Consider the following 144,179-nt stretch of genomic DNA (forward strand, 5'->3'; position numbering starts at 1 on the left):
CGCAAATTCTGGTAACCGTGAACGCTATAACTTTGAGCTCACGCAGAGAAATGTGTTTGATCTCCACGCCTTTCGAATGGTGTGCACCAATCTTCCCGGAGACTAACAAGGGATTGGCCACCTGGCCTAGTCCCGGCTAGATTGAGTTGCTCGCCTCTGTTTGGCAAGCCAGTGAGAAAGTATACATCCGAGGGCTCTATCTCGAGCTGGTGCCCTCCTATGTAAAAGCATTGCTCTTGAACGTTCCATCTCTCAACCAGCCATTCTAAGAATCTTACCTGAGCCCTCATGCCCGGTATGGCCCAATATTTGTATAACCCGCATGCTTTTAGGGCATCCAGGGAAGGTTGGTGTTCTATTGCAGCTTCATCAACCTCTTCGTGCTCTCTTTCTCTCCAATCCAACATGGTGAGTGCCCTACACACCAAGAAATAATGATTAGAATTAATTTGGGGAAATTTGAATGGTTATTTGTGAGGATTGGGGTTTCAAATTCCGCGTTCCACGGAGGACGCACCCCGCGTTTGGAACACAGGGCGTCGGGACGCAGCTGGCCTGAAGGTGGGCTGCGTCCCCCGACCATTTTCCTGTATAGGAAAAAGTCGGGGGACGCAGGTCACCCGAAGGGCACCTGCGTCCACCGAGGAGCGCATTTTGAAACCTAAACCCTCCCAAAAAACAAAACTAAAACCTAAAAAACAATTTTAATCGGATAGAAATGAAGAGTAGGATGTTGTAAAATACCTGGAAGAGACGACGTTCGATTCTGACGGTCGGATTTTCCGCAGCGACCACGGGAAGTTTCTTGCCCAAAAGCCCTTTGTTCAACCTCAACAGTAAAATGGTAAAAATGACATGGTAAAAAGTCTTTTTATAGGTTTTTTGGATGAATTTGTTCATTTTTCACCATGAAAAGATGTTTTTCGATGTATTTTTGCCTATCTTAAACAGGTATGAGTAATGTGTTGCTTTTGTGCAGGACAAAGGGATTTAGAGGGAAAATTGTCATTTTTCACGAACCAAAATATCAGAGTCATCCTTTAAGCCCTTTTCTGACTCCTAAAATATGAAAAGATTGCCGAGCGTTTCTTTTACACTCGTTAAAACGGAATTAAAAGACGGTCCCCTTATAGCTCTTTTCTGACCGTAAAATCAGGAAAAGATTGCCGGGTTTTTGTCGTTTCAAACTCGATACGGAAATAAAACGACGTGTCCTTGATCGCTTTTTACTTTTCAGGTCAGTGGCACTAATTATGAAAGTACTCCTTGGTCGCAAGATCAAGCGGTTCCCCCAGGTATTATTTTATACTTTTTCGGGCTTGAGGGACACAAATCTACGAAAAAGTTCAACTTGGAGTCTTCTTAAGTTTTTCAGACTCTCTAAAATTGAAAAACACCAAGTTTCTCCTATACTGGGCTCGTTAAAACATTTCACAGTAAAGGACCTGTTCAATTACAAACAGGAATGAACCACTCCTTCCTAGGGTTCGAATCAAAACTAGGTTGGACTCATCCGAAGGATGAGCTTATAATCAAGCATATGTTATCCTCCTCAAGCTTGTTAAAAATAAAGAGGTACTTGCCAGAAATGGTGGGGGAAAAGAGAGAAGAATGAACCTGTTTGTTACCTTTTGTCTCAAAAGAAACTTTATTACCACTCTTGAACACGACACTTTTCATTCACCTGGGTTGGGAAATCTTTTACCTCACAGTTGATCAAACCACTTTGAAAGTCTTTAACCGGGTTCCGGGGATTAACTTTGAGTTATTCGTCACCAAGCCATCTGTCGTGTCGTTATGTGTTCAAGAGGTCTGCAAGCAAAACTTTCATCTGCAAAATACTTGTCATCCATTTGACCATCCCTGAGTCAGTCCTTACAGCAACATTTCTTCAACTTGAACAATGATTTCGTGTTGCGGGCTTGCCTGCAACGGGTCTCTTTCTATCGACATCAGCACATTATCTAGAGAGATGACTTAGAAATCGTCAGTACCTTGAAGTCTGCATGCATCAATGGCAGGTTTCTCGCCTTTGACGTTAGTTTACATCATTGACTTTCGATCGAAGGATTCCGTGAAATGTTCGACATCAACTCATTCATTCACATCTCATGGATTGTACTGGGTACTTTGAGAACCATTGACATTACTGGTGGTCTCTCTCACGCTTGTTAACAGTTTACATCATCGATTGGTAATCAAGTGGTTTCTACCATGTTCGACATCAACTCATTTATTCGCATGGCTAGAATCGTACCAATTCGGGAAGTAGAAATGAAGACCCTGGATCTAGTTTCCACCATCCAGGCTGCGAGGAGTTTTGTATTCATTATCTAAGTAGACTAATCATAAACAGATGGTTGCGTCCATACTGTGTCTACAAAAGTCTATGATTGTGATGTACTGCAAAATCATTCCTGTATCAGAGTAGTTAGTCTGTTAGTTAAAGTTTTGATCTGAGTATGGGAATGCCTACCTCAGTGATGATATAATCTTATACATGTATTTTGTGTTGAAAATTGCAGGTTCTGACCAGGCTCTCCACGGGATAATCCTTGAAATGATAAAGCGCTTCACCCTTCCTAGATATTACAAACCCTAATCTATTCCAGGCTTCGCACTTTAGGGGGCAATCTGTTACACTAAAAAATGTCACCATGACTATTTACAGTTAGTATGGCTCAATCAACAGTCATGCTACCCTCTTAGGCAAGTCTTATGCCTCTGCTCTCCATGTCAAACTCCAAAAAAGAGAGAAAGTCTTGTATAAATGTATTTATCTCTGGGGACGCAGGTTCTCTCAACCTTACCTGCGGGGACGCTCCCAATGTTCACAAAAGCTGCGTCCAAAGACGCTCTGTATGTAAAGGGACAGGTGCGTCCCCCTGTAAAGGTTAGAATGCGCAAGTTTCATCTTTAAAAAGTTACTTGTGGTCATTTCTAGAGCATTCTAGAAGGTTGTTCGACGTGTATTGGGCGCCTCCAGATGGTTCATGCACTCCTATCAAAGAGGAACTTATCCCATCAATAAGGGAGCTATCCCACCCAAAGAGGGGATTATCCCATTGATGGTGGACCTGATTAACCTCCTCTTGAGCACTATAAATACAGGCATTGGGCCAGAAGGAGGAGAGGTTGAAGCTATACATTTTCTAAGGGTAAATGCTGCAGGAATTAGGACTCCCATTTAGAAGCTTGTGAGGAGAGATTGCCATCTTTGCTTGTTCTATTTGGAAGTGGGTGTGCTTTGTCAAAGTAAAGGAGAACTCTTGATGGACCCTGGGAAGGACTTGCACAACACCAAGGCTCAGGTTGTATTTGTTCTTTTTGTTACCTATTAATGCAAATGAGTCCATTCTTCTCAATAACTTGTTGTTTATGAGTTATTTCATGTACTCCTTGGTCTACATGTTGAATATGCTTTGTTTTATGTTATAATCAGGTGCTATTTAATTGTTTGACTGTTGGTGATTACAGGTTTTGGAGAAAAGGAGGAGCTCATCCAGACGGGTGAGAACTGTGCCTGAAGGGTCAAGCACAGCCCTCTGGGTGGCATCATACTTATCAGCACATAAGTGAATCAGGTTAGGAAATTGATTCACCTGAGGGAGCTTGAAAATTGGGAGGAAGGAATCCCAAATGCCCAAGATGTCTGTTCCAGTCTCATGTTTGATTTTTAATTCATTTAACAGATGAATATGGAACTTGCTCTGGCTTAGCATTTCTTCTGAGATTTTACAATCTAAGTCTGCTAATGCCTGCCACTCTAATTGTCTGTGGGGAGCATTCAAAGGCACAACATTAAGGGCTATGGGAGCCACTGGTGGGTCCATGATTTCTTGCAGGATTTATTGACGGAGATGCTATGCAGAGCAACCCAAAAAGTTTTCTTTGAGGAAGGAATGTGAATTGTATGGCCCAGAGTGAGTGGGAGAGTTGCAGCAATTGAAATACTGCTTGAAGTGTAAATGAGACCAATGAGAGGTCTAAGTCTGTCATTTTCAGCAGGTGAATACAGTTTGAGTGAGTACTTTCACGTTTGTGTGAACAGAGTACCGTTTTCAGTGAAAATGCGGGTAAACAAGGCTCGGCTATTGTTTTTCGAGCTCACAGTGGTAAATGGGGGCTAGGCACCAGAATTTCACCGGTGAATTTTGAGAGTTTTATGTCGCTTAAGCTCTTTCGATGGAATTCACAAGCAGAGTACGCACATGAAGGATTTTAATGGAGAATACCTGGTAAAGAGCGAGCAATGGTCACGGATGACTGTGGAAATGGCGCGCTGGACGTCTCCGAATTGGTTTCAGCAAAGGTGCGCGGTTGGACGTGGAAATTGCATGCAGGAGCAATAGTCGTTTTTTGTAGAAAAGTGCAAAAAACGCGAAATTTTGGCTATAATATTGATTTTTGGAAATTTGGCGCGTTTTTATGATGACGTCAGCATGACGTCATAGGTGGAGTCAGGGTCAGATGACGTCAGCATGACGTCATCAGGTGACGTGGCGAGCTAGGATTGGTCCACAGGGATGATGCGGTGGCAGACACGTCGGCGAAATGGCGGACAAAGATGCTGACGCGACGGCAGGGTGGCAATGACGTGGGTCTGACGTTTGTCGGGTGGATTGTCCAAAACCATACGCTTTTAGCGGTTTCATATCGCACCGCTATAGGTACGGAGGCAGAATGTGTCAGGCGTACCTCCGATGTATTGTGGGGGAGGCGCGTGGCGGGCGCCTGACGTCACCTTCTGACAGATATCAGAAGGTATCGGTCGGACGTCGGGGCCCGTCCGATATGGATAAGGACCGTTGGATTTGGAGCGCTTGATCGGACGGCTATCGGGTTAATGAGATGATCGGTGGATATGACAAGGGGGCAGTATTATTTTATAATTATTTTCGGGATCAGCGCTAGGCGGAAAACATTAGGATAGGGTATTTCCAAATGTTTTTTCAATGTATTTCGGAAATGTACAACATGGGCGAAACTTTGGTTTAAGCGGCAAACGGTGGGTTATTGGGTTATTTCACCATTTCGAAAGGGTTTATGGGCAGGAGGGGGGGGTTTTATAAGGTTTTTCAATGCACAAGAATGCGGCCCCGATACTTAGGATAGGCGAATAAAATGGGTGTTTGGGTTATTTTGCAAATGAAGCGGGTATAGGTAAAACAAGGTCATTTATGAGATTTTCTTAGGTAAATGAAGCTTTGTAGGGGCCAAATGAACTCAGAGGAGGGGAGGGGGTTAAATTTAGGTTCATCAAAGTGACCAGATGCCATTTGATCCCTAATAGAGAACTTATTGGCTATAATGCCAAGGGGAGGGATATTTATACAAAATTTGGGGTTTATACACCATGGTGTTAATACTAGTAGGGGAAAGGTAACATAGGGGATTTACATAGTAGAGTTAGAGTTAGTATGGGGGAAAATGAGAATGAAGGGGAAAACCACTAAGTTTATTTGAAACTTACTTAGTTTAGGGAGTAGATCAAAATGAAAAGAATTTTACACAGGAAATGTGGCTTTTAAATGAACAAGAACTATCATAAAACCTTAGAAATTTCTCATCAATCTCCATGGATGAAGGGATGTTAGTAATAAGAGTGGAAGGGGAATTAGACATGCTCCTTTGCCTTGCTTTTCTTATTTAAACCAGCAAGATTCAATCTGGGATGAATACCACTTCTGCAACCCCATCTACTTACCCAGCTACTTTGCCTAGCATTTTTTATTTCTTCTTGGAGGGTGCACTTGGACTTGCAGACCCTTACTTGCCTTTTCTTTTATTTGGCTTTTTCTTTTGTTTTTTCTATCTACTTCTACCCTTATTTCTTCCAAGGCCCCAGATTAAGCTGTTGGGAACCTTTTTTCTCTACCTAAACTACTTGTCTGCCAAGATTAAACAGTTTGGACAGACTCCTTTCTCTATTCTACAACTGAAAATTTAAACATGACATGATCCAGATTAGACTGTTGGACCATCCATCAAAATTTAAGTCCATACCAAGCTATAAGCAAAGATTGGATTCTCTTGGAAATATGTGATTTTTGAATCATCAAAGCAGAGCATATTTGGACCTTTTCATAGCCAATCATGAAATATGAAACCTATTGGTATAGGTAGCCAACAGTGGCTCCACATGGGGATGGTGTTTCATTTGAAAGACCAAGAACAGCATGTCAGATTGCCTTGCTCCTTGACTGCTCTTTCCAATCTTGAAGTTTGCTGTTTTGAAGTGCCAAAATTGTGTGCTTCTCTTCTTGGTAGACCTCTGATTCTATTTACCTTTTGCTGACTGTCAATAGACTAGGAAAACTGCATTTTTACAATCTAAACAGAAAATAATATATACATCTGCCTATATACAAGGGAACTCATGCTCTGCTTATGGGTGGTAGTCAAAATAGTGCTTCAGCATCCTACCATTCACAGGACCTTCATCCAAGTCAGTTTCAGTTAGACTTTTAAGGAAATAGGTATTGTTTCCTTGCACTGCTTGGACAGCAAATGGTCCTCTCCAAAGGGAATCAAATTTTCCATGTTTTCCCTTATCCTCTCTTCTTGAATCCCACTTGAGGACTTTGTCACCAATGATGAAGTCTTCTGCCTTGGTCCTTCTGTCAAAGGCCTTCTTTAATTTCTCTTGTAAAACTTGGACTCTGCTGAAAACTTGGTCCCTGGTTTGCTGTAAACAGATTATTTGATTGATTCTTCTTTGCATATCATTTGGTTCAGCTTGGCTTTCTTGAAGAAGCTTCATCACAGGCACTCCTAACGATGAGGGGAACTTGGCCTCTAATCCATAAACCAACTCATATGGGCTGGTCCCAATTGATCTTTTGGTTGTTAGTCTATCTGCCCATAGGGCATTCACAAGCTTCTTATGCCAATTCTTTTTGTTCTCTTCAAGTACTTTCTTTATGATATTTACCAGACTTTTATTTGATGACTCAGCAAGGCCATTTCCTTGGGGATAGTATGCAGTGGAATGGCCCAAGGTGATGTGAAATTTATGGCAGAAGTTCACCATTTTCTTGGATCTGAAAGCAGCAGCATTGTCTGTTATTATTTTGTCAGGACAGCCAAATCTAGCCAATATGTTGTTCTCCAAGAACTGAATAATTATTGAATCATTTGCTTGTCTGCATGGGACAGCTTCAATCCACTTGGTGAAGTAGTCTGTGGCTGTCAAGATCCATCTATGTTGGCCTGAGGATGAGGGGTGAATTTCCCCAATGAAATCCAATCCCCATTGTTGAAAAGGTCTCTCTGTTGCAATAGGCCTCAAGGGAAGGGGCAGCAACTGTCTCTTTCCATCAAACACTTGACATTTATGACATGAGGTGGTGAATTTCTTGATATCAGAGAACATGGTGGGCCAGTAGTACCCAGCCCTTAGTATTTTATCCACAGTGGACTTCCAGTACAAGTGTCCACCACAGTCACCTGCATGAAATTCCTTCATGACATTGTCAGTTTCATTCTCAATTAGGCAGTTTAGCAATATTCCTTCATGGTTTTTCCACAGTAAATTCCCATCCATAACACAAAATTTAGAAGCTTTCATTTTCAAGAACCTACACTTAGTTCTGGACAATCCTGGGGGAGCACACAGGTTTTGCAATACATAACATATATCAGAGTACCAAGGGGATTGTTCAAAGGCTACATTGATCTTTGGAGTCGCCAGCTCCGGTTCATTGTCCAGCTGGTTAATGTCTAAAGCTTGGAAATTTGCTTCTGTCATTAATTTGGCCAAGCCTTGCCCTTTTATTAATTTTGTAGGTTTTATCTCAATGTCAAATTCCAAGATGTTGGCAATCCACTTTCCTCTTCTGCCCTCTAAATTTTCTTGGGTGAGAATGTCTTTGACAATAGGACTTGGCACATATGCTATAACATGGGAATAAAGGATGTAAATCCTAAAGTCTTTAATGGCTTTGACCAAAGCATAAGCTTGTTTTTCCATGATTTGATATTTTAAAGGTGCATCTCTAAGAGCTTTGCTAAAGAAAGCAATTGGCTTTTCATTTCCTTGGTCATCTTTTTGCAATAAAACAGCAGCAATAGTATGCTGGGAGGCAAAAGAGAAAATGATGAATTCTCTGTCAAACTGAGGATTGGTCAACACTGGGGTTTGGGTAAGGGCCAATTTTATACCTTCAAAGGCTTGGTTGGCTTCAACAGTCCATTTGACTTTTGAATCTTTCTTTAGCATGTTATTTAATAATCTAATTAGTTCTGCTAAGTTTGGGATAAACCTTCTCAAGAAATTGATTTTTCCCAAGAATCCTTGCAACTCTTTGACATTTCTTGGGTGGGGCATTTGTAGGATAGCCTGTATCCTATCTGGGTCAATTCTAATGCCATCTTTAGAAATGATGTGGCCCAATAGCTTACCTTCCTCTAAACCAAACAGGGATTTCTTGGGATTCAAGGAAATTCCATATTTTCTGCATTTTAGGAAGATCTGTCTCAGATGTTTTATATGTTCTTGGTCTGATTTTGAGAAAGGTGTAAGGTCATCTAGGTAAATGACTAAAAAGTCATGAATCTCTTTGGAAAAAGCAATGTCCATTGCTCTTTGGAAAGTTGCCCCTGCATTTTTCAATCCAAAAGGCATCTTTACATATTTGAAAGTTCCCCATGGGGTAGTGAATGCAGTTTTGTCTTGATCATCAGGGTGAACTAAGATCTGGTTGAAACCTGAGAATCCATCAAGTAGAGAAATTCTGGAAGCCCCCACTACTCTCTGCAAAATGTGATCCATCTTGGGTAAGGGGTAATTGTCTTTGAGGGATACTTGGTTCAGATTCCTCAAATCCACACACAACCTAATTTCACCAGTCTTCTTTCTTGTAGGGACTAAGTTGGAGATCCATTCAGAGAACCTGATTGGTGCTATGATGCCTGCCTTAAACATTTTCTGTACTTCTTGTTCCATTGCTGGGAGAAGCATAGGATTGATTCTCCTCAATTTTTGTTTAAAGGGCTTTTGATCCGGCTTGAGAGGGATAGTATGCTGGATAACAGAGGTGTCATAGGACTTTAGGTCCTCATAACTCCATGCAAAAACATCCTGGAACTCTTTAAAGAGGTCAATGTATTTAGGCTTTTGGTCAGGAGGTAAAGAAGCAGACAATTTAATTATTTTGGGTTTGTCAATTGTACCTATGTTGCATTCTTCTATGGCTGCGTTTAAGGGCTGCATTTTTGGTTTTCTGGGAATATCATTTGAGTCAAAGATGTCTTCTAGGGGAGTTAGGCCTGTTGGTAGAAAATTGTCTTTCAGCTCTATGATTTCAGTTTCAGCATTGGACACTTCCTCACAATTGATTGATTGAATTTGCTGAATGTTGTCTATGTTGAAAATAGTTGGATTTAGTATTTGTTTTGCTGTTCTGGGTGATATTGGGTGAGCAATCTGTTGAAACTGTATTTGTGATGGACTTGCTCCATCAAGTGTTTGTGATTGACTTGCTGTCTCAAGTATTTGTGATTGACTTGCTGTCTCAATGTCAATATTTAATCCTGCAAATTCTTGTTGCAGGGTTAAAAACTGGTTTATTTGCTTGTCATCCTCAAATACTTGCCAATCATTAACATTGTTTGGAATGGAGGGTCTGTGTTTTACCTCAGCTGTAAAATGATGATGGGGCTCAAAAGGCAGTTTGCAGGTACTTGCAAAGGTGGCTAAACTATGAGCATGTAAATTGTGGGTTCTGGGAATTTTATTAATTTGGAATTCAGAGAAAAAGTTTAGTACCTCAGCAACAACAGACCTGTAAGTCCTTAGTCTTTTGTCATTGGTGACAAAATTTCCCTTCATTTGTTGAATAACTAAATCTGAATCACCCATGATTGAAACCCTGGCAGCTTGTAAGAACTTTACTAACTTGAGGCCTAGTAAAAGAGCTTCATATTCTGCCATGTTGTTAGTACATCTGAAATTCAATCTATAGGCTCTGCCTTCTGCATGACTGTTTTCTTTATTGTGTACCCAAACTCCAGCTCCTGCCCCTAATTTGTTGACAGAGCCATCAAATTCAAGGAACCATAGAATATCCTGTTGGGAAGGAGATTTGATGATCTGTTCATGGGCTGGCAATGTAAGTAGAAGTTGTGGTTTTTCATCTAGCTTGTCTTCTAGGACAGTGTCATCCTTTGATTGGGTATGCTTGAGATTTAGAACAGCAGCAGTATCTAGTGTTTGATTGACTGTTGTCTCATAGGTGATAATTCTTTCATTTGAGTCTTCCTCTTGTATGAGTATCTTGGTGTCAACCTCACCTTTTGAGGGAGTTGTGGTGTCATTGAAGAGAATGTATGAGTCTATGTCTGAATGGACAGCATATATAGGAAAGTTTTGAGGCTTTTCTTCACTGCTGACCATGTATTTCATTAGTGTTTCTCTGTACAGTCTTTTTGGTTGCCCAAAAACAGAGATGGTGGCATATGACATGTCTAATTGCAGGGAACCTTGGAGTTTAGCTCCCCATGATCTTGATAACAGCATCCCATACTTAGGTGGAATATCAGCAACTACCACATCCATTAGGATTGTCTTGTTTGGGTATTGGACCAGAGATACACATAAATATTTTATGAGACCTAGACACTTGACTTGGCTGGAGTCAAAGGAAAACAGGTCCTTGTATGGTCTTGTTATGTCTAGATTCAATCTTTCCATGACTGCTTTTGGCATGAGATTGTGAGAGGCACTTGAGTCAAACATTGCATTATGTAATATTTTATCATGAATATGTAAACTGACATAGAAAGGTAATACCCCTGTGACTACTGTTTTTCCATCCACTTCTGGGCCAAACAGGAGTTCTGGGGTGTCATCCAACACATTGACATCATCTTTGTTGCTAGTGAGTTGGAGGGACTTCTTGATCTGTAGTTTATAGATGTCATGCTTGGCTAGTTCTGAAAGCGGGATTGCTACTTTCAGTTTGCCAATTTCAGTTTCTAAGTCAAAGGGTTTTTCAGATTGGATTTTGGGGTTATGGATAACAGTCCTTTCCTTGTTTATTAAATCTTCTTCGTGATTTTTATCTTGACTTTGGAACTTGCCTCTTTTACTCATCTCTTGGGGAGTAACATTCAAATTAGGCTGAGAGGGTGAAGTAGCCACAGGCTGCTGTTTTGAGGACAGTGGTTCAGTGATCTCTTCAATAATCACTTCTTCTACATGTGAATTTGTTTTGTCATTAGGCTCTGTGACTATGACTCTTTCAGGCTGCTGATTTTCCTTTATCTTTTCAGGCTGGTTAACATTCACAGTTCTGCTCCTCAGCTTATATTGTTTATGGACTTCATAAACAGCAGTGTCATAGCCTTGTTTAAAGTCAAAGGATTCACCTGATTTAGTTTGGAACAGTTTGATTTCATCATCCTCATGATCTTCTTGTGTTAAGAAAACTTGACTTTCACCATCTAGACCCATCAAGTTAATCTCAGGATCTTCATTGGGCTCTATTGATGTGGAAGTTTCTGCATAGTTTTCTTGGAAAGGGGGTCTTATGTCTTGGTCAGCACTGGTCTTGCCGACATTTGGGTTTTGAGTTCTCCTAAAATTTGGATTCCTAGGAGGGTTATTTTGTGGTGCTTCCCATGATGATTTTCTTTCAACCGATTCCACTCTATCACCCAATCTTTTCATTCCATTGAGTATTGCATCCAGTTTTTGATCAAAGGCAGAGGGTTCCTCTTTGAAAGCAGTCCTCTTTTCCAACCTTGCCCTGTTTCTTTTGGCAATGAGGTTGGCTTCTACTGTAACTGCAACCCTTTGGGCCTCTTCAAGGGATTGAGAGTCTCTTTCCTTCAACTGATAGGCCATGTCAGGGTCAAAACCATCAGGGAATTTGTACAAGGCTAAATCAGGAGGAGGTCTTAAATTTTGTGGAATCGCGTTATATACATTGTTAAATCTTGCACAATACTCCAAAACAGTTTCTTGGGGACCTCTTTTGATAGTGTCATATTCCCCAAGTATGTGCAGAGGATCTTTCTTCTTTTCCCATCTACTGGTAAAGGCTTGATACAGTTCATCCGGAGTTGTAATGGAGTTTGCATTCAGGGATCTAAACCAAGTCCTTACATCCCCAGTTAGGCTTTGAACAAACATCCTCATCCTGACACTGTCATCATCTATTTCATAGGTCTCAAAATGGTCCTGCATCTTCTTAGCATGCTGGACAGCTGTCAGAGGGCCATTGGAGTCAAAATATGAAATTTTGGTTTGGTAATCTTGGGGTAGAGCTGCAGCATTAGCTGGTATCTGCAAGGGTGCATATCTGTTGGCCATATTTACAGGGTGTAGAGGATTAACAGGGGCAGCTGGGATAATAGGAACAGTGGGTACCACAGGGGTGACAAGTAGGGGTGAACCTAGAGTGTTGGTTAAGGGGATATGTGCAGCGGATGAAGATGTGAGAGGAGGACTTTGAGATGTGGATGGTGAACTAGGGGAACTAGGGGTAGACCGGAAAAGGACCTTGCATGGGGTAGAGATAAGGCTGGGATGATCTGAATCTGAAGTTAGATCAGCAGGCTGTTCCTGCCTTTGCTGCCTCCTAATGTTTCTAGGGATGGTATTTGGATTATCAACAATGATGGGTGGATTAGGGTCAGGATTTGCCCTAGTATGCCGTGGATTTTTCTTAGGAGCCAGTTTCTAACTGTTTTTTAGGATTTTTACAGGAACTTTTTATGTCTGCAAGGACTGGATGAAGATTTTGGAATGGCTATATATATTTCAAAGCTAAGATGAAGATTCCCTAAAAAAGCTCCTCCCTAAAGCTGTCAATGTGATACAGAAACAGTTTAAAGGCCTCTTGACTGATTTCAGGCTTGATAGTAGCTATGGAAGATAGATAGTAAAAAAAATCTCAAGCACTCCCCAGTGGAGTCGCCAATTATGTTAACACCCAGGTTGTTCCCTATGACTCCCAAGGGAATACGGCCGGGGTAACCACTAACCAATCTTTGGATCACAGTTTCTAGCCAAACTGTAATCAGAGAGGGCTCTCTCTTTATGATTTGTCTCTGTTATGATGGTGTTTTAGGCTAGCTATTATGCTCAGGTTTTGGTTTATGTTTTGGTTGAAGGATTTCTTTCAGGGCTTAAGATGTAGTGTTTAGAGAGTAGTATATCATTGGGCAATGGAGTCTGGAGTTGCGAAATGCTTTGAAATGCAGGATTGGTGGTGTTCAAACTGCAGGGCCAATTGTGTATCTCAGACAAACAAATTTAACTTGAATGGTGAGGCACGCCAGCCAACAGAGAGCAATTAAGAATTCTCTATTAAGCTGGTGAGGTGAAAGTGAAACACGTTGCACAGGAGCAAACTTGAATTCCTGAGACAAAGGTCACTGTGAAAGGTGTATTCTGAAAGTGCAGCAATTAAGAATTACACTTATCAAGATTACAGCTGAAGAAAACATTCATTAACAACACAGATTGAACTCAGGGTATTTCTTGAATAAATCCTGAAAGTTATTCTTTTTCCTTGTTGCTAAATATTCAAAAATTAGAAACATATATGGATTTTAACAAATCAAAGATACATAACAGAGAGAGTTACAAAGACTTATTGTATTGTGTAATACACAGGAATCCAACAGTTTTCAACAGACACCAGAACGCATTCAACACTTCAGAAATCCGAGAAATTCCATCACTTTCTTTATTAAACTTCTGAAAGGATTACAGCATAAGAACTTCTTCAGGAGAAATCAACAACAACCCTTTCAAACTCATGCGAAGGGGACTTTATAGGAATGTTTATACAAAATATCTCAGGCATTGAGTCATCTGAGAGAGAAATATCTTCATTACTTCGTACAGAAAGTAGAAAAGAAGTTATTACAACTTTGAATGCAGCATAGCTGCTCTTTAAGTCTGTCAGAGGATAATTTGACCTTTGGAGGTCATTGAGTCGGTTGAACCGCTTTGCTTTAATGCTGGAAAATGTGTCTTTACTTTTTGCTGCGCTGTATCTTCTCGGCTCTGCCAGCTTTGGTTTCCTACTTTTGCTCTGTTGGCCGAGATTTTTGCTGAGTTGGCTCAGCCTTAATCTTTAATGCATGCTGATTTTGTTAAACTGTGCTTTGCATATCAATTCATATTTTCAAAAACAAAATTTGGTGAATGGCTCACTGTCTATAAAATTTTCTGTATTGCATCTGTCCACAGTTCTGGTGTAGGGAGTTGATGCCTCAGAATTGCATCCATAGTCTCCTCTGCCTCTGTATACTTGTAAAAATTGGGAGCCACATCAAACAGGTGATTGATCTCATTCATTATAAAAAATAGACTTTGTACCTTGTTGTAGATAGTCTGTCCTGTAGCTGGCCCTGTTTCTTCTGAGCTGCTGGGCTTCGCATTGATTTCGCTTGTGGCAAATGCATTCACTCTTTTGGCATACTGCTCATGAATGAGCAGTCTCCTTGCGCTGTTCAGTAAGCTAGGGAGTCCTCTGTTTTGCAGCACCAGGAATTTATCCATAAACCTTTTTACATCGGTCTGCATGTCCTGGGTTCTTCTCTCCAATGTCTGCACCAAATTTCTCAATGTGAGAACCCTTTTGATCAACTGAATGGTCTCAGTTCTATTGGAAATTCCCATGTTTGCCAGATGAGTACTTGTTCTATTATTCAGCACATTGATCATCCTGGTGGCAACTTCAGGCATGTTGCCTAGAGCAGCCCTTGACTTGTGAATTTCAGCTTGTGCTTTTGGGATGAGCTCTAGCTGCTCATGGATTGTCTCTATATACTGCCACTGGTCAGTAATAGACTGGCCAATGTTGGCCCATAGCATTGCCTTAAGCCCAGCTATAACTTTATCTAATTTGAGCTCATTTTCTAGCTCTTTTATCCTGTCTTTGAGGGCTTTCACCTCCCTACCCTTCTCTGCCACAGCTTGCTTGGATTTATCATATCTGTCATTCACCTTGGCCAATTTATCCCTGGTCTCATTCAGCTCTTCCATTTGAGCTTCCAGGGCTTGAATCTCATTTTTTAGCTTTTGCATGTCCAAGCTAGGGGCCTGCTCTGTTGGTGGAGGTGCTGAAGTAGATGGTGCAGCTTGATCAGTCTGTTGAGGGGGAGGAACAGTGGTTGGGGCAGCTTCCTCAAGGTTTATAATTTGAGGAGGAGGCTGAGAGGTCTGCCCTTCTTCTCTCTGTTTCAGAGATGCTTGTAATGCTGCCTGTGCAGCCTCTGATTCTCCCAGCTGTTCTTGTGTTTGGAGGAGCTGCTTGTAGAGAGATATGAGCAGATCTGTGGCATCTTTATCATGCCTTTGTTGGGCCACTTCATCTGTCTGAGGGTGAATTGTGGCTGGGAGCTTGATCTTTCTCCTTAGAGCTGCCATATCTGCATCCCTCAGCTTCAATATCTCTTGTATGCCCTTGATATCTTTGGGATCATGCCCAATCTCTATGATGATATCTTCTAGGGCCCTGATCCTGTTGTCCTTTGCTTGAGAGGAGGCCCTCTCCAACTCAAGCTGAGAAGCTGTATTATTTAGGCTATTCGCTAGCCTGTAGTTGTCCAAGGTCTTGTCTGCCAATGAAGCATAGACCATCTCACCTGTTTGTTTGTGTAGTTCAATCTTATCCATTGGGTGGATGTCCTTGGCCATGATTTCAAGATTAGTCCTCAAGTAATCTGAAGAGGACTGTGGCTGCAGAGTGGTTGGCGTGAAGTGGCTCATGATCATCTTGCCTTCACTTACATCAAAGGCAGACATTAGACGCTGCTGGTTGGAGGGAGCCATTTTCAATAAATGGTTGTACAGTTGTATCTTAATGGGGTCACTTCTCCTCTTTATGTCTATGAACTGCTGCTTAATGCTCAGTTCACCCTCTCTCTGCTGGCCGGAGGAGCTGACTTCCCCTCCCATTGTTCTCTCTTGTTCCTGCTGGAAGGAACTTGCAGATGCCTCCATACTGGGCATGCCCATACCCAAAGATTGCCCTATAGGCATCTCTTCCTCAGAAAATGGATTTATTCTCTGTCTCTTCTCCCCATGGCTTGCTGATGTGGTCAAGGGAGTCTCTCTATCCCTTTTTCTGCTCACATCCTCCCTTTGTGGAGTTTGGAGGACTGAGGTTTCATTGGCAGCTTCTTGCCTAGGAGGCACTCTGCTTTGAGCCTGCTGGTCGCTGAGATTTTGGGCCTCAACTGCCCCTTCTTGCTGTGTGGGCTGCTCCTTTTCCTGCTGCCCTTCTCTTTGCTGTGTACCCTGTTGCTGTTGTTGTTCTGCCTGCTGCTGTTGCTGTACCTCCTCCTGAGGTGGCTGTTCTGATTCCATTTCTTTCTCCTTCCCTTTGGCAGAGGCTTGCTCAGTAGCTCCGGCCACTTGCTGATTGGCTGTGGAGGAAGATGCAGCTGTTCCCCCTTGGATGTTTGGAAGAGTGAATACCTGTGCAGAAAGCTCCAAGTCAGCCATCTTTAGAAGATTTCTACGTGCTCTTTCATTCAGCTCTTCTTGTGTAATAGCTTCTTCTAGGGTTCCTCTCCTCCATTTAATTTGGTTTGCATGTTGTTCAATGTGAGGAATCTTGAGATGATCATAGCGAGATAGCTTATATTTAAGCCTCCTCAAAGAGATGAAGTGGTTGGGGTCATAAGGCTTCCAGAGGAAACTGGTCTTCAAACCAAGGCCTTGTAACATTCTATCTGCCTCTATCCAGCCTTCCTCCCTTATGTTATAGACCAGGTGGCCAAGTTGGTTCCTGACTTTTAACTGTGCCTTCTTGCCCTTTCCTGAGAAGTGAAGCACATCAACATTGCCAAACTGCCTGAAGTATTCTAGGGCAAAGAGCCTCATGGGCACATATCTGGGCAGTCTGTATGGGGGTAACTCACAGCCATAAATTCTAATGACTGTGTGATGCTGGTAAAAATACCAATCCCCAATGCTGTATGCTTTTGACAAGTGAAGGAGTCTTTGCATCTCATCGGTCAATCTTGGAGGAGGTGAGCCCAGCAGCAGAGTCATGGCTGGATGGATGAAGAGATCTATGAACTCACAGTAGGTGTATGGAGAATAGAAACTGCAGTGGAAAGCAGAGGTCCAATACACTATTGATCTGAGGTTGCCCTGTGCATCCTCTCTTTTCATAGGAAAAGAGAATTTCTCATGTTGATAGTATAAGATTAAGTGGAAAATGTAGGAGGTGTATTTGAACACCCTTTCCCTTGACAGGTTCAACAACTGCTCATGCATTTTCTCTGAAATGTAAGTGGCATAGTCATAGCAGACTGGATTTTTGCCAGGAGAGAACATGAGCATCAACAGCAGCACAGTTTCATCTATATACTCAATTGAGTCATACCCCAGAATGGGACTGATCATATCTACAAGGTCCCTGCCCAATTGGTTGAGATAGACATGACAAATGGGAGGGTATATCACAGTATCAGAATTAACAAACAGCTGGTTGAGTTTGGTAATTTGGGCATCTGTCATTCTGGCTCCCTGCCTTATCAAATCCACCAGGGATAGAGGAACCAATTTCTTGTTTGTCTTGAATTGCAACATCTCTTTGATGGCCTCAGGGGTAATGTAGAACAGAACTGTGCCTGAAGGGTCAAGCACAGCCCTCTGGGTGGCATCATACTTATCAGCACATAAGTGAATCAGGTCAGGAAATTGATTCACCTGAGGGAGCTTGAAAATTGGGAGGAAGGAATCCCAAATGCCCAAGATGTCTGTTCCAGTCTCATGTTTGATTTTTAATTCATTTAACAGATGAATATGGAACTTGCTCTGGCTTAGCATTTCTTCTGAGATTTTACAATCTAAGTCTGCTAATGCCTGCCACTCTAATTGTCTGTGGGGAGCATTCAAAGGGGCAACATTAAGGGCTATGGGAGCCACTGGTGGGTCCATGATTTCTTGCAGGATTTATTGACGGAGATGCTATGCAGAGCAACCCAAAAAGTTTTCTTTGAGGAAGGAATGTGAATTGTATGGCCCAGAGTGAGTGGGAGAGTTGCAGCAATTGAAATACTGCTTGAAGTGTAAATGAGACCAATGAGAGGTCTAAGTCTGTCTTTTTCAGCAGGTGAATACAGTTTGAGTGAGTACTTTCACGTTTGCGTGAACAGAGTACCGTTTTCAGTGAAAATGCGGGTAAACAAGGCTCGACTATTGTTTTTCGAGCTCACAGTGGTAAATGGGGGCTAGGCACCAGAATTTCACCGGTGAATTTTGAGAGTTTTATGTCGCTTAAGCTCTTTCGATGGAATTCACAGGCAGAGTACGCACATGAAGGATTTTAATGGAGAATACCTGGTAAAGAGCGAGCAATGGTCACGGATGACTGTGGAAATGGCGCGCTGGACGTCTCCGAGTTGGTTTCAGCAAAGGTGCGCGGTTGGACGTGGAAATTGCATGCAGGAGCAACAGTCGTTTTTTGTAGAAAAGTGCAAAAAACGCGAAATTTTGGCTATAATATTGATTTTTGGAAATTTGGCGCGTTTTTATGATGACGTCAGCATGACGTCATAGGTGGAGTCAGGGTCGGATGACGTCAACATGACGTCATCAGGTGACGTGGCGAGCTAGGATTGGTCCACAGGGATGATGCGGTGGCAGACACGTCGGCGAAATGGCGGACAAAGATGCTGACGCGACGACAGGGTGGCAATGACGTGGGTCTGACGTTTGTCGGGCGGATTGTCCAAAACCATACGCGGTTAGCGGTTTCATATCGCACCGCTATAGGTACGGAGGCAGAATGTGTCAGGCGTACCTCTGATGTATTGTGGGGGAGGCGCGTGGCGGGCGCCTGACGTCACCTTCTGACAGATATCGGAAGGTATCGGTCGGACGTCGGGGCCCGTCCGATATGGATAAGGACTGTTGGATTTGGAGCGCTTGATCGGACGGCTATTGGGTTAATGAGATGATCGGTGGATATGACAAGGGGGCAGTATTATTTTATAATTATTTTCGGGATCAGCGCTAGACGGAAAACATTAGGATAGGGTATTTCCAAATGTTTTTTCAATGTATTTCGGAAATGTACAACATGGGCGGAACTTTGGTTTAAGCGGCAAACGGTGGGTTATTGGGTTATTTCACCATTTCGAAAGGGTTTATGGGCAGGAGGGGGGGGTTTTATAAGGTTTTTCAATGCACAAGAATGCGGCCCCGATACTTAGGATAGGCGAATAAAATGGGTGTTTGGGTTATTTTGCAAATGAAGCGGGTATAGGTAAAACAAGGTCATTTATGAGATTTTCTTAGGTAAATGAAGCTTTGTAGGGGCCAAATGAACTCAGAGGAGGGGAGGGGGTTAAATTTAGGTTCATCAAAGTGACCAGATGCCATTTGATCCCTAATAGAGAACTTATTGGCTATAATGCCAAGGGGAGGGATATTTATACAAAATTTGGGGTTTATACACCATGGTGTTAATACTAGTAGGGGAAAGGTAACATAGGGGATTTACATAGTAGAGTTAGAGTTAGTATGGGGGAAAATGAGAATGAAGGGGAAAACCACTAAGTTTATTTGAAACTTACTTAGTTTAGGGAGTAGATCAAAATGAAAAGAATTTTACACAGGAAATGTGGCTTTTAAATGAACAAGAACTATCATAAAACCTTAGAAATTTCTCATCAATCTCCATGGATGAAGGGATGTTAGTAATAAGAGTGGAAGGGGAATTTGGGGAATTAGACATGCTCCTTTGCCTTGCTTTTCTTATTTAAACCAGCAAGATTCAATCTGGGATGAATACCACTTCTGCAACCCCATCTACTTACCCAGCTACTTTGCCTAGCATTTTTTATTTCTTCTTGGAGGGTGCACTTGGACTTGCAGACCCTTACTTGCCTTTTCTTTTATTTGGCTTTTTCTTTTGTTTTTTCTATCTACTTCTACCCTTATTTCTTCCAAGGCCCCAGATTAAGCTGTTGGGAACCTTTTTTCTCTACCTAAACTACTTGTCTGCCAAGATTAAACAGTTTGGACAGACTCCTTTCTCTATTCTACAATTGAAAATTTAAACATGACATGATCCAGATTAGACTGTTGGACCATCCATCAAAATTTAAGTCCATACCAAGCTATAAGCAAAGATTGGATTCTCTTGGAAATATGTGATTTTTGAATCATCAAAGCAGAGCATATTTGGACCTTTTCATAGCCAATCATGAAATATGAAACCTATTGGTATAGGTAGCCAACAAGAGGAATCACCGATAATGATAATGACCCTCAAGGTACTGCAGTACAATTCACGTGGTGTGAATAAAGGACTTGGCGTCGAACACCACGCAAAATCTTTCGGTCGAAGGTCATTGATGTATACCTGTCGCCGGAAGTGAGAAACTTGCCATTGAGGCATGCAAGCTTCAAAGTACTGAGGGGGTTGTTCCTAGATCAACTTCTTGGATAATGAGCTGAAGTCGACAAGAAGCGATCCGTCAAAGGAGGGCCTTAATGAATCCCACATCAGTGACACGGAACGGAGCTAATGATTTTAGTGGAGGTGAAAACAGTCTGTGACATATGATTCAGGGTGGCGGTCATGAATGGATGAAGGATAATGTATGGCAGTGGATGGGACACGGTTGATTCTTTCTGAACAACATCTCTTGAACATATAACGACACTGATGCGATGGATCGGTAGCATTACCTTTGAGATTTGGAAAGGGGGTTTGTTTCATTTTTTAATGAGGTTGACACAGTAAAAGAACTATCCTCATGACTCCTTGTTTCATTTTTTAACGAGGTTGACACGAGATAAGAACTGTCCTCGGAGCCCACTGTATTTACAGTATTTCTATTAGGGCGATGATCCACGCTAACAAAATGTTTAGGAATCTTCTGAATCCATTAGATATAGAAGATTTCATATTGTAGGTTTCCACTGTGGCCACTTCCGCCAGATTATTTGCAGGCGGTAGGGCAAAAGTACCCATTAAGGCAGGGTCTTTTAGGAGACCTACTCCAATATTTTGAAGTGAATGATTGCTTCCATGGATCATTGGAATGCTTCCCGTAACTTGTGAACTGTCGGGGAGGAAATTTTGTTGGTCGACGACTGTAATTCCTCCTTGAAAGGGAAATGCAATCTTCCTGAAGTAGGTCGACACAACTGCAGCCATGGCATATATCCAGGGCCTTCCCAGTAGGATGTTGTAATCGAGGTTTCCATCAATTACTTCAACATCAATTCCTACTGTTTTGACCCCTAGTTCAACTTGTAAGTTACTTAAAATCCCGTATGGAGTGTATGATCGTCCATCAAATGCTTTTAACGTCGTTGATGATCTCGACAAGGGTGGTGAGCCTAAATTCTTCCAGCAACTCATCGACATAATACACGTAGATGCCCCCTCATCAATAATTGTTCGATGAACAGTTTTGTTGAGGGCTTTCACTTGAATAAGGAAAGCTAGTTGAGCTGGTAACTGAGGGTCATATCCTTTATGATCAAAGGCCACAAGATTGGAATCCCTTGGGCCAATCCCACCTATTGCTGATAATAAAGCTTGCTCTTGGGAGGGGCAATTTTGCGGCACCTCAAGTGTCGACATAGCGGACGACGATTGAGCCAGGTCCTCTATTATATTATAATTCTGTGCTATTTTGGCACGAGGATTAAATGTCGATTTGTGTACTACTCCCTTTGGCGACTTTATCATTGGTTCAGGAATGTTGGGTGGCACAACTTTGGTTAAAGTTGTCGTCGAACTACTAGGTTGTTCATTAGCCTTTTTATTCGACAGCCGTGGATTCCCGTAATCTTTATTCCTTGTCAAAGCATCATTTTGCTGCTTCGAGACAGACAACATAAGCACTTGGGATCGGGAAGCATTTTGATTAGCAACCAGATTTTGACCTGGGTTGGGAAACGGATCAGTCAATACTGCTGGGGTTTTTGAACTCTTAAAGAGTTTTTTAACTTCAGCTATATGTGGAAAATCTTTCGTCCAATGATCCTCATCGCATATATGACACCCTGCCGGGGGTTTCCTTTTTCTCCCTTTCTTTTTCTTCTTGCCCTCTGGTTGCTTCAGTCGTTTGCCCTTGTCGATCGACATGGCATTTACTTCTGAGGCAAGAAGTTCTTCATTTGCATTTTGACTAGAAATTTTGTGTTTTCTAATCACACCATTGCCGGCGTGAGAGTCATTGTTTGATTTAGGAGGAGGAGGAATTGAGAATTCCGGTCTAGGGGCGTCAGGTATTTTGTCATAGAGCGTGCCGGACTGAGTATAGACCAAGTCCAGATATTGCGCACGAGCGATAACCTGCTCTTCCGTTACGACTCCCCCCTTTGCCACATCTTCCGTGATGGCAGGAAGTAATGACTTGATAAACCATTCAGCTAATAGCTGATCGGGAACGTACGTTTTTACCATCCTACGACGACGTCGCCACTCATGTATATGATCAGATATGTGGGTGGCAGTCGTCTGTTTGAAGTTGGTAAGGAGTTCTGTTCCTGTTTGAACGAAGCTCTAGGCAATTCAATGTACCATTTTGCCGCTGGACCCGTTAACATCCTCTGAAAGAGGCGAAGTCTTATCGAATCATCATTCAGGGTGTTCGATGAACACCATAGATGGAATGTCATCACATGATTCGACGGGTCTTCACCCGGATTTCCATTAAATTTAGGAATATCTGACGGAAGTTTATGTGGAATCGTTGGCCACCAAGGGGCATAAGCAATTGGATCATTCGTCAGCCGGTTTAGATCTGGTAATTCTAGAGTTGCTACAAAGGGCAACTGTTGATTCAGGTTAGGCGAAGCATACCCAGGATAAGATGGGATCGCCTGAGCAATGGGTCTTTGCAAACCAGCATAATGCTGGCAACTTTGACAAGGTTGATGGGCATAACCATTATAGTATGGTTGCCCATTACTTACAAAGACTTGTTGCTCAGGTCCTTGATATGATTGTTGGAATGGCGGTTGTTGAGATTGAACCAGCTCTGGTTGTTGGACCATTTGCTGTTGACCAATACTGGATGATTGACCAGGATGAGGAGTCACAGTACTTGTTTGAGCCTGAGTCGCTCGAGATAAGGAGGCACTACCCTGAGATTGTGATTGAGTCGTTGAGACAAGAGGCTGTTGTATTGCAACCTGAGAAACCTGGGATTGACATACAACAGGTAGCGCTTGTACTTGCGACGCATTCACCATAGCAGGTGTGGTGGTAATATTCGACACAGGGTGTACTGGTTGCATTGAATATACAACCCCTGGTTGTTGAGGCAGTATTGGTACCCAACCGTTGGATGTAATTCCAGTTTGACCTGAACCTTGTTGTAAACTCCCATATGGTTGTTCTCTGGGAGGGAACAATGAAAGAGCATACTGCCCCCCATATGGTGGAAATCCAGTACTTAAAGGGTAAATTGGCCTTTGAAGACACATTGGATCAATTTGTTGAGTTTCAACATAAGAAATACCAGATGATAATCCGGATGAAGAAATAGGAACTAACCATGTCGTCGTCCCTGATTGGACTCCGGCTTGTTGTTGATAATTTGCCTGGACAGATGGTATACCAGCGAACATCGTTGGAGTAGCGGCAGGAGGCTCTACCGCTGCTGTGTCGGACGATACAGTCCTAGATGTCAACGGTTGTTCAGACATATCTAGTCTATCCAAAAGATTTCTTAGCGATTCTACAAGAATTTACGATGCCAAAAGACTAACTTCGAAGATCAACGAGGGAATGGTGACGATTATTCCGCTTAAAATAAATTTTAACGACGCTTAGACACAACTTGCTTTTTCACTTTTAAAGAGTCAAGAAAAAGCTAAAGATGACTCTAGTCTCCTTCGATGTTTTAACGAGCCCGAAGTGACAAATGCTTGGATGGACTTTTTCAGTTATAGAGTTTGAAAAAGGCCAAAAGAAACTACTCTGGATTTCTAGGCAGAGGGTGTGCCAAACTTTTCGCAAAACCACAGAATACGTTTTACGGTACGAGTGGTCGATCTTCGTGAATGCTGTGTTCACTGCATTGCGATCAGTAGGGCGGCCGACACGGTTTCCTATGGATAAAGGCTTTGTTCCTATAGGGGTCTCCCAATATATACGCGACGGTACGTGGGAGCACAAGTCCGTATTGATACTTATCGCTTCACCGTGGAGGAATCACCCAACCACTCAACACTAAGATATCACGTTTAACGACGCCGGAACACGTCTCTAGCTTAGACCTCTATGTGTTTGCGTTATGTTTCAATGCGTTGTTATGTAAATTCAATTTATTTTAAGGTTGATCTTGTTTAGCAGTTTGCCTTTATGGATCACCACGAGATGTATAGTAACACTCCTAAATGCAGTCTAAGATGATAAGCAAGCTTTTCAATCTTTCAACTTTGAAAATCTTAACTACCGAGGGAAAAGAAAGACATCATCTTTTCACACAGATCATAGAGCACACACTAATGCACTTTTCCCTAAATCAACATACAAACTTATCAAATGCAAAATGCACAATGCAGGTATTTCTTTTCTCTTTCTTAATGTTGATGTAATACAAAAAGAAAGTTGTTGTATAATTTTGAATTCGATTTCAAGTGAAAGCAAACAAGCTTGTCCAAAATCAAAAGACACCTTAAGATTTACTTGTTTCGACACTAGAAATACATAAATTCAAACCATATGATGAAAGCAAAAGCTCAATCAACTATGAACAGCAAACAAACTAACTCTTAAGATCAAAACGACACTTATCACAGGTCTAGATCTAAGAGGCCACAACAAGACTAGTTCACTTTTCGTTATGGGAAACTGCAAATGATGTAAGAAATACACAAAGAACAAATACAGTTTCTTTATACAACCGAGGCGGAATAGTGGCAAAGAAAGGTGGTTTCAGATAGGTACATTGACTGATAACAGGCTGCAAAAACAAGGATGAAAACAGGGCAATAAACAGCAGGGAACCCCAGTTGCACAAGGCAAAACTGGTTCAGCGTAGGTAGTACACTGTCAGTTTGACATTCAGCGCAGGTAGCCCCTTCGGGACCTGCGATGAAATGCAGACTGTCTTCACAGTGCCTGCAATGAAGAGAGAAACTCTCGTTTTTCTCAGTTTCCGGGTTACAGATTGCTCAAAAATTCACAGTTTTTGGCCAAATCAAAAGCTATCAATCAAGTACACACTAAAGGATGAAAAGGAGGATGAAAAGCTATCACTAAGAGCTGTTCAGAGTCCTTGTGGATTAGCTCTTCAAATCCTAAACATGCCAAGAAACTGAGCTAGAGTAGCTGCCCTCTACTTTGCATTTGAAAGATCCAAATGCAGTTCGATTCGGTACTCCCTGTGTTTAGGAAATGAATAGCAAAAACACAAACAACCAACAAGATACGATCCCCAGTGGAGTCGCCAATTTGTTGTTGGGAAAAGTATCCAATACGGAATGACCCTATCCCACTCTAAGGGTGATAGTACCTCAGCAACAATCGAAGCAAAGCTATCTAAGATTTCTTCTTTATGAAAGTAAAATAGGGGAGAAAGAGATCCACTAACCGATGTCTTTCGCTAATAGTTGATCCAATCTTCTCTCCATGCTGCTTGCTCCCAGCTCCTTGCTCTTTCACTGGCCCAGCTACACCAAGATCCTGCAAAATGGAAAGAGAGGGAAACTACAAGAAGCATACATTCATAATTGATTCAAGGATTAGAATAAATCAAATACACAAGTTTAACAATACATTATTGAGACACATGCATATAGAAGAACCTCAAATGCTTTATTTATGGAAGAAGTAAAGTTCAGGGAGTGATACAACCATAAGAGGCCCAATCCAGCATCACCTTCCCAGCGGAAAGAAATCTCCTCTTCACCTCCTTCAAAGCAAATCACCCAATAGTTCTAAACTCAAACCAACAGCACTTCCTTACATTCACAAGATTCTAGCCCCCTTTAGACCTCATGAGAGAGCTCTATATATAGGAGTTTTGGAGAAAGGATGAGTCAGCTTGAGGTTGGCATGAAGCTGACTAGTGTCCTCTCTCACTTCAGTTATTCTTCAGTTCTTGAGTCCACTTGGAGGTTCTTGCTTCCACTTGGAGATCTAGACCCTCTTACTCATCACCAGTCGAATTCCCTGATACAAGTGTCATTTTGGAAGCTTCCTGGGCATTGACACCTTGAGGAATGACTGTGCCACATGTCCCAACTCGCCCAGCGCAGGTAGCCTTCTTTGCAGTTGACATTCAGCGCAGGTAGACAGTGGAGCAGTTGACATTCAGCGCAGATGCTCAGTGGAGCAGTTGACATGATCCAGAATTGCCTTGTTTTTGAGTGTTTTCAGGTGGAGAACTTTTATTCAGTGCTGTGGTTTGCTGACCTTGTTCCTCTAGGGGTAGGAACAACATGTTTAGGGACTTTGGATCCCTTAGATTATGGACATTTCATGCTTCATGCTGTAAGGCACAAAAATGTCTATAACAATTCCTGAAAGTGGAGCAGAAAATTTAGTGGTCTCTGGAGAGAAGACCATGTTGTGGCATCAAAGGCTTGGACATATTGGAGAGAAGGGCCTTTGAATACTTCATGGTAAAGGTATGGTAGAAGGTATGAGTAATAGCTCTCTGGATTTTTATTTCTGTGAAAAATTGTGTATATGGGAAGCAGAATCAGGTGAGTTTCCCCTCTGGTGGTAAGAGGGTGAAACATATATTAGAGCTTTTGCACAATGATGTGTTTGGACCTATGTCAGTTCCATCTGTGTAAGTTTGTGTACTATGTATCATTTATAGATGACTTCTCAAGGAATACATGGATATATTTCCTCAAGAAGAAATTTGAAGTCTTTGACAAGTTTAAAGAATTTAAGGCTTTGGTGGAAAACTAGACAGAGAAGAAGATAAAGGTGCTGAGAACAGATAACGATGGAGAGTTTTGTAAGAAGGAATTTGAAGAGTTATGTAAGAAGTGTGATATAGCACGCTAGAAGAATACTCCATACACGCCTCAGAAAAATGGAGTTGCAGAAAGAATGAACAGGACATTGATGGAAAAGGCAAGAAGCATGCTCAGTGATGCTAGGTTATGACAGGAATTTTGGGCAGAGGTGGCGGAGAATGCATGTTACCTGGTTAACAGATCACCTTCATCAGCATTGGAGGATAAGACTCCAAAAGAGGTATGGACTGGTAAGAAACCCTCTATTTGACATCTGAGGGTATTTGGATGTGATGCATATGTACATGTTCCAAAGGAGAAACGAACCAAGTTGGATAATAAATCTGAAAAGTGCATGTTTATTGGGTATAAGGATGGTTTAAAGGGTTATAAGCTTTGGAACCCAGTAACAAGGAAGGTTGTGTACAACCGAGATGCGGTGTTCAGAGAGGTGAAAGATGTTATTAAACATGAAGTCCAACCAAAGGAACCTTAGAAGATAGAGTTTGAGCTAAAGGATGAAGAATTAGACTCTACAACAGAGGAGGAATTAGAAGATTAAGAGCCACAACTCCGGGTGTGAGAAGATCAGTTCGAGAAAGAAGGCAGCTAGAAAGGTACAGTCCATCTGCTTTCTATTCAAATTTTTCTTTATCTATTACTGATGATGATCCCAGAACTGTGAAGGAAGCAGTAGATTCAAAGGATGGAAAATTCTAGAAAGAAGCCATGGTTGATGAAATGGCATCTTTGCACAAAAATGAGGCTTGGGATCTGGTGGAGTTTCCGGCTGGAAGGAAACCCATTGGAAGCAAATGGGTGTTCCAGAAGAATTCAAATGCAGAAGGAAAGGTGGAGAAATACAAATCTCAGTTGGTAGCAAAAGGATATTCCCAGGTGTCGGGAATTGATTTTGGTGATATTTTTTCTCCTGTTGCCAAGATAACTTCTATTAGATTACTTTTATCTGTTGTTGCTGCTTTTGATTTTGAGCTAGAACAGATGGATGTGAAGACAACATTTCTTCACTGGGATCTGGAAGAGGAGATCTACATGAAGCAACTTGAATGTTTTGTGGTGAAGGGTAAGAAAGAACTGGTATGAAAGTTAAAGAAGTCTCTGTATGGGTTAAAACCGTCACCAAGGATGTGGTATCAAAATTTTTGATACATTTATACAGGGACTTGGCTTCACCATGTTAGCCTCCTATACCAATAGGGTTTCATATTTCATGATTGACAGTGGAAATGCTAAAAATGATCATCTTTGATGAAACAAAGGTTCCATTTTTGGTGAACAAAGCAGAAGGTTAAAAAATGTAAAGAGGGTATGCCTTAAAAGAATAATAAAAAGGCAAGAAAATGAAATGGTCAAAAGAAAAAAGAATTGAAATGAACCCCAAAGAAGGATCGGGAAAGTGGCCAATCAAAATGCCACTGCTATCTTGATGGATGGCTCAACAGTTCAAGCTGGGCCATGCCATGTTTTAAATTGCTTGTTTTAGAGTAGGTAATGAGTACCTGTTCAAACAGTTCAAGCTTGACAGATGACTAGATGAATAGAGAAAGAAAGGAGCCCACTAGCTTAATCTAGGCCCTTGGAAGATATAAGGGTAGATTTAGATAGGAGGGCAGCAAAAAGAAAAGAGCATATGAGGGTTTGCAAGTCTAAGTGCACCCTCCCTGAAGTAACAAAAAATGCTAGGTTCTAAGTTGGGTAGGTAGCCAGAAGTTGCAGAATCCTGATCCTATTCAGTTTTGGCCTTGATCAAGAAGGCATATGTTGGCAGTTGCAAAGGTATCTATGCAGCATTTTGAAGGCAAATAAAGAAGCATGTCTAACTCCCCCTGTTTTCCCCAAAAAACTCCCTTTCTAACATCCCATGGAGGACTTCAGGACTTTCCTAAACAATCCTCTTTGTATTTCTTCTTGGAAATTTCATGATAAGTTTTCACTTTCTTCTCCGAAAAGAAGCCACATTTCTTGTGTAAAATCATTCCCCATCAACTCCTAAAAATCTAAGTTTACTCACTAAACTTAGTTTTCTATCCCACACTTTCAACCTCTCATATCCCCAATTCACATTAACTTCTCTAACTTTATTATCTAAATCCCTATGTTCCCCTTTTTCCCCTATTACTATATCACTATTGTGACAAAAGCACATAAAGTATGTAAATACCCCCCCCTTTGGCATTATAGCCATAGTTTCAAAGTTTGGAGAATCATGCAGAATCAAAAGTTTGTTGTATTTGGTTCATTTAAAGTCAGGGATTAAATTAACATTTGGTTAGTTTAATAACCTATTCGTACCCTTATCCCCTTTACAAACCGATCGCAATTACCTGCGCCATTTGTATAAAACCTTGTTAAAAATCCACTTTTTCCGCTTTTTCAAAGCTTATGCTTCGGCGCGCTCACCGCAAAAAACAAAAAATATATATTAAATTCCCCGCTGGGACCCTCCGTATCCACCCATCACCTCCGCAGCCCGTCGACCGTCGGATTCGGGCCCTCCCATCCGACGGCCCACAGCAATATCGGACCACCCCCGATGCCCGAATGATAGCGCCCGAAATCTGTCAGAGGGTGACGTCAGGGCTCGGACGCGTGTCGCTCTTGGGTTGTGTCGGGCGGCCTCCTACCAAAACCACACCCACACTATGAGCGGTCTGAAATTCCCGCTTACCACCCTCGTATTTCCGCTATACGTCACTCCCACGTCACCCTCACGTCACTGCCGCCCCATCCGCCCTTGCTCCGAGCCGTCCGCCATGTCACCTGTCCACGTGGAGCCACTCACTGGCCGCCACGTCATCACTCCATACCCAACCCCACCTATGACATCATGCTGACGTCATCCAACAAAAGGCGCCAAAGGCCGAATTTCCCTATTTTGCCCGAAAAAGTCATTTTTTCGCATTATCTACAAAATTGCTGACTGTACTCCTGCATGAGTGACTACGTTGTTTGTCCACAAACTCTGAAGACTGCTCCCTGCTGCTGGCGCCGTGAATCCACCTCCATATCAACACCATTGTCTGATTGCACCCAGGTATTTATCAGTTTCCCTCTGCGCGCCTTAGTTTTTGCATAATTCACCAAAACAAGCAAGAAAAGAGAAAAACGCAGTAATTACCAGGAACCTTCAGTAACCGAACTTCATTTCCCACTGTAAACCCAAATTCACCTACAGAGGTTCCACATTGTGCCAAGTTACCACAAATTCACAGTTTTTTTGCGCATTCGCAAATCTAAACCTCTGCCAGACAAATCCACCAGGAAAATAACTCTCAAATCCCAGCATTTGCTCCTTGAATCTCTCCCAGGAGCATTTCAACTCAGTTTCTCCCCTATTTACCTTGTCCTCTCTGCAAATTGCCCCCCTCATTGGAAATTCATTGTTCTATATTGCTGTGCCCAGAAAATCAAGTTTAAACACAACTTCAAGTATCAGTTGGCCATGGAGACCCCTGTGGCATTAAACATTGCCCCATTAAATGGCCCACACAAGAACCTGAAATGGTTAGCCCTGGATGACAGAGATTATCAGATGAGAGAAACTGTAGAGAGGGGAATCACATGCCACATAGAGATAGTTTGTGAGTTGAGAAAGAAGCACAGAGAGGGTACAGACCTCCTGGGAATCTGGAAGTCCAATTTGCCAATTTATTATCTCCCTCAGGTCAATGAATTCCCTGACTTGATTCACCAATGCTACACAAACTATGACCCCATTCAAAGAGCTGTTCTGAGTCCTTCAGGCTTTGTCTTGTTCCATATTACTGCTGAGGCCATCAACCAAATGCTGCAGTTTCAACCTACAAGGCCACTAGCTCCTCTTTCCATGCAGCTTTTATTAGAGCAAGGTGCCAAGCTCTCCAACTCACAAATTACAAGAATTGGCCAATTATTTATGCGCCCAGAGTACCAGCCCCGAAAGCCTCCCCCTTATCTACATGACTGGTTCAATGACATAGGGAGACTGCTGGTAGACATTATATCTTCCATCCTAGGGTTCAAAACCAGTGAGTTTGTGGATGAGACAACACTGGTGGTGCTATCCATTTTTACCCCAGGACAGCCCCCTGCTGTCCAGTATGACTATGCTGCATTTATAGCCAACAAAATTCATGAACAGTTCATGAACTTGGAGAGAGAGAGGGTATTCAAGTACACCTCCTACATATATCATCTGCTATTATACAATCAGCCTGACAGCTTTCCTGTCTCCCTCAAGAAGTTAGATGCAAAGGGAAACCGAAGATCTGTAATATTCTGGACATCAGTCTGTCATCACATTCACTATTCACCATACAACTACTGTGAGTTTATTGACCTATTCATTCATCCAGCCTTGTCACTGCTGCAGAGTTCCCCTCCTCCTAGACTCATTGATGATATGCAGAAAATCCTCCAGCTGTCCAAGAACTATAACATTGGGGATTGGTACTTTTACCAAGACGACACAGTGATCAGGATATATGGCTGTGAGTTAGCACCATACAGGCTACCAAAGTATGTTCCCATGAGACTCTTTGCACTAGAATACTTTAGGCAGTTCGACAATGCAGATATGATTCACTTCCATAGCAAAAACAAGAAGGCACAGCTGAAAATAAAGCATCAATTGGGTCCATTCATCTTTAACAAGAGGGAAGAAGCTTGGGATGAGGCAGACCAAATGCTAAAAGCCCTCCAGCTCAAGACAAGCTTCTATTGGGAACCCTATGACCCTAACCATTTCATAAGCCTCAGAAGAATCAAGCGTAGGCTTGCCACATATGACCACATTAGCATTCCAGAAGTTGAATAATATGCTAATCAATTAGAGTGGAAGGAAGGCACATTAGTGCAAGATTATACTGAAGAAGAAATAGCAGAGAAAGCCATTAAAACTTTAGAAAAGGCAGTTGACTTGGAATATTTTGGACAGGTTTGGTCTTCAGGCTCTCGGCATCTTGGAGAAGCTGCTTCTTCATCCACCGTTCCCCAGCAGCCTGCCAAAACAACTGACCCAGCAACAGACATGGCTAAAGGCAAAACAGTGCAGCAAGAAGAGTCACCTCCAAATGTGGAGCAGCAAGTAGAGCAGCAGGAAAGTACAGCCAAGGAACCTGCCTCCACAGAACAGCAAACACATGAGTCAATCCCTCCAAGGCAGGAGGTAACAGTTGAATCCTCAGTTTTACAAACACCTGCTAATGAGGAAAGAACAAGGAAAAGGGATAGGCAAGAGGACACTCCTCTTACTACCTCTACGGACCAGCAAGGAGAAAAAAGACAGAGGTTGAACCCTTTTTCAGAGGAGGAACTACCAGAAAGACCAACTGATACTATGCCCCCTCCTAGCATTGAAACATCGGCCAGTTCCTTACAGCAAGGACAGGACATCCCACATGGGGCAGAGGTGAGCTCTTCAAGGCAGAAATCTAAGGCAGACTCTAGCATCAAGCAGCAGTTCATAGATATCAAGAAAAGGAATGAGCCCCTCAAACACCAAATCTACAACCATCTCTTGAAAATGGCACCAACTAATCAGCAGAGATTAATGTCTGCTTATGACATTCAAGAACAAAAAATGACTCTTAGTCATTTCAGGCCTACCATGCAGCAACCTCAAACAGCTGCCGATTATATCAGAACTAATCTGGAAATTTTTGCCAAAGACATCCACCCCTTGGATCAGATTGAGCTACACAGGCAAACCGGGGAAATGATATATTCCACATTAGCTGATAAGACCCTACTGGCACACCAATTACAAAATTCTCTACACAACACTGCTGCTCAACTGGAATTGGAGAAGGCATCATCTCAAGCCAAGGACAACAGAATCAAGTCCTTAGAAGAGATCATTATAGAATTGGGTCATGATCCAAAGGACCCCAAGGGTGTGCAGGCACTGTTAAAGAAAAGAGATGAAGATGTAGCAGCTATGAGAAAGCATATCAAGCTGCCAGCTACCCTTCACCCTCAAACTGGAGAGGTGGCAGAGCAAAAGAAGGATCAGGATGTAGTTGCTTTACTCCTGAGTTTATACAAGAGATTGATGGAAACAGAGAGTGCACTAGAGGTGGCACTAAAATCAAGACAAAGTGAGGCACCAATGCAGCCAGCACAGACATCTGCATCTACTGAAGGTGTGCCACTTTCTACTACTACAGCAGGTCCTCCCACAGGACAAACATCAGAGGCAGGCCCTTCAACATCAGCGCCAGCAACAGCACCAGATCAGGGACCCAGCCTAAGCATGCAGAACATGATGAAGGAGCTGGAAGCCTTAGAAGCACAGATGGCTGAACTGCAGGAGACCAAGGATAAACTGGCTGCCATTGAAGAAAAGTATGATAAATCCAAGCAAAGTGTAGCTGAAAAAACAAGAGAGGTAAGGGCTCTTGAGAAGAAAATAAAGGAACTGGAGAAAGAGCTCTCTCTTGATAAAGTTGTAGTTGAAATTAAGAAGATCCTGTGGGCCAATATTGGCCAATCTATAACAGACCAGTGGCAATATATTGAAACCATCCATGAGCATATGGATCTCATAGGCAGGGCCCAAAAAGAAAGTCAAAGAGCAAGGGCATCTCTAGGCAATATGCCTGAGATAGCCAATAGGATGATCAATGTCCTTAACAATCGCACTGGCCCTCAGCTGGCAGCAATAGGTATCACTAATAGAACTGATACCATTTTACTAGTGAAGAGGGTGCTCACTTTGAGAAATTATGTACAAACATTGGATAGAAGGTGTCAAGAAATGCAGACAGAGGTGAACAAATTCATTGAGAAAATTACAACATTACATAACAGAGGCCTTCCCAGCTTAGTAACCAATGCAGGAAGATTACTATCCCATGAAAACTATGCCAAGAGGGTAAATACATATGCTACAAATCAGATCACTGCAGCAGCAAGTGCCCCAGAGGAAACAGGGCCTCCATCTGGGCAAAGTCTCTATGACAAACTAGAGAATTTGTTTTTTATTGTGAATGAGATTAGACATCTGTTTGAAGTGCCTCCAAACTACTACAAATATACTGAGGCAGATGAAACCTTAGGCATAATCTTAAGACACCAATTGCCTACTCAGGAATGGTGGACGGGCATGATACAAACACTGCTGTGAAGAAACAGGTTGTTCACCATATTTTTGTACTTCTGTCACAAGTCAGCATTTTCAAAAAATTGATATATTCGCTCTGACTGGGAAAGCAATTGAAAGGGCCAACTCAGCAATCAAGTTTGACCACCAAAGCAGATGCCAACAGATGCAGATGACGGGGCTGAGATAGCCGCACCACGACAAAGCAATAAAGGGTGTATTACTCAGAATCAATACGAAGCGCCCAACCGACCCAGTTGCCTCCAAAAGTCAAAAAATTTCTGACAGAGCTGAAAAGTCATTCATTGTCCATTTAAAGTAGCAATAACTATTGTATCTGCTATTTTTGAAAGTTGGTAAAGACAGTTATTGAGCAAATGACTCATCGTTAAGATATTTTGTAAAACGATTGTATATATATCCCCACGCATAAACTTATTGGGGTTGTTGATTTTTCTTCTGGAGAAGCTATGCTGTAATTTCAGACTTTCAATACAGGAAGCTAATGGAATTTCTGAAGTTCTGAGTTGTTTGAAGTGTTGTGGTGTGCTTGCTTGCTGCTACAGGATTCCTACGCTATTTCATGTCACAATAAGTTTTCTGAACCATGTTTTTTATGTATTCCGCTCTTTCATAATCCACTTATATTGTATGTTTCATATGTTTAGCAGTAGAGAAAAAGAATAGTTCAGGATTTGTTCATTGAACACCCTAAACTCAATCTATGCTGCTATGAATGTTTTCTTCAGAGATAGTTATGAATGTGTAATTCTTAATTGCTCACCTTCATACTAAATCTTTCATAGTAAATACTGTTCATGAATTCTAATTTGCTCCTGATCAATATTTCATTCCTCCACATCACCAGCTTGGTGAAAGATTCTTAGTTGCCTTCTCACTGACTGGAAATAATCCATATTCCACAATTTGAAGTTTGTTTCATGAGTACCTACATGGCCCTGCTGTTTCATCACTCTCACTCAATTCCTCAAACAACACATAATCACAGACTCCATTGCCCAATGGACTGAAGATCCTGAATATCACATTTTAGCTACTAGAAGGCATCATTCAACCAAAACTTTAAACAAAATTCAGTACATCATAGCTAGCCTAAAACATTATCGAAACAAAGCTAAATCCTAAAGAGAGAGCCCTCTCTGATTGCAGGTAGGCTAGGACCTGTGATCCAAAGATTGATCTGTGGTTACCTCGGCCGTATTCCCTTAGGAGTCAAAGGGAACAACCTGAGTGATAACACACCAGAAGCAAAGCAGATCACTGTGTGTATTTTAAATTAATTGGTGACTATGTTATTTATCTGGTCTTGTATGTGGATGATATGTTGCTGGTTGGAAATGACAAAGAAATTATCCAAGATTTGAAGACCCATTTGTCCCCCAAATTCGACATGAATGATCTTGGTGCTGCAAACTATATTTTGGGCATGGAAATTAAAAGAAATCGGAAAAAGAGGAAGCTATGGCTAAACCAGAGGAAGTATGTCGAGACAATATTTCAGAGGTTTAATATGCAGGATAGTAAACCGGTTAAGGTTCCTATTACTGTAGGTTTAAAGTTATCTGCTGAATAATGTCCCAAGACATAAGAAGAGGAAGAGGACATGTATCATGTTCCATATGCAAGTAAAATCGGTAGCCTGATGTATGCGATGGTATGTACTAGACCAGACATTGCACATGCAGTGGGAGTATTGAGCAGGTTTATTTCAAAACCAGGGAAGGAGCACTGGACAACAGTGAAGTGGGTTTTCAGGTATATGCATGGCACTAGTGATTATGGTTTGTGCTACTAAGGAAGACCAGGATTGGACAGAGTGTTGGATATTTGTGGCTTTGTTGATGCAGATTGGGCTGGAGATCTGGATCAAGGAAGATCTACAAGTGGGTATGTGTTTAACCCATTTGGAGGTGTAGTCAGTTGGATGAGTAAGAAACAATCTGTAGTGGCACTATCAACTACAGAGGTAGAATACATGGTAGCCACTCATGCAAGCAAGGAACCAGTTTGGTTGTAGAGGTTGTGTTCAAGTATGGGGTTAGTACAGGGAGCTATAAGGATAGACTGTGACAGCCAAAGTACAATTTTCTTGGCAAAGAACCCTGCATATCATTCAAAGACAAAGCACATTGATGTTCAGTATCACTTTGTGAGGGAAATGATAGAAGACAAAAAAGTGTTGCTGGTAAAGGTGGACACTTTGAAGAATACTGCAGATGCATTGACAAAATCTGTGAGCTCTGAGAAGTTCTCTTGGTGTAGAGAAACAATGGGCATTGTAGGGATGGATAAATGACTAAGCTCTCTTGTGGCCCCTTGTGGAAAGAAAACAACAAGTGGGAGAATGTTGGGTTGTGTTATATTCTTTCCACGACTAGCCCATGTAGTTAACCGGGGGGTTAGAAGGGGGGCGGAGCCCCCCCTTCGTTGCGTTGATTGCGTAGAGGGCCGGGGGGGGGGGGGGGGGGGGGGTCACAAGGGGGTTTAAGGGGTGCAGGTAACCCCACTCTATTGGGTCTGGGGCAGCACCCCGAAAATTTTTGGTTTTGGACCCCATATTAGGTTGGGCAGACCTACCTATGGTTTTGTGCACGTTTTTCGCACATGGTTTTGGACGCGATGGTTTTCGGTCCATGGTATTCGATGCTTCGGCATGTATAAATATGTATTGTAACATTGAAAGGAACATAATGAAAAATCAAGCTGGTAGTCTCGGTTTTGCGATCCAGGGGAAAATCTCTGTGTATATGTGTTTTATGCATTACGCTCTCTCATTGTTTATTTTCTGTGTTTTAGAATCGTATGCAGGTAATTTCTGTATGGGGTTAAAGGCTACAATAACAAGGAGCACCAACATTAAAAGTAATGAGACTAAACTATGAGGAATCCATCCCCACTATCACAGTAAGAAAGGCTTTGCAGAGCTGAGGCTTTTTGTTGTTGATGGCAACTCTGTAAAACCTCCAATGTAGACATGGAACAAGGGTATTGGGCTAAATCCTAGACAATACTATAGTGTTGGGAAGCCCGTGCCGATGAATTGTGTATTGAATTACAAACGACACCCTTAGGTGGGCGATAGAATAGCTCCATAGGCTTATCGAGCGTGAGAGGTCCAATGGAAGTAATTGAGGTGGTTGAGTCCTTAGAGGAAGAACTCGACTCAGGAGTATCGTAAGACTTAGCTCGTGTGGTCACATTAACTTGCTCTTGGCACATAAGAAAAGACGTATTATTGGAAGGATGAAAATATGGTCACTCATTGCCCCCTTGCGGAGGTTGAGGAGCTTGGGAAATCATTTGTTGTTGAGGTTGTGTAGGGAATGGATGAGTCAAGACAATTGGCTTGTAAATAGCATGTGGTGGTGTAAGAAGTCGGTGGAGTTCATCTATTCAAGGGTGCTCATGAGTCAAATGCTCACCTAGACAAATATTACAAGGGAACTTGATCTTACAACATCATTCACTTGTGCCCCCACCCTGATTAGATGGCTTTGGTTAAGTCTCATCAACAAGTTTATTATTTTGTTTTTTATTTTTGTTCTTTTTACTGCCAAGTTGATGAGTGTTTGTGGGTGTTTTGGACTTCACCATGAGAACATCGACAAGTTGCTCGGAAGAGGGTGCCTTTTCAAAGCCAAACACACTTGCTGGGGCTTGCAATGTAAAAATAAATTTCCCTAGTTGGGCAGAAAATTAGCTCATAGAGTCGAATACAGAACCAATCACACCATCAAAGTGTGGTCCTAGGGTAGGCTTGGGTGGTTCGGTAGAAGGACGTGGAGCATTAGGAATTACATCACAAAGTGTGCCCGACTGAGAGTAAATCAAATATAGTTGTTAGAAAGCTAATATAGTTTGTTCCACAGTAAAAACCCTGAACATAGAGACATCCTTAGCTATGGGAGGTAACAAAAATCAAATGAAACATTTATAAAGAATCTCATTGGGGAGCTTCCTTCGAATAAACCTCTTATGTCATTACCACTCATGAATATGATCAGAGATTAGAGTACTAGAATTTTCTTGCTTAAAGTTGGACAAGAGGTCAGAATCAATGTTGTATCTCATAGGTAATTGAAAATGGGTCAAAAATGTCATAGCCAAAGAAGAAAAGTCACTAAAATATGTCGTGTCCAATTCAATATACCATTTACCATTATATCTAGTCAACGTTGGTTGAAACAAACCCAATCTAATTAAATCATCCACCAAAGAGTTTGATGAGCACCAAAGATTGTAGGTGGTGATATGTGTTGATGGGTTCTCTCCAGGCTTCCCTTCAAACTTAGGGATATCATATGGTAACCTTATAGGCATGGGTGGCCACCAAGGATCATGATGGATGGGGTCATTCATTTATCTTAAGTAAATTCAGAAGATCAAGAGAAGATAAGAAAGGATTATGTTGTTGACTGAATTGGTCATAGGAGGAAGAACCCCCTGACAAACCATGAGGTCCCCCCATACCCTTGATCCAAACTTAAAAGGAATGAAAAAAATTATAGATATAATCATAAATATAGAGATGTAGTAGAAAAACACTTCATTTCATTAATAGAAAAATACTGAACTATGATTACAAACAAAATGGAAATAAGATAGCTCGAGCGATGGTAGCTTATCTTTAAGAAGAGATGTGGTGGCTACATGCCAACTGAACTATGTTACAATGAGGCTCAAGGGCCTATTTATTATTGAAAAACATGGAAAAACCCTAAACAACGAAAACCCTAACCCCAGGAGATGTAACGCCAATATTTTGTGGGCCTAATTGGGGTTAGTTGGGCAACCAACTTCCCAGGGTCATAACTTGGTCATATTATCTTCGTTTGGCGCATACGAAACCTTATTGGAAAGGTCTATGTAGGTACTACATGTTTTTCTGTGGACCCCTGTCTACAATTATGGGCCTGCAATAGACCTCAAAAAAACGTTGTTTAGGGGGTCAAAATTGCTCCGGAAGTTCAGGACCCAAAATACTGCTAAAAATAGTAAATGCTGAAATAAACAAGGAAACAAATGAAATTGACTGGAGGGTCTAGGTGGAATAGGTATGTTACCACAATATCCACCTGGATCAACCCTGTTTTTGAGTAACAGTCTCTATACCATGGTTATAATGCATTCCATTAAATTGAGGATATGGGAAAATATGACTAGTGTAAGGTGTTTTCCCCCTAGGGTAAATTCCCCCAGAGAGCAAAGGACCCCCAAGAGAATGGATTCTAGTGAGGTTGTACCTGACATAAAAGAAGGACCTTTATGCACAACAACACCAACATAGGGAGGGTAATTCATAGGAATCATGGTGTTAGTGGCATGGTTTACCCCAGGTAAACTAGCCCCTCCAAGAAAAGTACTAGAGGAAGACACCCCTCTAAATAATGAACTATACCAAGCATAGGAAATACTAAAAGCAAGGTTTCCCCTAGGCTGGCTAGGAGCAATAGATGATCCCCCCCACACATTACCGAATTTGACTATGCCCATATGAGGAACATGGACAATAGGCTGAGAAAAACTACGAGTAAAGATTCCCTATCATATAGGCTATCTAGGGTTTACACCCATGGCTAGAATAGATGAAGGAATGGGCACAAGACACTAGGAAAACCTATGGGAATCAAAAAATTGACTGGTGGTATGCCCCATGATGACGTGAGAGGTATTGAAGGAGGTGTATATCCGACCACACTTAGTGGTGTTTATCATAACAACCAAAATGGCAGATACAAAGGGTAAAGGAGAATTGACCTCCTCCATAGGTAGTGAAGGAAAATGACTATTGATGTAGGCAGGTGTCGAACCATCTAGATTCAACCACAATAACTCTGTTCCTAATGGTTTAGTCAAAGGTGTATTAACAGGAGAGACAAAATCATCCACAAGTGTCTCGATATAAGATATGAAGTCACTACCAGGAGGACTAGGAATATATTCCACAACTAGATGTTGGTCCGGGTCTTAAGTACCAATACGAACCCTACAAGAAGGATTCAAAAATTCAGCTCACTCAAGAAGTAGACCCCGAATTCTATGTCATTGATGGTGACTAGGTTCAACTTGGGTGAATAAATGTGTGTTAACCAAATCAAGTTAGTACAGACACCCCTAAGGCCAAACTACTGACTTGGACCAAACAACAAACACTAGAAAGGCCATAAAAGGTAGTCACATGCAAACTAGTCCTAGTATATTGTTTTTGATGACAATCAACTTAATACCTGTGAGATCTCAACTCCATAATAAAAGCACTTGAGGGGAAGGTAAGGTAGAGGGATGGTTGTTTCCCACAACCAACACTAATAAGGTGTTTTTCTTAGGAACGACCACTAAGTTACCTCTGTCCCATGGGGGCACACAAATCTTAGGATTCTCGGTAGTTATTCATCGACACGAGATTCCCTACCATGAGTTGTTGGGTAGCCTTGAGGAGAACCACTTACACTATGACCTAAGCCTAACTACCTCTCAAACGAGTTTTTGTTGTGCTCTGATTTTAACCATGGGATTATGGATAATTTTTTAATCTCCCTATAGTAGGCTGTTAGGTTGGTTTTATGGTCTTGGAGCATTTTACTCACACACCTAGCTCCAAAACCCTAGCCTAAGCTAATGTTGGTGTACTACCAATAAAAATAAAATATGAGTCTAGTGAATTTTATTAGATAATTTATTTTAGTGGTTGTTATTTACTCAGATGGATAGTGACGTGGAACACAAATGGTGTGATGGGCTATTGTTAGTAACACCCTAATGTAGTTATATGCACAATTCTCTTTTCAATTTGATGAAAGCCAAATACAATAGGGTAGGTGTCTTTTCACTTTTCTAAAGAAAAAAATTTCCTATGAAAATCACTTCTCACTTATCCTAAAATGAAACCCCCAAATTTATAAAATTCCAGACCCAAAAGAAGATTCAAAAAACAAAATCTGAAAAGAGGCTAAAAAGGTCCCCAAGCTAGAACACAAAGCGCTAAAAAAACGTCAAAACTTGGAGTCATTGCCAATCAAAATCTCTCAAGAAACTTAACAAGAAAGGTCAAAAGTGGAAAGCGGGAGGCAATGCAAAAAATATAGGGATTTAGCACAATGTGTCAATGAGAGACAATGTTCTACATGGACAAAATCAAACCCTAATAACCAGAAAGACTAAAAAATATTGAATGGGAGTGACAAAATGTGAATCTGAAATAAAGAATGAAAAAAATGCACCCAAATCAAATTTTCAAGTCACAAATTTCATAGCCACAACCAATTGAAAAATAAACACCACCAAATTCAAGCAACAATAAGCAAAACAATGACTTAAACTGGGTATGAAACTCAACAAGGAGTAAACAAAAAAACAAAAAGTGCAACAATTAAATAAAGGTCTAAAACTGGACTAGTACTGTAGACAAAGAAACAAAGACAAATCTAAAAAATAGATCCAATTTTTAAGGAAAAGAACCCCCAAAAAAATCACAAGAAATGCATCAAAGAAACCCTTAAAAATTGGCAAATAAATGGATCAACTTCACAAATAAGGAGTGAGATTAGATCTGACAAGATCCACAACTGGTAACAATACTGATACATAGATCCAGAAGCTTTAAAGCTGATTCAAGATACCAGAGTTAAAATCCTAACAACAAAGGTTTAAGGAAGACCCTAGCACTCAAAAGAGAACAAATTAAAAGAAAAATATCAAATCTGAAAGAGTGTAACAAAATTTCAACACTCAGGAGGACAAGGAAGGATCAGATCTGAAAGATCAGATCTAGATCTGGAATAGAAGGCCTAAAAAAACCTAATCTTGGGTTGTCTTCGCTCTGACAGAGTTAGTAACCTAGAAAAATCTTAACTCTGAGTTTAACCAATACCAAGAGAAGATAGGAATCTTCACTCTATAAGCCTCTACAAGATGGCAAAAATGGAGAAAAATCGACTAGCTTATGTTCAATTGGCCATAACTTCCTCATCCAGAGTCTGTTTTTAATGTTTTTTTTTTGGGTGAAATTTTGAGAGGAATTTAGATTTGTGGTTAATTCAATAAATTTATGTACATAAAAGTCCAAAATTCAATTTAAAACCCATGATCTATTATTCCCTTATGTAAAAAATAAAAATAAAAATTTAGATTTAAAATCTCTTTAGATTTGAAGTAAATAAAACTAATGGGGATCCAAATTAAACCATATAGCAATAAAGAATTCAATGAAAGCAATAGGAGATAAAAAAATGCAAATACGAAGAGGAGATATAATAGATCTAGGGTTGACTTCTCAGTGGAGTCGCCAGACCCGTTACGAGAAAATTTGGCCTGAGAAATCAAACTACTTTTAACACTGTAGATCAGAGAATGATTTTCCTAGATGTGAGTGTGTGACCATAAGAAAATCAAGAAGCCTAACCCTTTGTTCCTATCCACACAAGAAAATACATTCAACACTCATGCAATAGGATGTAAAGGAATGGATGAAGAATGAATACCGTTAACCCTCATAGGTTGGTGTAGTCTTTTGAGTCCAATGCCAAGAAAATCATGCTTCCACTTGAAGAACCTTATTCTTCTTCCAATAAGAAGGAACTTGAACACATGCAAAACCAACCAACAAAATCCTTCTGCATAGATCTTATTAGTTCAAAAATAGCATGTCCTAGTGCAAAATATAATTCATATTGCATATACATGAAAGGAACATGTAGATCTATTAATCCAAAATGATAGTACACGAAATGTATACCTCCAAACAATAAGCTCCTCTCCTCCAACTTGCAACTTGGCTTCCTTGTCCTAATACAAAAGTGCTTCGATGTTGTAATATGGATACTTGTTATACAGTAAAATGACCTCCTCATCAACTCAGAGGGGAAAGACATGATGACTAAAGCAATGACCAAGTTCACAAGCTTTGTTTCCAAGCTAACACTACCTATACACTGACAACCTACTTTATAAAGCTTCTCTACAAGCCTAAGGGAGCATTAGTGACCCAAGTAACTCTACTTGTTACCTCGGGGACAACGTTAGTAAACCCTAATGAGGATCTAAGGGTCAAAGGAGTGAATTGACTAAGAAATATCCCTATATTCTCTTCTAAATCAACTCAGAAAAGCAAGGAAACATCAAAGTTCGATCTATTTGGGGGATTTCTAATCCTCAAGAAGTAGGCAAATGGGAAAGAGCTCAAACGAATGGCAACATCATTGCTTTTACCTAAGGAAACTCATGGAGAAACTTGGCAACCCTAACCTCACATGCTACATAAGCAGAGCTAGGGCTATTGTGAAAGGGGTCAGATCATTTGAAAGGATAGCTTACTTGATTGTCGAGTAGAGTCTCAGACCTAAGCATAAGAAGTTGGTAATAAGGGAGAGAGAGAGAGAGGAGATGGAGGGGTAAGGGAAGGCTGATGCAACCGACAGTTGTAATCACTCTTTCGACATTAATATAGAACTGCAATTGTACTATCTACTCTGTGGTGTTGGTACTATAATTCATTAGTATGCTTATTCAATGTCTTTTAGCATGAGTAGTTTAGTTATGTACAACTAGATGTCTTTTGTATATTCATACATTAATTGTCAAGGTTTTATGCTATGATTATGCTTGTCTCTTCTATGTGCACGAATTGATCTGGAGCCAGTGTTACACTAAAAAATGTCACCATGACTATTTACAGTTAGGATGACTCTATCAACAGTCATGCTACCCTCTTAGGCAAGTCTTATGCCTCTGCTCTCCATGTCAAACTCCAAAAAAGAAAGAAAGTCTTTCTAAATGTATTTATCTCTGGGGACGCAGGTTCTCTCAACCTTACCTGCGGGGATGCACCCAATGTTCACAAAAGCTGCGTCTTTGGACTCTCTGTATGTAAAGGGGAAGGTGCGTCCCCCTGTAAAGGTTAAAATGCGCAAGTTTCATCTTTAAAAAGTCACTTGTGGTCATTTCTAGAGCATTCTAGAAGGTTGTTCGACGTGTATTGAGCGCCTCCAGATGGTTCATGCACTCCTACCAAAGAGGAACTTATCCCATCAATAAGGGAGCTATCCCATCCAAAGAGGGGATTATGCTGGGGGCATGTGCATTTTCGAAAGTCAATGATGTAAACTGACGTCAAAGGCGAGAAACCTGCCATTGATGCATGCAGACTTCAAGGTACTGACGATTTCTAAGTCATCTCTCTAGATAATGTGCTGATGTCGATAGAAAGCGACTCGTTGCAGGCAAGCCCGCAACACGAAATCATTGTTCAAGTTGAAGAAATGTTGCTGTAAGGACTGACTCAGGGATGGTCAAATGGATGACAAGTATTTTGCAGATGAAAGTTTTGCTTGCAGACCTCTTGAACACATAACGACACAACAGATGGCTTGGTGATAAACGACTCAAAGTTAATCCCCGGAACCCGGCTGAAGACTTTCAAAGTGGTTTGATCAACTGTGAGGTAAAGGATTTCCCAACCCAGGTGAATGAAAAGTGTCGTGTTCAAGAGTGGTAATAAAGTTTCTTCTGAGACAAAAGGTAACAAATAGGCTCATTCTTCTCTCTTTTCCCCCGCCATTTCTGGCAAGTACCTCTTTATTTTTTAACAAGCTTGAGGAGGATAACATATGCTTGATTATAAGCTCATCCTTCGGATGAGTCCAACCTAGTTTTGATTCGAACCCTAGGAAGGAGTGGTTCGTTCCTGTTTGTAATTGAACAGGTCCTTTACTGTGAAATGTTTAACGAGTCCAGTATAGGAGAAACTCGGTGTTTTTCAATTTTAGAGAGTCTGAAAAACTTAAGAAGACTCCAAGTTGAACTTTTTCGTAGATTTGTGTCCCTCAAGCCTGAAAAAGTATAAAATAATACCTGGGGGAACCGCTTGATCTTGCGACCAAGGAGTACTTTCATGATTAATGCCTTTGACCTGAAAAGTAAAAAGCGATCAGAGGCATGTCATTTTATTTCCAGTATTGAATTTGAAACGACAAAAATCCGACAACCTTTTCGTGTTTTTACGGTCAGAAAAGGGCTGTAAGAAGACCGTCTTTTAATTCCGTTTTAACGAGTGTAAAAGAAACGCTCGGCAATCTTTTCATATTTTTTAGGAGTCTGAAAAGGGCTTAAAAGAGAACTCCAAGGTTTCACTTTTTCGTAAGTTTTAACGAGTTCAAAAAAGGGATAAAAATGTACTCATGGTTTTCACTTTTTCATAAATTTTAATGAGTTCGAAAAAGATGATAAAAAATGTACTCATATGGCCGACTTTCAATTTAATTTACGAGCAGGAAAAGACGGAAAGAACTCGGCATTTTCATTTGTTTCACGAGAATGAAAGATAGCAAAATAATCTCGAGATTTTCATGAGTTTAACGAGTCTTGAAAATAACTGAAATTGACTCGAGATAGGTTTCATTTTTACAAAAGCTTGAAACAGAGAAAAACTATGCTTCAAAGTAGTTTCATTTTTTACACAAGCTTGAAACAGAGAGAAACTATGCTTGATGCCCCCTAAGCGTAACTGCTAGAGTGCATGCCCCCCAGCTTCATTTCATTCAACCAGTTGGATGAAATGAAGGTTCATGAATGAGATCATTTGAAAGAGTCGACCTAAAACTGTAAGAAAATTATGCAAAAACTAAAATAACTAACCTAAACATACAACCTAACATCTATGAGGTCTAGTCAAACTCTCGACTCAAATAGAGGAGGATTTGTTTCATTTTTTAACGAGCTTGACACAGGAAAAGAACTATGCTCGGATTTGGTTTCATGTTTATGCAAGCTTGAAACGAAAAACTATGCTTGTTATAAGTTCACATGCCCCCAGCATAATGACGCAAAACGAGGTACATGCCCCCCAAGCTTCATTTCATTCAATGAGGTGTATGGAATGAAGCTTTACTTTCAAGATCTTGGAAAGACTTGTGGGAGTTGTTTCATTTTTTAGTGAGGTTGACACAAGGAAAGAACGATCCTCAAAACCCTTGTTTCATTTTTTAAACGAGCTTGACACAAGATAAGGAACTATGCTCATAACTACGCTACAAGCTACCTAACAAAAACTTTACTCTAAAAACCTTGATTCATTTTTTAACGAGCTTGACACAAGACAAGGAACTGTGCTCTAAAAACCTTGATTCATTTTTTAACGAGCTTGACACAAGACAAGGAACTGTGCTCTAAAATCCTTAATTCATTTTTTAATGAGCTTGACACAAGACAAGGAACTATGCTCATAACTACTCTACAATCTACCTACTTAACCTACCCTTGTTTCATTTGTTAACGAGCTTGACACAAGACAAGGAACTATGCTAAAAAATTTCGCATGCCCCCAGTTTAATGATGCAAAATGAGGTACATGCCCCCCAGGCTTCATTGCATTCAACCGGCTGGATGAAATGAAGGTTTACTTTCAATATTTAACTTGAAAAGGGAGTTGTTTCATTTTTAAGGAGGTTGACACAAGAAAAGAACTATCCTCATACCTGATTCATTTTTTAACGAGGTTGACTCAGTAACATGAACTATCCTCTAACCTGATTCATTTTTTAACGAGGTTGACTCAGTAACAGGAACTGTCCTCGCAAAATCTTACTTTCTACAATCTACCTACATATCCTAAAATCTAGCTGATTCATTTTTTTAATGAGGTTGACTCAGTAAAAGGAACTTTCCTCAGGCATCCAGTTTCATTTTTTAACGAGGTTGAGACAGGAACAAACTATCCTCGTAGCTGATTCATTTTTTAACGAGGTTGACTTAGTAACAGGAACTTTCCTCACACACACTGATTCATTTTTTAACGAGGTTGACACAGTAAAAGGAACTTTCCTCATAACTCCTTGTTTCATTTTTTAATGAGCTTGACACAAGACAAGGAACCATGCTCATGACTTCCAGTTTCATTTTTTAACGAGGTTGAGACTAGAAGAAACTATCCTCACAACATTGATCATGGCTTCCAACTGGAAGAAAGACATGTCAATGGACACACCTTGATCATGGCTTCCAAAAGGTCTTCATCCGAAGGAAGAATAGTTTTTTGGAAGGAACACACGTCAAGGGACTCAAAAGGGATAAGAACATCATGTTCAAATAATCCCATAGAGTTTTTCATGTCAATTACCAGATCTAAATCAACAGTGAGAGGCTCACTTACATCGGTAACTGAAATCATGGGACCAGTTGCCACATAATTGACCCGTGGCAGGGTGGATACCACTTTAGAATCAGGAACATTTAGGGGTGTCATATTATTGGTAGTTGAGACAAGACTAGGGAATGAAAGCTGGTCTACAGTCACAATACTGCCATTGTGAGGGAAAGACATCACGCGAAAGAGTGTCGATACGACAACTTTCATTGCATAAACATAGTCTCGCCCAAGGAGTAAATTGAAATCCAAGGGACCTCGAACTACCATAAGATCAATATAGACAGTTTTACCTTCCAAGGTAATAAAAAACTTAGGAAGGATCCCTAAAGGTTCACTAATGGTTCTGTTAAAAGCTTTCAGATTTTGCGTAATAGGCGCAAGCTGAGGGGAACCCAAAGCTTTCCAAACAGTTGAGGATAAAATACTAACAGAAGCACATTCATCTACCTGTGTACGATGTATGTCCCTACCACCAGCCTTGACAATGATTTGGAAAGGGATGGAGGAAGGAAGACAAGGTTCTGTCAGTCTATTCCAATCAAAGGAAAAGACCTCAGTGCTTGGAGGGGGTTCTGTAGAAACAGGTGAAATGCCCCCCGGCATAGAAGAATCTGATGTAACAAGAAGAACCTGAGCGGTATGAAGTTCACTCTCTAAAGGGAAAGTGGGATCGACTCTTTGTGAAATTGAATCGACCACTTGATCAACTAATGGATCATCAACCTGAGTGACATGAGTTTCACTCTCCAATGGAAGAGTGTGATCGACTGTACTTGAATTTAAATCAATCACTCCGTCAGTTGACGGTAGGTTGGGAGAAAGTTTACGGTAACCAGTTGGAAATTCTTGCTGTGGAATAGTAAGGTTTTCCAACAATGTTGAGGCTTCATCCATGTGAGGGCAAATGTGAGTTTGATGACTCCCTTTGCATAACTTACAAGGAAACCTAACTTTACCCTTTTTCCCAGGAACCTGACTATCACTGGTTGATGGATCAACAGAAAGTTGATGAGATTTTTCTGACCATACTTCCAAGACCTTTGGAATACCAGGACAATTGACAAGGAAGTGGTCACCCTTACAAAGCCTGCAAGGGTATTTCGGTTTACGATGCATGTCGGAGTTTTCCTCAACATAACTAACACTTACAGCCATGGTTGGTTGGTTGACTTCTTTCTTATCTTGCTGCTTCTTCTTCTTCCCTTTCTTCTTCTTCTTAACCTCCTGGTTACTAGCATCAAGGCTTTTACCAGGTGAAGAGGAAGAAATGGAGGAAGAAAAATTAGGCGAAGAAGGTAAAGGTCAACAGAAGGTTGGTGATGTTGAGATGGTGAACTCTGTTGAGGTGAAGCATCCGGTTGAGATGGAACAATTGGAGTATTTTGGGCCAACGAAGTTGAAAATAACCATATCGGTAAACCTATCGTAAATCCAGGTAATGACAAAGTAGCCATATAAGGAGGACCAACATTTCCAAAGTAAGGAAAAGTACTAGGATTCTCGTTAGGAGGGGTTCCTAGGTTGATAAATTCCGGAACATTTGCCATTATATTCAACTTCAGTGAATTTTATTAATAATTTTTAAAACTAAAATTAACAATTCACTATTCACACCTAACAATTAAAATTCACAATTCACACCTATGGTCTCTAAAAGTAAAAACAAACAAATTAACACGCGCTATAAAATCTAGGAGTCAAACCATACACAAACAGTAACCTTCCGGACCGAAAACACTAGTTGGGGATGAAATCCAACATCGCAGAATTCAGTACAGAAGTGGCGGGTGGAACAGTTACCCCGACAACCTGCTTAATGAATAGACTGGACCAAGTTCCTCCACTTTTAACCGTCTCGAGTGAAGTGAACCCCCCAGAAAATCCAAGTGAGTCTAGCCGACGTCTGCTCCAGGTACAGTGGGATCTTCCCTCCACCGTCACCTTGGGTAGAACCCTAAAGATAATGGTCACTAAGGTTACCAACAACAACAAATGCACCTGGGGGAACAGTCTACACTCCGACAGCACGCAAGGGCAGAGTATCAAGCTCAATCCCCTTGCCGGCTCCTTGACAATAATCCAAGGTTTACCGATAAGTGACCCCTGGCTCCTCGACAACGGTTAATCCGAGGTTTACCGTTTGTAATACGTGCGTGTCTGGCGTCGTTCCCAATGAGGGAGGATTGATCCCCTCACTGGTTCGGACACGAGCTCGTGCTTCTCCTTTAAGAGGAGCTTTCCCAGAGTACAAATGAAACAGTTGGATTTATCCTACCACAAGATGAGCTACTTGTTTGGTTTTGCTGTCTCGGAGAGTTAATTACTCTCATACTCCAAGACACTAGCCTGATCTATATTGGTGTTTCAGAGCCCTAGAAATGTAAAAATTACTAGATGAATTTTAATTAAGCGCTGTGTTATTAAGGCTGTTATTACTCAAATGGGTAAATGGATATGAAACCAATGGTGTTATGACCCGACTCAACTGAATGCAATAGAATATGATAATGTAATCTTTTCAATTCGATGAATCCTAACTAAAGTAAGGAGAGAGTTTCCATTCACTTCCAACAATGCAAAAAATTGATGACTAAGAGAAAATATGACAAATTCTCTAATGCACTAATTTTATCAAGAAAAACTAATGCAAATCAATTCCAAACCATTTTTTTTATTTTTATTTTTTGTGTAAATTCAAATCAAAGAAAACGGATCTAAATCTATGATTAATTTTTCAGAATGTAAACTATGCAATTGTCATCTATGCACAATTCACTTGAAAAGTATGCAAATGTAATCTATGCACATAGTTTCTTCTAAAGATAACATAGAGACACATAGTTACGAGAATGAAAGATAAAAAAATAATCTCGGTATTTTCATGAGTTTAACGAGTCTTGAAAATAACTGAAATCGACTCGAAATAGGTTTCATTTTTACAAAAGCTTGAAACAGAGAAAAACTATGCTTCATAGTAGTTTCATTTTTACACAAGCTTGAAACAGAGAGAAAACTGTGCTTGATGCCCCCTAAGCATAACTGCTAGAGCGCATGCCCCCCCAGCTTCATTTCATTCAACCAGTTGGATGAAATGAAGGTTGAGTTACGAGATCATTTGAAAGACTTGACCTAAAACTATAAGAAAATTACGCAAAAAACTGAAATAACTAACCTAAATATACAACTTAACATCTATGAGGTCTAGTCAAACTCTCGACTCAATTTAGAGGAGGATTTGTTTCATTTTTTAACGAGCTTGACACAGGAAAAGAACTATGCTCAGATTCGGTTTCATGTTTACACAAGCTTGAAACGAAAAACTATGCTTGTTATAAGTTCACATGCCCCCAGCATAATGACGCAAAACGAGGTACATGCCCCCCAAGCTTCATTGCATTCAATGAGGTGGATGGAATGAAGCTTTACTTTCAAGATCTTGGAAAGAATTGTGGGAGATGTTTCATTTTTTAGTGAGGTTGACACAGGAAAAGAACTATCCCCAAAACCCTTGTTTCATTTTTTAAACGAGCTTGACACAAGATAAGGAACTATGCTCATGACTACTCTACAAACTACCTAACAAAAACTTTACGCTAAAAACCTTGATTCATTTTTTAACGAGCTTGACACAAGACAAGGAACTATGCTCATATCCTGGATTCATTTTTTAATGAGCTTGACACAAGACAAGGAACTATGCTCATGACTACTCTCTACAATCTATCTACTTAACCTACCCTTGTTTCATTTTTTAACGAGCTTGACACAAGATAAGGAACTATGCTCAAAAAGTTCGCATGCCCCCAGCATAATGATGCAAAGCGAGGTACATGCCCCCTAGGCTTCATTGCATTCAACCGGCTGGATGAAATGAAGGTTTACTTTCAATATTTAACTTGAAAAGGGAGTTGTTTCATTTTTTAGTGAGGTTGACACAAGAAAAGAACTATCCTCATACCTGACTCATTTTTTAACGAGGTTGACCCAGTAACAGGAACTGTCCTCATACCTGATTCATTTTTTAACGAGGTTGACTCAGTAACAGGAACTGTCCTCATACCTGATTCATTTTTTAACGAGGTTGACTCAGTAACAGGAACTGTCCTCATACCTGATTCATTTTTTAACGAGGTTGACCCAGTAACAGGAACTGTCCTCATACCTGATTCATTTTTTAACGAGGTTGACTCAGTAACAGGAACTGTCCTAATACCTGATTCATTTTTTAATGAGGTTGACTCAGTAACAGGAACTGTCCTCATACCTGATTCATTTTTTAACGAGGTTGACTCAGTAACAGGAACTGTCCTCAAAACCTGACTTTCTACAATCTACCTACATATCCTAAAATCTACCTGATTCATTTTTTAATGAGGTTGACTCAGTAAAAGAACTATCCTCATGCTAGCCTGTTTCATTTTTTAACGAGGTTGATACCGGAAAAAACTATCCTCGTAACTCCTTGTTTCATTTTTTAATGAGCTTGACACAAGACAAGGAACTATGCTCATGACTTCCAACGAGGTTGACACAATAAAAGGAACTTTCCTCGTACCTGATTCATTTTTTAATGAGGTTGACTCAGTAACAGGAACTGTCCTCAAAACCTGACTTTCTACAATCTACCTACATATCCTAAAATCTACCTGATTCATTTTTTAATGAGGTTGACTCAGTAAAAGAACTATCCTCATGCTAGCCTGTTTCATTTTTTAACGAGGTTGATACCGGAAAAAACTATCCTCGTAACTCCTTGTTTCATTTTTTAATGAGCTTGACACAAGACAAGGAACTATGCTCATGACTTCCAGTTTCATTTTTTAATGAGGTTGAGACTAGAAGAAACTATCCTCACACACACTGATTCATTTTTTAACGAGGTTAACACAGTAAAAGGAACTTTCCTCGTACCTGATTCATTTTTTAACGAGGTTGACTCAGTAACAGGAACTGTCCTCAAAACCTGACTTTCTACAATCTACCTACATATCCTAAAATCTACCTGATTCATTTTTTAATGAGGTTGACTCAGTAAAAGAACTATCCTCATGCTAGCCTGTTTCATTTTTTAACGAGGTTGATACCGGAAAAAACTATCCTCGTAACTCCTTGTTTCATTTTTTAATGAGCTTGACACAAGACAAGGAACTATGCTCATGACTTCCAGTTTCATTTTTAATGAGGTTGAGACTAGAAGAAACTATCCTCACACACACTGATTCCCCAGCGGAGTCGCCAATTTGTCAGGCGGAAAGAGTCGATTGTGCGAACACAACCAACCTCCCTAGGAGCCTAAGACTCTCTAGTGACAAACAAGACAAACAAGAGCAATCCTTCCCTAAACATGCATTTACTATATGGGAAATCAAGTGTTTAGATCCTACCTGTAAGCCAACGCTGTTGTAGCAGTCCAGCTCCGCTGATCCGGATGAGCTCCTCCTTCACTTTGAAACCTGCATACACTAACAATCAAACGATTAAATAGCACTTGATAATCTCATAGAATAAAACATATTTAACACATAGACCAAGGAGTACATGAAACAACTCATAAATAACAAGTTATTGAGAAGAATGGACTCATTTGCATTAATAGATAACAAAAGGAACAAATACAACCTGAGCCTTGGTGTTGTGCAAGTCCCTCCTAGGGTCCATCAAGAGTTCTCCTTTACTTTGACAAAGCTCACCCACTTCCAAATAGAACAAGCAAAGATGGCAATCTCTCCTCACAAGCTTCTAAATGGGAGTCCTAATTCCTGCAGCATTTACCCTTAGAAATGTATAGCTTCCAACCTCCCCTCCTTCTAGCCCAATGCCTGTATTTATAGTGCTCAAGAGGAAGTTAATCAGGTCCACCATCAATGGGATAATCCCTCTTTGGATGGGATAGCTCCCTTATTGATGGGATAAGTTCCTCTTTGGTAGGAGTGCATGAACCATCTGGAGGCACTCAATACACGTCGAACAACCTTCTAGAATGCTCTAGAAATGACCACAAGTAACTTTTAAAGATGAAACTTGCGCATTTTAACCTTTACAGGGGGACGCACCTGCCCCTTTACATACAGAGCGTCCAAAGACGCAGCTTTTGTGAACATTGGGTGCGTCCCCGCAGGTAAGGTTGAGAGAACCTGCGTCCCCAGAGATAAATACATTTATAAAAGACTTTCTCTCTTTTGGAGTTTGACATGGAGAACAGAGGCATAAGACTTGCCTAAGAGGATAGCATGACTATTGATTGAGCCATACTAACTGTAAATAGTCATGGTGACATTTTTTAGTGTAACAGATTGCCCTCTAAAGTGCGAAGTCTGTAATAGATTAGGGTTTTGTATTATCTAGGAAGGGTGAAGCGCTTTATCATTTCAAGGATTATCTCGTGGAGAGCCTGGTCAGAACCTGCAATTTTCAACACAAAATACATGTATAAGATTATATCATCACTGAGGTAGGCATTCCCATACTCAGATTAAAACTTTAACTAACAGACTAACTACTCTGATACAGGAATGATCTTGCAGTACATCATAATCATAGACTTTTGTAGACACAGTATGGGCGCATCCATCTATTTATGATTAGTCTACTTAGATAATGAATACAAAACTCCTCGCAGCCTGGATGGTGGAAACTAGATCCAGGGTCTTCATTTCTACTTCCCGAATTGGTACGACTCTAGCCATGCGAATAAATGAGTTGATGTCGAACATGGTAGAAACCACTTGATTACCAGTCGATGATGAAAACTGTTAACAAGCGTGAGAGAGACCACCAGTAATGTCAATGGTTCTCAAAGTACCCAGTACAATCCATGAGATGTGAATGAGTGAGTTGATGTCGAACATTTCACGGAATCCTTCGATCGAAAGTCAATGATGTAAACTGACGTCAAAGGCGAGAAACCTGCCATTGATGCATGCAGACTTCAAGGCACTGACGATTTCTAAGTCATCTCTCTAGATAATGTGCTGATGTCGATAGAAAGCGACCCGTTGCAGGCAAGCCCACAACACGAAATCATTGTTCAAGTTGAAGAAATGTTGCTGTAAGGACTGACTCAGGGATGGTCAAATGGATGACAAGTATTTTGCAGATGAAAGTTTTGCTTGCAGACCTCTTGAACACATAACGACACAACAGATGGCTTGGTGATAAACGACTCAAAGTTAATCCCCGGAACTTGGTTGAAGACTTTCAAAGTGGTTTGATCAACTGTGAGGTAAAGGATTTCCCAACCCAGGTGAATGAAAAGTGTCGTGTTCAAGAGTGGTAATAAAGTTTCTTCTGAGACAAAAGGTAACAAATAGGCTCATTCTTCTCTCTTTTCCCCCACCATTTCTGGCAAGTACCTCTTTATTTTTAACAAGCTTGAGGAGGATAACATATGCTTGATTATAAACTCATCCTTCGGATGAGTCCAACCTAGTTTTGATTCGAACCCTAGGAAGGAGTGGTTCGTTCCCGTTTGTAATTGAACAGGTCCTTTACTGTGAAATTTTAACGAGTCCAGTATAGGAGAAACTCGGCGTTTTTCAGTTTTAGAGAGTCTGAAAAACTTAAGAAGACTCCAAGTTGAACTTTTTCGTAAATTTGTGTCCCTCAAGCCCGAAAAAGTATAAAATAATACCTGGGGGAACCGCTTGATCTTGCGACCAAGGAGTACTTTCATGATTAGTGCCACTGACCTGAAAAGTAAAAAGCGATCAAGGACACGTCGTTTTATTTCCAGTATCGAGTTTGAAACGACAAAAACTCGGCAACCTTTTCCTGTTTTTACGGTCAGAAAAGGGCTATAAGGGGACCGTCTTTTAGTTCCGTTTTAACGAGTGTAAAAGAAACGCTCGGCAATCTTTTCATGTTTTAGGAGTCTGAAAAGGGCTTAAAAGAGAACTCCAAGGTTTCACTTTTTCGTAAATTTTAACGAGTTCGAAAAAGGGATAAAAATGTACTCATGGTTTTCATTTTTTCGTAGGTTTTAATGAGTTCAAAAAAATGATAAAAATGTACTCATATGACCGACTTTCAATTTAATTTACGAGCAGGAAAAGACGGAAAGAACTCGGCATTTTCATTTGTTTTACGAGAATGAAAGATAACAAAATAATCTCGGTATTTTCATGAGTTTAACGAGTCTTGAAAATAACTGAAATCGACTCGAAATAGGTTTCATTTTTACAAAAGCTTGAAACAGAGAAAAACTATGCTTCATAGTAGTTTCATTTTTACACAAGCTTGAAACAGAGAGAAAACTGTGCTTGATGCCCCCTAAGCATAACTGCTAGAGCGCATGCCCCCCCAGCTTCATTTCATTCAACCAGTTGGATGAAATGAAGGTTGAGTTACGAGATCATTTGAAAGACTTGACCTAAAACTATAAGAAAATTATGCAAAAAACTGAAATTACTAACCTAAATATACAACTTAACATCTATGAGGTCTAGTCAAACTCTCGACTCAATTTAGAGGAGGATTTGTTTCATTTTTTAACGAGCTTGACACAGGAAAAGAACTATGCTCAGATTCGGTTTCATGTTTACACAAGCTTGAAACGAAAAACTATGCTTGTTATAAGTTCACATGCCCCCAACATAATGACGCAAAACGAGGTACATGCCCCCCAAGCTTCATTGCATTCAATGAGGTGGATGGAATGAAGCTTTACTTTCAAGATCTTAGAAAGACTTGTGGGAGATGTTTCATTTTTTAGTGAGGTTGACACAGGAAAAGAACTATCCCCAAAACCCTTGTTTCATTTTTTAAACGAGCTTGACACAAGATAAGGAACTATGCTCATGACTACTCTACAAACTACCTAACAAAAACTTTACACTAAAAACCTTGATTCATTTTTTAACGAGCTTGACACAAGACAAGGAACTATGCTCATATCCTGGATTCATTTTTTAATGAGCTTGACACAAGACAAGGAACTATGCTCATGACTACTCTCTACAATCTATCTACTTAACCTACCCTTGTTTCATTTTTTAACGAGCTTGACACAAGATAAGGAACTATGCTCAAAAATTTTGCATGCCCCCAGCATAATGATGCAAAGCGAGGTACATGCCCCCCAGGCTTCATTGCATTCAACCGACTGGATGAAATGAAGGTTTACTTTCAATATTTAACTTGAAAAGGGAGTTGTTTCATTTTTTAGTGAGGTTGACACAAGAAAAGAACTATCCTCATACCTGACTCATTTTTTAACGAGGTTGACCCAGTAACAGGAACTGTCCTCATACCTGATTCATTTTTTAACGAGGTTGACTCAGTAACAGGAACTGTCCTCATACCTGATTCATTTTTTAACGAGGTTGACTCAGTAACAGGAACTGTCCTCATACCTGATTCATTTTTTAACGAGGTTGACCCAGTAACAGGAACTGTCCTCAAACCTGATTCATTTTTTAACGAGGTTGACTCAGTAACAGGAACTGTCCTCATACCTGATTCATTTTTTAACGAGGTTGACTCAGTAACAGGAACTGTCCTCATACCTGATTCATTTTTTAACGACGTTGACTCAGTAACAGGAACTGTCCTCAAAACCTGACTTTCTACAATCTACCTACATATCCTAAAATCTACCTGATTCATTTTTTAATGAGGTTGACTCAGTAAAAGAACTATCCTCATGCTAGCCTGTTTCATTTTTTAACGAGGTTGATACCGAAAAAAACTATCCTCGTAACTCCTTGTTTCATTTTTTAATGAGCTTGACACAAGACAAGGAACTATGCTCATGACTTCCAACGAGGTTGACACAGTAAAAGGAACTTTCCTCGTACCTGATTCATTTTTTAACGAGGTTGACTCAGTAACAGGAACTGTCCTCAAAACCTAACTTTCTACAATCTACCTACATATCCTAAAATCTACCTGATTCATTTTTTAATGAGGTTGACTCAGTAAAAGAACTATCCTCATGCTAGCCTGTTTCATTTTTTAACGAGGTTGATACCGGAAAAAACTATCCTCGTAACTCCTTGTTTCATTTTTTAATGAGCTTGACACAAGACAAGGAAATATGCTCATGACTTCCAGTTTCATTTTTTAATGAGGTTGAGACTAGAAGAAACTATCCTCACACACACTGATTCATTTTTTAACGAGGTTGACACAGTAAAAGGAACTTTCCTCGTACCTGATTCATTTTTTAACGAGGTTGACTCAGTAACAGGAACTGTCCTCAAAACCTGACTTTCTACAATCTACCTACATATCCTAAAATCTACCTGATTCATTTTTTAATGAGGTTGACTCAGTAAAAGAACTATCCTCATGCTAGCCTGTTTCATTTTTTAACGAGGTTGATACCGGAAAAAACTATCCTCGTAACTCCTTGTTTCATTTTTTAATGAGCTTGACACAAGACAAGGAACTATGCTCATGACTTCCAGTTTCATTTTTTAATGAGGTTGAGACTAGAAGAAACTATCCTCACACACACTGATTCATTTTTTAACGAGGTTGACACAGTAAAAGGAACTTTCCTCGTACCTGATTCATTTTTTAACGAGGTTGACTCAGTAACAGGAACTGTCCTCAAAACCTGACTTTCTACAATCTACCTACATATCCTAAAATCTACCTGATTCATTTTTTAATGAGGTTGACTCAGTAAAAGAACTATCCTCATGCTAGCCTGTTTCATTTTTTAACGAGGTTGATACCGGAAAAAACTATCCTCGTAACTCCTTGTTTCATTTTTTAATGAGCTTGACACAAGACAAGGAACTATGCTCATGACTTCCAGTTTCATTTTTTAATGAGGTTGAGACTAGAAGAAACTATCCTCACACACACTGATTCATTTTTTAACGAGGTTGACACAGTAAAAGGAACTTTCCTCGTAACTCCTTGATCATGGCTTCCAACTGGAAGGAAGACATGTCAATGGACACACCTTGATCATGGCTTCCAAGAGGTCTTCATCAGAAGGAAGAATACTTCTTTGGAAGGAACACATGTCAAGGGACTCAAAAGGGATAAGAACATCGTGTTCAAGTAATCCCATAGAGTTTTCCATGTCAATTACTGGATCTAAATCAAAGGAAGATGAGCAAACAATGAGAGGCTCACTTACATCGGTAACTGAAAACATGGGACCAGTTGCCACATAATTAACCCGTGGCAGGGTAGATACCACTTTAGAATCAGGAACATTTAGGGGTGTCATATTATTGGTAGTTGAAACAAGACTAGGGAACAAAAGCTGGTCTACAGTCACAATACTTCCATTGTGAGGGAAAGACATCACGCGAAAGAGTGTCGATACGACAGCTTTCATTTCATAAACATAGTCTCGCCTAAGGAGTAAATTGAAATCCAAGGGACCTCGAACTACCATAAGATCAATGCAGACAGTTTTACCTTCCAAGGTAATAGAAAACTTAGGAAGGATCCCTAAAGGTTCACTAATGGTTCTGTTAAAAGCTTTCAGATTCTGCGTAATAGGCGCAAGCTGAGGGGAACCCAAAGCTTTCCAAACAGTTGAGGATAAAATACTAATAGAAGCACCTTCATCTACCTGTGTACGATGTATGTCCCTACCACCAGCCTTGACAATGATTTGGAAAGGGATGGAGTGTTACACTAAAAAATGTCACCATGACTATTTACAGTTAGTATGGCTCTATCAACAGTCATGCTATCCTCTTAGGCAAGTCTTATGCCTCTGCTCTCCATGTCAAACTCCAAAAAGAGAGAAAGTCTTTATAAATGTATTTATCTCTGGGGACGCAGGTTCTCTCAACCTTACCTGCGGGGACGCACCCAATGTTCACAAAAGCTGCGTCTTTGGACGCTCTGTATGTAAAGGGGCAGGTGCGTCCCCCTGAAAAGGTTAAAATGCGCAAGTTTCATCTTTAAAAAGTCACTTGTGGTCATTTCTAGATCATTCTAGAAGGTTGTTCGACGTGTATTGAGCGCCTCCATATGGTTCATGCACTCCTACCAAAGAGGAACTTATCCCATCAATAAGGGAGCTATCCCATCCAAAGAGGGGATTATCCCATTGATGGTGGACCTGATTAACTTCCTCTTGAGCACTATAAATACAGGCATTGGTCCAGAAGGAGGGGAGGTTGAAAGCTATACATTTCTAAGGGTAAATGCTGCAGGAATTAGGACTCCCATTTAGAAGCTTGTGAGGAGAGATTGCCATATTTGCTTGTTCTATTTGGAAGTGGGTGAGCTTTGTCAAAGTAAAGGAGAACTCTTGATGGACCCTAGGAGGGACTTGCACAACACCAAGGCTCAGGTTGTATTTGTTCCTTTTGTTACCTATTAATGCAAATGAGTCCATTCTTCTCAATAACTTGTTATTTATGAGTTGTTTCATGTACTCCTTGGTCTATGTGTTAAATATGTTTTATTCTATGAGATTATCAAGTGCTATTTAATCGTTTGATTGTTAGTGTATGCAAGTTTCAAAGTGAAGGAGGAGCTCATCCGGATCAGCGGAGCTGGACTGCTACAACAGCGTTGGATTACAGGTAGGATCTAAACACTTGATTTCCCATATAGTAAATGCATGTTTAGGGAAGGATTGCTCTTGTTTGTCTTGTTTGTCACTAGAGAGTCTTAGGCTCCTAGGGAGGTTGGTTGTGTCCGCACAATCCACTCTTTCCGCCTGACAGCCAGCTCAGGGGACTTCCACCTAGCTTCATTGTGCTCTCCAGATACTCTACACGGAGACTCGAGGTAATGAATCTGTCTTGCTTTGATAGTTAGTTATTGAATATGGACATGCATGTAACTTTGTGACAACTGCAGATAATATTATAGTCTTCCAAGGGTCCCGGGAAGACCCTTGAGGGTTCCTTCATTCTCCATACACCATGCATTAATCCCTATAGCAGAATTGGCAACTCCGCTGGGGACTACACTTTAGTTGCCATTTTTCCCAGAAAGTTCCTAGTTTCCTCCTCCTTCTAGACCTTCCTGTACTTCTTCATTCCTTTTCTGACCCCTCAGGACCTTGAAACACTCTTCTTTCATTACTTAGCCCTATATCTGATCCCCACATCCCTTTTTTGAAGTGTTTTCCCTCACTAACGCAGGTTAGCAGTGTAAACAGAGCTTTATAAAGCTCTGTGGCTGCACAAACAGAGAATTAGTGCCTCCAGTAACTCTCTGTGGCCTCTAGCATAGAGCGTTAGTCACCCATTTTTTGATATACAACAGTGTTTGTGACCTCAAAGGGTTGGGAAACTTGCTTTTGGACTGATAAGGGATCTGTAGCTATGTTTTTTTTGACTGATCTATGTCCTGAAAGAATTTTTTTTAAGAAAATAGCTTTTCTTCTTAAAAGTTTTTATTTTCATAAAAGAAAAAATCAATTTTTTTTATTATTTTTTGCTTAGCTAGTTAAGTTCTGCATTATTTGGTTTCAGTAGTTGTTAGTGAGCATTGAAAAGTTATGTCGGTTATGCTAGTGTTGTAATGAAAAGGATGCAGGGAATGAATATTGATGTATGAATGACTCTCCCTTTGTAAAAATAACTTATTCATCGAAATTGAAAATTTACAAGCATTGCCTTTGCATGATTTGAGTCAAAGTCCCATAAAATCTCATACATCAACACCCCTACCGAAGACTCTAACAAAGTACACTTAAAATCTACCTAAAATCAATCAACAACTCTTTCTAGAGTAAACATACATTAGTTTAGGCTAGGATCTTGGGATAGGCAGTGTGAGTAAACTGCCCAAGATCATACACCAAAACTAGTGTCATTAAAGAGAGAAATCCTTCTGCACTCATACTACTGGGACCACTCCAGTAAAAGCAAAGCTAAATACGAGACAACATCGGACTATAAGTGAAGGTAGCCCACATTTTCTTGCATCTCCTTTGGGTATTCTGTGTATCGGGGATCCCTTTGGGGATATTGCAGCTGAGTCAGGGACTCAGGTATCCTGCCCACATAGCGTACTATCTTCGACTATGTCCCCCCTGGTAGTGTCTGTGATCTGAGGTATCTTTAGTGGCCATACTTTTAGGGACTAACACAAGGTGAATGGGGCGGGCTGCCTTAGTACCTAACACAGAAAGACCTACTCTGTCTTCAGTTTTTGGGAGGGTGCTCGCCTTCACGAGAGTACTTGGCCCCTCAATCTGATTTTGGACGAAGCTCTAGAGTAACTGTAACTCTACATTTGGCCAGCTCTCTTTGTTATTCATTGTGATATTGGGTTTCATTTCCAGTGATTGGTGCTTATCAGACATGGTCATTTCCCTCTGCTTGCTGATTGATTTACTTAGTGTATTTTTTATTTTTTAGGTGCCAGAGTGTTATCGTTGAGACTTTAATAAACATCACTGTAAAATTTATTGATTAAAATTATCGGCCACCGTGGCTACATCTGGCCCTCGTTGTCAATCTAGAAGATTGTTAGGACTTCTCCCACTCACTATGGAGGATTCCCCGAGCTCCAGTGAACCAGATTCCCCATCGTCAGGAAATCAGTCTCCAAGATCCCACACAAAATCAATTTGGAGATCCGACGATTCAAGCTTATTGGAGGATTTCTCTGCTACAAGATTTCTTCCTCCATACAACCCTCCAATCCCAAATCCCTTGTGCCCACTCTTCATTCCCATTGCATATGTACCTCCTTTTGTCTTCAGTTAGAACACTTCCACCCATCCCGTCGATGACTAACGGGTCGTGGGACTTTTTGGACACTTTTGGTCCCCCACCACTTCCCTAGTCGACAATCAATAACACACCTTTGATGGCGAATCCTTCTATCCCAATTGTCCTAGGTTCAACCCCTAACATGGCACCCTCCACGAATGGAACCTAGACTATTCTAAGTTCCACCCCTTTAGTGTCAAACCCTATACCTTCGACAAGTGCTACATATAACGCTCCTTATAACGCTCAATATAGCATAGTTAGCGTGGGTCCCTTCAACCAACAATATGGTTGGCATCCATTGTATAGTTCTAACCCCCAGATTCAAGTATTTGGGGGCACTCCCAATATGCATATACCAGCCGGGAACGTAACAGTTCCCCCTCCGTTTTCAGGCATGCATGGTCAGTCACTGATTGACATGAACACTCCTTATGCTATTCAAGGACTTATGGTTAGTTCTGTGGCGAGCGGGAATCCTCAAGGAGGTCCCAATCAATCCATGGGGGCACCCTACTCACAACCTCAAATGAGTCAAGGGGGCACTGCTTATCCTGGGGGCAACTCTATCCCCCAGCCTAACAATCCCTATGGAAATCCACATTACAATACCATACCCCAAGGCACCTACTATACCACGCAACCTGTGTATAATATTGGGAACAACACGATGGGAGGACCACAAGGATCCTCAAGTCATATGTCATTGCCTTGGTCTGATTCGGGGGCATCACACACTCTGCCTTTCTTGGCAACGCTTGATATCCCTGACTTGTATAAACTTACAAATGACCCCATCTATCATAAATTACTTTGGTCGCCAATCCTGCATAAAATACCAACCGACATCCCTAAGTTTGAGGGGAAACAAGGGGAGGATCCAGGTACTCACATCACCATCTTTCATCTATGGAGTGTTTCTAACTCCATGGTGGATGATAGTATTCGGTTACGCCTTTTTCCCCGCACCCTTACTGGCAACACAACCAAGTGGTACATTGAGTTACCACGTGCATCACTCAATACCTTTGACATTCTAGCGATGGAATTCTTAAAGCACTTCCAACTACCTATCCGCTATGAAACTGGGACGGAACTCCTCACTTCATTACGTTAGGATACTGCGATCCACATAGATATGGATTTAAATAGGAACACAACAAATTACAGAGATAACCATAAATATAGAGATGAGATAACCATAAATATAGAGATGCAGTGGAAATAATACTTCATTTCATTATTGTAAAATACTGAAATATGCTTACAAACAAAAATGGAAATAATCTAGCTAGGGTGATGGTAGCTTATCTCTGAGAAGAGATGTGGCGGCTACATGCCTCTGAACTGTGTTACAATGATGCTTCAAGGCCTATTTATTGTTGAGAAACAATGGAAAACCCTTAACATCCCGAAACCTAACCCTAGAAGATGAAACGCCAAATTGTGGGCCCCGTTTTGGGTAAGTTGGTACATCAACTTCCCAGGGTCGTAACTTTGGCACCCGATTTTCGTTTGACGCGTACAATAGCTCATTAGAAAGATCTATTCGAGAACTACAACTTTGGGAAGAGCAGAAATGTTCCCAAATTTCCCAAAAAAACGTCGTTTAGGGCCTAAAAATGGCTCCGAAAGTTCAAGACCCAAAAAACTACTAAAAATAGTAAATTGTGCTACAATTATGGAAACTGAAAAACTAAAAGAGACAGTTGTGGGGGTCCAAGTGGGATAGGTGGGTGGCCACCAACATACACCTGGATCATTCCTCCCCCCTTAGGAAGCAATGGTCCCCATTGTGTTGAGTTCCTCCATCTACTGAACTTGGTCCTTGGTGAGTTGTTTTGCAATCTCGGATGTGTCTAGTAATGGTGGGAAGCATGGTCGAGGGCGGTACATATTGAACACTTGGTTCAGGCGAAGGAATGGAGGAATGCTGTGCATAAAAGCATTATTTCCCACAGCCTTGGTAATGGTGTAAGGACCATGTCGGCGTGGTCTGAGCTTCTGATGGGCTCTTGTCAGGCGTTCTTTTTGCAGATGCAACCAGACTTTGTCGCCCACCTAAAGCTTGTGTGGTACCCTTGTGGGTGAGGAGAAGTTGTTCCTGTGTTCTTTCATGACCGTATCCCTTTGTTGCTGCTGCTGCGTGGAGGAACCCGTCGCGGGGGTCATGGATGTGGTGATGATCTTCCCCTTACTTTGGGAGTGAACCAGATAGAAAATGAATTTCCTAGTCTGGAGAGATGATCTTGCTGCCTTTCTTGGTAGTGATCAAAGAGGTGGCGGTAGGCAGGACTACCTCCGATATCCTGTATAATGAATTACACAAAGAAATAATGACAGCACGAGGCCTTGACTCATACACAGCATGTCGCCTCCACAAGTATGGCTGGCCTAATAGTACATCACAAACATCCAGAAGTGTAATATCACACAATACTTCGTGTGTGAAGGGTTTGATGCTGTAAGGAAGGCGACACTGCTAGCGAACTTGGAGATCTCGTCTTTGGTGAAGCCACCTGATACTATACGGCTGTGGGTGTGGTGTAGTCGATAGGCTTAACCACTTCAAGACCTTTGCTGAAATGAGGTTCTTTTGGCTGCCACTGTCGATAATGAATTGTAGCGGGGAACCCTTCACCCACATTTGGGAGTGGAAAAGACGCTCCCCCTCTTCTGGATCTTCGGGCTCATTCTTCTAGATCTTGGTGGTGGCAACAGTGGTAGTTTGCTGCACATCAATGATCTGCTTCACTTTGCCATTCCCCTTGTTGGGTTCTAACTCAGGGTCAGAACATGCATCTGATTCTGAAGCCTTCAACTCTGCCACCAGTGACTGCTTGGTCCGATACTCACTTGTGTTGTGAATGGGGCTCTTATGGAACTCACACCACTTTCCTGTGTCCTTCTTTGAATTCATGGTGTTGTTCTCTTCTTGCAGCTTTGACGGGTTATCTTGGGTCACCCCGCCTTGGCTTTTTCCTTTGGTCTTCAGATTTGCAGATCCAAAGTCTCGCTTCTTCTGTTTGAACTTTTGCTCGATTTTGACAGCGTATCGGTACGTTGTGCCAAGCGAGGAGATGTTCAGGAACTCCATCTCTTCTTGGATGTCTCTATGTAGGCAGCTGCGGTATTTGAGTACCAATGTAGCTCAGAGTCCTTGATACCCAACTGTGTGCGAAGGGTATGAAAAATGTTTGTGAACTTCGGCACATCTTGGTCCCTTCCCTGTCGCAGCATGGTCCACTTTATGTATTTGTCCTCATAGCTTTTGATAGGGTAGTATTTCTCTTTGATGGCATCCCGGAAGGAATTCCAAGTGGGTGGGGCTGAGAACAGTGAGTCTGTACTTTCATCCTTTTGCTCGCAGTAGGTGTCCCACCAGTCCTTGACATGGGGGATTGCTTTGAGAAGGGCGAAAACAATCTTTTCTCGACTCGAAAATTCATGAACAGAAAAATAACCCTCTCCCAGATTTAACCATTTATCTACGACATCTGCGTCTATCTGACCCTTGAATATGGGGATTCAAAATTAACTTGTACCTTAAACGGTGTGGTGTTTACAGAGTAGCTGTTGGAAGCCGATGCGTCCCCTCTGTGTAGCCGCTGGAGGATCTGCGCAAAGCTATCCATCATCGCGTTCCTTTGTCACTCGAGGGCTTCTTCGAGCAAGATTTTGATAGGATCTCTTGCCCCATTGTCTTTCTTCTCATATGCCATGGGAGGCCATGGGGATTTGCAAGGTTGGTCTTGCAAAGGTTCGACTAGTTCAAGCCCTAACTCCTTATATCCCGACCTTGTTGGGGACATGCAAAGAAAAACAGAGAAAAAGCAGACCGCTATGATACCACTGATTCGGATTTAGACAGGAACACAACAAATTACAGAGATAACCATAAATACAGAGATGCAGTGGAAATAATACTTCATTTCATTATTGTAAAATACTGAAATATGCTTACAAACAGAAATGGAAATAAACCAGTGGGGGAGGTGGTAGCTTATCTCTGAGAAGAGACGTGGTGGCTACATGCCTCTAAACTGTGTTACAATGAGGCTTTAAGGCCTATTTATTGTTTAGAAATAATGGAAAACCCTTAACATCCCGAAACCTAACCCTAGAAGATGAAACACCAAATTGTGGGCCCCGTTTTGGGTAAGTTGGTACATCAACTTCTCGGGGTCGTAACTTTGGCACCTGATCTTCATTTGACGCGTACAATAGCTTGTTAGAAAGATCTATCCTAGCACTACAACTTTAAGAAGAGAAACATTGATCCATGGACCCATGTTGCTCCCAGATTTCCCAAAAAGCGTCGTTTAGGGCCTCAAAACGGCTCTGGAAGTTCAGGACCCGAAAAAATACTAAAAATAGTAAATTGTGCTACAATTACGGAAACTGAAAAACTAAAAGAGACAGTTGTGGGGGTCCAAGTAGGATAGGTGGGTGGCCACCAACATCCACCTGGATCATTCCTCCCACCTTAGGAAGCAATGGTACCCATTGCGTTGAGTTCCTCCATCTGTTGAATTTGGTGCTTGGTGAGCTGTTCTACAATCTCGGATGTGTCCAGTAATGGTGGGAAGCATGGTCGAGGGCGGTACACATTGAACACTTGGTGCAGGTGAAGAAATGGAGGAATACTGTGCATCACAACATTTTTTCCCACAACCTTGGTAATGGTGCAAGGACCATGTCGGCGTGGTCTGAGCTTCTGATGCGCTCTTGTCAGGCGTTCTTTCTGCAGATGCAACCAGACTTTGTCGCTCACCTGAAGCTTGTGTGGTACCCTTGTGGGTGAGGAGAAGTTGTTCCTATGTTATGTCATGATCGTAACCCTTTGCTAGTGATGCTGCATGGAGGAACCAGTCGCGGGGGTCATGGATGTGGTGATGATCTTCCCCTTACTTTGGGAGTGAACCAGACAGAAAATGAATTTCCTAGTCCGGGAGATGAGCTTGTTGCCTTTCTTGGCAGTGATCAAAGATGTGGCGGTAGGCGGGGCTGCCTCCGGTATCCTGTATAATGAATTACACAAAGAAATAATGACATCACGAGGCCTTGACTCATACACAACATGTCACCTCCACAAGTATGGTTGGCCTAATAGTACATCATAAACATCCAGAGGTGTAATATCACACAATACCTCATCTCTGAAGAGTTTGATGCTATGAAGAAGGCGGCACTGCTGGCAAACTCAGAGATCTCCTCCTTGGTGAAGCCACTCAATAATGTATGGCTGTGGGTGTGGTGTAGTCGGTAGACCCAATCGCTTCATGACCTATGTTGAAATGAGGTTCTTTTGGCTGCCACTGTTGACAATGAATTGTAGCAGCGAACCCTTCACCCACATCTGTGAGTGGAAAAGACGCTCCCCCTCTTCTGGATCTTTAGGCTCATTCTTCTGGATCTTGGCGGTGGCAACAATGGCGCTGGGCTCCACATCAATGATCTACTTCCCTTTTCCATTCCCCTTGTCGAGTTCTGACTCAGGGTTGGAACATGCATCTGATTCTGAAGCCTTCAACTCTACCACCAGCGGTTGCTTGGTTTGACACTCACTTGTGTTGTGAGTGGGGCTCTTATGGAACTCACACCACTTTCCTATGTCCTTCTTTGACTTTGTGGTGTTGTTATTTTCTTGCGGCTTCGACAGGTTGTCTTGGGTCACCCCGCCTTGGCTTTGTCCTTTGGTCTTCAGATTTGCAGATCCAAAGTCTCGCTTCTTCTGTTTGAAATTTTGCTTGATTTTGATAGCGTATCGGTACGCCGTGCCGAGTGATGAGATGTTCAGGAACTCCATCTCTTCCTGGATGTATCTGTGTAGGGAGCCACGGAATTTGAGTACCAAATGTAGCTTAGAGTCCTTGATACCCAACTGTGTGTGAAGGGTATGAAAAATGTTTGTGAACTTCGGCAAATCTTGGTCCCTTCCTTGTTGCAGCATGGTCCACTTTATGTATTTATCCTCATAGCGTTTGACAGGGTAGTATTGCTCCTTGATGGCATCCTGGAAGGAATTCCAAGTGGGTGCGACTGAGAATAGTGAGTCCATACTTTCATTCTTCTGCTCGCAGTAGGTTTCCCACCAGTCCTTGATGTGGGGGGCTGCTTTGAGAAGAGCGAAAACAATATTTTCCCAACTCGAAAATTCATGAACAGAAAAATAACCCTCTAGCAGATTTAACCATTTTTCTACAGCATCTGCATCTATCTTACCCTCGAATATGGGGATTTCAAAATTAACTTGTACCTTAAACGGTGTGGCATTTCTAGAGTAGCTGTTGGAAGCCGATGTGTCGCCTCTGGGTAGCTGCTGAAGGATCTACGCAAGGTTGTCCATCATTGCGTTCCTTTGTCTCTTGAGGGCTTCTTCGAGCAAGATTTTGATAGGATCTCCTGCCCCCTCATCTTTCTTCTCATCTGCCATGGGAGGTCATCAGGATTTGCGAGGCTGGTCTTGCAAAGGTTCGACCAGTTCAAGCCCTAATTCCTTATATCTCGACCTTGTTGGGGACTTGCAAAGAAAAACAGAGAAAAAGCAGACCGCTTTGATACCACTGATCTGGATTTAAATAGGAATGCAACAAATTACAGAGATAACCATAAATACAGAGATGAGATAACCATAAATACAGAGATGTAATGGAAATAATACTTCATTTCATTATTGTTAAATACTGAAATATGCTTACAAACAGAAATGGAAATAAACTAGCTAGGGCGATGGTAGCTTATCTCTGATAAGAGATGTGGCGGCTACATGCCTTTGAACTGTGTTACAATGAGGCCTGAAGGCCTATTTATTGTTGAGAAATAATGGAAAACCCTTAACATCCCAAAACCTAACCCTAGAAGATGAAACGCCAAATTGTGGGCCATGTTTTGGGTAAGTTGGTACATCAACTTCTCGGGGTCGTAACTTTGGCACCCGATCTTCGTTTGGCATGTACAATAGCTCGTTAGAAAGATCTATCCAAGAAATACAACTTTTGGAAGAGCAACATCGATCCATGGACCCATGTTGCTCCCAAATTTCCCAAAAACGTCGTTTAGGGCCTCAAAACGGCTCTAGAAGTTCAGGACCCGAAAAACTGCTAAAAATAGTAAATTGTGCTACAATTACGGAAACTGAAAAACTGAAAGAGAGAGTTGTGGGGGTCCAAGTGGATAGGTGGGTGGCCACCAACATACACCTGGACCATTCCTCCCCCCTTAGGAAGCAATGGTTCCCATTGCGTTGAGTTCCTCCATCTACTGAACTTGGTCCTTGGTGAGCTGTTTTGCAATCTCGGATGTGTCCAGTAATGGTGGGAAGCCTGGTCGAGGTCGGTACACATTGAACGCTTGGTGCAGGTGAAGGAATGGACAAATATTGTGCATCAAAGTATTAATTCCCACAGCCTTGGTAATGGTGTAAGGACCATGTCGGCGTGGTTTGAGCTTTTGATGGGCTCTTGTCAGGCGTTCTTTTTGCAGATGCAACCAGACTTTGTCGCTCACATGAAGCTTGTGTGGTACCCTTGTGGGTGAGGAGAAGTTGTTCCTGTGTTCTTTCATGACCATATCCCTTTGCTGCTGCTGCTACGTGGAGGAACCCGTCGCGGGGGTCATGGATGTGGTGATGATCTTCCCCTTACTTTGGGAGCGAACCAAACAGAAAATGAATTTCCTAGTCTGGGAGATGAGCTTGCTGCCTTTCTCGGCAGTGATCAAAGAGGTGGTAGTAGGCGGGGCTACCTCCGGTATCCTGTATAATGAATTACACAAAGAAATAATGACCGCATGAGGCCTTGACTCATACACAGCATGTCGCCTCCACAAGTATGGCTGGCCTAATAGTACATCACAAACATCCAGAAGTGTAATATCACACAATACCTTGTGTGTGAAGGGTTTGATGCTGTAAGGAAGGCGACACTGCTAGTGAACTCGAAGATCTCGTCCTTGGTGAAGCCACTTGATACTGTACGGCTGTGGGTGTGGTGTAGTCGGTAGGCCCAACTACTTCACAACCTCTGCTGAAATGAGGTCCTTTTGGTTGCCACTGTCGACAATGAATTGTAGCGGCGAACCTTTCACCCACATCTGTGAGTGGAAAATGTGCTCCCCCTCTTCTGGATCTTCGGGTTCATTCTTCTAGATCTTGGCAGTGGCAATAGTGGCACTAGGCTCCACATCAATGATCTACTTCCCTTTGCCATTCCCCTTGTTGGGTTCTGACTCAGGGTTGGAACATGCATCTGATTCTAAAGCCTTTAACTTTGCCACCAGCGATTTCTTGGCCCGACACTCACTTGTGTTGTGAGTGGGGCTCTTATGGAACTCACACCACTTTCTTGTGTCCTTCTTCAACTTCATGGTGTTGCTCTTTTCTTGCAGCTTCGACGGGTTGTCTTGGGTCACCGTGCCTTGGCTTTGTCCTTTGGTCTTCGGATTTGTAGATCCAAAGTCTTGCTTCTTCTATTTGAACTTATGCTTGATTTTGACAGCATATCGGTACACCGTGTTGAGCGAGGAGATGTTCAGGAACTCCATCTCTTCCTGGATGTATCTATGTAGGTAGTCGCGGTAGTACCAAATGTAGCTTAGAGTCCTTGATACCCAACTGTGTGCGAAGGGTATGAAAAATGTTTGTGAACTTCGGCACATCTTGGTCCCTTCCCTGTCACAGCATGGTCCACTTTATGTATTTGTCCTCATAGCTTTTGACAGGGTAGTACGACTCCCTGATGGCATCCCGGAAGGAATTCCAAGTGGGTGGGGATAAGAACACAGAGTCTGTACTTTCATCCTTTTGCTTGCAGTAGGTTTCACACCAGTCCTTGACGTGGGGGGCTACTTTCAGAAGAGTCAAAACAATCTTTTCCCAACTTGAAAATTCATGAACAAAAAAATAACCCTCTAGCAAATTTAACCATTTATCTATGGCATCTGCGTCTATCTAACCCTCGAATATGGGGATTTCAAAATTAACTTGTACCATAAACGGTGTGGCGTTTCCAGAGTAGCTGTTGGAAGCCGATGCATCGCCTCTGGGTAGCTGCTGAAGGATCTACGCAAAGCTATCCATCATCGCGTTCCTTTGTCGCTCAAGGGCTTCTTTGAGCAAGATTTTGATAGGATCTCCTACCCCCTCGTCTTTCTTCTCATCTGCTGTTGGAGGCCATGGGGATTTGCGAGGCTGGTCTTGTAAAGGTTTGACTAGTTCAAGCCCTAACTCCTTATATCACAACCTCATTGGGGACATGCAAAGAAAAACAGAGAAAAAGCAGACCGCTCTGACCACTGATCTAGATTTAAACAGGAACGCAACAAATTACAGAGATAACCATAAATATAGAGATGCAACAGAAATAATAGTTCATTTCATTATTGTAAAATACTGAAATATGCTTACAAACAGAAATGGAAATAAACCAGCTAGGGAAATGGTAGCTTATCTCTGAGAAGAGATGTGGCGGTTATATGCCTCTGAACTGTGTTACAATGAGGCTCGAAGGCCTATTGATTGTTGAGAAACAATGGAAAACCCTTAACATCTCGAAACCTAACCCTAGAAGATGAAACACCAAATTATGGGCCTCGTTTTGGGTAAGTTGGTACATCAACTTCCTGGGGTCATAACTTTGGCACCCGATCTTAACGTGTACAATAGCTCGTTAGAAAGATCTATCCGAGCACTACAACTTTGGGAAGAGCAACATTGGTCCATGGACCGATGTTGCTCCTAGATTTCCCAAAAAGCGCCGTTTAGGGCCTCAAAACGGACCGATGTTGCTCCTAGATTTCCCAAAAAGCATCGTTTAGGGCCTCAAAATGGCTCCAGAAGTTTAGGACCTGAAAAACTGCTAAAAATAATAAATTGTGCTACAATTACGGAAACTGAAAAACTGAAAGAGACAGTCGTGGGCGTCCAAGTGGGATAGGTGGGTGGCCACCAACATCCACCTGGATCACACATCTTTGATCATGTCCATGAATGGAGACTTTTGTAGAGTTTAGTCAAATCTCCCCTCCCAAACTATCTCTTAGCGGATTGGTTCTGCAAGTCTCTACTCCCCCAAATCGCTAAGGATGTCGCCTTAGGTGGTGCGGTCACAAAAGACCAATCCATATATCGTGCCCAACACTTAGATCTAATATATTTGTAGTCTGGCACTCTATACGACGTAATCCCTAATGCCCCTCACAACTCCAATGCTCCTGCTACTTAACAACCCGGGGCGCACACCGATGGGATTATCGGCGCAACCTCGGTGCTGCTATAAAACAACTCAACGATCACATTGCCCAGATTTCAATGGACCCCTCTACCAAATCAACTGCTCTTCCTACCACCACGATCAACTCTGTGTAGTCTATGCAAAAACCTGGTGGTAAGAATAAGAAGAATAAGAAAAATAATGCTCCTTTTGAAGAGCAGTCAACAAAGTAGAAAAAACCAAAGCAGAAGGTTGCTACACCCCCTAACGATGGAAAGGATAAACCCACCAAATTCCCTTGCAAAATCTGTGCTGAAGACCACATGACCTATTGCTGCTATCGTCTTCAGGAATGCACAAATTTTATTGCTAAAAGGATACTGGCAGGATCCCTACTATCTTGAATAATCCTTTCCTCGTTCAGCAGCAACAACACCTTATTTCAAACCAACCCCAACCCCTGCAAGGTGGCAATGGTGGTTCACAACATCCTTCAGCTGGTGAAGGACCCTCTACCGTTTACACCTTTGAAATAGTAGATCTACAGACCAGATCCAAATCTTATGGAGCTCCTGTTGCTCATGCAAATGAACCCTCCTCAAGTCAAAACCCACTGCCGCCTAACGATATTCATATCGAAAGGCTGGTTGCTGATCTTGTGATTCGCCCCCCTAAAGGGGCACTTTGACGCACAATGCACAATACATCTGCACGTGCCACCCAAAAATACAACATTGTAGAAGACTTGGCATAATCACCGTCGGCTATGTCGGCGCTCAAAGTATTACAAACATGTCGAGCACAAAGGAAAGCTTTGGTTTCGGCCATTGGTGGTATCGACCCAAAAGATTCCATGCTTGCAATTTTCTACATGGAAAAGTGTAAACCTCCCCTTTCTCACCAACTTGCATTTTAGGTGCAAATATTTTCAAAAGGTAAAGGTATACATAGAACTGTCATTGACGAAGGTGCTTCTACCTGCGTAATGTCGGCTTCATGTTGTCTCACTTTGGGTTCTCCAACCTATCCTCACTGTCGAATTCCTTGAAGCTTTCGACGGCCACACTTTCATCCTAAAAGGTTACCTAGCTAGCTACCCCATCACCTTGTATGGGAAAACGGTAACGGTGGACATCAAAGTCATAGATAAAAAGCTCAACTATAATCTCTTGCTGGGTCGCAGTTGGACTTATGCCATGATGGCCATTGTGTCTACTGTCTTTCGCATCATCCTATTTCCATTGGATGGAAAGGTAGTCACAGTGGACCAACTGTCCTTTTGCACCCCTGATTATTCCCCATTACCAAGCGGCTCTATACCCTTAGTGGGTGGTGTACCTGACTCTTACATCAGTATTGGTACCAGTCTACTGAAGGGATCTTCCCTGATCGGTTGTTTCCCTCTTCTTCTGCCAATGGTTCCACAGATGGTCAATATGGTTTCATCCATTCCTCACGAACCAATAGATCCCTGGATCCTGCTGGCCCCTTCAGACATTGACACTTATGGAGAATAAATGCCACTGTCACTGGCTAAATTGGCCTACCAAGCTATTCAATCTGCATCCGAGTCTCTGGTCACTTTGGTCACAGCCAACGTTACCACTGCCCCTCCCATAATTGCTCCTTCTTTCGATCCCCTCAATCAAGTCCTACCTTCAGACGAAGCTATTAGAGAGATCATAAGTTTACAAGAGCAACCTTGGGAGGATTCACACCATCGTGTTTTGATTTATGATTCGGACATGATGCCTCTTCAAATCGTGTCATTTGACACACTAGAAATTGTTTCCTCGCCTTACACGACTATCCAAACTTTGGACTCGGAAGGAAACATGGGAAATATTTAAAAAACATTGCTCATTGATATTTCTGTCAAGACATGCATCATGGAAAATATACAGATTGGAGCCAACTGCAATCCTGAGGAAATTGCTAGCTTCACCTACCCTTTTAAGGACTTCTGCGATGTTTTCCCTTGGTCTTCTGGGGAAATGCATGGCATAAACCCTTCTATTTTCAAGCATGAGATCAAGAAGTGTAGAGCATTCTTTTTATGGTATTTTTCTTGCTCGTTAATCCGAAAAAACCTTGAGTCTCCTTCTTTGGGCTCATTAAACTACCACGAAGAAGATTGAGCATTCTTTTTATGGTATTTTTCTTTCTTGTTAATCCAAAAAATCCTTGAGTCTCCTTCTTCAGACTTGTTAAAATACCATGAAGAAGATTGAGCATTCTTTTTATGGTATTTTTCTTGCTCGTTAATCTGAAAAACCTTGAGTCTCCTCCTTTAGGCTCATTAAACTACTACAAAGAAGCTATGAGCACTTTATTTTACGGGATATTTTCTCGCTCTTAAATCGAAAAATCCTCGAGTTTTTCATTGTTGTTCTCGTTAAACACATACGACAACGGTCTGAGCAACTCTTTCTCGCTCATTAAACTGAAAAAGATCATTAGAGAATTCTTTTTAGGTGCTTTTTTCTCGCTCATAAAACTGAAAAAATCCCGAGTTTTTTCTTCAAGCTCATTAAAACTTTATGAAGATGACCCGAGCATTCTTTTAGGTACTTTCCTCACTCGTTAAACTGAAAACTTCCAAGTTTTTTTCACCGAGCTCATTGAAAATCTACGGCAACAACAAGAGCACTTGCTTTTTTGGGACCATTTCTCGCTCTTAAATCGAAAAATCCCGAGTTTTTCCCTTCTTCAGGCTCGTTAAATCTATGAAGAAGGAATGATCAGTTATTTTACCTCTTTTTCCTTTCTCACTAAACTAAAAAAGATACCTTGAGTTTTCTTCATTTGACTTATTAAAATTCAATGAAGGTATTGAGTTTGTCATCACGTGACTCATTAAAAATTCACGACGGATATCGAGTTTAGTCCGTCTCCTCGTACTCATAACAAAATCAGGTCAACATCTATTGAGCATAGGTTTCTCTTTATTCGGACTCAGTAGATTAAATCACGGAAAAGTAATCGATCCAGGTATACTATTAAACTTTTGTCGCACCCGGTTAAAAACTATGACAAAGGGACCACCCTAGGTCGTTCTTTATGATCTTTTCAGACTCTCTAAATATGAAAAGGCCATCGAGTTGTCTCGTCTAGACTCATTACATTACGCAGACGAGGTGTAGAATCACTCTTTTTACGATCCTTTTCATACTCTTAAAACATGAAAAGATTGACGAGTTTTCCTGTCTGCACTTATTAAACTAATCAGATAGGGCATAGAGTCACTCTTTTTGCTGTCCTTTTCAGACTCTTAAAATATGAAAAGATCGATGAGTTTACCCATTTGGACTCAATAAACTAATCATATGGGGAAAGTGTACAATACAATTGTGTTCAGTATTTGAAAGCATGGTTTGACAACAGTCATTCCCTTGAACATTGCACTCCCTCAGATAAACCTTCCTTGTGACGGACTCTTAATATGAATCTGACCATCCTATGAGTTTAGCCTAAATACCCCAATGTTCTTGCATCTGTGTATCCTAACACCCTTTGGTGTTCATGAGGCTAGTGCTACATGGTTAAAACCATTTTCGTGCCTTCTATTGTTCAAGGTATAACCTTTTGTTTCCTCCATCAACCCATCAAGCATATTCTTTCATTATGCCCTCTATTGTTTTGACCCAATGCTCAAATATTCCTCAAAAAACAAATCATTCTTATCCTGTTTTGTGTCAATTAATGTAGGACACATTATTGCCTACCTTTTGACAGGTCTCTTCCTATTGAATTCAACACTTTATCTAGGGATACAACCCAGAAACACATTTAATGCCTTGGTACTTGCAGACATTAGTGGCAGGTCACCTTGTGTGTGATCAGGGGTTCTCATTATTGGCTCCTGGTTAAGCGGTTCTATGAGTGTTCGACATTAAAAACATTTTTCACACTCGCTAGATTGTATTGTGCATCTTGGAGAACATCACCATTATTGATGGCCTTCATCGCGTCTGTTAACAATATCCATTATTGATTGGTGTTCAAACGATTTCGTGCATGTTCGACATCAACACATATATTCACATGCATCGATCTATGTTGTTCGGTGAAGTAGAAATCAAGACCTTGGGTAGAGGCTTGCATCACTCAGCCTTGTTTCCTCTCCCAAGTTGTGTATATTGTTTTTTGGAGACAACTCATCAGAATGATCCTATTATGACACCGGATCCGCATTGTGCTTATCGGCGGCCAGAATTGTCATATCTCTTCATTGAGAAAATCACTCTGACATAGCTACTGAGCGTGGGAATGCCTGACTCAGGACATGATTTCAGTTGTTTTATATATGTGTTGTATCAGGTTTCCTGTACTACCCAAAGCTCCGATCCTCTCTCTCTTTTTGTGAAAGAAGGAACAAAACAGTTAAGTAAAGTATTTCGGCCATCGTCGCAGCCTCTAATCTCACACTTTAGGGGGAATCTGTTATACAATAAAATGACCTCCTCATCAGCTTAGAGGGGAAAGACATGATGACTGAAGCAATGACAAAGTTCACAAGCCTTATTTCCAAGCTAACGCTGCCTATACACTGACAACTTGCTTTATAAAGATTCTCTGCAAGCCTAAGGGAGTGTTAGTGACCCAAGTAACTATACTTGTTACCTTGGGGATAACGTTAGTAAACCCTAATGAGGATATAAGGGTGAAAGGAGTGAATTGACTAAGAAATATCCCTATATTCTCTCCTAAATCAACTTAGAAAAGCAAGGAAACATCAAAGTTCAACCTATTTGGGGGATTTCTAATCCTAATGAAGTAGGAAAATGGGAAAGAGCTCAAACGAATGGCAACATCATTTCTTTTACCTAAGGAAACTCATGGAGAAACTTGGCAACCATAACCTCACATGCTACATGTCATGCGAAAAGAGTCAATTCTGCGGACAAAACCGACCTCCCTAGAAGCTAAGGCTTTCTAGTGACAAACAAGACAAATAAACACTACCTTTCTCTAAATATGCATTTAGAATACAAGTAATCAAGTGATTATAACATACCTTTAGTCCAACGCTTTGTAGTAGTCCAGCCTCGCCGATCCAGATGAGCTCCTCCTTCTCTTCGAAACCTACATTCACTAACAAGCAAAAAGATTAAATAGCACCTGATAAACTTATAAAATAACACATATTCATCATACAGACCAAGGAGTATATGAAACAAATCATGAATAACAATCTGTTGAGAAAAATGAGTTTATTTGCATTAAGTGGAAACAAAAGAAACCATTACAACCTGAGCCTTGGTGTTGTGCAGGTCCCTCCTAGGGTCCAACAAGAGTTTCCTTTACTTTGATCAGCTCACCCACTTCCAAATAAGGCTAGGAAAGGATGGGAATCTCTCCTCTCAAGCTCTATAAGGGAGTCCTAATTCCAGCAGCATCTACCCTTAGGAATGTTCAGCTTTCAACCTCCCCTCCCTCTGGCCTAATGCCTGTATTTATAGTGCTCTAGAGGAAGTTAATCAGGTCCACCATCAATGGGATAAGCCCCTCTTTGAATGGGATAGCTCCCCTCTTGATGGGATAAGTTCCTCTTTCATGGGGATACATGAACCATCTGGAGGCGCTCAATACACGTCAAACAAGCTTCTAGAATGCTCTAGAAATGACCACAAGTAACTTTTTTTGAGTGAAACTTGCGCCTTTTGACCTTTACAGGAGTACGCACCCACCCCTTTACAGACAGAGCGTATAAGTACACAGGTATTGTGAACTTGAGGTGCGTACACGCAGGTAAGGCTAAGAGAAACTGCGTACCCAGAGATATATAGATTTTTAAAGACTTTCTCTCTTTCTTGGAGTTTGACATGAAGAGCAGAGGTATAAGACTTGCCAAGGAGGATAGTATGACAGTTGATGGAGCCATACTAACTGCAAATAGTCATGGTGACAAATTTTAGTGTAACAGATTGCCCCCTAAAGTGCGAAGCTTGTAGTAGATTAGGGTTTCATATCATCTAGGAAGGGTGAAGTACTTTATCATTTCAAGGATTATCTTGTGGAGAGCCCAGTCGGAACCTGCAAGTATTCAACACAAAATACATATATAAGATCATATCATCGCTGAGGTAGGCATTCCCATACTCAGATCAAAAACTTTAACTAAGAAACTAACTACTGCTCTGATACAGGAATGATTTTGCAGTACATCATAATCATAGACTCTTGTAGACACAGTATGGACGCAGCCATCTGTTTATGATTAGTCTACTGTATAATGAATACAAAACTCCTCGCAGCCTGGATGGTGGAAACTAGATCCAGGGTCTTCATTTCTACTTCCCGAACAGGTACGATTCTATCCATGCGAATAAATGTGTTGATGTCGAACATGGTAGAAACCACTTGATTACTAGTCGATGATGTAAACTGTTAACAAGTGTGAGAGAGACCACCAGTGATGTCAATGGTTCTCAAAGTACCCAGTACAATCCATGATATGTGAATGAATGAGTTGATGTCGAACATTTCACGGAATCCTTCGATCGAAAGTCAATGATGTAAACCGTCGTCAAAGGCGAGAAACCTGCCATTGATGCATGCAGATTTCAAGGTACTGACGATTTCTAGGTCATCTTTCTAGATAATGTGCTGATGTCGATAGAAAGCGACCCGTTGTAGGCAAGCCCACAACACGAAATCATAGATCAAGTTGAAGAAATGTAGCTGTAAGGACTGACTCAGGGATGGTCGAGATGGATGACGGGTATTTTGCAGATGAATGGTTTATTTGCAGTGACCTCTTGAACACATAACGACACAACAGATGGCTTGGTGACATTTGACCCAAAGTTAATACCCGGTTGAAGACTTTCAATGTGGTTTGATCAACTGTGAGGCAAAGGATTTCCCAACCCAGGTGAATGAAAAGTGTCGTGTTCAAGAGTGGTGATAAGGCTTCTTCTAAGACAAAGGATAACAAATAGGCTCATTTTTCTCTCTTTTCCCCCACCATTTCTGGCAAGTACCTCTTTATTTTTTACAAGCTTGAGGAGGATAACATATGCTTGATTATAAGCTCATCCTTTGGATGAGTCCAACTTAGTTTTGATTCGAACCCTAAGAAGGAGTGGTCCATTCCTGTTTGTAATCGAACAGGTCCTTTACTGTGAAATTTTAACGAGTCCAGTATAGGAGAAACTCGACGTTTTTCAATTTTAGAGAGTCTGAAAAAACTTAAGAAGACTCCAGGTTGAACTTTTTCGTAAATTTGTGTCTCCCAAGCCCGAAAAAGTATAAAATAATACTTGAGAGAACCGCTTGATCTTGCGACCAAGGAGTACTTTCATGATTAGTGTCTTTGACCTGAAAAGTAAAAAGCGATCAAGGACACGTCGTTTTATTTCCAGTATCGAATTTGAAACGACAAAAATCCGGCAATCTTTTCCTGTTTTTACGGTCAGAAAAGGACTATAAGGGGACCGTCTTTTAATTCCATTTTAACGAGTGTAAAAGAAACGCTCGGCAATCTTTTCATGTTTTAGGAGTCAGAAAAGGGCTTAAAAGATGACTCTGATGTTTTTGTTTGTGAAAAATGACAATTTTCCCTGAAAATCCTTTTATCCTGCGCAAAAACCAACACATTACTCATACCTGTTTAAAGATAGATAAAAATACTTCGAAAAATACCTTTTCATGGTGGAAAATAAACAAATTTGACATTCATTTACTCAAAAAACCTATAAAAAGGGCTTTTACCATTTTACTGTTGAGGAGAGAAAAAGGGCTTTTGGCAAGAAACTTCCTGTGGACACTGCGGAGAATCCGACCGTCGATACCGAACGCCGTCTCATCAGGTATTCTACAACATCCTCCCTTGCATTTCCATCCGTTTAGAATTCGTTTTTAAGCTTTAGTTTCATTTTTTGGAGGCCTTGGGGTTTCAAGGTCTGCTTTTCGGGGTACGCAGGTGCCCCATGGGTGACCTACGTACCCCGACATTTTCTCAATTGGGAAAATGCCGGGCATACGCAGCTTGCCTTAAGAGAACCTGCGTACATACGCCCTGTCTCTAAAGGCGGGCTGCGTACACCGCGGAAAGGATTTTGAAACTCCTATTTCTCCAAAATGAACCAAAAACTTTCAATTTTATGGACTCTAACAGATGTTTTATGGTGTGTAGATTGCCCACCATGCTTGATTGGCACGAGAGAGAACACGAAGATGTTGATTTGGCCGCGATTAATCACCAACCTTCCATTGATGCTTTGAAGGCATGCAGTCTTTACAAATACTGGGCCATACCTGGCATGAGGGCCCAGGTGCACTTTCTAGAGTGGCTGGTTGAAAGGTGGAACGTTCAGGATCAGTGTTTCTACATTGGAGGGCACCAGCTCGAGATAGAGCCCTCAGATATTTACTTTCTCACTGGTTTGCCCAAGAGGGGCGAACAATTGACTCTGTCCGGGACTAGGCCGGGTGGCCAGTCCATTGCTAGTCTCCGACTAGAGTGGTGCAATAATCAAAACCAGGATAAGGGGATAGAAATCAAAAAGATATCCCGACCTGAACTTATGGTAATTGCCTTTATAGTTACCAGACTTTGCGGGGCTGCCGCTTTGCACATTGCCACTGGATCCCAGATGCGGATGGCGATTGATTGCTATCGGGGACCCATTTTCAACTGGTGCGATGCTGTATTGTCCAACTTAAAGGGCCAACTGACTAGGACCAAAAACAGACAGCTGAAGACTTTTGGTTATGGGCCTTTAGTTGTGAGTTTTTCCCTAGAGAGGGTTCCGATGCTGATCCCACAGCAACTCACTGTTGAGGTTAGGCCTCCCCGAGAGCCTAAGTTGATGCGATGGGTTGTGGTGATGACCCGTCATCCTGACGAGGGCACGGAGGTTGTCCGATTTAGACCGGAGTATTTTCACTGGTTAGAGAACCAGGTCTTCTCGATACAGGATTTTCCTTATGCCGGAGTTGATTTTCGTGGAGATCCGGACATGATTCTTCCACCGGGAGAACAGTGGGATGACACAGGTACTTCATTTTTCACAAGTTTTTAAATTATCTATTTTTTATTTTTTATATCGTCTCAAAACTGACAGTGACAATTTTCAAAATGCAGATGTAGGCCCACAGCGTCCAACCAATCTCCGGCCTTTCGAGAGGAGAGTACCAGTTGCACCAGCATCGACCCCACAGGACGTGGCCGCAGAGACCTTAGCTGAGTTGGAACAAGACCTAGAGCGTCTTACGACAGACATACCAGAGACGACTATAGATGATATTCCTATCAGACTCCAGCGCTACGTGGTCGCAGTCCCAAGACCTTTTAGGAGGTTCTTATGTAGGGTAGCATGTGCAGTGGTGTCGTATAGAGAGCACCACCAGTGATTGGATGGTCACTTTTGTAGACACATGTGACATTTTGGTTTTTTGTACTTATCATTTTTGCCGATCATAAGGCGTTTTTCAACCTATGATCGAAGACGATGTATTTTTGACACACTCCTATCTATATATATCATTATTACCGGCTTATCTTGTTAAACATGTGTGATGAAATGTTTTTAAATTTACATGTATGATTATTGCAAATGTCTGTCTAACATTCGAGAAGCAATTGCATCTGCTAATGTATTTAAAGACCTTGGAATATGCTGATATTCAATGTAATCAAATTCACATTCCAAGAGGCGCACTCTCAAAAATAACCTTAATAACACTGGATTTCTAATGGCATAAACTCTATTAAGCTGTAATACAACGAGTTCAGAATCTAACCTCACTATCAAACTCCGAATCCCAAACGAAATAGATTCAGACAATAATTCAATCACTGCACTATATTCTGCAATGTTGTTTGTTGTTTGACCGAGGCTCACCCCATGCATAGAAACTAACTCGTCAGAGGGCGAATAGATAACCCAAGCTGCGGAAGAGATATTTCGTGTACTACGACAAGCACCATCAGCGAATCCAATGTACGTTTGGAGAGGTGTCGACATTTGCAATATCAAGAGTAAAACCAAGATAAGCCAGAATAACGACGAAAAACACACTCTCTAAGCTAAGAACACTGTCTATACTAACAAACACACCAGCTAGAAAGAAAAAACCTAACCTAACTAAAATCTCCATACCCATCATTTAAGCATAATACCTCTTTAGGTAAAGTCCATTTCTGGGTTTACCCAAAGAGTCCTCGTCAAAATATACCAGCTCATAGGCCCCTTTTACTAGCTTTCGCTTGACAATGCAGGGCCCATGCCACGTAGGAACGAATTTTCCAGCACCTAATTTATCGTTGGCTTGATCATATAATAGAACTAGGTCTCCTTCCGAAAAATTTCGAGGGGTCACGTTTCGATCATACTGAGCTTTCATACGTTTTGCGTGAGTCTCGATTGCCAATGCAGTGTCACGTCGAGTCTCATCTAATTGAGCTAAGTATAATAAACGCTTCTCCTCTTTGGAAGTAGATGGAAGTAATTCGACAGCCATTTGAAGTGACGGGATTTCGCATTCAATGGGCAGCACAACTTCCAAACCTTAAACTAGTTGGAAAGGAGTGAACCCTGTTGATGTTTTCACTGAGGTACGGTACGCCCAAAGCGCAGAAAATAACATGTTGTGCCAATTCGACCGATGAATACCAATGATTCGTCGGATCATGATAACTAAAACTTTATTGATGGACTCAACCAGGCCATTCGCTTGTGGATAATAATGAGTTGAGCTATCGTGACGCAAACCAAGCTGGCCTGTAAGTTCTGTCATCATAACGTTTCGAAAATGGTGCCCATGGTCAGTGATTATCGCTTGTGGGACACCAAACCTAGCAATAATGTGATTGAATACGAAAATCGCAGCTGTCTGCCTCGAATGTAGGCATCGCCTCGGCCCACTTAGTAAAATAATCAACCGCAAGGATGATGTACGCATGCCCCCCGGCCGAGTGAGGGTTACATGTAATAAATTTGATACCCCATTTGGCAAAAGGACCAACAGCAATTATAGGGTGGAGAGGAGCAGGTGGTGCGCGCATCTTGCGATCAAACACTTGACAGTTGTGGCATTTCCGGACCGCAATAATACAGTCTTTAAATAAGGACGGCCAGAAGTAGCCAGCGCGCAATATCTTTTGGGCTGTGGCATACCCAGACATATGACCGCCACACGCTCCAGAGTGACAGTCATTCAAAACCCTTTCAGCTTCCTCGTGAGTTAAGCAACGATGAAAAACCAAGTCCGCCCCACGGCGATAAAGAGTATCTCCAATAATTTTGTACTGTTGGGACTGGAATCGAATTTTCTGACGTTCTGACTTTGAAACTTCAGGCCGAAAGGATTGGGTTTGGAGATAGACAATTATATCTCCATACCACGGATCTAAAGTGCTGATGAGAAACAAAGATTCATCCGCAATGGGTTCCTCTGCCACAGTTTCTGTGTCAGCACGCGGGAAATCACACATCAACTCTGCAAAAACTAAAGATTTCTTAGACTTAGATTTTTCAAATTCCAAGTCGAACTCCTGCAGGATAACGATCCATTTAGAGTACTTGCCCCCTAGCAATTGTTTAGTCAAAATGTAGATCATAGGGTTGCAATCCGAAATGACTGTAGTTTTACGGAGAAGAATGTAGTGACGAAAACGTTGGACAGCTTGAACGGCTGCCAAGGCCAATTTCTCCACATGCGAATATTTGAGCTCAGTGGGATTCAATGTCCGACTAAGGTAATAGATCACATGTTCCATTCCGAATTCGTCTTCCTGGGCTAAGACCATTCCAATGGTGGAATGAGCGGCTGCGAGGTACAAAAAGTAATCCTGGTTGTAGTTGGGAGGATGCTGCAACGGTGCATGGGTCAACGCGTGCTTGAGCGCATCGAAAGATTTCTGAGCTATCTCATCCCAAGGGAATTGAGCATTCTGTTTCAACAACCGGGTAAAACCCTTGGTAATCTCGGTGTAGTTAGGAATGAATCGGCGTAAAAAGTTTTCTTTCCCCTGCAAACTTTGGAGTTGGCGAAGACTCGAAGGAGGAGGCAATTTGATGATAGCTTCTACCTTCGAGGGATCGACGCGGATGCCGGCTTTTGAAACTACAAATCCCAGAAATCGTCCCACTTCTATACAGAAGACACATTTGTGTGGGTTCAACCGTATACAATAATGCCTACACCTCATGAAGATTGCTCGTAAATGGACAAGGTGATCAACTCGATGTAAGGAGTGAGCGGGAAAATCATCAAGATACGGTTGCACAATGTGTTTGATGTCATGAAATGCATAAGACATCGCCCTTTGAAAAGTGGCTCCGGCGTTCTTAAGCCCAAAAGGTAATTTGCAATAAGCAAATGTCCCCCATGGACAAATGAAAGCCATTTTTGGTTGATCGGCAGGTAGAATATTGATTTGGTTGTAACCGGAAAAACCGTCCATAAAGGAAAATATTTCACTGCCGGCACAATCATCAATTATTTGATCGATATAGGGTGTTGGATAGTTGTCCTTGGGACAAGCACGATTGATATCCCTATAGTCGATACATATTCTTATTGTTCCCTGTTTTTTGTTAACCGGAATAATATTCGATACCCAATCCGTTAACGGGATCGGATAAATGAAACCTGCTTTCAACAGCTTCTCAACTTCTGCTTTAATTGCAGCCGCTTTTCGTGGGTGAAGCTGACGCAAACATTGCCGGACGGGTTTAGCATCCGGGTAAGTTTTGATCTCATGGACAATAATTGCGGGATCAATTCCTGGCATTTCCTCATAGGACCAGGCAAACACGTCGCGGAATTCTTGAAATAGGGCCTTGTATGTCTGAATTTCGTCATCTGAACACGAGGCACCTATATGAATGTGTTCAACAATTCCGGGCTTGACTGAAATGTCAACGGGAATAGTACGAGAAATGTTTCCCAAATTCAGCTCTGAATCAGGATGTTTCATTGGACTCTGAGCGTCTTTGACATATTCAGCTGTAAAGATTGATGAGAAATCGTTTTCAAAACGATCATCCTCAGGTAAAAACGAAGATCTATGATGGAGATATTCCCATGGTAAATCGTCTACGCACAGGACTTCACAAAGTTGTTCGTCAGATGACACAACTTCAGGAAACGTTATTAACTCCGAGGTTTACACGAAAAGTGATTCCTCACGGACCACATTCATTTGGTCGATTTTGGTTGAACTCGGGTCGGTAAAAGACTGCATGGCCTCATAGGCAATTTCATATGGACTCAAAGGCATTGCGTCACCAAATGAGTCTATCTCAGATTCAGAAGGAACGATCCAAGGATCGTCATAAACAATGGTGTCTGAAGTAATCATATGAATAGATGCAAATGAAGACACGGCGTTGATTGGAGGAAAAGGAAAAGTTCCCAGTAAACTGGCATCTTTAACTAATCCTACACCAACATCCTTGTAAGGGATAGTCGTTTTACCGACATGCTGGATACTCTCTGAAGATGCTGGGTCGAATGAAAAGTAAGCCAGCTAGTCTATGGTTACGATCTTGCCATTATGTGGAAACTTTATTACTCTGAAGACCGATGAAACGACTGCTGTCATAGTGTAAGACCAACTTCGACCCAAGAGAAGGTTGTAGTCTAGAGGGGCATCAACCACCTCCACATCTAGACTAACGGTTTTTCCTTCAACCCCTATAGGCAAATCCTGTAGAATGCCAAACGGATGGAACCCACGGCCATCAAAGGCCTTAAGAATTGTCGGGGATTGATTTAGTGAAGGAGAACCAAGCGATCTCCAGCACTGTATCGACATAATACATGTGGAAGCTCCCTCATCAATTACAGTCCGATGAATAGGCCTGTTTTTGACTATCACTGGGATCTGGAAAGCCATCTGATGAGGCAAACGCGATGTACTATTTTCTAGATCAAAGATTATTAGGTTCGGGTCCTGAACATCAACAGCTCCTATAGCCGACAAAAGTAATTTTCGCTGTGCTAGGCATGATTGCAGCACTTCTAAAGGCGACATTGCTGAGGGTGAAACAACTAAATCCTCAACAATGTTGTAATTCTGGGCCGCTCTCGCATGTGGATTGAAAGCAGACCTTCGAAGTACACCCTTGGCGGGCGGTTTGATTACTAAGTCAGGGTTAGGTTTCTCGATCTGTAGTGGATCGGAGCCGGGAGCTGAGGTTGATGGATTTGAATGAGAAGATTCCGCTTCTTTCGATCCATCAACAGGACTTTTACTTCCATAATCTTGCGATCGAGTCGCAATCCTTACATGAGACATCATCAATATGGGTTCTTCACTGGCACCCGAGGAAGAACCTATCATCTTACTCTGTTGCTTTGGAAATGGATCTTTCAAAACAGCAGGAGTTGGGGAACCCTTGACGATCTTCACAACCTCGGCCCGATGAGGGCAATCTCTTGTAAAATGATCCTCTTCACAAATAAGACAAGGATATCGAGGTTTGTGCTTTTCGTCATTGGTTTCCGACTTTTCTGTTTTCTCCTTTGGAGTCTTGTCTGCTTTATTCTTCTTCTTACCTTGCTTCTTCCCACCTTTTTTTGATTTAGCCGTAGATGACTCTACAGCGTGAATATCAGCGGAAACTTCAGGAGAAGATTCTCCTGTCGGGGAGTCGGGTAAGGTTATAATGGGCGAAGAAATCTTTGAAGACTTCTTTTTGATTTTAGTATTTACCGTACCAATCATGCCATCAGCAGCATGAGATCCCGAAGGAGCAGCATCGATTTGATTTGACTTTGGAAGATCTGGGATCTTTTCATGTAACGTACCTGACTGAGTGTAAACTAAGTCAAGGTACTGCGCTTGAGCAATCACTTGCTCCTCAGTAACTACTCCGGCCTTAGCTACGTCTTCAGTAATCTTCGGTAATAATGATTTAACAAACCATTCAGCTAAGATTTGGTCCGGGATAAAAACTTTCACTAATCGCCTTCGACGTCTCCATTCATGTATATGATCAGAAATATAAGTGGACGTCGATTGTTTTAATGAAGTTAGTAGCTCCGTGCCATTATCATATCTGACCGGCAACTGAAAATGAGTTAGGAACGAGGTAGCTAACTGACTAAAATTGTAAAAAGAGGCCCGTGGTAGCTCAATGTACCACTTGGCCGCGAGACCAATGAGCGTACGCTGGAAAAGACATAAGCGGATCAAATCATCCGAGATGGAATTTGAAGCACACCAGAGGTGGTAAGTCATCACATGATTTGATGGATCCTCTCTAGACTTACCCTCAAACTTGGGAATGTCACTGGGCAAGTCATTCAGCATTGGCGGCCAAAACGGAAGATAATTGATTGGATCGTTCGTTAGGCGCGACAAGTCTGGTAAATCCAAAGTTGCGATAAACGGTAATTGCCGATTAGGATCCCTAAAACTCTAGGTCACAAGACCAGTCCCAGGAGGAGAATATCCAGGATAACTTGGAATAGGTATCGCATTCGGGATATTGTATCCTCCTAGAAAACCAGTATTAACCAGACCGTATTGGGGTTGCTGATTGTTGATAAGTGTACCCAGGATATGGTTGATACTGGTAAGCTGGCTGTTGGACAACAGGCCCGTATTGGTACTGCCCCTGGTACGGTTGATAAATGAATTGTGGTTGACTAGTGACAACCGTACTTAAACCAGGCTGTCCTACAGGCATCTAAACCGTAGTTTGAATCGTGGATCCAGACAATGGTAAAGATGTCTGAGGAGTAGTTGCAGAGACAGTAGAAACCGGAGCTGTCGATACTCCAGAAGTAAGTGTGGTGGAAGGAACAGATGTTGCGGTAGTTGCAGCAGTCGTTTGAGATGGAGTACTAGGTGCAATGGGTGAGTGAGTAACTACCGAAGGTACAGAAGTTTGAACATTAGACTGGACTGGTTGCTGGGGTGAACCAGAAACTAAGGGTTGTCCAGCTTGAGATGACAACTGTACACTTGGCTGCAATACCTGTTGAACTTGCGATGGATCCCACACTATGTTCATTCCGGGGTATTGACCCATGACAGGTTGAGGATATTGAGATCCATAACCAGATTGAGGGTAGGATTGATAATTGAAAGGTACATTTCCCGTACCTTGAACATAAGATTGACCTTGGGGTGGTTGATAACCTTGACTTGAGTACTGACCTTGAGGTAGATACCCTTGAGGTAAGTACTGATACTGGGGTTGACCTTGAGGGATAAATTGATACTGAGGTTGACCTTGGGGTACATATTGAGGCTGGGGTTGACCTTGAGGAATGTATTGTACTATGGGTACATACTGTCCTTGAGGTTGCCCCCTAGATGCAATTTGTGTACCTTGAGGTTGCCCCCCAGGCGTTAATTGAGGCTGCCCCCCAGGCGGTAACTGGCCACCTTGAGGTTGAGAACCGGGAACTGAACCTAACATCATGTAAATGTCTCCTACACCTAATGGTTTATTACCATTGTTTCCAGCTAATAACCCATTTTCAATGGGTTGAGGAGATGCTCCCGCAAAAGTATCAGAAAGTGACTGATACCCAGACGGAATAGAAGGTCCGCCGTACAAGAAAGATTCAGGAGATTGAGTGAACATGGACGACTGACCAGACATATTTACAGGAGTATATATACCTCCCGGCGGATAAGGAGTACGAGGTGGAGAAAAACTTGACCCTGAGTTGTCTAAATAATTAGTTAACGAAAGATACCAAGTAGTGCTTCTAGGAGGACTGTAAAAGATGGATTCACGCTCCCTTAGATCAATAGTAGGTTGATCTTCAAGGATAGAGACGCCAAATTCTTCTTCTGGAGCAAGTTCTTCAATAGCTATCAAACCAGCAGGAAGATTTTCGGTGATGACTCTTTCTACCCTAGGTGAATCAGGAGCACTAGAAGTTGGAGTAACAGGTTCAGATATTTCAGGTTCTTCGCCTATATCACTAGTAGATGAAAAACTACCAGCAAGCTCGGAAACTGCAACAGCTTCGGGATTATAACCTGTTTCGAGACCTTGGTAATCTGGATGGACTACCAACGACGACTCTCCTTCTTCAGGTGAACCTACTTTACTGCCACTAGGAGTTACAAGGACTTTCAAACCTTCGTAATGACCCGGGACGTCTTCAGGAGGTTCGTCCCGAAGTCTACGGGACTTCCTCAACAAATCGGCCACGGTAACAATCTCAGGAGACTTGCCCCGAAGTCTACGGGACTGTCTCGGTAATTTAGCCACAGTTAAAAACTTTTAACTACTGCACACGCAAACAAAATAAAATCTCAAAGCAAACAGCCTAAAGTCTCTAAAGAACCAAACAAATTCGAATCACACGCCTAAAGAATCTAGGGCGTCAAACCATACACAAACAGTAGCCTTCCGGACCGAAAACACTAGTTGGAGATGAAACCCAACATCCCCGAATTCAGTACAGAAGTGGTGGGTGGAACAATTACCCTGGCAACCTGCTTAATGAATAGACCGGCACAAGTTCCTCCACTTTAACCGTCTCGAGTGAAGTGAACCCCCCGGAAAATCCAAGTGAGTCTAGCCAACGTCTGCTCCAGGTACAGTGGGATCTTCCCTCCACCGTCACCTCGGTAGAATCCTAAAGATAATGGTCACTAAGGTTACCAACAGCAACAAATATACCTGGGGGAACAGTCTACGACCCGATAGCACGCAAGGGCAGAGTAACAAGCTCAATCTCCTTGCACAATAATCCAAGGGACAAGTGAGGCTCCTCGACAATAATCCGAGGTTTACCGCGTGCGTAAATCCCCTCAATGGAGAGTTAATTACTCTCCTACTCCAAGACACTAGCCTGATCTATATTGGTGTTTCAGAGCCCTACTAAGTTGATTTTACTTTAAGCATTAATTTTTATGGCTTTTCTTTAGGACAAAAGGTAGTGGAGATGAAACTGATGGTGTGTAGACTCGACTGCAATCCACTAAAAAGATGCACTTAGGATGATTTATACTAATTTTATTTTTCAATGAATTCCCTAGCTAAGAGAGTTGGAGAATGCAAAATTGATATAAAAACAACTTTCTTGGCAATGAAAATCAAAGAAACAAACTCTTTATCTTTTCCAAAGCATACAACACATGACCACTAATTACTTCATGAAAATTCTTTTTCTTTTCAAAGATTCAAATGCTACTAAAGCAAACTTTTCTTCAAAAGAGTTTTTTTTTTGTATTTTTCCCTATGTTAATAAAGCATGTAAAACTTACTTTAACAGAAATCAAAGTTAAAAAATCTATGGCAATCAAATCAACTCAATTTCACACAAAAGCAAATCCAAGAGAAATGCACCTAAAAGTAAATCTAATAAGGCAAAAGCCTACCAAGTACGATTCCAGGATGTTTTACTCAGTCAAAATTTAACTAAGGACTAGTTAATGCAGAATCAAAAACCAGTCAAAAAAAAAATCAAAATCTTTTGTTTTTTTTCTTAAGAATAAAATTCAAAGTTCAACGAACAAACTTTTTCGAGATTCGGAAAAGAGACAACACAAAGGTAGGTTTCTCACAAGGGTGGATTCTATGAAAGGTCTGACTCCTAAGAAGACTAAAAAAACCAGAGAGATCCAAGGTTTTACGACTTCTAATGCCAAAGTCACTACAGGACCAGTGCAAAAATCAAACCCTAGGGCAAAATCTCTATGAATTTCACTAAAACTCTTGACACTGATGAAACAAGCTTAGGTGAAGATTTATGACAGGCAACCAGTGGATCTGGGCAGAAAAAACAATTGAAATTTTCTCAATTTTGACAGGGTACGCAGGCAACCTGTTTGCACAGGTGTGTGTACGCTCTATGCACAAAGCTGCAGTGCGTACAGGTACGCACTGTGCTTAACTCAGAGGGTGCGTACTGCTAGCAAAACTAAGAAAAACTCAAATCTAATTTAACCCTAAGCTAGCCCACCCAAATACACAGTCAAACAACCAAAAATCAGAAAACAAACGACTTTTCTCAAATCAAAGTTTCACACAAAGGAAAAATCATTCACATCAATGGAGTTCCCCAGCGGAGTCACCATTTTGTCATGCGGAAAGAGTCAATTATGCGGACAAAACCGACCTCCCTAGAAGCTAAGGCTTTCTAGTGACAAACAAGACAAATAAACACTACCTTTCTCTAAATATGCATTTAGAATACAAGTAATCAAGTGATTATAACATACCTTTAGTCCAACGCTTTGTAGTAGTCCAGCCTCGCCGATCCGGATGAGCTCCTCCTTCTCTTCGAAACCTGCATTCACTAACAAGCCAAAAGATTAAATAGCACCTGATAAACTTATAAAATAACACATATTCATCATACAGACCAAGGAGTATATGAAACAAATCATGAATAACAATCTGTTGAGAAAAATGAGTTTATTTGCATTAAGTGGAAACAAAAGAAACCATTACAACCTGAGCCTTGGTGTTGTGCAGGTCCCTCCTAGGGTCCAGCAAGAGTTTTCCTTTACTTTGATCAGCTCACCCACTTCCAAATAAGGCTAGGAAAGGATGGGAATCTCTCCTCTCAAGCTCTATAAGGGAGTCCTAATTCCAGCAGCATCTACCCTTAGGAATGTTCAGCTTTCAACCTCCCCTCCATCTGGCCCAATGCCTGTATTTATAGAGCTCTAGAGGAAGTTAATCAGGTCCACCATCAATGGGATAAGCCCCTCTTTGAATGGGATAGCTCCCCTCTTGATGGGATAAGTTCCTCTTTCATGGGGATACATGAACCATCTGGAGGCGCTCAATACACGTCAAACAAGCTTCTAGAATGCTCTAGAAATGACCACAAGTAACTTTTTTTGAGTGAAACTTGCGCCTTTTGACCTTTATAGGAGTACGCACCCACCCCTTTACAGACAGAGCGTACAAGTACGCAGGTATTGTGAACTTGAGGTGCGTACACGCAGGTAAGGCTAAGAGAAACTGCGTACCCAGAGATATATAGATTTTTAAAGACTTTCTCTCTTTCTTGGAGTTTGACAAGAAGAGCAGAGGTATAAGACTTGCCAAGGAGGATAGTATGACAGTTGATGGAGCCATACTAACTGCAAATAGTCATGGTGACAAATTTTAGTGTAAGACTACATAAGCAGAGCTAGGGCTATTGTGAAAGGGGTCAGATCATTTGAAAGGATAGCTTACTTGATTGTTGAGCAGAGTCTCAGACGTAAGCATAAGAAGTTGGTAAGAAGGGAGATAGAGAGAGGAGCTGGAGGGGTAAGGGAAGGCTGATGCAACCAATGATTGTAATCAATCTTTCGACATTAAAATAGAACTGTAGTTGTACTGTCTACTTTGTGGTGTTGGTACTATAATTCATTTATATGTTTATTCAATGTCTTTTAGCATGAGTAGCTTAGTTATGTACAACTAGATGTCTTTTGTATATTCATGCATTAATTGTCAAGGTTTTATGTTGTGATTACGCTTGTCTCTTCTATGTGAAGGACTTGATCTGGAGCCATCTCAGGGGACTTCCACCTAGCTGCATTGCGCTCTCCAGCAACTCTACACAGAGACTCAAGATAATGAATCCGTCTTGCTTTGATAGTTAGTTATTGAATATGGAAATGCATGTAACTTTGTGATGGCTGTAGATAATCTTACAGTCTACCAAGGGTCCCGGGAAGACCCTTGAGGGTTCCGTCATTCTCCATACACTGTGCATTAATCCCTATAGAAATACTCTCCCCTCCCCCCTTTCCTCTTGGTGAGATTATATAGGGTCATTCTATCATATAGGACAATGTATCAAGACACCTAGGGGTTTGAGAAGTTATGAAAGCTCTACAATAATGGACCCCCAACCAACTCATACACAAGTGGGTTAAGTTTATCTCTTTTGGAATGACAAACTCTAGAAACCTTTTTCAAAATTATCTCAAATATGAAATAATTATTATCTCATAATTATAAAGTTTTGACAAAATATTTATGAGAAATAACTCAATCATGCAATTGCACCCTTTTAACATGGAATACATCTAACATAAGTAAAATAAAAGGTGAAAGGGGATGCATTTTAACCAACAACTGAGGAAAGTTAAACTCGGGTCTCTCTTAATATACTGGAGTGGTGAATAGGGTTATAACACTAAAATCGATGAATCCTCACATGATAGATGCAAGATATCCATGGGAATGTCCCGTGACATCGAAATACCTAAAGAATTGGCATGACAGGGTTGATGTTGCAAAGATACCTATGTTGGCGATTGTGAAGCATATGGAACGATGTTTTGATAGTTATCGAAGAGATGTGGTGTATAAGATTGATGATAAGGGTAACCCTCTTTTAGGTGTTCATCTAAATATTTATTTAGATGATGTCCATGATTTGAATTTCCATAAGGGTTTTGGAGTAGATCCTTGGCCAAATCAAGTGATTTGTCATGCAATATCTTATGCAAATGGGAAATTTACTTTTAAATCTATTCCATGTTGAAAATACAAGTTGTTGTTGTTCTACAAGGGTGTGAATGCAATATTTGATGTTTCACATCTATTTATGGATGTTTTGGTTGAGCACAATCATGTTACTATATCTCAGCCATTTCAGGTCACAAGTTTCTTAGTTGGAGGATGTGTGAGGACTTTTCAAGGTGTAGCATTGAATGTGTGAAGATATTAGTTGATAGATGAGAAAGAGATACAAAAAATGTCCAAGAATATTACAAAATTAATTAGGTAACATTCACACACTACACAATATAGGTTAAGAAGGATCACTTCAAGTTTATAAATTGGTGATGTGCAACAAAGGGTGTGACTCCTTGATTTATATTACACTTACTTCTCTGGTTGTCAAGGTTTCAGAGAAGTTAAAATATTTAAGTTTAACAAATGAGAGCAGTAACTTCTTATTTGAGGAAGTTTTACCTAGTGCGTGGCATCTTGAGGTAAAACATGAACCTTCATCTTATTTGTTAGGTTGGGATGATGGCTAGTGTTGGGAGAGAAAGGTTATCAATGTCAATGTTGGTGTTTTTTATCATACTGAGATAGTGTTTATCCAAAATGGTTATTGATTTCATATTATGTCTACTAATTATGTGGCTTCTTATGTCATACGACCAAACAAAGAACCCATGAATTTGTTGACTGAGAAAGGATGGAAGCAAATATGCTTAGAAGCTCCTAGTGTGCACATGCTTCATTTCTTGAACTCGTGAATTTTCTTTGGAATGTCTTAATTGGAAATCATGTATTGAACCTTAAGCCTACATAGTTGACTGACAAAAAAAGTCTACTTAGTAGCATAATCCATGTTGATTCAACTTATTAGCTTGAATAAAACCAGCCTAGATCCATCTCAAACCAGATCTATCAAGCACCGAGAGGGATCCAATCTCTCAAGGTGAATACCTCTTTTTTGAGTGCAAAACTTGAGGAAAGGTTTGCACCTCGAGATATTTTATCCCTCTTCGTGCTTGATAGATCCAAGTTAAGATGGATCGAGGATGGTTATATAATATCTATATTTGTATCTATGTGTCTCTTTCTTATTCCCTTTCTCTATCTCTTTCTCTCCCTCCCTCTTCTTCACTGCCTCTCTTTCTCTCTTTCCCTTCTCTACTTCTCTCTCTCCTTCTCTCTCTTCCCCCCACTCTCCTCTCTCCCTCACTCTCTCTCCATCACTCCCTTGTCACTCATTCTCTCTCTCTACCTTTCTTTGTTTGTCTTTCATCTTCCTTCCCTCTCTCTCCTCATCTAGCTCCATCTCTCTTTTCTCTCTCTTGAGTCCTATCTCTGCCTTTCTCTCCCACCTTTCTTTGTCTCCCCCCCCATAACTCTTTGTCTCTATCTCTCCAAATATATCACTATCTCCCTCCCTCTCCACTTCTCTCTCCCCTCCATCTTTATGCCCCCTCTCTCTCTCCCTTCTCTCCCTCTCTCTCTCCCCTCCTCTTCTTTCTCTTCCCTCCTCTCCTATCTCCCTCACTCTCTCTCCATCTCTCCCTTTCCCCTCCCTCTCTCTCTCCACCTCTATCTCTCTATGTCTTTGTTCTTTCCTCCCTCTCCCTCCCTTTCCTACTCCATCTCTCTCCCCCCCACTTCTCTCCTTCTCTCCCTCCCCTTCCCTCTCTATTCCTTCCTTTCTCTCCCACCTACCTCTCTCTGTCTCCCCCCATCACTGTCCATCTCTCTCTTTCTCTCTCTCTCTTCGCCCTAAAACTTTGTCACTATCTCCCTCCTCTCTCCCTCCCCCTCTCCTTCCTTCACTTTTCTTGTTGTCATTGCTTAGATCCTTAGTTAAGACGGATCTATGTTGGTTCTTACTAATACTTATTGTATTATGTAAATTTCACATCTTTAAATATAAAAGTATTCTCATTGTTAATCTTATTAAAACCTTAATTTAATTTCTATGGAAATATTTTTAGTATTCGTGAGGATAGAGGGTATATATATATCTCAAAAATAATTATAACCTTTTTCTTTTTAGCTTCAATTATAAAAATGAATTTAAAATTTTTATTGTGAAATAAATTATGGTTTTTGTGCATGTGTGTTGGGTAAGGTCCCCCTAGGTCAAAGTTTTGGCAAAATTTTGTAAAGAACCCACATTTTGAGGAATGGAATGCACTTCACAAAATATTTTAGGAGTCAGAGGCTTTAGGGTGGGTCAAAGCCCCTTATTTTGTAAAAGGATGGGATTAATTTGTATGTTTTGAGCTCCGCCCATGGTTTTCAGACCATGGTATTGTAAAAAAAAAAGATATATACAGGGTTGTCTTAGTGTTAATAGGAAGTGTCTATTCAGAACGACCCTATCCCACTAAGGTGTGACAGTACCTTAGAAACAAACAGAGAAAAATAATTTTGTATTCTTCTTTATGAACTATAAACAAAGAGGAATAGGATGAACCAACCTGTGTCTTGCGCTAGTCCTTTGATCCAATCCCTCTCCTCTTTGACAGCTTCCAGCTACCTGCTCCCTTACTTGCCCAGCTTCACCAAGTTCCTGCAAGATCACAGAAGAAGAAAACTACACAAAGACATGGATTTATATTCATAAATAGCTTAGGATCAGATTTAAGCTAAACATGCAAATATAACAAACATCATTGATACACAAGCATGTAGGAGAAACTCAAATAGTTTTATTGATATAACAAGAAGGTTCAGGAGGAGTTACAACCGATGATTCCTGATCCAGCATCAACCCCCCAGAAAAGGAATCCCCTCTTCACCTCCAACAAAGCATAAATCACCCAATACTCGGATATCTATCTCAAAACTAACATCAATTCTCTGCAATGTACAAAATTCCAGCCTCTGGATCTCTGGGATGAGGGATCCATATATAGATGTATGCAAAGAGGATGAGTCAGCTTATGATTTGACTAGTGGCTTCTCTCTGTCAGTTCTTGCTTCCACTTGGAGACTAAGAGCCTCTTACTCATCCTTGGTCGAACTCAGTGAGGCAAGTGTCATTGGGGAAGATTCTGGAAGCTTCCATTGTCTGTCCACCTCGCGGAATGACACTGCCATTTGTCATTTCCCGCTCAACGCACCCTGGTAGTGCATTTAGGTCCGTTGCAACGCACTTAGATAGTGTACTTGGGTGCTATGCAACGCAGCTAGCTAGTGGAGCAGCTGAAATGATCCTGATTTGACTGATTCTGAGCAGTTTCTGGTGGAGAACTTCTGGGAGAAGCTGTAATTTGTTGACCTTGTTCCTTTAGGGGCCGGAACAACACTTTTAGGGACTTAGGATCCCTTGGTTTATGGACATTTCATGCTTAGAGCTCTAAGGCACAAAAATGTCTATAATAGTTGCCCCCTAAAGTATGAGGCCGTTTATCGGGTGAAATGCTTTATTAGGAGGATCCGAAGTTCTTTCAATGCTGGGAGGAGACCTGTAATAAGATACAATACAATACATTATCTTCATACTGTTTTCATGATCTAGCTGAGGCGGGCATTCCCATGCTCAGCTTTATAAATTCATTTTCATGTACATAGGACAGACAATCGTTTGATGGTACACTGATGATTCTGATAGAGCCATCATCCTTTTGGTAGGATGATTATCTGTGCTGCAATGCTGTACATTTCAATGTCTTTATTTTCCTGAATATATATCGCAGCCCGGATGGATGAAACTAGATCTGGGGTCTTCAATCTCATCCGATCTTCACTCGAAGTACAAGTCGATCCATGTGAGAAATGTTTTGAAGTCGAACATGGAAAGACATCGCTTGACTACCAGTCAATGATGTAAACTGTTAACAAGCGCGAGAGGAATCACCGATAATGATGATGACCCTCAAGGTACTGCAGTACAATTCACGTGGTGTGAATAAAGGACTTGGCGTTGAACACCACGCAAAATCTTTCGGTCGAAGGTCATTGATGTATACCTGTCGCCGGAAGTGAGAAACTTGCCATTGAGGCATGCAAGCTTCAAAGTACTGGATGGGGTGTTCCTAGATCAACTTCTTGGATAATGAGCTGATGTCGACAAGAAGCGATCCGTCAAAGGAGGGCCTTGATGAATCCCACATCAATGACATGGAACGGAGCAAATGATTTTGATGGAGGTGAAAACGATCTGATGATATATGGTTCAGGATGGCAGTCATGAAAGAATGAAGTCTAATGTATGGTAGTGGATGGGACATGGATGACTTCTCTGGATGACTTCTCTTGAACATGTTGGCGACACTTATGTGATGGATTGGTAGCATTTACCCCAAATGTGGATGGTATGGCGTGACCATGGTGATGTGACCGGTGAATGAAACAACCCAACCCGACTCAGGCACAGAGTGGAAGTGTCATGTTCAAGAGCGACTTGCTACCAATAAAGATTCTTTGAGTTTCTTCCCAATTTTTCCCCAGTCATTTCTGACCAGTACCTCTTTATTTTTTTCAAGCTTGAGGAGGATAACATATGCTTGTTCTATAATTTTCCCTTCGGGCAAACCCATTGCTATGTTTTAACGAGCCTAGCGATAGTGAAACTCGTTCTCGTCTAAAGACAAGTTTGTTGCTATTAATCTTTTTAACGAGTTTAACGACAAAGATAACTCGGTCCTTTTCATTTTTAGAGAGTCTGAAAAGGTATGTAAAGGTAACTCCAAAATTCCTTTTTCGTCATCTAATCCCTTAAGTTCGAAAAAGTATAAAACAATACAGAAGGGATGAATTTTCGATAGTTTTAATGAGCCGAACAAAACAAGCGCTCGATCTTTTTGTGCAATAATCCCTCAGGTCCAAAAAGATTAAAATCTAGAGGAGGGATAGCACTTCCGGTCGCTTTAACGAGCTGGAAGGTCAAAACTCGACAATCTTTTCATATTTTACGAGTCAGTTGAAAAGAGCTTAAAGAAGACTCATTTTTTGAGGAGCGAGTGATGAAACGGGTAGCAGCTGATTCCAGGTAAGGGTTGGAATTTTCCAATCACGGCAGTGTCACGAGGATGGCTAGTGAAATCACTCTTCGCAGCTGTTCCTCAAAATGGGTAAACAATCAAATGGATGTGAATGATCGGCCAATGGAAAAGTGGAGGTGACGGTGCAAACATGACCAAGGCTTTAATGGCTGAAATGCTTCATTCACGGTGGTTATTTACCGGGGAATAGTTCATTTTTTAGCGAGCTTAAACGCGGGTGGAAACATTTGCTCATGTCTTATGTTTATTTTTTAACGAGCTTGAACTATGTGCTAAAACTGCTCGATTAGATGGTCTTGTTTTGATTTTTACCATAAATAGCTTCGTCCTTCCAAAGATAGTACTGTATTTTCAACTGCTTCATCAAACTAGTTAGAAGTGAACAATATTTGATTGAAAATGAGATTAAAATGCTAATATTTTACTTTGAACTACGTAAAAGCAATCAAAAAGTGTTTTTTACCTCTCATTTTACCATTTCATTTGAACTTGGTTTGTTGGAGCTTTGGAGGTGCCTTTTCCCCCTCGATTTTCATCAGCTGATTTCGAGAGATTCTGTGGACGATTCTCGGTGCCGTCTGGACCAGGTAGGAGCTAAACCCGAGCTCTTTCATTTAATGGTTTCCTTTTTGCATTCTGTGCTTCATTCCCTACTTTTCTGAGCCCCTAGGGTTTGAGGGGTTCGTTCTGCCATCAACGCACCCTTAGTACATCGAAACCTGCGCTAAATGTTGGCCTGTATGAAGGCAGTTTGACATTCACTGCAGTTGGAACACTGCTGCAGGTGCGTTGGGCGCAGAAAGGGAATTTGTTGCACAGTTTTTGATGGAATTTTTGCCTGTTTCTCATCAAAATCAGGGTCTAACTCCTCTCTTGTTTGTTTTTCCAGAGATCTCGGAGCAAGATGACCCTTACATGGCGAGAACGAGAACATGAAGAAGAGGACATGATTGCCCTACATGATCCAGTTACAGTGAACGCGCTGCAGAATTGTGTCTTGCTGAAGTTCTTCCGCATTTCTAACATGAGACAACAGATTAATTTACTGCAGTATTTGCTTGATGCTTGGGATCCTATCAATCAAGTTTTCCAGATTAGGGGCAAATCTATCCCCTTGACCGCAGTAGACATCTATTTCTTGACTGGCTTGTCGAGGCGGGGTGCCCCCATCTCTTTGTCAGGTTCGGCCCGAGGAGGTGACTCTGTGAGAGATTATGTCCGCCAGTATTGTAGGGAAGGATCTCAGCCGAGTAAAGACGGCAAGATCATCATCCGTGATGTCACTGACAGGTCCCTTAGGACTATCCTGTTTACTTTTGGTAGGATGGCTGGTAGTGCGTCTCTTCATGTAGCCAACAGATCCTATATGCAGCATGCCTCGGAATGCCTCCAACCGAAGGTATTCAACTGGTGCGACGCAGTACTTCTTGTGATGAAAGATCAGTTGACCAAGATAAAGAACGGGAGGTTGAAGAACTTTGGGTTCGGTTCTATTTTGACCGCCTTTGCCTTGGAGAAGATACCACTGATGCAGCCGCAGTACATTGCACTCGACTTACCTTCTCCTACTGAACCACGTATGCAGAGATGGGTTGACCATATGTCTAGGCATGCTGGCCAGTCTCAGATTTCGTTTTCTGATACCTTCTTCAGGTCGTTTGATCGTTAGGAGATGGTTTATGCCGAGTATCCATGCTGGCATGGACTTCCGGGGTGATCCAGATTTAGTACTGCCGGATGGCGAGTAGTGGGGTGCTATTGGTAAAATCTCTGACCATATCGCTGTTTACTGTTTTTGTTTATAATGTCCTTGTGCTTTATTCTATCAAGACTTTAATCAAACTCATGTGTACATGCAGATGTTGGTCCTGTTCGTCCAGTAGTTCGCCTGAGAGTACCAGCTGTTGCCCCGCAGGAGAGGCCGCCGGGAGAGTTATTCTTCGTGACCTCGATGTGGCCGAGACTCTCACAGCTGTGCAGGAGCAGGTTGAGAGCCTTACTTTCGGTATTCCAGATGTGAGGATCGACGAGCTACCTTTGCAGTTACAGCGGCATATTACTGGTGTGCCTAGACGATGGACCCGTCTCTTACGCATGATCGCACAGGCTGTGACTTGCTATCACGAGCATCATTAGACTAGGGTGCTCCCTAGCATTTTGAGTTTTTGGGTCATGTGACCGATTTTGTCTTGGTTACAGAACATTACATGTAAACCATAAACAACTATATATATTTTTGATTTTCGGGGTTTTATTTTGGTTGAGCTATATGATCCACATGTAAAACATTGATGATGTGTTTCTTTTTATAAATGTTGCAAATGTCTATCTAACACATAGTTTGCTAATGAGTCAGTTAATGTGTTTAAATTTCTGGAAATATGTTGGTATTGAATAAGATCAAATTGTCTTTCCAAAATCTTAACCCTTAGGAACATGCGATAAATAGCTGGGTTTCGGACGGAATATATACCATTGAGTTGTAGTATTACGAGTTGTGAGTCTAGCCTGACAATTAGTCGGTGTATACCATGGGTGATGGCATCAGAGAGAAGTTCTATCAACGCGCTATACTCAGTGATGTTATTCGTTGATTGACCAATACATACACCTCTGAAACTTACTAACTTGCCGCTTGGATCAAAAATGGCCCAAGCTGCGGAGGACAGGTTCCGTGAACTATGACTCGCTCCGTCGGCATATCCAACACATGGCTCCGAAGGGTTTGACATCTGCAATAAATGTAAAAAGGTGGATTACTCGACCAAAACAAACACTTTAGCGAAAACAAAAATATAACAAAAGCATATTGGCTACTATTTAAGCATAGTAACGCTTGAGGTACAACCCATTACGAGGTTGCGCCAGTGGAATTCCGTCATAATCCATTAACTCGTAGGCTGCTTTTGCTAACACTCGTTTAACAATATAGGGGCCCATCCATAAAGACTTAAATTTACCTGCTCCCAATTTATCAGATTCTTGGTCGTAAAGCAAGACCAAGTCACCTTCCGAGAAGACACGGGGTTTGACATTTTTGTCGAACTGTGCCTTGACTCGTTTCTTATGGGCTTCGTTAGCCAAAGCGGCATCACGACGGGTTTCATCCAATTGGATTAATTCCAAGAAGCGAGCCTCTTCTTCTGAAGTTCCGGGGAGGAGATCAATTGCGAGTTTGAGAGACGAGATTTCACACTGGACTGGTAAGACTGCTTCCAGGCCATATACTAGTTGGAAGGGTGTGAACCCGGTTGCATTCCTTACCGATGTTCGGTAAGCCTACAAGGCTGAGTACAGGATTAGGTGCCACCTTCTTTTGTGAACTCCGATCATCCTTTGCAACATGCGCTTCAGGACCTTGTTGATCGCTTCAACTTGTCCGTTGGCTTGCGGATAGTATGGAGTAGAGCTGTCGTGAGACAACCCTAGTTTGGCAACTAATTCGACCATCATGTGATTGCGAAAATGCGATCCATGATCTGTGACTATAGCCTGTGGTACGCCGAATCTGGCGACTACATGATTGAAAAAGAAAAGGGCAGCTGTTTCACCAGTATTATCTAATGTAGGCATCGCCTTGGCCCATTTGGAAAAATAGTCAACTGCGACTATGATATACCCATGCCCCCCAGTCGAGGTCGGGTTACATGTCATGAAATCGATGCCACATTTGGCGAACGGCCCAACAACAACTATTGGCTGTAGAGGTGTGGGTGGTCTTCTGGTTTTGCTATCAAAATTTGACAAGCATGGCAACTTCTGACTGCGGTTATGCAATCTTTGAACATTGTTGGCCAGAAGTATCCTTCTCGCAATATTTTTTGTGCTGTAGCATATCCAGATTGATGCCCCCCACAGGCGCCTGAATAACACTCATTCAGGGCTTTTTCGGCCTCCTCATGGGTGAGGCACCTTCTCAGAACTGTATCGATACCACGACGGTAAAGTGTATCACTGACGATCATGTAGTCTTTTGCTTGGTATCGAATTCGTTTTTGTTTAGAGTGTGAGGTGTTTGGCCTAAATTTTTGGGTTTGGAGATAAATTATTATATCTCCATACCACTCATTTCTTGTAGATATCAGAAACAAATTTTCATCCATGATTGATTCTTCGGATGTTTCATCGTTGGACGACGATGGGAGATCGCATAATAGTTCTGCAAAAACTAGAGCTTTCTTTGACTTGGATTTTACAAATTCCAGATCAAACTCTTGAAGGATCGCTATCCATTTCGAATATTTTCCCCCCAGCAACTGTCGCGACAATATATAAGTCATGGGGTTGCAATCTGACAGAATGGTAGTTTTCCAAAAGAGGACATAGTGTTGAAATCTTTGTATCGCTTGAACAGCTGCAAGCGCTAGTTTTTCAACATAAGAATATTTGCTTTCTGTATCATTTAAGTTCTTACTTAAATAATATATAGGATGTTCAATTCCATCGACTTCTTGAACTAAAACCATTGCGATGGTCGTATCTGCTGCAGCCAGATACAGGTTAAAATCTCTTTGATAATCGGGGGCGTACATTAATGATGCTTTCATTAGGGAATCTTTTAAAGCATCAAAGGAAGCTTGTGCAACCTGATCCTAGACAAAGGGTACCTCCTTTTTCAAAAGACGTGTATAACCTTTAGCAAGTTTGGCATAATTTGGAATGAACCTCCTCAGAAAGTTTGCTTTCCCTTGGAGTTTCTGAATCTGAAGCAAAGTTGAAGGTGGAGGCAAATTTATGATTGCCTGGACCTTGCACGGGTCGAGACGAATCCCATCCTTGGAGACTACAAAGCCAAGTAAACGACCAGAACTGACGCAAAATACACATTTGTGTGGATTGAGTCATATCTTGTAGTGTCAGCAACGTAGAAATATCGCTCTTAAATGCTGCGGATGAGCAGTTCGCATTCGCGAATGAGCCGGAAGGTCATCGAGGTATGGTCGAACGATGTTTTTGATGTCATGGAAGGCATAATTAATTGCCCTCTGAAACGTCGCCCCTGCGTTCTTTAAACCAAAGGGTAATTTTCGATACGCGAATGTGCCCCACGGACAAATGAATGCAGTCTTTGACTGGTCCTGTGGGCGGATATTTATTTGATTATACCCGGAGAATCCATCCATGAATGAAAAGATTTCGCATCCGGCGCATTCATCAATTATCTGGTCGATGAAGGGTGTAGGGTAGTTGTCTTTTGGACAAGCTTGATTTACATCCCTATAATCGACACACACTCTAATTGTCCCCTGTTTCTTCATAACAGGGACAATATTCGATACCCAATCTGTTAGAGGAACCGGGTAGATGAAACCAGCATGGAGAAGTTTTTCAACTTCTGCCTTAATGGCAGCGGCTTTCTTGGGGTGCACCTGCCTTAGCCGTTGTCGTACCGGTTTGACATCTGGATACATCTTAATTTCGTGTTCAACGATACTCGAGTCGATGCTTGGCATTTCACTGTATGACCAAGTAAAGACATCTCTGAATTCGCGAAAAAGAGCGTTATATATTTCCAGTTCTGAAGGAGAACAACATTTGCCAACATAAATATTCTCTACAACATCTGTTTTAGTCGAGATATTTATGGCTATAGTCTCTTCAATGTTGGATAAGTTTCGCTCGGAATCCACCGTATTTACAGTATTTGAAAGAAAATCAAAGACTGAGGGATGATAGCAGTCATTTTGAGTCTCTTCTTCACAATCTGGAAGAAGGGAACGATGGTGGGAATCATTCCATGGTGCTCCTTCAATTACCATAGCTTGGAGAATTCCTTCGTCGGTGACATGCACTTGCGACCAAGGATCTGAAGGAGTGCCATATTCTCTAGACCTATCTATCCAAACGCTTGATGAGCGTTGATTTGGGTTTGCCTCCCATGCTAGAAACATTGATTGCTATAATATTTCTATTGGGCTTGGGGGAAAAACCATTGCATGATCCATGTTGATATCGTTTTCTAAGATCTTTGTGGAAGATATCATATTGCAGGTTCCTATCGACGCTACTTCCGCCAGATTGATTGGAGGTGGAAGAGCGAAAGTTCCCATTAGTATAGGATCTTTTAGTAGGCCTACTCTGATATTCTGAAGCGAATGGGGGCTTCCATGGATCATGGGAATGCTTCCTGTAACTTGAGAACCATTGGGGAGGAAGTTTTGTTGATCGACGATTGTAATCCCTCCTTGAAAGGGAAATGCAATATTTCTAAAATAGGTTGACACAACAGCTGCCATGGCATATATCCATGGTCTTCCTAGTAGGATGTTGTAATCAAGATTCCCATCAATGACTTCAACATCTATTTCTACCGTTTTTCCCCCTAGTTCAACTTTCAAGTTATTTAGGATACCATATGGGGTATATGTCCTTCCGTCGAATGCTTTTAATGTCGTCGCTAACCGCGACAAGGTTGGAGATCCTAAAGTTTTCCAGCAACTCATCGACATAATACATGTAGATTCCCCCTCATCAATAATTGTTCGATGAACAGTTTTGTTGAGGGCTTTCACTTGAACAAGGAAAGCTAGTTGAGCTGGTAACTGAGGATCGTATCCTTTGTGGTCGAAGGATACAAGATTGGAATCCTTAGGATCAATCCCACCAATGGCCGATAATAAAGCCTGCCTTTGGGATGGGCAATTTTGTAGTACTTCAAGAGTCGACATAGCGGATGGCGATTGGGCCAAATCTTCCACTATGTTATAATGCTGCGTCGCTCTAGCGCGGGGATTAAATGTCGACTTGTGTACTACTCCCTTCGGCGGTTTTATTGTCAATTCAGGAATGGTGGGTGGTACAACTTCTGTCGAAGTTGTTGTCGAACTACTTGGTTGATCTTTATCCTTGTTGTTCGACAGCTGCAGATTCCCGTAATCTTTGTTCCTTGTCGAAATCAAAGCATCATTCTGCTGTTTTGAAATCGACAACATTAGCACTTGAGACGGGGAAGCATTTCCACTTTCAACCAGATTTGCTCCTGGATTTGGAAACGGATCAGTTAGCACTGCTGAGGTTTTCGAAATTTTAAAGAATCTCTTAAGCTCAGCTTTGTATGGACATTCTTTCGTCCAATGATCCTGATCACATATGTGACACCCTGCAGGGGGTTTCCTATTTCCAGGAGGGTTTGAAGAAGATTTTTTAGGTGATAATTCATCCTGTTTCTTCTTCTTCCCTTTGCCCTTCTTCTTGCTTCCTGGTTGTTTGGTTTCTTTGCCCTTATCTGTTGATACGACATTTACTTCCGAAGCAAGAAGTTTATCTTTTGCATTTTGATCTGAAATCTTACGGGCCTTCTTGGATGTAGCCTTTGTCGATTTCGTGTCTGTTGTGCCAATCACGCCATCACCGGCATGAGAGTCATTGTTCAATTTAGGAGGAGGAGGAATCGAGAATTCCGGTCTAGGTGCGTCAGGTATTTTGTCGTAGAGCGTGCCGGACTGAGTATAAATCAAGTCTAGATATTGTGCACGAGCGATAACTTGCTCTTCCATTACGACTCCCCCCTTTGCCACATCTTCCGTGATGGAAGGTAATAATGACTTGATAAACCATTCAGCTAATAGCTGACCAGGAACGTACATTTTTACCATCCTACGACGACGTCGCCACTCATGTATATGATCAGATATGTGAGTGGCCGTTGTCTGTTTGAAGTTGGTAAGGAGTTCTATTCCTATTTCATACCTTATCGGTAATTGAAAATGGGTTAAAAAGGTTATGGCTAAGGTACTGAAGTTGTCGAACGAAGCTCTAGGCAATCAATGTACCATTTTGCCGCTGGACCCGTTAACGTCCTCTGAAAGAGGCGAAGCCTTATCGAATCATCATTTAGGGTGTTTGATGAACACCATAGATGAAATGTCATCACGTGATTCGATGGATCTTCACTCGGATTTCCATTAAATTTAGGAATATCTGATGGGAGTTTATGGGGAATTGCTGGCCACCAAGGGGCGTAAGCAATTGGATAGTTTGTTAACCGGTTTAAATCAGGTAACTCTAAAGTTGCCACGAATGGTAACTGCTGATTCATATTATTTGAAGCATACCCAGGGTAAGATGGGATTGCCTGAGCAGTTGGTCTTTTCATGCCAGCATAATGCATTTGATGCTGGTATGACTGATAAGGTTGGTGGACATGACCATTGTAAAATGGTTGATTTTGACCGTTTTGAATGTACGGCTGTCCACTGTTCGCAAAGATTTGCTGCTCAGAACCTTGGTATACTTGTTGGAATTGTGGTTGTTGGTATTGCACCAGCCATGGTTGAGAAGCCATGTGCTGTTGCGCTATACTAACCGTTGGACCAAAGGTGTGGGGTAATTGTACCCGTCTAGACCTGTGTCACCCCACCAGTTGGCGATTGTGGTTGACTCACAGGGTCAAGGGGCTGTTGCATTACAACCTGAGAAATCTGAGGTTGGCATACAACAGGCAGCGTTTGAACTTGTGACACCATCACAATAGCTGGTGTAGTCGGGATATTCGACACAGGTACACATTGTTGCATCGAATACACAACCCTTGGTTGTTGAGGTAGTATAGGTACCCAACCACTTGAGGTAATTCCAGTATAACCTAAATATTGCTATGAACTCCCGTATGGATATCCTGCCGGAGGGGATAATGAAAGGGCATACTGCCCCCCATACAGTGATAATCCAGAACTCAAGGGGATTGTTTGCCCTTGGGGACCAGACCGCCCAAATTGACCTCCAAATGGATCAATTTGTTGAGACTCAACACAAGAGTTTCCGGATATTATTCCGGATGAACAAACAAGAACGGACCAGACTGTCGAAATAGCCCCTAAGTGGGCTCCTTCTAGCAGTTGAGAGCTAGTTGGGACAGATGGTATGCCGGCGAACATTGTCGGAGTGACGGCAGGGAGTTCTGCTGTCGCTGTGTTAGACGACACAGTCCTAGATGTTGACGGTTGTTCAGACATTTGGAGTCTATCCAAAAGATTACCTAGCGATTCTACAGGAACTTCCGCTGGTGGTAGACTAACTTCTGATGAAGAAGGATATAGAGTGACCCCGACTCCAAAGTGCATTGGAGTACTTGTTTGAGGATCTTCTACAATCTCTTCAATTGCAATCAGACCAGGTGGAAGGGGAAGACCGTCAGGTCCGTAAAATATTTCTGGTGCCGAAGAAGGGGTGGAATCGACAGTGACAGATGTTTGAAGAGAAAGACTCTCCGAACCGGTTGTAAATGGAACTGGTTCGGTAACACAAGTGTTTACTCTCAGACTAGGATCAGTATCACTGTCCTTCTGTGGCTGTTGAACTTCTTCTGTAGAGGCAGGGATTCCAGAAATGTTTGGAGTAACCAGAATCTCTAATGTCGTTGGAACACTTGTTCTAACTTTAATAGGAGATTTTGAACTGGTTAAACGAGTTCGCTTTGTCCGTACTGGTTTTGATTCCGGAGACAAAGACGGTTGACTCGTAAGCCTCCGCAAACGACGGGGTTTCAATTGAATTTCTTCCACGATTGCGGATTACTCGATCAACTAAAATAAAAAGGGGAAGTATGTTTCCGAATTAAATGAATTTTAGACGCTTTTGACACAACTTGTTTTTTCAGTTTTTAAGAGTCGAGAAAAAACAAAAGATGACTCTAGTCTCCTTCGATTTTTAATGAGCCTGAAGTGACAAGTGCTCAGATGGACCTTTTCCGTTAAGGAGTCTGAAAAGGAACGAAAGGGACTGCTCTGGAGATCTAGGTAGAGGGAGTACCAAACCAATCGCAAAACTGCAGAATACTTTTTACGGTACGGAAGTCAATCTTCCCGAATGCTGTGTTCCGTGCATTGCGATCAGTAGGGCGGCCGAAACGGCTTCCTATGGATAAAAGGTTTTAAGCCTATAGGGGTCTGCCAATATATAGTCGACGGTACGTGGGAGCACAAGTCCGTACTGGCACTTATCATCTCAAAGTGGAGGAATCACCCAACCATCAGTGAGGACAACAGTTACCAGGCTTTACGATGCCGGAATACGTCTCTAGCCTAGACCTCTAAATGTTGTGCGTTAAGTTCCAATGCGTTGTTAGATTCATTCAATTTATTTTAAGTTGATCTTTCTTAGAAGTTTGCCTTTTTGGATCACCATGAGATGTAAATGTAAATCCTAAAATGCAATCTAAAGATGATAAGCAAACTTTTATCTCTTTTCAGCAATGAAAATCCTAGCTACAAGGGGAAAAGAAAGACACAATCTTTTCTTAAAGAGGAAAGAGCACACTGTAAATGCACTTTTCCTAAATCAAGCCAAACAGATTATCAAAATGCAAATGCACATGTGCATGTATTTGTTTTCACTTTCTTAATATTGATGCCTAAAAAGAAAGTTGATGTACAAATCTGAATTTGCTTTCAAATGACAAACACAAACAAGCTTCTTTTCGAAATCAAAAGGTAGAGATGATTACGACACTTTATGATTTTGAAATAAATACTCGTTTCGACACTAGAAAGTCACAAATTCAAACCAAAGGCAAAAGTAAAAGCATAATCGACTGTCAACAACAAATAAAGTTTCTCCTAAGATCAAAATCGACACTTACGACAGATCTAAATCAAAGGAGGACAGTATGACTATTCTACTTTTTCAATGGAAAACTGTAAATGATGTAACAAACACACAAAGAACATCTACAATCTTTTTGTACAAAGGAGGCGGAATTAAGGCAAAGAAAAGGGGTTTTTAAACAAACACACACTGATCACAGGCTGCAAAAATCAGAGACAAAACTGAAAAATGAAGCAAAGAACCTCAGCTGCACAGGGCTAGGCTAATCAGCGCACCTGTTACACAGAGAAACTGGATTGCAGTGCAGGTAGCCCTCTCGGGAACTGCGTTGAAATGCAGAATCTCTTCACAGAGCCTGCGCTGGGGCAGAAACGAGAATTCTATCCGGGTTCTGAGTCACGGTTTGCAGTTTAATCTATGGTTTTTGGCCGAGTAAAAGCAATCAGTAATGCACAATCAGAGGGTTGATTTAAAGGAGGTCTAAGAGCTATCACAAAGGGTAATCAGATCATTTGTGAATCAGCTGTTCAAATCATAAACAGATCCAGTGAATGGATTGAAGTAGCAGATGTCTACTTTGCATTTGATAATGGCAAATGCAGTTCGATTGCTACTTCTATGTTTATGAAACAAACAACAAGAGAAACACAAACAAACTAACTAGACAGGATCCCTAGTGGAGTCGCCATTTTGTTAACGGGAAAAGTGTCTATTCAGAACGACCCTATCCCACTAAGGTGTGACAGTACCTTAGAAACAAACAGAGAAAACTACTTTTGTATTCTTCTTTATGAACTATAAACGAAGAGGAATAGGATGAACCAACCTGTGTCTTGTGCTAGTCCTTTGATCCAATCCCTCTCCTCTTTGACAGCTTCCGGCTACCTACTCCCTTACTTTCCCAGCTTCACCAAGTTCTTGCAAGATCACAGAAGAAGAAAACTACACAAAGACATGGATTTATATTCATAAATAGCTTAGGATCAGATTTAAGCTAAACATGCAAATATAACAAACATCATTGATACACAAGCATGTAGGAGAAACTCAAATAGTTTTATTGATATAACAAGAAGGTCCAGGAGGAGTTACAACCGATGATTCCTGATCCAGCATCAGCCCCCCAGCAAAGGAATCCCCTCTTCACCTCCAACAAAGCATAAATCACCAATACTCTGATATCTATCTCAAAACCAACTACAATTCTCTGCAATGTACAAAATTCCAGCCTCTAGATCTCTGGGATGAGGGATCCATATATAGATGTATGCAAAGAGGATGAGTCAGCTTATGATTTGACTAGTGGCTTCTCTCTGTCAGTTCTTGCTTCCACTTGGAGACTGAGAGCCTCTTACTCATCCTTGGTCAAACTCAGTGAGGCAAGTGTCATTGGGGAAGATTCTGGAAGCTTCCATTGTCTGTCCACCTCGCGGAATGACACTGCCATTTGTCATTTCCCGCTCAACGCACCCTGGTAGTGCATTTAGGTGTGTTGCAACGCACCTAGCTAGTGTACTTGGGTGCTATGCAACGCAACTAGCTAGTGGAGCAGCTGAAATGATCCTGATTTGACTGATTCTGAGCAATTTTTGGTGGAGAACTTCTGGGAGAAGCTGTAATTTGTTGACCTTGTTCCTTTAGGGGCCAGAACAACACTTTTAGGGACTTAGGATCCCTTGGTTTATGGACATTTCATGCTTAGAGCTGTAAGGCACAAAAATGTCTATAACACTTAGTAAGTCAAAGGCAACAATCGATGGATATATTTTGACGTTTTTGGGCCTGTAATTGTCATATATTTGTGTGTTATAGCGAAGTGGAAGGCTTGTGAAGTTGTGTGCACGGAGACCTTGGTAAGTCTGCAACTGTGTGCGTAGGCCCCTGTAGCTATGTGCATAGGGTAAGAGGGATTGTAATTGTTAAGATTTGAAGATAATAAAGAATATTTTGAAGGAAGATCTGTGTACTTACATTCTTTACTTTATTTTATGCAATTAATGTTTACTTTTGTGTCACAATTAGTATATGAATGTTGTTCTAGTTAATTACAGTTAAGATCCATTGATTTATGCACAGTAGATAGAGATTTAGATATGCGAAGGAGTCTTTTTGTATGAATAGATAAGATTTGGTATGATATTAAGTAAGATCATGTAGCGTAGTAATAGATTTGTAGGTGAGTCAGACTAAGACAAGATCCACACTCCATGTCCTTTTGGATGCGGAAACATGGTTCCAACATCCCCCAATATTGTCTCGGTGAGATTGCAGTCTGCGTGAGCAGATCGTTCTTGAAAGGGATGGTGATAAAAGGTTTTGTTGGTTAGTGCAGCTAACTCTGAACTTGGGTCTAAGCCCCTCAAGCCAACAAATGGTTCTCAGGAGAAACAACTGGTTGAGAAGATGAAGAAGGATTATGATATGATCATGAAGTCTCAAGGATTTGTTATCAGCTCCATTAATGATCTAGTTGTGCGCTTTTTCGTGCACATTTTTTCCAGGAAATAATGAGGATGTGTCAGGTGGATGAGGTGCCCATGCCAGTCATATAATTGGTTGTGTAGTGTAGCAAGGGCATCCAATTTAATTGTGCAGGATATTTGTGCCAAGAATTTTTGGATGACTGCCAGGAGGCACAAGAAGAGGGGAAGCAATTCCACTATGCGTGGTTATTTCTCCTGATAGTGTTGAAAACATGTAGAATGCTAGAGGAGTCACAGTTCCCCACTGTGGACCTTGACATCTGTGAGGCTGCAAAGTATGCCTCGCTATGGGCTTCAAAGGAGCTGACCCATGTTACAGAGAAAAAATAATTATGGGTCTTGTTTGAAATGGATTTGTGCCCAGTGATAAGCCAGAAGCCAAGGCTGTCACTATTTTTATTTGAATAATAGAAAGATATTTTAGATTTTAAGGCAGACTTTCACCATGTACACATCTGCGCCAAGAAGGACCTGGAGGAGGTATGGTACGAGCTGGCATTTTTGGTCACTAATGATGACATTGCGCAAGTGGTGAGAAAATGGCCAAGTGATTGGATAATTCCACCCACTGAAGGAGTAGAGCTAGAACAAGTAGGCACCAGTAAAACATCGAAATATATTTCAAGTGCACGGACCGAGAAGTAGCCAACCAAGAAGGGACACAAAAAGAGGCTAAGAAAGTCACCATCAAGCTCGAGAACGACACTACGTCGATGACAGAGTGTGAAGTCGGGTAGGAGGAATAGGCCACTGAAGGTGACGATCAGGGTGGTGAAGACCTTTTGTTGACACTAAGGAGGTAGATTCCCCATTCATAATTAAAAGGAACAAATCAAGTGCTGGAGGAGTGCGAAAGAAGAAAAATTTGGACAGATCCACTGGCACAAAGTTGATGGTCCTCACTGAGGGGGACATCGACGAGATTGGAGACACCGTCCGAGCTGTGACAGAGGACATATGGGGGAACATTGAAGGTCAATATAAAAAATATTTGACAGAGGTCCAAAAGGGCCTCAAGGAGTTGCAGGTTAGGCAAGCGCGGATTAGGTGAGTGTGGCTCAGGAAAGTGTGGTTCAAGTGAGTGCGGGACCATCAAGCACAACTGTAGGTAGCCCACAAAAAATAGTAATCACATCCAAGCTTTGGGTTGTGCAACTACGAGGTGTCACTCTACATTTCAAGGCCGCCAAAGATTAGGAGTGTGCACAACAATAGAAAAATGTGAGTATCAATCTTGCATCGCTCCCCATTTAGATCTTGCACGAGTTATATGAGGGAGTCATCAATGAACTAAAGATTTAGGAGCAATGCCCTTATTGGTAATTAAAGAAATCAAAGACCAAAAATGACAAATGTTCGAAGATAAGAATTAGGCCATCAAGGATCGTGATGAGGCAGCTGCGCACATGCAACAACTAGAAGAGGCCATCATCAAAGCTTGCAGTGAGCTATCAGAGCTCCAGATCCAGATAGAGGCAGCACCTGAAGAGAGGCTGCAGAAACTTGTAGCTGTAGTCAAAGAATCAAAGGAGAAAGTTGAAAAAGTCAAATTTGAACTGGAAATGCAGATCGTAGAGTTGTAGACGAGGCTGCAACTGACAACTCCCCCAGAGGTTCATGAGCAGTGCGAAGCGGATATCAAGGCTGATTTGGAGAATATAGCTACTACAGTAAAGGACTATAGCCAGATATTCGAAGAAACTATGGAGATATGGGCCTCACTACAGGAGGACCCACATGTACAGAAGATACATGTAGAGATCCGTGACAAGCAACAAAAGTTTGATGAAATCAAAGTAATGATGCAGACCCTAGCACTTGCGCAACGATTTTCCCGTCTCCAGGAGGGAAAGTTTTTGTAGGGACAGATCGATGAGATGCGGAAAAAGGAGTAGATCATCTCAGCACGGATGCAACCATGGGATGATGAAGCCATTCAGATCTCATAGACAGTGGACAATAAGCTGAAGAACATCAAGCAGATGCAAAGAACCATCGGTCTAGTGACAACAAGGCCGACGACAAAAAAAATGGTATAGGAAGTATGAAAACCCACCACGTAGTGTGCAGAAACACTTCAACATTTGAGGGATGCATACAACGATCTCAAAGCAAAGATTTGTGACATACCAGCTAAGTGACTCGGGACGAGTCACATCTTTGTGTTGGGGGCCTGTTGGGTAGGGTCACCCTAGGTTAAAGTTTTGTAAATAACCCACACTTTTAGGAGTAGAACACACTTCACGTAGTATTTTAGGAGTCATAGGGGCTTTATGGTGGGTCAAAGCCCCTTATTTTGTAAAAGGATGGGATTAATTTGTATCTTTTGAGCTCCACCCATGGTTTGCGGACCATGGTATTGTAAAAGAGAATGATATATAAAGGGTTGTCTTAGTAAGTCAAAGGCAACAATTGATGGATATTTTTTGACAACTTTGGGTTTGTAATTGTAATATCTTTCTATATTATAGCAAAGGGGAAGGCTCTTACAGTTGTGTGCACAGGCCCTGCAGCTTTGTGTGCAGGGTAAGAAGGATTGCAATTGTGAAGATTTGAAGATAATAAAGAATATTTTGAAGGAAAATTTGTGTACTTACATTCTTTAATTTAATTTATCCAATTACTGTTTAATTTTGGGTCAGAATTAGTATATGAATGTTGTTCCAGTTAATTACAGTTAAGATCCATTTATTTATGCACAATAGATAGAGCTTTAGATCTGTGAAGGAGTCTTTTTGTATGAATAGATAAGATTCGATATAATATTAAGTAAGACCGCATAACACAGTAATAGATCTGTAAGTGAGTCATACTAAGCCAAGATCCAAACTCCATATCCTTCTAGATGCGGAAATCTAGTTCCAACATCCCCCAATATCACCTTGGTGAGATTGCAGTTTGCGCGCGCAGATTGTTGCTGAAAGGGTGAGTGATAAAGGGTTTTGTTAGTTAGTGCAGATAAATCTAAACTTGATTTTGAGCCCCTCAAGCCAAAAATGTGGTATTGATAAGCCATGGTATTATAACAAATCCTATTTACAAGTTAATAATATCCATGGTAAAGTGGGGGTGAATATCCGTGGTTAAGAATCTTGTCATATTATTATGAAATATTTTGATTGTGAAATAAGTTATGATTTTTTGGTGTGTGGTATTTTTAAGCCATAGTATTAGCCCATCCTATTGTAACAAATCATATTCACAAGTTCATAATATCAATGGTAAAGTGGGGGTGAATATCCATGATTAAGAATCTTGTCATAATGTTATAAAATATTAATATTTTGATTGTGAAATAAGTTACGTTTTTTGGGCATGTGGTATTGATAAACCATGGTATTAGCCCATGGTATTGTAACAAAGCCTATTTATAAGTTAATAATATCTATGGTAAAGTGGGGATGAATATCCATGATTAAGAATATTTTCTTATTGTTATAAATATTTTGATTGTAAAATAAGTTATGTTTTTGGGCATGTGGTATTGTAACAAAGCCTAATTTTTACAAGTTAAAAATATCCACAGTAAAGTGAGGGTGAATATCCATGGTTAAGAATCTTGTCATCTTGTTATAAAATATTTTGGTTGTGAAATAAGTTATGGTTATTGGGCATGCAGTATTGATAAGCCATAGTATTGGCCTATGGTATTTTAACAAAACCTATTCACAAGTTAATAACAAAATCAAAATATAACAAATTGAATTATATTATTTTTATTACTTTTACTTTTTATTATTAATTGAGCCAATATTTAAATGTTTGCACTCATCCCTGATCACTTTTTATTTATTTTTTAATTAAGCCAACATTTAGAATTGTTTACATACTTACATTACACCTACACATCTACTCTATACTAGGCTATAGGGCACCTCTCGACGCAATGAGTTGTATGCAAGCATCATTGTATGCATATGGGAAAAGGAGGGCGCATTCATAGATATGATCAATGAAATCAAACTTGTTTTGAGTTCTAATGGAGTAAGCAACATTGTTTTTTATCAGTACACTCATTGGGCCAATGTTGAAGATGAATTGGCCTTTGTTCTTAGAGGTAAAAGGAATGTTAGTGAGAAAATTAATTCAAAAAGGTCCTGTTTTATCCAAGAATTAAACATGTTGCTGCTAAAATTCATGGGTTTTGACCTAATATTCCTTCTTTTGTGAGTTTCCCAAGATAGTACATTCAGGGATCAGTTCTTCCAACAATCCTAGGTGTTGAAATTAAAATAAATTCTCAAAATGCTAGTAGCAATGGACTTTTGAAAAAGGGTGACTTGGTTCTTCAAACTTCAACAAGATCAAATGGTTTGTTTTTGGGTGGTCCTTTGTATGATGATACTGAGTACTATGATGAAGCTTCCAAGATTGGATATCATTTAAAATCTCTTGAGAAATATTCATTCCGTTTACAGAATCTCAACCAAATTGTTGCTCATATTCATGCAGGAGAAGGAGTTGAAAAGTCATTACCATCTGTTATTTTATCACTTAGAAGCAAATATGGGTATAAAAATAATGTTATAACTAGTCGTGGAGAAGCATTCAAATTTGAAAATATCTTTCCTAGAATTTTCTTCCCTCTTCCACTCATGAAGGAATATTCACTTTTACCATCATCACAAGTGATAGAACTAGAATTTGTAGAAGTTAAAGAAGTGACATTTGTTGCTCATAATATTGCTTATAGTGTTTTAGGAACTGTAACATCACGGTTAGGGCAGCCAAAGGAAGGAATTTATTTGGATCAAATATCACTTTAAAAATTTCATTATGAGGAAACAATAATGAAAATCCAGGGAATCTTGAATACTGTCAAAGCAATATGGAAGCATTCTCTTGGAAATATATATGTGGATGTTGTAGAAGAAAGTGAGCTAATAAAAATAGAATCCAGTTCTAAATTTAAGATAGCAAAATGGAAACCTTCTTTACCCTAAAATAATCAAAGACATGAACTGACTAGCTGAATGTAGAATGAACTAACTAGCTGAAAAGTTGGATTAGATACCATTGAAAATTGTAAGATTGCCACATCAAAACCGGATAAGAAAAATAACATTAGAATGGATTCTGGTGGGATCAATCTAGAATTGATTTTGGATACCAACTTTGAGGTTGCAGAATGAAAAAAAATTCTCCTAGCAAGGTCTCTAAAAGTTATGTGGGCAATAAGGATAGCTCAATAGAAATTCCTAAATGAAGAATATGGATGGAAAAACCTAAGGTGATTCCTCTCACTTCAAAAAATCTTATTCTTCAAGAAAAGGTTACATATCATGGACATGTTCATCTAAATAAGCCTAATGGTAGGAATTCTAATGTCAAAGGAGTAGAAGATGAATTTATTTGCAAGAGAGTCCATTTATATCAAATATGAACCTAGTTCCTAGAAATGAATATTATGAAAAATCAATGTTGGCCTAAAATAAGAACACAATTACAAGAAAATTTGAGAACGTTACCAAGTGCAATGATCAAAATATTGGAAATGATAAAGTTTCTCAACTCTATGAAAAAAAAATATGATAGAAATGTTTGATGCTTCTCATATGAAAAGTGTGGAAAATTTTAAAGTAAACTCCATTAATTATCATGAACATGACATTCTCAAACTTGAAAAATAAAAAAAACCACCGTTGTAGGAAGGCGATCTTTCAGTTTTAGTTTTATGTTTCCATGCTTTTTAAAAATATTTTAATCTCTGAAGGGTTGTTGATTTACTTACACCAATATTTATGGTTGGGCCTAGTGGAAGGGACTGTTTTGTTTTCAAATTTCATTACAAATCGAGATTTGTTTACGTCAGAAGGAAGAAAACGAAATTCAAAGAATCAACATGATACGGTTAAACTCCTATAACATCAAAGTGCCTTCCAAATTGTTGAATACGTAACTATGGTCAATCTTCGTAATGCACATTTGGTCACTTGATGTAATTGTATTTATCATTTTAAAGAATATTTATAAATGCTTGAGTAAAAGATAAATTGATTTTGAGTCAAATCCCCATTGTGATTTTTTAAAGATGAAAATTTGATTTTTTTTTAAAATGTAAATTTTGGCTCTGAAAATGACAAGTCGGCTTCCCTCTAAGTAAGGTCCACCTCGAACAAGAGACATGTCCATTCACACAAGAAAAACTAGTATATAAAGGTGGCTTGACCTCCTCCATTTAGGCATTCAAATTCTCACACAGACAATTTCTGGGCAAGTATGCTAAGGACAAGAAGGACAAAGAAGTACGAAGGAGGATGAAATATCTATTTTATCTCTCTCTTGAAACTCACACGTGTGGATTAGTATCTCTCTCTATGTGTTTCACATTTTTTTCTGGGGAAACTGTTGCAGAGGGCTGAAATTTTTTGGTTATTGGGAAACTGTTGTAGGAGGCCGAAATTTTTGGGTTATTGGGGCAACTCTTGTAGGGACAAAATTTTTGAGGCAACTGACTATTGTAGGAGGGAAAAAATTCTAGGTCAGACAGACAGAGCAAAGTTCAAGATCAAATTGGGTGACTTGAATTAGAGGATAAGGCTAGGTTTGACCATAGGTGCAGGTGTGTCTCTCATTGAACAAGAATACATTTTATATTGAAAAAGGTTGCTAGGTTTTTACCCTTTGTGGGCTTTCCCAGGGTAAATATTGTCTTCCTTTGTGTGTTGTGATATCTATTGTTCCATTGTTCTTTATGGTTGAATTTCTAAAGTATAATTTCTTAATGATATATTGGAATAAGTTAAAATAAGATCTACATCAAAACTAATTATCTAAATTTCATAAATGTTGTGTTAACCCTAATTGCACTAAGAAAATAAACATGGGATTAGAGATTTGGTGAAGGAAGAAGGGAACACTGAGATCAACTTGACAAAACCCTAGAAAGCATCTTATTCAAGTCCTTCTTGTAGATTAGTTTCTATGGCTTCTTCTATGTTTTATAAAAACAAGCTAGAGGGAGCATCTAATTTCAGAGCTTGGAAAATTAGAGTAGATATTCTTCTTGCAAAGAGCAAGGCATTGGACAATATGATAGGAAAGGTCATTGAACCAAACTATGATGCAAGAAAATCAAAGTTAAAGGAAGATGGCATCAATGCTACGAAAATTATAGTGGACTCCATTAGGGATCATTTGTTTCCCTACATTGCAAAACTTGATACCTAAAAGAAGATGTATGATGCCCTAATGAATCTCTATGCTATCAAGAACGTTGATCAATCAACGGGATTGAAGAATGAAATTTGAAATACAAGGATGACTAATGACGACATTGTGGATTCTTACTTCATAAGGCTTTCTCAAATAAGAGATAAAATCCAATAAATTGGAGAATCCACTCCTGATCAAGAAGTAGTGATTACAACACTCAATGGTCTTCCTAGATCATGTGATGCTTTTGGAGTAGGAATAAGCAGTGGAAGGAAGTTCCTACATTTTAACAAATATGGACATCATTTGCTCAAGAAGAAGCAATATTGATGACTATAGATAGTCAAGATGAGGAATTTCAAGCACTTGCATCTCGTTTCAAGAACAAAGGAAAGAAGAAGTTTGGACCTCAACACAAGAAGTCAGCAAAGGGATCTTCTTCCTCTAAGTAGAAGAAAGACTTATCTAAGATCCAATGTTATGGATGTTAGGAATATGAGAATTTGAAGAGAGGTTGTCCTAACAGGGTGATGCAGGGTTTTCCCTGCACATACCCACAGTATGCCTACTCATGCATAAATACATTTCACAGGATTTTTTTTTTCTCACTAGGTCAAAACTTCAAATCCAAAGATGGTTCAAGCCCCCTTTTTACAGTTCCATTGTTTCAGAACTCAATCACCCCGCCTTTACCTCTATCAGGACTTTATCAACCCTTTAAAACATTCATTACTCCCTTTTAATGGAGTCCTCCTCAAATCTCCCTTATCGGGACTATTAAAAAACTCTCAAGCCTTTATATAAGACTGTATTAAGTCCTTCCTTCTGATTCCTTCTATCGGGATGATAAAACCCTTCATAGCCTTTAAACTAACCATCAGTCGCTTATACATAAACTTCCCTCTCATAACACGGTTAATATATGTTTAACACATAAAAAACCTTCATTCGGCGCTCATCCTTTTAAAAACATTTAACAAAGGAATTAACTACAAACCATACCTTTTACCGCTTCCCGTATTAACTCTGCACAATCCCCGAGGTTTTAACCTCATCGCAATCGGCTATCGGCACTTTCACAAATCACATTACATATATATATTATCACCCCTCTGGCTCCGATCTATGACTATTGGAGTCATTAATGCTACATTTCTTGTTAAATGGCTCGCCTTACCCTTTATGGAATACAAAGGGAAAACCCAATTGAATGTATACAATGTTCTTTAAAAGATATAAACCCGAATCTATAGATCATTGGGTCCACCTCTTTAATCGACTATTTTCCGATGCGCCGATCACCCAACGCCTCTGATAAGCGATGGCCGATTTAATCGTGACCGTCGATCAGATTCATGATCCGACGATCGACGATTAATCACCTGATCACAATCGCTGAACCATTGCGCTTAATTCCTCTGCTTAAAAGTCCTGACCCGATATATATTATGGATCCGATAGGCTTATAGGTTACACCTGATAAGATTTCGGGTCCACCTTCTCTATCAACCTCCCGCTTCGTCAATCCTCCTATTCTGATAAGCAATCATGCCGATCTTCGATCGCCGATCGACTTATATCTATTGGCGTATCGCGCATACATTGACCAAACTTTACCTCATGAAACCACCGATAATGTGATTAGTGATTAGATCTTAGCCGTTGATCTTCCTAGATCCAACGGTTCCTAAGAATCAGTGTTCACTCCTCCGTTCTTCCACCTAACTTAAATTTTACGCACTTCTTCAAGGTTTTGCAGGTTCCGGGATTTTGAATGGTTTTGGCCTTCCGTCGCTCAATCCACTTCTGCTTCACTTAGCTTTGTGATTTCCTTATGACGATCAATTCGTAACTTTACTTGACTCCTCAATGGATTCAAAGATCCATTTCGAGCCTCTGGTTCGTTTTCCTCCTCTGTGCTCCGCCATGGCTCTGACTTTTTGTGTTTACTGCACTTTCCTGCATAAATTTATATATACACTTCTCAGATACACTCGATTCATCCTTCAACACTCAATTACGCGCTTATACAAGATTTTAATTAATCTCTGTATATATATAATTACAAACAATGAATTACAGAATGAGATCTTTGTCTCTCTGGCCTAATCTTCATCATCAGTGGCCTCTATTTCCTAATCTGCTCGTAGGCTTACAACACTCCAATCTGCTATCTATTTTCCTATTCAGCCTCTCTCATCTCTGTTCATGCCTTTTAGGCTTACATTTATACAAAGGGATTCTAAACCAATTTCTGGTTTAGATCCATGAATTCCTTAACCTCATTCCTAAAATTTCTTTCTCATCCCTAAGGAGTCTCTCAAATCCACAAAATCATAAACTAATTCCTAATCTAGGATTTACAATCAATTCTCAATCCTCTCATCACTCAACTTTCCTAAATCTCTCATGTTCTCCTATATTCGGGAACATTTACAATAAAGCCTCACAATATTCAATTAATTCCTATTTTCGTCAAAATCACTGAAAACATTAAATAATTACATAAATCCAATACTTGGGAAACCAACTTCCTTGAAACACAAGACCCCTATGTCTACTAGAATACAATGATAATGTTGAGCTGGATGCCCTTGCATCAGACTCCCCATGTAAGAAAATTTATGACCACCTGGTCATAAGTCTGGATAATTGTTTCCTCTTGGATCCCAAACTTTATTTTTTAATCTGTCTCTGCTTGTCAATTGTTCTATTGCTACTGTTGTCTGCTTCTATTCTCTAGGTCTCCATACTTTATGCTATAATGCTCCACTTTCCCTGCTCTCAAAGTTTGCTACTGTTTTCCTCTTGTTGTCACTCCTTCCTTTTCTTCCTGCTGTCTTTCTTTGAGACATTTTCATCATTAACCTCCTTATCAACTCAATTTCTCTGTCCAATATATCCTCTGTCTGCTGATTATTTTCATCTCTTAATTGCTGAAATCTCATTCTTGCTTGTTCTTCACTTGTTTTGATCACTTCCTTTTCACCCTTACTGTTGTTTTGCATCTTTTCTGTTGTTGCTACATTGTCTTTTAAAACAATTTCTTGCCTCTGTTCTCTGCATTTTTCAACTTCGTCTTGATTATTATTTATGACAACTGCTTTGTCATTCTTCTTCAACAATCTATCTTGAACATTTATCCTCTGCTCTTCCAACTTCCTCCTTTGAAAGTCTAATTCTCTATATAACTCGATGATTTTACTTGGAGTGAACTTTGGAAATTTTACATAATCTTCCATTTCCTCATTTGTTATTGTCTCATTATCACATGGTCCTTCTTCCTCTGCTAAATATTTCTTAACATCTTTCAGTAGATGTTCTCCCTCTTCTTCTCCCATTTGGCTATCCACCTTTGCCAAATATGTTCCAGCTTCTGCAACAACAGCTTCAATTATAAGACAATCATTATAATAAAAAATATAAGTCCTATGTACCTCTTTTCCCTTTAGCAACACTTCATTATGTTGCGCTGATTTCTCTCCTTCTGTCAGCATATTAGTATGCTGATCCAAACTCAAAGAACTCTTGAGACTGTTAGCTAGTCTCCCCTTCTCATCATCTATTTCAATGATGTCTTCTAGCATTTTTCCACTGTAGTGAACATATTCTTTCCCAGCCTCTTTGTCATATTCTACTTCAAAACTTTCATCTTCTGGAAGGTACTCTTTCACATCTTTGATAGCTTTAAAAGACTGTCTATCTTCTTTGAAACCTACAATCATACACAAATCATTAGTTTTAAAATCACAAGACCTTACGGTCTTATTTGATGCTTCAGTCATCAAGTCTTTCGGCTGCTTCGAATCATTCATATGATTCAACTCCTCTAGCTCTTCATCACTTTCAAAAAGTAATGGTCCACTTTCTGGTTCACATATCGAAACTTCAACATCTTCTTCAGCATCTTCCTTTTGCTGTAGCTCAACTCTTTCGAGCTTCTCTATCCTCTGTTTGGCATCTATAACCTATTCAAGTTCCCTTAGTTCCTTCATCAACTGCATATTCACCTGCTGATTCCTCTTCTCTTGTAGCCTCTGCCACTTCACCTTCTTTCTCATGACATAACCATGCTTCTGGTTTGCTTCATTTCTTTGCAACATCTCCATTAACACTTCAAGATGAACTAATATCTCAACCTTCTCCCTCTCATATTCCTCTTTTCTTAACTGTCTCTGTATGCCATTTTCCTTGGCATCCTTCTCCTTTTGTCCTCTGCTGTGGTCTCTTTCAGAACCTCTATTATGATTGTCACTAGTCATCATCCTCTCCATCTCTATGAGTTCCTCACTCACTTTACTATGAGTTGCACTAAAGCCTCTTCAACAGCAAGTCCTGTCCTACTGCCACTTACCTCACCAAGCTCTCCTCACTCAGTCTTTTGGCAAGCAATTGGTTCTCTATCTCTGGAACCTCCTTTGAGCACTTCTCTTTGCTCCTTCTGGGCTTCAACTCATCTGCATCTTCTAAGAATACAACTGTCCTCTTTATCCAATCGCTATTGGAATTCCTCAAGGTTCTGCCACATCTTTGTTTTCACTTAGAAACTTTCACCAACTTCCTTTATCTGTTAGCAATTCTAACCACATCCTTTGTGTAATTGCCTTTTGGGAGTTGCAATAATACTTCTACTTCAATGCAAAGACTACAATCTTCTAATCTTCAATCTAATTAGAATAAAACCATATCATCTTACCTTCAAGATCTTTGTCTGATCTTGTCCTTCCATTCGCTTGCACTTTTGAATGGACTATCCTTTCCACTAGCTTTCAAATGTTTTTCAAATTCTGCCTCTTCAAAAACTTACAACTGTCCCTATTACAGTTTAACTACTATAATCTTACTATAAAATTTCATTCATTCAATATCTGCTAATCATTAGACAAAAATGCATACCTTCATTTACTTTCAGAATCTCACCATTTCTGTAAATCTGTTTCAGCAAATCTTTATGCTTCCATTGCACAAATTCTCAATATTCAGCTACTGTCAATCAGATTTAGAATCTGATTCTTTCTTCCAATCCTCCGGCTTTATCTTAGTAAAGCTTAGCTATCAGTAACAATTTCTCCTTTGCTGAGTTTTCTTCCACTCAAAATCATTAACAATTCCTTTCATTACTATCCCTTAAGGTTTGATCTCCTTTGCTGAGATACTTCATTAGCTGTATGATTTCATAAGCAGTCTCCATTCACCATTCACATTCGAGTGAATCTTCATTCTTCAAACATCACTGTAGACTCTTCCTGTCTCTGTATCTCTGCTTAATTCTACCTTACCTGCCTCTAAGAACTTAACTGTTCTTCTCCATTCTCCTGGGTGTACTCTGGTTGCTTAAATATCAAATCAGAATCTGATCTCCCTTGCCTGTATGCACATCTTTTCCAAATATCTTTGTTCTGAACTCTTTCAAAGAAACGCTCATACAGAATCGCTTTGTTCTGCCTTATCCCAAATGGTTTGTTTATAATTCAACTCTGATACCAAAATGACACAGGGTTTCCCCTGCACATACCCACAGTATGCCTACTCATGCATAAATACATTTCCGTAGAATTTTTTTTCTCACCAGCTCAAAACTTCAAATCCAAAGATGGTTCAGGCCCCCTTTTTACAGTTCCATTGTTTTGAAACTCAATCACCCTGCCTTTACCTCTATCATGACTTTATCAACCCTTTAAAACATTCATTACTCCCTTTTAATGGAGTCTTCCTCAAATCTCCCTTATCGGGACTATTAAACAACTCTAGAGCCTTTATATAAGACGATATTAAGTCCTTCCTTCTAATTCCTTCTATCGGGATGATAAAACCCTTCATAGCCTTTAAACTAACCATCGACCGCTTATACATAAACTTCCCTCTCATAACACGGTTAATATATGTTTAACACATAAAAAAACCTTCATTCAGCGCTCATCCTTATAAAACCCTTTAACAAAGGAATTAACTACAAACCATACCTTTTACTACTTCCCGTATTAACTCTGCATAGTCCTCGAGGTTTTAACCTCATCACAATCAGCTATCGGCACTTTCACAGATCACATTACATATATATATTATCACCCCTCTGGCTCCAATCTCTGACTATCAGAGTCGTTAATGCTACATTTCTCGTTAAATGGCTCGCCTTACCCTTTATGGAATACAAAGGGAAAACCCACTTGAACGTATACAGTGGAATTTAAAAGATATAAACCTGAATCTATAGATCATCGGGTCCGCCTCTTTAATCGACTCTTTTCTAATGCGCCAATCACCTGACGCCTTCGATAAGCGATGGCCAATTTAATCGCGACTGTCGATCAGATTCACGATTCGATAATCGATGATTAATCACCTGATCACAATCACTGAACCATTGCGCTTAATTCCTCTGCTTAAAAGTCTCGACCCGATATATATTACAGATCCGATAGGATTATAGGTTACACCTGATAAGGTTTCAGGTCTGCCTTCTCTCTGAACCTCCTGTTGCGTCAATCCTCCGATTCCGATAAGCAATCACGCTGATCTCCGATCACCAATCGGCTTATTTCTATCAGTGTATTGCACATACATTGACCGACCTCTGCCTCATGAAACCGCTGATAATGCGATTAGCAATTAGATCTCAGCCGTTGATCTTCCTAGATCCAACAGTTCTTGAGCATCAGTCTTCGCTCCTCTGTTCTTCCACTTAACTTAAATTTTACGCACTTCTTCAAGGTTTTGTGGGTTCCGAGTTTTTGAATGGTTTCGGCCTTCCGCCGCTCAATCCACTTCCGCTTCACTTAGCTTCGTGATTTCCTTATTACGATCAATTCATAACTTTACTTGACTCCTCAATGGATTCAAAGATCCATTTCGAGCCTCTAGTTCGTTTTCCTCCTCTGCGCTCCGCCTCGGCTCTGCCTTTTTGCATTTACTGCACTTGCCTGCATAAATTTATATATACACTTCTCAGATACACTCGATTCATCCTTCAACACTCAATTACGCACTTATACAGGATTTTAATTAATCTCTGTATATATATAATTACAAACAATGAATTACAGAATGAGATCTCTGTCTCTCTGGCCTGATCTTCAACATCAATGGCCTCTATTTCCTAATCTACCCGTAGGCTTACAACACTCCAATCTACTATCTATTTTCCTACTCTCACCTTTTTTCATGCCTTTTAGGCTTACATTTATACAAAGGGATTCTAAACCAATTTCTGGTTTAGATCCATGAATTCCTCAACCTCATTCCTAAAATTTCTTTCTCATCCCTAAGGATTCTCTCAAATCCACAAAATCATAAACTAATTCCTAATCTAGGATTTACAATCAATTCTCAATCCTTTCATCACTCAACTATCCTAAATATCTCATGTTCTCCTATATTCGAGAACATTTACAATAAAGCCTCACAATATTCAATTAATTCCTATTTTCATTAAAATCACTCAAAACATTAAATAATTACATAAATCCAATACTTGGGAAACCAACTTCCTTGAAACACAAGACCCCTATTTCTACTAGAATACAATGATAATGTTGAGCTGAATGCTCCTGCATCACAGGGCTTATAACAAGAGGAGAAAAGGGAAGCAACATGCTTCCACAATAGATGTTGAAGATGAAAAACCAAATAAGGTCAAAGGTGAAAAGGATTTATTTTACTATTATGCTTTGACAGGTTCCTTTGCAGATGATGATGACATGTGGATGGTATATAGTGGAGCATCAAGGCACATGGTCATAGAGCATAAGATTCTTTCAAGCATGAAATAAAATACGTTGTCTCAAAGGGTTGAACTGGGAGACAATAACAACTATGCAATCAAAGGAGTTGGAAAGTCATCCATAGAGATGAAATATGGTAACAATGTACATCTCAACAATTTTCTTTATGTAGCAGGTTTAAAAAATAATCTTGTGTTTGTTTCTTGTTTAGAATATAAAGGAGATCGAGTTCCTTTTGTGGATGGAAAAGTACTCATTTGGTCCAAGTGCTCTAGTATAGCTGATGCTAGGGTTATTGGGATTCGTGATGGAAGAATGTATAGAATTGTAAGTCAACTAGATCAAGTACTAGTACATGACGAAAAAAATACAAGTGAGTTATGGATAGAAGGTATGACCATCTTCATTTTAGAGCATTTCCCAAGTTGAGTCAAATAGTGTTAGGGGTTCCTAAACTCCGGATAAAGAACGATGGTGTATGCAAAGGTTGTGCTCCTGGAAAGAACATCAAGAAACCATTTCCAAACAATGACAACATATCTAAGGAAGCTTTGGACTTGATTAATTTTGAAGTATGTGGTCTGATGCCCATGAAATTGCTTGGTGGTTCGTTGTACTATGAGACATTTATTGATGACTTCTCCCGCAAGACATGGATATATCTCCTAAAGTCTAAGGATGAGGTATTTGACAAATTACAATAATTCAAAGTTGAAGTGGAAAACTTGACAGGCAGAACAATATACTAATATCTGACAATGGAGGAGAATACACCTTGAAGGAGCTTGTTGCTTTCTATGAGTAGGTTGGGATTAAGAGGGAGTTGATTGTCCCCTATAATCCACAATAAAATGGTGTACTAGAACTAAAGAATAGGTCCATTGAAGAATTTGTCAAGGCCATGATACATTATTTGGACTTTCCATTGTTCTTATAGGGGGAGCATAAAAGATAACTATGCACATTCAAAATAGAAGTCCTCATAAAGTTATGGAAAGTATGACTCCTGGAGAATATTTCTTTAAAAGGAAGCCATAGGTTGGTCACATAAGGATATTTGGTTGTTATGTATGCATTCATGTTCCTAAGGATAAGAGGAAAAAACTTGAGCTTTTAGGAAAGAAAGGCATATTTGTTGGATACAATGAATCATCAAAGGCTTATAGAGTATACATTCTAGAGAAGTGATAGATTGAGGTTAGTCGAAAATTCACCTTCGATGAGAAAGTGGCATATTGGAAGTATAAGGAAGTCTTCGTAGATTCCTTGGATGAACTGAAGATGACTTCGATTAACTGAAGTGGGAGGCCTCAAAGAAGGAGCATTCAAGTTCTATGGAATGTACTAAAGTCCAAAAGGGCTTCAAGAACTAGGAAAACAAGTTATAGTTCCAAAGATCAAGAAGGGACTAGCATGGCTTAGATCCACGTTAGAAGAGGCAGAAGGACATGCACCTCCTGATGGCACATCTAGAGAGTTGAAGAAACCTAAGAGGTTCTCAAACTATGTAGATCTCATAAAAAACTCATTGATGAAGAACATTCCACATATAACGAAGTCGCTAACCAATAGGTATGGACGAAAGTAATTAATGAAGAGTACCAATTGATCATGAAGAATGATGCATGGGAGATTGTTCCAAGCCCTAAAGGGAAGTTAGTGGTGACTTCCAAAGGGATATACAAGACTAAGCATGTTGCATATGGTAGTATTGACAAATACAATGTGAGGTTCATGGATAGAGGGTTCTCCCAGAAAGAGGGAGAAGACTATGATGAGACCTTTTCTCCAGTTTTTAGGTACACCTCTATTAGGTCCATCATTTCTCTTACTGCCTCATTAGGATGGAAATTGCACCAGATGGATGTGGAGATTACTTTCCTCAATGGTGTGATTGAGGAAGAGGTGTACATAGAGCAACCTAAAGGATTAGATGTATTTGGAAATAAATCTCATGTTTGCAGGTTGAAGAAAGTTGTGTATGGACTCAAGCAAGCTATAAGAGCTTGGTATGTGTTGGGTTGTGTTATATTCTTTCCACGTAGTTAACAGGGGGTTTGAGGGCCACCCGTAACCCCACTTTATAGGGTCCGGGGCAGTGCCCCGGAAAATTTTGGTTTTGGACCCTATGTTAGGTTGGGCGGACCCACCTATGGTTTTGTGCATGATTTTCACACATGTTTTTTGGACGCGATGGTTTTCGGTCCATGGTATTGGATGCTTTGGCATGTATAAATATGTATTATAACATTGAAAGGAACATAATGAAAAATCAAGCTGGTAGACCCGGTTTTGGGATCCAGGGGAAAATCTCTGTGTATATGTGTTTTATGTGTTCTGCTCGCATTATTTATTTTTTGTGTTTTAGAATTTGTATGCAGGTAATTTCTGTACGGGGTTAAAACCTATATTTGGTATCAGAGCAAATTTGGCTTCAAGGGGATGCCTTTGTTGCTGAGGGGTTTTGCTCAGGCTTGTGGTAGACCCTGTTCAGTGGGAGATCTGTGAGATTGATTCTAGTGGTGAAAGAGGATGGCAAGCAGTGGAAAGATAGAGATTGAGAAATTTAATGGTCAGAGTTTTGAGTTGTGGAAACTCAAGATGGAGGATATGTTCGTGGATAAAGATTAGTGGATCGCGGTAGATCCAGGTACTAAACCAGCAGGAGTGTCCAATGAAGAATGGAAGAAGTTGGATCGGAAGGCAAAGAGCATAATATGATTGTGTGTCTTAGATTCAGTATTGCTGAATGTATTAGGGGAAGCTACAACAAAGGCTTTGTGGGACAAGTTAGGGACTTTGTACCAATCTAAGTCTCTGGTGAATAAACTATTCCTGTGGAAAAAGCTGTATAACCTGAGGATGAAAGATGGAGACTCGGTGACAGAGCATCTAAATGCATTTAATACTATGGTAAGTCAGTTAGCATCTGTTGATATTAAAATTTCATATGAAGATAAGTGCATTAGTTTGTTGTGTTCTCTACCAGATTCGTGGGATAGTCTGGTTATTGCAATAGGTAGCAATGCAATTGCCTTGCAGTTTGATGAAATAGTCTCAGCCTTGCTGACGGAGGAGATGAGATGGAAAAATATGGAGAGCCAAAATGGTGATGCCCTGTTTGTATGTGGACGGTCCCAGTACAGAAACAAAAATAAGTCATCGAGTGGGAGATCTAAATCTCCAAGAAAACCTGTAAAGGTGGTGTGTTGGAAATGCAGAAAGGAAGGCCACTTCAAAAGGGACTATAAATCTAAAGCTCCTGACAAAGGAAAGGGATCTGATGAGGCTCCTTTTGCAGAGGTGAAAACCACCTCAGATGAAGGTGGGGATGTGTACTTGGCTTCTTCAAGTACACATGTAGATCGTGAGGCATGGTTGATTGACTCAGGTGCATCCTTTCACTTCACTCCCCACAGAGAGTGGTTCTGTGAGTATGAGAAATATGATGGTGGTGATGTCTTCTTGGGGGATGACAGGAAGGCTAGAATCATTGGTCATGGAAAAGTAAAGTTGAAGCTACAAGGTGGAAGGGTTAGAACACTTCCGGGTGTTCTACATATTCCTGCATTAGCCAGAAATCTGATTTCTGTTAGTATGCTGGATGATGTAGGCGTAAAAATAGTGTTCAAGAAGGATACCTGCAAGATGGTTCGGGGAGCAATGGTATTGATGCGGGGAGTTCGGATTGAAACTCTGTACAAGCTGCAAGGTAGCACTGTTGTTGATGGGTGCAACAGTTCCGTGGTTCTTAAAAGTGGAGCAGAAAATCTAGTGGTCTCTAGAGAAAAGACCATGCTGTGGCATCAAAGGCTTGGACATATTGGAGAGAAGGGCCTTCAAATACTTCATGGTAAAGGTATGGTAGAAGGTATGAGTAATAGCTCTCTGGATTTTGATTTCTGTGAAAATTGTGTATACGGGAAGCAGAATCAGGTGAGTTTCCCCTCTGGTGGTAAGAGGGTGAAACATATATTGGAGCTTATGCACAGTGATGTGTTTGGACCTGTGAAGGTTCCATCACTGGGTAAGTCTGTGTACTGTGTATCATTTATAGATGACTTCTCAAGGAATACATGGATATATTTCCTTAAAAAGAAATCTGAAGTCTGTGACAGGTTTAAAGAATTTAAGGCTCTCGTGGAAAATCAGACAGAGAAGAAGATAAAGGTGCTGAGGACAGATAATGGTGGAGAGTTTTGCAGCAAGGAATTTGAACAATTCTGTAAGAAGCGTGGTATAGCACGACAGAAGACTACTCCATATACACCTCAGCAAAATGGAGTTGCAGAAAGAATGAACAAGACGTTGATGGAAAGGGCAAGAAGCATGCTCAGTGGTGCCAGGTTAGGACAAGAATTATGGGCAGAGGCAGTGGATACTGCATGTTACTTGGTCAACAGGTCACCTTCATCAGCATTGGAGGATAAGACTCCACATGTGGTATGGACTGGTAAGAAACCCTCTCTTTCACATCTAAGGGTATTTGGATGTGATGCATATGTACATGTTCCAAAGGAGAAACGAACCAAGTTGGATAGTAAATCTGAAAAGTGCATCTTTATTGGGTATAAGGATGGTTTAAAGGGCTATAAACTTTGGAACCCAGTAACAAGGAAGGTTGTGTATAGTCGAGATGTGGTGTTCACAGAGGTGAAAGATGTTATTAAACATGAAGTCCAACCAAAGGAACCTGAGAAGATAGAGTTTGAGCTAAAGGAGGAAGAATCAGACTCTACAACAGAGCAGGAATCAGAAGATGAAGAGCCACAAACTCCGGTTGTGAGAAGATCAGTGCGAGAAAGAAGGCAGCTAGAGAGGTATAGTCCATCTATTTTCTGTTCAAATTTTTCTTTGTTTGTTGCTGATGATGATCCCAAGACTATGAAGGAAGCAGTGGATTCAGAGGATGGAAAACTCTGGAAAGAGGCCATGGTTGATGAAATGGCATCTTTGCACAAAAATGAGGCTTGGGATCTGGTGGAGTTGCCGGCTGGGAGGAAACCCATTGGCAGAAAATGGGTGTTCAAAAAGAAGACAAATGCAGAAGGAAAAGTGGAGAAATACAAAGTACAGTTGGTAGAAAAAGGTTATTCCCAGGTGCTGGGAATTTATTTTGGTGATATTTTTTCTCCTGTTGCCAAGGTAACTTCTATTAGATTACTTTTATCTGTTGTTGCTGCTTTTGATTTTTAGGTAGAACAGATAGATGTGAAGACAACATTCCTTCATGGGGATTTGGAAGAGGAAATCTACATGACGCAACTTGAAGGCTTTGCGGTGAAGGGTAAGAAAGAACTAGTATGCAAGTTAAAGAAGTCTCTGTATGGGTTAAAACAATCACCAAGGATGTGGTATCATAAATTTGATACATTTATACGGGGACTTGGCTTCACCAGAAGCAAAGCAGATCACTGTGTGTATTTTAAATTAATTGGTGACCGTGTTATTTATCTGGTCTTGTATGTGGATGATATGTTGCTGGTTGGAAATGACAAAGAAATTATCCAGGATTTTAAGACCCAATTGTCCTCCAAATTCGACATGAAAGATCTTGGTGCTGCAAACTATATTTTGGGCATGGAAATTAAAAGAGATCGGGAAAAGAGGAAGCTCTGGTTAAACCAAAGGAAGTATGTCGAGACAATACTGCAGAGGTTTAATATGCAGGATAATAAATTGGTGAAGGTTCCTATTCCTGTAGGTGTGAGGTTATCTGCTAAACAGTGTCCCAAGACACAAGAAGAGGAAGAGGACATGTCCCATGTTCCATATGCAAGTGTAGTCGGTAGCCTGATGTATGCAATGGTCTGTAGTAGACCAGACATTGCACATGCAGTGGGAGTATTGAGCATATTTATGTCAAAACTAGGGAAGGAGAATTAGACAACAATGAAGTGGGTTTTCAGGTATTTGCGTGGCACTAGTGATTATGGTTTTTGCTACCAAGGAAGACCAGGATTGGATAGAATGTTGGATATTTGTGGCTTTTTTGATGCAGACTGGGCTGGAGATCTAGATCAGAGAAGATATACAAGTGGGTATGTATTTAACCTATTTGGAGGTGCAGTCAGTTGGATGAGTAAGAAACAATCTGTAGTGGCATTGTCAACTACAGAGGCAGAATATATGGCAGCCACTCATGCAAGCAAGGAATTATTTTGGTTGCAGAGATTATGTTCAAGTGTGGGGTTAGTACAGGAAACTATAAGGATAGATTGTGACAGCCAAAGTGCAATTTTCTTGGCAAAGAACCCTGCATATCATTCAAAGACAAAGCACATTGATGTTCAGTATCACTTTGTGAGGGATATGATAGAAGACAAAAAAGTGTTGCTGGTAAAGGTGGACACTTTGAAGAATTCTATATATGCATTGACAAAATCTGTGAGCTTTTAGAAGTTCTCTTGGTATAGAGAGACAATGGGCATTTCAGGGCTGGAAAAATGGCTAAGCTTTCTTGTGGGCCCTTATGGAAAGAAAACAACAAGTGGGAGAATGTTGGGTTGTGTTATATTCTTTCCACGTAGTTAACAGGGGGTTTGTGGGGCACTCGTAACCCCACTTTATGGGGTCCTGGGCAGCGCCACGGAAAATTTTGGTTTTGGACCCTATGTTAGGTTGGGCAGACCCACCTATGGTTTTGTGCATGATTTTCGCACATGTTTTTTTGGACGCGATGGTTTTCGGTCCATGGTATTGGATGCTTTGGCATGTATAAATATGTATTATAACATTGAAAGGAACACAATGAAAAATAAAGTTGGTATTCCCGGTTTTGGGATCCAGGGGAAAATCTCTGTGTATATGTGTTTTATGTGTTTTGCTCTCGCATTATTTATTTTATGTGTTTTAGAATTTGTATGCAGGTAATTTCTGTATGGGGTTAAAACCTACAGTATGCTCATATCAACAACTATATGATGAGACTGGGATTTACCAAGAACGGAGTTGATCCAAACATTTACTTTAAGGTTGTGAATAATGCACATGTGATCTTATTATTATATGTTGATGACTTGTTTTTGACAAGTGTCAAGCCTCTTATCATTTAGTGCAAGAAGTAGTTGGATTCTGAGTTCAATATGAAGGATCTTCAGTTGAAGCACTATTACTTGGGATTAGAAGTATGTCAAAAACTTGGCAAATTCTTCCTTGGTCAAGGAAAGTATGTGTTAGAGATACTTCAAATATTTAGTATCGCAGATTACAAATCAATGGAGACTCCCATGGTGACCAATTTGAATAATTTAAGAGGCTCTGAATCCATATTAGTAAATCCATCTAGGTACTGGCGAGTGATTGGTTCATTGACGTATTTGGTTAACACTAGAATAGACATATGATTTATTGTGACCACATTGAGCCAGTTCTAGGTTGAACCAAGACATGAGCATTGGATTGCAGTAAAACAGATTTTGAGATATTTGGATGGTATAGTTAATTATGGAGTTATATTTTTTGCAAACAAGGATTCACAACTTCGGGGATATATGAATGTTGATTTTGCAGGAACTGATAAAGATAGGAATATTACCTCAGGATTATGCTTCAACGTTGGATCCACTATGATATCGTGGCTCAGCAGGAAGCATATTTGGATTGCACTCAACATTGATGAACCAAATTACATCGCAACCAATGAGAATTGTACTAAAGTAGTATGGCTCTAAAAGTTGTTTGCAAGATTGTTTGACAAAGGGTAGGAACTGACAGTGACACACTATGATAATAAATGTTGTGTGAAGATTTCAAAGGATCTCTTGTTTCATGATAGGTTGAAACATATTGATATCAAGTACCACTACATCTATGAAATGGAGAAAAGGAGAGCAATAAAGCTTGAGTACATCTCCATCGATGAGTAGACAACTGATGTTCTGAATAATTTGTTTCCATGAGACAAGCTCATGTACTTTAGAGACAAGATGAGACTCATGGAGATTACCCCTCTTGTTTAGAGGGAGTGTTGATATGTCTGTAGCACTACTGGACATTCTCTCAAAAGGGAGAATGGGTCCAAGAGACCTAGAGGGCTTAATAGGTAATGTTGAGTGAGTGTCTCATGGAGGAGGACCTTGATCACACACCAGGAATGGTAGAGTGAGGTCCTAAACCATGATCACACACCCATCATGGTAGGGTGAGGTCCTTCAACATATGACCCCGATCACACACAAACAAGGGTGGAGTGAGGTTTTTGCAGAATTAATTTTAGAGCTGCCTTGTGAGGAAGCCATTGTTTATGAGGAACATTTTCTCGACGAACATTTATTCCTCATTTCTTCACAAGATCCCTGGTATGAAGATATCATTATATATCTCCAGACTTCGAAGTTCCCACCTACTTTCTCCAAATATGAGTGTCGAAAGTTACGTCACCTTGCCAAAAACTATGTTATCATTGGTGATACATTATATTGCAAAGGGGTTGACTCAATCCTTAGGCATTGCTTAACTTTGGAAGAAGCTAAGTTTGTACTTAACGATTGCCACAGTGGAGCTTGTGGCAGTCATATTTCAGGGCTTGCAACAACCCATAAAATTTTGTGTGCAGGCTACCTTTGGCCTTCAGTTTTCAAAGACTGTATTGAAGTTGTCAAACGTTGCCACCCTTGTCAAATCTATACTCAGAAAATGCGCGCGCATCCAGCTCCACTTTTTCCTATTATCACTGTCGGTCCATTTACGAAGTGGGGCATTGATTTTACTACTTGTAATATGCCTTTGACGGTGAGTCACAAGTATATCATTGTGGTCGTAGACTACTTTACGAAGTGGGTTGAGGCCATGCCCACTTACAAAAACAATAGTGAAACAACAGACTTGTTTCTCTTCAACCAGGTTATTTCACATTTTGGTATACCAAGAGAGATTGCACTGACCATGGCAGTCACTTCCAGAATCAATTGATGACTGAATTGGCTCTCAAGTTGGGCTTCCGGTAGGAGAATTCATCTCCATATTATCCTCAGGCCAATGCGCAAGTCAAAGCCGTGAATAAGTCCCTTAAGACTATCCTAGAAAGGGCAATTGACAAAAATCGATTTAATTGGCACATCATGTTGTACCCGACACTCTGGCATACCGAACCTCAATGAAGACTGCCACCAGTTTTACTCCTTTTCAATTATTTTATGGGTTGGAATCTATTTTTCCTATCGAATGTGAAATTCCGTACCTTAAGCTAGTTGTAGAACTTCTTCCAGAGACGTCTAGTATCGAAGAGAACCTTGTTCATTTGGAACATCTCAATGAGCAGCGTCGAGATGCAGCCATAATAAATGAATCCCATAAGAAGAGGGTTAAAACTCAATATGATAAAGCTGTCCATCCTCAGGTTTTTTCTGAAGGGAACCTTTTCTTAGTCTATGACCAAGACAAAGATGCCCTGGGGGTAGGCAAATTCAAGTCCATGTGATATGGTCCCTTTTTAGTCAAGCGAGTTTTGGGAAAAGGGTCCTATGAATTAATTAATTTTGAAGGGAACAAGTTGGCAGAGCCCCGAAACGGGCTCTACCTTAAGAAGTATTTTTCTTAGGTTTTAGCCGAGCAATTACTTGTTTGTATATATTGTATCTTTGTACATATTTGTCTGGCATTTTTTGATATCGACATTTTTTGATCTGCTTTGGTGGGTGTTGATGGATGATTCGATATATTTTGGATTCACCGATGGTGCTAGTCGGCACACTCGGAATCTCACTCCTGCAGCTTGGGTGATTTATTATCCATCTGGTTAGTTGATGGTGTCGAGGGGAGTATGTATTGGCCCTACTTCAAATAACATTGCCGAATATACTACCGTTATTAATTTATTATTCGAAGCAATATCTTATGGGATTGATTTGTTTGTAGTTTATCTAGACTCACAGCTGGTAGTGTCGCAGTTAAATAACATTTATTGGGTTCGTGATCCTTATTTATATCGCCAATTTTTGAGAGTGAGAATGCTGCAATGATCATTTGTTTATATTACATATGTTCACATTCCACGATCTGAGAATTCATTAGCAGACTCTATTGCTAATCAAGCATTAGATTGGCATATTAATCATTCATGTAATTAAATAACATCAAAAGTCAAATCTGTATATATATCATAAAATCGCCTGTATATAGATAAAGTGTTCAAAAAATAATATACAAAATTGGGACAAGATGCCCTCAAAATTTGGGTTCATGCCCATAACCATGTCTATTCATACATAGGCCTATCTATCGACCCGACTCAGGATGAGGGGCTAAAACGTTAACTATTGTATTGGCTACACGCCGAAGTATGCAGACCCAGTCCCATGGCACCCTTACCACGCGGCGCTGCATCTCCTTAGGTAGATCCTCTATGGCTATCAGAAGTATTGTTATCACTCTAGGAAACTCTCCTAGTTTGCAGCTCGAAGATGCCTGGTAACATATGATCTTCAATATTGTTCTCTGGACTATTGGAATGAATGATGGTTTGGATCAAGCCAGATAACCATTTCAACTCTATTCTCATTCAAGACATGCATGAACACCCTCAGCTCTACAAGGCTTTAGAACACTAATGCTCAATAGTTTGTAAATTGAATGAATAGATGGGGAATACCACCTGTACCAACAGATGCATATATAAACACATATGAATGGCCAGCTACAGGAAGTAAAGGAGCTTGCAAATATAATTTATCAAAGCAGAGATAAGATGATAGTTATGTGGCCTTAGACACAAAAGAAAACATGAATAAATTGTTCAAGTGAAAGCTTAGAACATAAGAGGAAAATGGACATTGAACATATAACAACAAAAGAAGCTTGTATTCACTAGAATGAAGATGAGAAGCTTGAAGGTATAGTATTAGTAATCTCCAAAGGTTGAACCACTATTACATTTTGCTTTCAGATATTTATAGCTCTTTAAAATGATGTTGAGTCTTTTGAGGCTTGAGAGGTCTTAATCTATCCCTCTTTCTTGTTTAACTGTTTGATCTCTAACTAGGCAAGCATGGCTCGAAGGTTTCTTCTTCTGACAGAAGAATAACCGCATTCAGATATTTTGGGTAGTTTTTTGTGTTGTCTGGGAGCTCTCTCATGCTAGAGATGCCCCACAATCATTCTGTTTGTTCTGGCTATGTCGTGCTGTGGCTCCACGATCGCTTTGGGTTGATTCAACCTCTGCTCTGTGGTGGAATGGCTCTTCGGGCCTATGAAATCCCTTTAAAATGCAGACAATGACTGCTTTCTGTTATGAACAGAGAAATGATGCAATACTGTAAATTCCCACCTTCTCTGTGTATTTTTGACTTCAAAAGTCCTCGAAAATGGTTTATTCATCCATTGGGACCTCCCTTGAGGTTGCTATCACATGTTGCACTTGGCCTATTCTATGGTTCCCTTTGTATTTCGTTTAAACAACGAAAACACAAAAATACATTGAAAATGGCTCCCTCCAGACTTGAAATAATATGTGATTTCATTCCGAATCCCATCGGGTCTGGGCTTCATCGCTATCACAAGTCACATTCGGCTTATTCCATGGTTCCCTTTGTATTTGGAAATACATGAAAAACACTGAAAAACCATGAAAAAAATGGCTTCGGCAGACTTGAAATAATATACAATTTCATTCTGGAAACCCATCGGGTCTGGGTTTCATCACTATCGCACTTCCCCAAGGTTCCTTTGTATTTCATTTAAACAACGAAAACACACAAAAATGTATTGAAACTGGGCTTTGGAAGATTTCAAAATCAATGTAATAGCGTGTACATAACCGTCAGGTCCAGTTATCGGGTCACACATATGCCTGTGCATAGGCCCCGCCCCTTAGTGTTGTTCCGCTGTGATACAGCGATGCGATCTGATCGCAATCGCGTATTGCCTGAGCCAGAGGTCCATGGTTAGCACTCATAGTAATCCGTGATAGCGATCCGCCGATCCCATCATCAAAGATCGCTGATCGCCGGTGTCTTGTGTCGTTCCTTTAAGTTGTCCTCTCTGCAGCGTCGATTGTGATTCGCTGCTTAGATCTGGGCATTTGATCGGCCAAATCTAGTGGCTACTGTGCATCTCTATTTAAGCCTTCGATGTGTGCTTTTTCACTGTTTTTTACGTGTTTCTACCCTTCAATAGTGCATTTCCGCCATTCTAAGGGTTCTTGGCATGCGACTGTTGGGATGTTTGAATGATCCTTAAGTAATTTCGAAGCCTTCAAGAGAATATTTGGGTACATTGGCCTGATTATGATGGCTTATGGAGACTTTAAAAAACATTTTTGGATCCATTTTTGGGCCAAGTGCCAACAAGGTTAACACTGGCTCCTTCTAGGGATGAAATCCTCCCTGTGAGGTTTCAAGAATCTCAGATCGATGCCTTTCCTGTAACATCAAAATTAAAGCTTCCTCCAAGTAGTTCATTGGGCATGGAGTCTATTTTGTTAATGAAAAATAGAAGCTGGAAAAACATATTTACAATAACAAGGCTCTAAAGCCTTAAATCAAATAAAGTTTCAAGAACCGCCCATTTACTGGGCTACCAAAAGTATCTCCTCCTTCCAGACTGTGCAGAATGAATGTATTGTTCTGCTGAATTTGAGCGATGACAAACAGACCTACCCATAAGGAGTCAAACTTGCTATGATTACCTTTCTTTTCTTTAAATGCATCCCATTTAAGCACCCAGTCACCAACTTGGAAATTGTCCACATTGGCCTTCCTGTCAAAGGTTTCTTTGATTTTCTTCTGATGAGCTTTTGACTTCTCAACCAGCTGCTCTGTGATCTACTGTAGTTCAACTAGGTTATTCATTCTTCTTACCATGTTATTCTCTTCATATTTTTCTTCTTGCAAGAATTTAGCTACAGTGAGGATCAACTAAATAGGGAAAACAACATCAGTGCCATAAACCAGTTTAAATGGAGAATTCCCTATGGACTTTTTGATGGTAACTCTGTCAGTCCATAGTGAAAACTTCAGCTTGGAATCCCAGCTGTTTTTGTTGTCCTCTAACAATTTTTTGATTACCCTTACCAGACTCTTGTTAGATGATTCTACCAGGCCATTTCCTTGAGGATAATATGAGGTAGAATGCACCACTTGAATGCCCATGGATTCAGTCATGTCCACCAATTATTTTACCTTGAAAGATGTTGCATTATCAGTGACCAGATTGGTTGGGCAACCAAATCTAGTGAAAATATTCTCATTCAAGAACTTTATGACAACTTGATGATTGGCATTCTTAGTGGGTATAGCCTTAATCCACTTGGTGAAATAATTAGTGGCTACTAAGAGCCATTTGTGTTGGCCACTAGAATGTGGGTTGATCTCACCTATAAAGTCCAAACCCCACTGCTGGAAGGGACCATTGACATGTACTAGCTTCAGGGGCAGAGATTTTAGCTTCTGTCTTCCTGCAAACCTCTGACACTTGTCACAAGATTTCACAAAAGAAAACACATCAGAGAACATAATAGGCCAATAATACCTAGCCCGCAGGATTTTGTGGGTTGTGGTTTTCCAATAATAATGCCCTCTACAGATGCTAGAATGGAATTGGTGTATGACTTCCACAGATTATTCTTTATCTAGAAATCTCAAGAGGATTCCTGATGGGTCGTTTTAATAAAGAAGATTTTTATTAATGCAGAATTTGGCTGATCTAAGTTTAATGGCCCGGGCTTGACTTGAGGTAAGCCCTGGAGGGACTTCTAGTTTCTGCAGAAAATGAACTATGCTAAAATACCATTCACAGGTGGCCAGACTTTCAGCTAAAGACTGATTCTGATTTTGTTCTTCTACTGCTCCCTCTATCTGCTCATCATCTGAATTTAGACCAATGCAATTTATTTCTAACAAGCTGCAATTTTCTTCAGCCATAAGTTTAGGCAAGCCCTGGCCTTTGACAAGATTAGTGGGTTTCACCTCTATGTTAAACTCTATGACTCTTGAAATCCATTTAACTCTCTTCCCATCAATATCTGGCTGAGTTAAGACATCTTTTACTGATGGTGAAGGTACATATGCAACCACTTTGGAATGCAGAATATAAATTCTAAATGCTTTTAAAGATTTTATGAGAGCATAAGCTTGCTTTTCAATAAGGCCATACCTTAGTTCAGCATCCCTTAGAGTCTTGCTGAAAAAGGCCACGAGGTGCTCTATGAATTCATCATTTTTCTGCAATAGAACTGCTGCAGGTGTATCATAAAATGTGAAAGAGAAGATACAAAACTCCTTAGTGTAATCTGGGCTGATTAGAGTGGGAGCTTCCATGATGGCTTCAAAAGAGCTTCTTGAAGCATCTATCCATTTTATTTTTGATCCTTTCTTTAGCATGGAAGTGATGTGCTTCACTAGCTCTGCAAAGTTTGGAATGAACCTCCTTACAAAGTTAATCTTACCCAGGAAGGATTGAATGTCCCTTTTTGACCTTGGGATGGACAATGTTTAAATTTCTTGAACCCTTGTTGGATCAATCTTCACACCTTCAGCAGAAACAATATGTCCCAGAAGTTTGCCTTCTTCTAGAGCAAACTATGACTTCTTTAGGTTCACCGAAATTCCAAACTGTCTACACTTTAAGAAGACCTTCTTCAAATGTTGCAAATGGTCTTTGTGACTGCTGGAGAAGACTGTTATGTCATCAAGATAAATAAGGACAAACTTTTCCTTCTCTCCCACAAAGGCTATGTCCATGGACCTCTGAAAAGTAGCCCCAACATTCATCAGTCCTAAAGGCATCTTGGAGTACATGAAAGTGCCCCAAGGAGTAGTGAAGGTGGTCTTTTCCTGATCTTCTGGATGTACAACAATCTGATTGTAACCTGAAAATAGAAAGACATGACTCTAGCCCCTGAAGCTCTTTGCAACAAGTATTCCATCTTAGGTAGCGGATAGTTATATTTTTTAGAGCACTTGTTCAGATTTTTGAAGTCAACAAAAATCCTGATTTCTCCATTTTTCTTTCTTACTACCACAAGGTTAGCTATCCACTTTGAATACCTTATGGGAACTATGATTTTGGCATCCAAAAACTTCTTGATTTCTTTCTCAATCAATGGCAATAAGAGAGGGTTGATAGGTATTAATTTATGCTTAAAAGGGATGGTGTTCTTTTCCAGTGGAATCTTATGCTGAATGATTTTTGCGTCATAGGTCTCAAGATCGCTGTATTCCCAAGCAAAAATATCAGCGAATTGCTTCATGAGGGTGCAATACTTGGAATTCTGGGTAGAGGACAAATGAGTGGACAGATTTATGTATTTTGGATGGGCTGGGCTCCCTATATTGTTTTTATGAACAACAGACTCATTTTGCTATTTTGGTAGGCTTATAAGGCACATCGTCATGGCAAACAACTTCTCTAGAGGCACCAATCCATTTGGTATATGGTTACTAGGCAGTTGGATGATGCTTCCTCGGCCGATCTCGTTTTTTAACTTGGATTGGTTGCATTCTCCTGTGGTTTCATTTTCCTGATTGATGTGCATTTCATAAAATTCATCAACGACTTGCAGAAACCTATCAATTTCATCATCGTCTTCAAAAAATTTCTAGTATTTGACGTTGTCAGGCAGAGACGGTCTATATTTCACCTGAACTTCATACGTCAATTTAGGAGGCAAAGGAGGAATAAACGTGCTAGCAAACGCAATAGGGGAGTCAACAAGCTGATTCTTCATTCTTGGAATGTAAGAAATCCTAAAATTATTAAAAGAGTCCTTGAGCCTCCATAACTCATCTCTGTATGCTTTCAGCCTTGGATGCTTAGCTTGGAAATTTTTATTTACCTGTTGAATAATGAGGTCTACATTTCCAAACACTTTCAGGCCTTTGATGCCCATTTCTTTAGCAGCACTTAAGCCCAGAATCAAAGCTTCGTACTCTGCTATGTTATTTGTGATCTGAAAGGTTAATTTGAAAGATAAATGAATGTATTTTTGTTTGGGGGACACAAGGACTACACCTACCCCCGCAGCTTCCTTAGAGCAATCCCCATCGAAGAACATGTCCTAAATCTATGGGTTTTCTTCCTCAGCGATATGGAAAATTGGTTTTTTAAGCTGTGTGGAGGCCAACTAGGATTCTTCAATATGAAGAATACAGGCTCCAAAATCAATGTCAACAGCATAGAGGGGATGATTAGTGGGGTTCCTTTCATCGATGATGATATAAGCCAGCTGAGCTTCTCTGTATAATCTCTTGCTCTCACCTCTGAAGACTGGGATAGTAGCGTAAGACAGATCATTTTGTAATGATCCACCTAGTCTTTTGATCCAACCTCTGGAAAGTAACATGCCAAACTTAGGGGGTACATTTGCTACCACAATATCCATCATCATTCTCTTCATGGGCATCTGAGACAAAGTGATGGATAGGTCCTTGATTAATCCCAAGCATTTCACTTTTCTGGAGTCAAAACAAAATAGGTCATGATAAGGCTTAGTGATGTCAAGACCCAACTCATCCATGACAGCCTTGGGCATTAGATTATGGCTGGCTCCAGTGTCCAGAAGGCAGTTGTGAAGGCTTTTATCATGAATAGTTAGAGAGACATAGAATGATGGGGGGCCGTCTTCACAGTTTTCAATCATTGGGCTGAGAATAACAGTTGGCTTGTCATCTTGCAGATTTACATAGTCAGTGGAGGCTTGGATGGCTTTAGGCTCAAGGGCCTCAAGGATGGATCTTTTGAAGGACTCATTTTTCACTAGTTTAATCAGAGGCATAGGTATTCTTAGCTTCTGAATTTCTGATTGAAAATTGAAAGGAGAAGGAGACTTGTCAAGGCCTCTTACCTCATGAGCCAGAGCTTTGAGGATGATAGGATCAATTGCTAGTTTCTTTTTCTTATTAGCTTGCTGTACTGCAGGGACAATAGCTATTTGAATAGGAGCTTCCTTGGTATTATTCATCTTTGACCTTAGGTTGTATCTTTGCTAATCTACAATTTGTAGAATAGCTTCACCATCCCATTCTTGGTTAATCTGGTCATTGATTAATGACTGTTCATAGGTAGTTGAGGTCAAAAAGGAGGCATTGCCTTTGTCTTCCAAAAAATGGATCTCATCATCTTCTTCAAACTGCTCTTCTTCCATGACTACATTTTGGAAAGGGGTCTTCACCCTTTGGTTTTCATTGGCATATTTACTTCTTTGCAAAATCTACAACTGCTGATTAGTTCTTCTATATGGATTCGGATTTGGATTTCTAGGAGCAAAGGTATTAGGAAATTTTCCTTTCCTGAGGTGCTACTCAACTTTTAATTTGGAGATTTTAGAGGCTAATGACTCTATCATTTTGGTCATTTTATCTATCTTAGGATCAGAGGATGATGAAGGCTCGCCCCTCTGTCTTCTTCTATCAACATTTCCCTTGAGCTTCTCTGCAGCCATGATGTTTGATTGCACCTCCAAGGCTGCATCCTGCATGTCAGCAAAAGTAGCACATCACCTCTCCCTCAACAGTAGGTAGAAGACAGAATCAAAAGCATTGGCATAGGTGAGTTTAGCAGAGGTAGTAGTGGGTTTTACTTCAGCTGGTATCTTGCTGTACATACGGTTAAACCTCTGATTAAAATTAGACAGCAGCTCACCATTTTCTCTCTTTGAGTTTCCAAACTCAGTGTGGTAGTAGAGGAGATCCTTCTTATCCCCCCAATGCTTTAGAAATGCATCATCTAAAGCCTCAATATCTGCTATAGTTTGGGGTTAGTTCTCCGAACCATTTTCTAGCCTCTCCATCTAGGCTTTGGACAAAGACTCTCATCCACAAATCATCTTCACTAATGTCTAGGTTATCATCATAGCTATAGAATGACTCAAGATGTTCTTTAGCTATGACACCTTCAGTCCCAGT

At 40.8% G+C, this 144,179-nt stretch overlaps 1 pseudogene; it reads left to right on the forward strand.

Moving 5' to 3' along the window:
• Window positions 1-31,955: 31,955 nt before the first annotated feature.
• Window positions 31,956-116,406, forward strand: LOC149259404 (uncharacterized; annotated as a pseudogene).
• The last annotated feature ends 27,773 nt before the right edge of the window (window positions 116,407-144,179 follow it).

Source organism: Pinus tabuliformis, chromosome 6 (assembly GCF_031772625.1).
Source record: "Pinus tabuliformis cultivar Carrire ecotype Pingquan chromosome 6, CPIR1, whole genome shotgun sequence".
NCBI classification, from domain to species: Eukaryota; Viridiplantae; Streptophyta; class Pinopsida; order Pinales; family Pinaceae; genus Pinus; species Pinus tabuliformis.